The sequence below is a fragment of the Trachinotus anak genome, unplaced genomic scaffold (assembly GCF_046630095.1).
Source record: "Trachinotus anak isolate AG129_WGS33_773 ecotype Australia unplaced genomic scaffold, CSIRO_AGI_Tana_v1 ptg000011l, whole genome shotgun sequence".
Lineage (NCBI taxonomy): Eukaryota > Metazoa > Chordata > Actinopteri > Carangiformes > Carangidae > Trachinotus > Trachinotus anak.
The window spans coordinates 28378195-28488606 of record NW_027273862.1 but is presented as its reverse complement, the minus strand read 5'-3'; the positions used below and the strand labels follow the sequence as shown (position 1 = coordinate 28488606).

The window sequence follows — 110412 nt, the reverse complement described above, 5'->3', positions numbered from 1 at the left end:
GGGAGAGAGGGAGAGAGAGAGAGAGAGAGAGAGAGGGAGAGAGGGAGAGAGAGAGAGAGGGAGAGAGAGAGAGAGGGAGAGGGGGAGAGAGGGAGAGAGAGAGAGAGAGAGAGAGAGAGGGAGAGAGAGAGAGAGAGAGAGAGAGGGAGAGAGGGAGAGAGAGAGAGAGAGAGGGAGAGAGAGGGAGAGAGAGAGAGAGAGGGAGAGAGAGAGAGGGAGAGAGAGAGAGAGAGAGAGAGAGAGAGAGAGAGGAGAGAGAGAGAGAGAGAGAGAGAGAGAGAGAGAGAGAGAGAGAGCGCACTCCCGCACAGCGCTCACACAGCCGCCGGTGACTCCGCCGCTCGCCGGGCTCTTCTGCTGGACCCTGGTGGCACCTCGGACCCGGCCGGACTGAGGAGACCGGGGGGAGGACGCAGGTACCGCAGCGACCCGCTCCCACAGCCCGCAGCACGGAGCCACCTGCCCGGAGGCGACAGTGAGACTCAGACCCTGTTGGTGTGTTTGGAAGAAGTGGGATGTGAAGCGCAGCAGATGGTTCCTGACGTGAAGCAGAGACACAGAAGAAACAACTTCCCTTCATTGACTTTTGCACCTGAATGCGCGTCTTTTTTTTTTTTTTTTACACTTTGCGTGTCCACGGCAGTGATGTGATGTGTTGTGGGAACTGAGTAACGCAGCTGTTTGGATGGAGAAGTTCTGCAGCTGAGAGAGAGACAGAAAAGAGGAAATTACTTTAAAGTGTCCCTAAAAGAGGAAGGAGGAGTGGGCAGACCCCCCAGGAGAGCCGGACATGGACGGCGCTGGCTCTGAGGAGCAGCCTGCAGCGGGGACGCGCTGTGCCTGCGAGCCGCGGCGCTGCACGCCGTGATACGGGAGCGAAGCTGCACCTGTGACACACCTGAACCCAGCCACACGGCTCGACCATGTCGCCACTGACCAGGTAAAGCTTGGGCTTCCTGCAGGAAGGGCTGCATGAGAACTCAATCAGTGGGGTTCGTTAGAAGTTTTCAGCCTTGATGGGAGGTGATAAATTCCAGAGGCAGGCTGAGTTTTTGTTTTTTCTGTTTGTTCTCTGATTGAGTTGCATTTCAGTGGAGAAATATGCGCTGGCTTTAAATATTTACCTTCAGTTATTTTGCTTGCAAGGAGCTGCAAAGCCTTGAAATGTCCTTGCAGTACAGTGAAGGATGGGAGGTGATAAATTCCAGGGACAGTTGAGTTTTTTTTGAAAGCTGTTTGCTCTGTGGCTCACTCCATCACAGGAGCTGCAGGAAGAAGTGCTTCATGTTGTGGCTTCACACACTGTCCCTCAGTTGATCTGGGTTCAGGTTTGCAGTCAGCCTTTGGTCAGAGTATTTATTTGACTTTTCCATCAATGAAACTTGACTTGAAGCAGCTCAGTTAATCCTGTAGTCGCCTGTGGAGCGTGTGCGTTTTCCCTGGGGGCAGAAGTCATATCCAGGCTGCTGTGGGCTACTTCCTGCCAGTGGGTGAGGTAATCCTCCAGCCATATCTGCCATTATTGCAACTCCTGCCTCTACATTCCACCCATCCTTCTACACCACCTTTATCTCTTAAATGTCACCGGCTATAAATACCCTGCTCATATTTGATCTAATCCCATCCCTGCACCAGACAGCACAAACACAGGAGGCTGCAGAGGGTGTGAATCTTTGCAACTGTGCATAAAGTTTCTACATCTAGTTCTTAATATCATAAATTTAAATTTGCCTCTCCCGGTCCTCGTTTCCATGTAGTGACGTTTCCACACTCTGCACTCAAGATGTTCAATTGTGAGTTTCCCTTTTGTGGGCTGCATTTGATTTGATGTTGTCAGGAGAAATGTGTCGGCTGTCTGTCAGCCTGACTGCTCTGCAGGAGGAGAAAGCTTTGGCTCCGGGCTCCTTGTCTGTCCCTCTGATATCTCTTGGGAGGAATGTTTGTTTGGGAAGGAGCCACCAGCCCCATGAACACTTTAATCTACTTACCGCAGAGCACTGAGCGTATAGCTTCAAAACGAGGACTCTAATTTGGTGTTACACGCAGTGATGTCACTTTCTCCTGCGGGGAGGAATTTCAATTGTTTTCCTCCCTGTGGATGTGGACTTTAACACTAGAGAAGGACATCAGTATTTAAAATGACTCTCTGTGAAGAGTCTACCTCTAATAAACAATGAAAGCCAGAAAGTTATCCAAACTTATATTTTCTGCTATTTTCTAATTAGAAAATTGCTTTTATTTTACACAGTCAAAGTTGAGGTAGTACATTTTTGTAGGGAAATGTTCATTTTTTACAGATGTACCATCACAGGCACATACTTTAATAGACCCCAGATGTGCACACAGCCTCTGATCCACTATACAGTAAGAACAGAGTTTTTTAAAGTCCAAATTTGTACCAACTCAGCCTGAACTGAAGCTACAGTCACTGGAGAAATGGTGGACGTAAGGTAAAAATCATTCCAACACTTTCTGTCATTTTGGTTATCACTCTAAATACTGTGATAAGCCTGAGGCGCTGTTGGAGAAGAAGCCAATCACAGGCATGAAACAGCGCTGTGTTAAACTGAATGTGCTTCAGTTGTTTCAGTTGGAGACAAAACGCTGCACCACAGCTGCCAAATTCATCAAGAACTGAATCAGAATCTGAAAGAGAATTGACTTAAGTTGCCGAGTGTTTCACCAGGTTTCTACAAAGTGTAATCTACAGTGGCTGTGGGTGTTAGCGGAACAAGTAACAGAATTTTAAGCTCTGTGATTGGATGTTTCATATGAAAATGCACCTTGGGATTTGTAATTAGGGACCAATCCAGGCTGTCTGGAGATACAGAGTCCTAATCTGATAATAGTGCTCTCTCTTTCTCATATTTACAATCTGCATACCATCATGTTTACGTAGGGAAGAAATGGCCCACTGCATTATTTCATGAGGCTGTGCTGATAACGATCAAGGATCCCAGAGCAGTGCATCCCTGGTCATAGTAACTTCCCTTTATATCCACAGTCTCATTTTCCATCTGAACCTTGAAGCTCCCACAACTTAAGTTGGAGTTGTACAATGTCTAAAGGTACATCTGGACATTTTTGTCACTTGGGGTAAATAATTGTACTTTTATTGGTACAAATGGAGGGTAACTTCCGGTAAAGGGTACAGTTATGCACCAGCTACAAACCTTTGTATTCAAAAGGTGCAGTTCTGCTCTGACCTTGTGGAAAACTTGCAGTCACAGGTTTCTTACCAACATCCCACAATCTTCCTTCATACAAAACCTACACAGGCGCAGAGGTGAAAACTATGGTTGGTGGATTTATTCATTTTGAAGAATGTGAAGGGCTGAGAGTGGTAGTTAACAGCGACAGGGTCTGCAGACACATTGGCATCTCCCAGTTGAGAGGAAATGCAAAAAGCATATTTCCTGGTTGCTATGCAACTGTTTATAGGTACATTTAGCACATTTTGTGACTTTGGTTGCGTCGTCATGTGATTGTTCTTGTCGTGGTACAAATGAAGAGGTAAGAAACAGACCATGTTGCTCTGTTCTGTCCCTGTGGCAGTCTTTTGTAGAGGGATCACATCCACCTTTGTCTAAGTCCTGGAGTGATTCCAGTTAGTAATCCAATCAAAGGTGTATTTACGAACAAAACCCCAACAATACAAAACCAGCAATTCCACAACTTTCAAAGCAACAGACGGCTAACACATGGTGAAAACCACAGTTCTATCTCATTCTGAGGACCTTGTGAGCTCCCAGTACAACACTGAACTCATCCACATACTGTCTCCAGGTTACTTTAAACCAGGCCCTGGTCTTAATTCTCTGGTGCACGCTGACCCCTGTTCTCTGTGAAAGAAAACAGTGAAGTCAGACAGTGATCTCACTGGTGGACATAGTCTAGTTTCAAGGTTCAGTCAGATAAGACTTTACTGCTCGGTGTTTGTGTCTCTCTGCACGAACCCAATGAAAAACTTGCACTTGTGCTGTTTGAAATCTTTAAAACCAAGGAGGATTAGGGTTGTGTTTTTACCCGTTTAGTGTCTTTCTTTGTCTGTCAGGGTTATGTTTTAAAACCCCCTGAAAGAATTTCCATGAAATTTGATGGACACATCGGCTTCGCGCCAAGGAACAATTGATTTGGTTTTGGTGGCGATCCAGATCTGGGATTTCTGCCACTGGGCCATTAGTGTTTTTTACCTGTAATTATGAAACTGATGGAGACTGAAACCTGACTCCCAATCCTGTGGGTACATTTGCAGGTTGAAGAAAATAGTTTCTATTTAGTTTAAGAGTGAGGTGTAATGTGTTTGGGTGTAAATTTAAAGGGTTGGCAGAGAGTCTAATTTTCCAGACACTCATTGTTGAAGCCACGAGAAGAGGTGATTATCCTCACGTGTCTCTGCCTTTTGATGTTAAAAAATGTTTGAGTTCATCATGTTTGTTATTTTTTGTCACTTGCATGAATGTCCTCATGTTTCTCCTGTTGTGAGACCATGACTGTAGATGACCTGAGAGGCTCTGCTTCAGTCAGAGTGGCTGTGAAAAGATAATCTCATAATCCCTGAGGTATGACGGTGTACCAAGTTTGTTCTCCCTGTCGTGGAAGGAGCAAGTGAAGTGAAGCGAAGCGAGGGGAAGGGAAGGGAAGGGAAGGGACCATAGTTGAGCAAGAGGCTGGGTCTAGACTTTATGGCAACAGCAAAACCAACAACACGATACCAACTTTTGTCTTTTGTTTAGTGATTTACCTCAACCGTCTCTGGCTGTTTTGTCCAAACATACAATTGTATTTAATTTCTTTTCCCTAAAATGTTTTACTACATCTTCAAGTGAAGCAGCTGCTGAGGCACAAAGACTTTCCACTTGTGTTCAGAGAGGCTCGTTTTGTTAATGTATGCCCACTGAGGCCACCGTGGGCTCGATTGTTGCTGCCTCATTCATAGTCAATACAGATCCAGGGGTCAGAGCTGACCTCAGAGCCTTCAGACTGAACATCTGTTAAAGGTTGTGTCAATTCATTCAGCAGCGTGCTCCATATAACCATCAGACCCTCCAGCAGGCTCTCCCAAATTCTGGGTGGGTCACAGCTAAATCTCTCGGTGGGTCAAAGGTCAAGACTGGCCCCCGGTTGGAAGACGTATTGCTTTTCCAAACTCTGTGGGTGTGCAGACAATTGTAAAAAGAACGCCTATAGGTCACCATACAGAAACACTTAGACCGAGATCCCACACGAAGAAACTAAAGGAGCAGAGGTCTTCAGTCAGGTGTCTCCGGCGTTGACATGACTCGCACCTTCCCGGAGGTCAGAGGACACATTCTCACCTGCCGTGCACTCCAACCAGCGCCGCATAATAGCTTCAATGTAGCTGCGTGATAACAGCGTGGGGCTGTTGTTTATTTGTGCAGGGTGGGAACATGAGAGCTACCTGTCAGGGTGTGTTTAAGGAAAGGTGTGTGAGTTCAGTCACGTTACAGAGGAATTATAAACGAGGGTGGGGAGAGCGCAGCATGTTTCACCTCTGCTGGTGAAGCGAGGTGGAGGTTATGTCACCTGTCTGACGGTCTGAATGAGGACTGAGTTTCAGTACTGTTTGCTGCTGCCAAAGCTGCCAAGGTGCCCTTAAATCTTCTAATCCTCTAATTATTACATTTATAATATTACATTTACTTAAAAAAATGTTACTGTAATAAAAAGAAAATGTTTAGAAATTCTTAGTCAATATCTGCATCAAATTACACATGAACAGGATAAAAACAGCTGCATTGTTCAAAACCAATGTTAAGGAATAAGAAAAAACTATGTCATCAATTAATCAATTAAACATTTGATCAATAATTTTTTCAATGTTTGCTTGAAAAAATGACACAAAAAATGTCACAATTGTTGTCCATTAATATTCTGTCTATAGAATAATCATTAATGGAATAATCACTGTAGATCAATAGATGGTTAAAGACTTAAAGGGTTAAAGTTTCACAGCGTTTTTACTCAAACCTTTAAACTATTTTATGAGATACACACAGGACTCAAAACACAACCTTAGAGTTGAAAGTCAAACAGGTTGGTGGGAAAAATATGACATACAGGAAACAAATGATTATCTTCATTATCGATTAATCTGCTGATTTTTATTATAAAAAAAAATTTTTAGAGCAAGGTGACATTTTCAGGTTTGTTCATTTTAACTGGTGAAGAGTCCAAAACCCTAAATTCCATTTTTAATAATAAAAATCTGAATCCAACAGAAAATCCTCATGTTTGAAAGAATGACTAAAAATATTACTCAGTGATTAATTGACAAGTTATTTTTAGTGATTGTTAGTGTTATTAGATCGTACGTGTTTAGTGTTATTCTAGTTGAGTTTAGGGCTGAACAATATAAAAAGAAAAATCATTTTGTGATTATTCTGACAAAGATTGCAATGAGTCACGATTATAGTGGGAATGGTCATTTCTGAATTTTATATCACTGAAAAAAAGGCTGAATTAATTTTTGTACAAAATTGCACGTTCCCTTACATCTGATGATGATTTCCATGAATTGTTCAGCCCTATTTGAGTTCAACTCATTTATTTATAACTGTTCTCTGTTAATGTCCAATGTAACTTTTCATCCTACACAATTTATTCACCAACCTGCATCAATAAGATCATTAGAATTTAGATTTAAACGATTCGTTCGCACTAAACTGTTTATTTATGATGCAGCCATATTCAGGTGAAAGCTCATTGAGAAGACTGAGTGGTATTTGTTTAATAATTAGAGTAGTTTAGTGTTGTTAGTGTTGGGTGTGGCTGGTGTTTTTTTTCATAAGAGCGACTAATGTCAGTCAAAATAAACAACTGGTCTCATATTGATTAAAGCCCTTTCCCTCTCCCTGCCCCAGAGCTATTCACTAATGTGCTGCTATAGTCTTAATGAGTGCAGGAGGAGGCGGGCTGACCCCTGCTCACCTCTGTAAGGGCCCCTGTAGTGAGGGGGCCAACCAGTCAGTGCTGCTGTCTTTTCCTGTTCAAAAACTGAAGCCAAACATCCAGTGAAACTGAGAGAAGTGACTCCATGTTTGTGGATGAATTCAGTCCACAGCATTCACATGTAGGACTTTGTTTTTATAGAATCTAAACCCTGCTCTTCACCACTGATGTTGAACACTCACATAAAACAGTCAGCGCTGGTCTCCTGTGAAAACAATTCACCTTTTTGTTTTCATAGAAGTAGTAAAAAAGTAGTTGTCCTGATTTTTCATCAGATCAAATATAACGTCATTGTATGAAGTGAATATTTATTTACATATTTGCATATTCTTATTTATTTACATATCCTGCAGACACAGGAATGTTCATTTGGAGTCCAGTGTCTTTTAGCTCGGTGTTTGGTCTCCACCAGGTCCTGAGGGAAAATAACTGGCTCTTCAGCTGCTGAATGATCCACTATGTTCACCAGCTGCACCAACTTGAAAAAGATACCAGCTGTAAAACCAAAACAATGAGCTGAAAGATGCTAAAATGCACTGTAGAGCTGAGTGGAGCCACAGATTAAACAATAATCTATATTTTATAAAGATATAAACAGTTTTTATTAATCCCAAAACGTATCTTGACAATCTCTTGTCCAATTTTCAAATTTGATACATTTTCTAAAAAATCATGTTAAGAAATATTTGACATCACAGCTGACTTTTTAGTAAAATATCCAGATGTGCTTGAGAAAATTTATAGCATTTTCTTCTGCCTCTCCAGACGACCATTAGTTTTTTTTTATTTATTCCAGTACAATGAGAAAATGAATGAGCAGACTCTTGAAACTTGTTTGAGGTGTATAATCCAACCGTCTTTTAGAAATTACATTTACAGACAACTAAGCTGCAACAGCAAATATATTTTTAGGGAAACATAATTGCGTCTTTGTCTGTTAACGTAATGAGGAAATGTTGTTATTTAATGTATTTGGCAAGTCACAAATACGCATCAGTAAAGTGTTCACAGATGGTTGTGTTTGGACTCTCACAGCATTTCGTTAAGGTCAGGAAAGGTCGGATATTTATACGGAAAACGTTCACAGTGACATGAGAAACGTGTTTATTATCATTTAACCAAAACCAACAATCTGTCCCTAACCTGAACCAAAGCGCTTCATAATGTAGTGATATATAAACATAATTTATAGGAGTGTGTTGGTCCATCGCACTAAACACTGAATCTGGATTTTGTTCTGTCAAAGTTACACTCTCATGATGAGGTGAAGGAGTGCAGACTTTTTAACTCAATCTGGACTTCAGCTGCGTTACCACAGGCTGGAAACATAATGAACGAAGCTCTGTGGATGACAGTTGTGGAGAAAATACATCCAGACACTGTGTTCTGAAGTCTGCGTTTGAAAATGATGAGCAAGAGTGTTAGATTTTGTAAGATGTTAAAGCCAACGCACCAAGGTCACACAAAGCAGAGAGGCTGTTACATCGGTCACGATTATGTGTTCTCTGCTGTTTTTGGTCAGTGTGACCTTCATTGTTTCTCTGATGTGAATTTCCCCATGTAAGGCCAGGATGGGAGCTCGGGTCTCTGAAGGGAAGGGCTGTGCAACCGAGTGTGAGGGAGATGTGTATCGTTTAATTGGACAGGGCAGCTACTGACCTGGGACTGAGCCAAAAGTCAATCCCAAAAGCTTTGGACCAGCTCTGTGTTTATGGCTCAGGGAGAGATAAGAGAGACACAAGAGGCCGAGAAGAGATAGATGTCTGGATGCTGATGGAGGACATGAGAGAGGAGGGCAGGGCGAAGGAAATAGAGACCATTAAGTCAGTGTAGCTTTTCAAATATCTTTTCTTTGAAGTGCGATAGTAAAAATGACACATTGCCATCACAAAACAGAGCTTTAAACGTCAGACACACTGTGACTGTCGGCGAAGCAGTGCCAGGAAACAGTCAAAGAGAGGGGCTTTCCAAGAATCACCGGCACTTCTCAGAAAAAGCACTTGTCCTTTGATGAGTCAGAGGCAGAAACAGACGGAGAATCTGCAGCTCACAGTTGCCTCGTCGTGTTTGCCCAGAGCTAAAGACGGAGATGAGGCAGCGAGTAAAACAAACACAATAGACACTCAACACAAGGCTCAGCGGAGGTCTTATCTGGTAGCAGCTCAGAAGCGGCTCACTGTGTTGATACTAGAGCTTAGAGTTGCTTTTGACACAGTCTGGATGTGCAAAAACATGCTGCTGTTTGGTCTCAAAATAAAGTCAAGTGCAGCAGTAGATCAGAGTCTGCTATCAGAGCTGGGTATGTGTTCCAGGAAGGCTGAAGTGTTCGACTGTCAAACTGATTCTTTGTTTTATTGTTACCTGCACACCTCTGGAAACCATTTCCAGGCACTGTACGAGTGACTGCACCGGTGTCCGTCACTGTGCAGAACTGTGATCAGATCAGTCCTCACCACTGATCCGCTGGTGGCTCAGTCTTTACCAACTCATACTGTGCAGCCAGACATTATTGAAACCCGAGAGTTGTCGAGTTTGCAGGGACGGGGAGTTGGAGGATGTTTTGTCAATGTCTTTGTTTAGTGTCGCGTGTGTTTGTATCTGGAAATAATAAAAACTGTTGTGCACTTAGCATCATTTTATGTAAGGGGTCAACAGTTGGACAGGAGGTGATGGGGGGTGGGGGAGGGTCATGAGGGAGTTAATAAGACACTGTCAGGGTGGGTGGGGGCACTGGGCAGGGGGAATTAATGATACTTGCTGGATGGGGGGGCATTCCTGACCTTGGCTCCTGCCCGCAGGGGTTCGCAGTAGCATGGCAGCTTATTTGTGGATATTATCAATGACCTAAAGACCTCTGCTGTTTGAAGTGTCAGTCGCGTCTTTCTCTCTGTTTCCTCGCTTTTCGTCCCCTTCCGCTTCCCAGACAGCTCTGCAGCTACAGCTTCTACATCTTCAGCTCTGTGTTTGTGTGTTCATGTGTATGTAATGTGAGAAACAACGAGGGTGATGTCACCGTGCGACTGACGGCGGTTGTTTCTCTCCATGTCTCCAGGAAGCTGACTCTGTGCCAGGCCCTGACCTTTGTCCTGCTGCTGCTCGCTCCCGTCTGCCCGTCCTCCCCGCAGAGTGTAAGTCCAACCAGCCCATGTCAACACAAGTCAGTGCACGGCCTCCACACAAATGTCTCCGCTCAAACCTTTTACTATACTGACCCTGGACTGATTCTCAACCACAGCTTCTTTTAAATGACGTAGCCCTCTGCAGTGGGAACTGTTTAATTAGCCAACCACCAGATTGTCTAATATTGCTCAAAGTCATTTTTAAACTGAAACAAACTTTGGCAGCAACTATGGACTATTTTCTTTCTTGATTTACCTGCTGAATTTTTGCTGTATGAAATGTCAAAAAATTGTAAAAATAAATTCCAGTCACAGCTTCACAAAATCTGAGGTGCCATCTTCAAATGTCTTGACCAAAAAGACCAAAACTCAAATGAACATGACAAATCCTAGAACCTGAGAATTGTATTTATTCATTTATTTATTTATTGAAAAATTACTAAAACTAATCAATTAACACAGCGGTTTCCAACCTTTTCCAATTCATGGTCCACTTGAAAATCTCAAAAATGTTGCTGGCCCACATCTGATCCCACAACAATACAGAGGCCAGATAATGTCTCCTCAGAGCACTTTTTATTTTAATGAAAACAACATGAACATTCAGGACGGACCTGAAAGCAGGGAGCTCAGTTTTCCTTTTTGTTTGACAGGGGAGAGATCACTTGTTGATTCACCATCTGTCTCTTGATTCTCTCAAGAGCCTTAAAAGCCTTAAAACGAGGGGGAAAAAAATCAATTAAACGATTTTTAAAAAACATTTTCATAGTTTTTTAGAGATCATTTCATTTAAAAAAAATTAAAAACATTATTTTATTTTTTGCTATTAACATCTTTTTGCCAAACTTGGACTGTTTTGCAAATGATTTGTAAGCCTACTTGTGGCCCATCAGTAGGCCCCGGCCCACAGGTTGGGAAACACTAAATTAATTAATAATTACAATAGCATAACATCCAAAAGAGGCTTAAAAGCTCCATAGAGCTGCAGAATTGGATGTAATTTTTGGTTCATCGCTGAGGACAGTCTTTCATATCTCACACTGTCGTTTAGTTCATTGTTAAAATGAGAATATTTGTTTAATAATATTTAATTAAAGTTTAATGGAGGTTTAACCAATGTGAATTTGAATTGTTATAACAGACCTCTGAGTGTTCAGTTGTACACAGCAGGTCCTTCAGCAATCACAATGTCAACCTTTGTGTTGTGTTGTGCAAATATACAAAGCTAATAGCCGGGTGTCAGTGTTTCCACAAGTGGCACCACGCTACATTTACCCACAGAGCCTTGTAGGCCTCGTCCTAACCTGCTGGGGCCCGGGGCCCTTTCCCACAGCCTCCCCACTCTTTCTGCCTTCACCTCTTCTTCTTCTTATATTTGACAGAGTTAAATGTTGTGATTAAGATAATTTGTGTGGAGAAAATTCTGCTCTCAGGTTCCACAGAGGAAAATCCTGCTCATTTAGATAATAAACCAATTGACCAGCATCAGACGTGAGGGGTCCGCTGATCGCTGAGGTCAGGGAGCGTGCTGATTAGATTGTTTTTGCAGCGGCGGCGTGTTTGTCTTCTGATGGACATGGTGGCGTTCCTGTGAGCCGGCATCCTCTTGGTCCCTCCATGCTCTGATTGCTGCTGCGCTGCATTTTCTCCTCCGACCACAGCCGTCCATCTTTCATCACTGTTTGTCTTGTTGTTAGGCAGACACCCCCCAAACCTTCCCCCAGGCCCGGCTGGAATAACCAGACATAGACAGAGATAGGCTTCACTCCAGCCCGCTCTGTCATAGCAAACACAGGAATGTAGTGGAGGGTCAACACACTCGAGATCCGTTTATCTTTTCCTGTTTTTAGGTAAAACAGTAAGTCAGAAACACACCAGTGTCCTTTGAACGAAACTCTGAAGAAAACAAAATCATGTGATTTTGAGGAGCTGTTTCAGATAAAACAGATTGCTGGAAGATTTTCTGCACTCAGTCATCACTGCAGCTGCACTGGCAGCGATTCTGCTGTCAACGTGTCAGTTAAAGATGAGAACAGGACAAACAGAACAAATGGATCAGGAAATGCAAAACACTGGACTGAGAGGTGGTTGTAACTCTGTCAAACTACGGGTGTATTTCTCCTTGAAGTCAAAGAATTGTGTTTACAATCTACAGTATAGTCATGTTATTGCTCTTATTGTATATAAATGCAACTGTAGTCAAGTCAAATCAGTTAACAGTGTGTAACGTATGACACCCTCCATCCTTAGCCTGTTGGTTTAGATAAGAAAAAACTCCCCAAAAACCTTTTAAACAGAGGAAAATACGGTGGCCCTGAGAGCTCAACACACGGCAGCTTAAAAAAACACACGCAAGTTCAGAAAAGATCTAATTTGACAACATGTGCAGCAAATATTCACAACACAACCAATCCACAATATTCACAAACACACTGCAATGCATGTGTTGTAAATTTGGTGAAGATGTTTTCTGATTGCCTGTGTTTTCTTAAGTTTCAGTGTGTTGAGCTCTCAGGGCCACCATAGAAAAAAGCAACAGCAGTACCAGCACTAGAAATACTACTACTAGTAGTAATAGTTCTACTAGTACTAGTGCTTCTTTAACTCTTTGTTGAACTGATTGATTGTTGAGCTCCTAAAGATTTGGAAGATCTGCAAGAAAATACACAAAGAGGCAGCACCGACCAAAATGTGTCTTGAACACCAAGCACGAAAATTCAGTTAAAAGTTGACATTGAAAGTGTGTTCAGATTTATGGACTTATTTCATTTTTTATTTAATTAGATAATTAATTAATTTTATATAATTTTACACTATATTATATGTGAAAAGTTCCTTTTATTCTCCAAAAAACATATTTATATTCTTCACTATAAATTATGGAAACATTTTTATCATATCAGCAGTGTTATTGAAATATTTAAAACAGTAAAGTCGCCCTCACACAATCATGTGAAACATGTGGCAGATTAGTTAAATTCAAGATGGTTCAGAAGTTTATGAGAAATTTTCAAAAATGTTTGAAAAGTTTCTGTCCAGCTTTTAAAAAATGTTAAGAAATGATTTTTAAAATTAGTGGATCCTCCAGAAAACACTTGTTCTTTGGTCCATATGACTTTTTACAAATTCAACAACAACAACAACACAAAACTAAAAATCATATAAAGGACATATAGCATGAGATAATGAGGTCATTATTGTGATTGCTCATGTAAACGTGGTCTCTGTCTTCACCAGCTGTCAAGTTTTTCCAGCCATGTCTGTCAGCTGCAGACTGTCTGTGCAGACTGGGGGAGCTGGTCTGCTGACAGACAAGAGGCATGATGGGAAACGTAGCGACTCTAGTCTGACTCTTTACCTTCACCTTGAAGTCTCTCTGACTGGATGCACTTTGCTTTTCAAACATGAGGAGATTTTTTTTCCCCCCTTGTTCATGTGAGGGAGGGGGGGTGGGTGTATTGTAAAGGTCAAAGGTCACTTTCATTAATCTAGAATGCCAGCCCACCCCATCTCCAACTGTTATCAACGCTAATTTGACCGGCGCTAACACTAATGAGGGCGACCTCAGGTGACCCTGCCATGGAAAATGATGGAGAGTTGTAACACAGGTTGCTCTCAGCTGTGTGTGTGTGTGTGTGTGTGTGTGTGCGCATGTCTGACCAATTCTATTGAGTCACAAAGTCAGAAAGCCTCAGTCAGTTCCACTTGCTGTAACTACAGAAATACAAGATGAATGTTTGCTTGGTCAGACTGACGTCAAGAGTTAAATCTACAAGAGAACAGCCGACCTGTTGAATCATCTGTTTGTTTCCAGGTGTTGACTGTTGGCCTTGTATCACAGAGATGTATATATGAAGTGTAATGGCTCGCCACATAGTAAAGGTCTGTTGTTTTCATTAGACTCAGTTAATCTTGAGCCCATATTAAAAAAGGATCAGAAGGATGCAGCAGAAGCAGAGATGTCGTCTGTTTTATTCCACATCTTCTTCTTCCTTGATAAAACCTGGTGCCTGCAGACCAGTTCAGTCAGGGACTGAGGTGTGTTATGCTAGCAGTGGCTAATGTAGCCTTGGAGAGACAAGAGAGACCCTGACTCACTTCAGGTCATATATCAGACTTCACACAGCTCCCTCCGGAGACACACAACACTTCAGATGCAGCAGTACTACCCAACAACTACAGACATATATAATAGAATGATGTTAGGTGTAGACACATCAGTAGCCACTTGTTTTATTCATAATTTACCTTTTTTTATAAGGTCTCTTATTATCACTTAACTTCACATGAACCTAAATCAGATCAGTGTTTGCTGTGACCTCCTTTGCCTTTAAACTGGCTCCAGTTCTTCAGGTACTTTGCAGGTTGGTGGTTCCAGCTCCCTGAAGAAACCTGCCACAGCTCTTCTGTGTCAGTGTCTCTGTCTGTTCATGTTGATCCCACACTGACTCCATGATGCTGAGATCAGGCCAGACCACCTGTTTCACGACTCCTTCTTCTTCTTGTCTCAGATGTTTATCCCTATCACACTCAGTCATGGCGGCTGCTGCATCCTTTTCCCATCTCAGCTTCGCCTTATATCCGTGTCATATCTTTGTCAGTCATGGTGACACATGATTTTAGCTTCATCTGTCTGTTCCAGTCCTACAAATGATAGGTGGATTAATTGATTGGTGGCTTGACAGAACATTTTGATGGTTGATCCACTCACCAAGTGCTGCTCATTGTGGGAACTGTTGGGTTCCTCTCTATAACATACTAAGATCTTCACCTCACTCTGTAAAAGGCCTTGAGATAATGTCATGATTTGGTTCTGTACAAATAAAATTGAAATAATTGAAATAAAACTGAATTTAATTTAAATTTAAATCTATCAAGACAAAATGGCAAAATTCTTCAGTTCCAGCTCTTCAAATGAGAAGATTTGCTTTTCTTCTGTTTTGTTTCAACGTTAATTGAATATTTCTGGGCTTTAGACTGTTGCTCTGATTTAAAAAAGTTCTCTGTCACCATCACCTTGGGCTTTGGGAAATTGTAAGACGAATTTATAAATTTTGTCGTCATTTTACAGACTGAACAAATAATCAGTCGATCAGAGAAATAACTGAGCTTATTGTCTAGTCTGTTATTGGCAACACAACATGACAGAAACATCGTACTCGCACCACACTGCTCCTGCTTTACAGTAGATGATCTGGTTAGACAGAGGACAGTCCTGCTGCATAAATCTGCATATTAATGAGGGAGGAGTCTGGAAGGAGGACAAGCTGCATTAAGTTGTGTTTTGTCCATCTTCTTTTGTCCATTACTTCTCCAGATGACTCTGACTTCAGCTCAGCCTGATAGAAAATCAGCTGGACTGTTGAACGTGTGTGTAAAGAGTTAAAAGAGTGTGTGAGGCAGCTCCCGTATGAGAAACCGGTGGGAGCGCTGCCAGTTTCAGTCCTCCTCCAGGGCAGGGACTCTGGAATGTGTTTGAGGAGCGCCATTGAGATTTCTCTAATCACTTTTATTGTTTGGCTCTGATGATCCTGATCCACCAGGCTCACAAGGTTTTTTTTTTTTTTGATACCATGTAGTCTTTGAATAGATTTATCTGCCTGTTGGATTCATGACTATAAATAATGTGGGTTTTGTTCGGCGTCACACACATAACTCCCCCCAACTGACTTCCACAAGTGATATCCCATCATTCTGCCAACACTGTCTCTCTGCTCTCCACACACACACACACACACACACACACACACACACACACACACGGATTGTGAGCTGCTGACAGTTGCCAGTTGCCACCTGACAGCTTTGAAATTGCAGGACGACACTGCAGAGTGATGCTGCAGATTGATAACGGAGGACAGCGGAGCCGTGTTGAGCCTGTAGTCAGTGTTCGCTCTCTCAGCTGACAACGACCTGACTGTGCACATCTCATCCAAGAAAAACAATATAAACAGAAAAAAAAACAGTAGCAGAAGATGAAAAACGGATCAATGTGATGATGGAAACATTTAAAAGGTATTAATAACTGCACAAAAATGTTGAAAGTAACTCTTATGTTGCTTTTGATGCTGCAGCAACAAAGTGCTGACTGTTTTGTTCATCACTGTTATAATGCAACACTGTTTCTCTCTTTAGTTTTAAATAAATCAAGCAGTTCTAGACAGTTTTTTTCTTTGTTTTCTGTAAATATGTGCTACAAGAAATTAATGTTAAGGTGAGGTACCAAAGGAAAGTTGTTTTAATACTCTAAAGGTTTATCTACAAGCTGTCCAACTGCCTTAAAGTGCAATTCCTCTAAGTCTCAGCAGGTAATGCCACTTTTTCTAAACAGTTTTTTCTCTGTCTAGTTGGAAATAAAAATGTTCCATTTAGAAGATACTGTGGTTTAAAGAGAAGTTTGTTTGATGTGTTTGTCTCGGTTTGAAACTCAGCAATACTCATCCTCCCACAACTCCAGTGTGAGTTTTTGCTCTGTTCTTTTTTTCTGTTATGTCGTAACAAAGTTACGAAGTTGTGTTTGTAGTTGATGATGATGATGTTGGTATTAAACCGGTACTCTCTCTCTTTCTCTCTCTCTGCCCGCCTCAGACCTCCTGGGTTTCTGCATGGGGTCCTTCCGGTGAGGCCTTGTCGGAGCGTCCGGTACGAGCCCGTCGGCAGCTGCACTTCAGGAACGAGTGGGCGCTGTGGAGCGGCTGGTCTGTCTGCTCCCGCAGCTGTGGGGGCGGAGCCTCAGTCCGGACACGAACCTGCATCACCAGGTAAATAAACCATGTTGGGCAGGGTAACGCAGCTCAGTAAAGGAAAGTAAAGCAAAGTAAAGGAAAACGATTTGTAAAAGAAAACAATAAGTGACGAACCAACAAAAGAAAAAAATGTTTGGTAAATTCATTTACATTTGTTCCATCATTCATGTTGATGGATTTAATTGCAGTCTCTGTTTTGATGCCATTATTTTGAGTCTCTACAGTGACTCGGTATCGGAAAGTGACGATGTCGATCGGGCCGAGGCTAGCTTGTTAGCATGCTAACTTCAGTAGAAGAAAAGTGGTTTCCACCACTGGAGAAGGCTCTCGGAGAGTCAAGGAATGAAGTCGGATATTAAACTTCCAACATTTCCACTATCTAGGCTGCTAACAGCTGTTAATGCTAACGTTAGCTATGTAGTGTTAGCAAGACTCACAAATAGCTCTTTTTAAAGGTGCTATATGTAAGTTTCTGCTATTGCTAAATAGCCAGTTTTACTTTCACTTACCAGTCTAGTGTCTATCCATCTTTATTCCTTTACTCTCCTAGAGCTGTCTCCAGTGGTGGACAGCAACGCTCTTGTTTTGTTTCCAGAGGAAACCACGTCCTCTGGCAGAGAGAACTCACGTATAGCCCCTTTAAAAGAAAATAGTTGATGGCTTTGAAGCAGTTTTCATCCAGAGTTTATATCTTCACGTATCCAGAAGTTATGTTTCCTGCCACAACAGTGATCCCAACACTTTACAGCAAATCAGACCTTCTTGCAATGTTAAACATTTACATGTATTCATTTTGCAGATACTTTAATCCATAGTAACATGCAAATGAACATCTTCATACAGCTGCAGATGTGTTCACTCTAAACAATACTGACTATACACAATACTAACACTGTTCAAGTCCCATTTTATTGAAAACACCTGAAATAATGAGACTTAAATAAACTTAAATCTGTGCCTGTATTTGCTGTGTTCAACCAGACACTACAGCAACCTGTACAATCACCACATAGTTTCTGTTTGACCCATAAATCTCTTTGTTCTGTGTCCCAGGAACCCAGTGGGTGGACCATGTGCAGGAGAACCCAGACAATACAAGATCTGCAACACCAAGGTCATTTCGGCACAGAGGTTTTCACACTGTAGGAAAAACTGACTTTGAATGCAAACATTTTAGAACAATGGTCTATGTTTGCTCCAGCAGTTGGTCATACAGGTGTGTTCGGCGTGGGTTAAGCACCTGAGGATTTTCAGGGTGTGATCTGGAATTTTACTGACATATTAACCTGAGTTTTGAGCTGCAGGTATCAGACCTGCCGTTGTAACGGAAACGTGCTGAGAGGTCAGCGGCTGTGTGTCACACGCTGCGCTGTGAGTGTGTGTGTGGGTGTGTTTGGACAGCCAGTCACTGTTGCTCATATTGATTAAAGGAAAAACACACAGGTGGGTAGCAGCGTGTTTAAGCATGCTTGAATGAGTGTGCATGTGGCAGTTTGTGCGATGTGTCGACACTTCACTCTTTGAAGCACTTTGTGATACTAACTTGTTTTGTGTTGCAAAAATCTGTTCAAACTGCGACAAACAAAAATTTGATTCCCACCATCAACCATTGTTTTTAGGGTTAAGATTAGAATTATGACTTGGTTAGAGTTTGGGGAAGAGCTGGGGTCAGGTAGGAAGTTGATCTCCAGTGAATTAATACAATGTCCTCACAATTCAATTCTGCGTCCTCACAGTGTGTGTGTGTGTGTCTGTGTCTGTGTCTGCAGGAGTGTCCTCCCGGTTCTGAGGATTTCAGAGAGATGCAGTGCGCTGCCTTCAATGACAGACCGTTAGTGGCTGGAAACTCCTTCAGGTGGACCACCTTTCACGGAGGTCAGTGACAAATCACCTCTTGCTCCTGGAGACTTGTCGCTTAGGATACAAGGTTTTCACAGCAGTGGTAAAAACATGACTTGTCTGTGTTAAATTCTTCTAATCTTACTGATGGTGCATAAAGACAGATGTGAATGCATAAAACCTATTCATAGTACAAAACCATCACAAGTGGAAACAAGCCAGCTTTTCTTATCTGAAGTCATCAAGAGATTACGAAGACTTGAGAGTCAAGTTATAACAGGCCAGAGTCTAGGACCAGTGTAATTCAAATCAACAAGACATCTACACTGTTTTTACCATTTCTAATAAAATAAAACTGTTTTTTTTTTTTTTTTTTTTTGAGTTGTTTTTATTTCCTGGAAACTCAATTGAGAAACAATTCATAAATACAGATGTAAAACATCCAGTTGGAAATGAGAGTGTTTGACTAATCCAGTCAATAGCTACAGTATGCAAAAACTCAATGTACTTGATTACCAATCAACTGAAAATCAAGCACATTGATTGACATTGACATTGAGCACTGCACTTCAATAAATGAGTCCCACTCATTGATTTTTAACATTTCCAACAATGACTTAACACAACCAGATCCACACACTTCCTGAAAACTAAAGCTTTTTCATGACTCCAAAGTTAAAATCAAGTATTAAGTATCTACAACCCAAATTAAGTGTGAGTCAGGTAAATGAAATTGTTTCCTTGTCCCTCTCTGACAAAGAAAAATTGCTTTTTGTTGCTCAGATCTTAAAATGGCAGCTGGGTAGAGTGTTTTCTCCTGCCCCCTCCCCCCTCAGTTACTGTGTTGGTGACAGTCATGTGGTAAATTTCCCATGCTGCCATGACTCCCATGTCTACTACGAGGCCTGCTGGGGGTTTAATCCCACCTGTGTGACACTTGCCAGCTCTCTCCCTGTTCCTCCTGTTCACCTCCTGCCTCTTTCTGTTTGTCAGTCACCTCCTTCCCTGTCCCACTGCCTTTGCCTATTTTCCCATAATAAACTAATGAGCCACTGGCTGAACGTCTTCCCTGCCAGGCTCTAACCCCTGTGAACTCAGCTGCCTGGCCTTGGGTCACAACTTCTACTACAACTTCGGCCGTGTGCTCGATGGCACAGCCTGCGACAAGGAGCCTGGAGCGGTTTGTGTCAACGGACGCTGCCTGGTGAGTGGAAACGATATGTGTGTGTTTTTATCTGCTGCATTCATTCATTAGGTGCTCATTCATTCATTCATTTAGCAGCCTGCCTACAGGGGGCAGAAGAGCTCCACCACACACAGTCCTGACAGATGAGTAATTGAATAATTGGTTGGGTAAACTGGTCGCTTATCTACCTGACAGAGCTGTGTTTTTGTATAATTATTGAACTAAAGTCCATTATTCACTCTCCTTTTTGCTCTTGTTTGGTCTCCACCAACATCTGAGAAAACATCTGGCTGTTCAGCTGCTAATTGTTCAGGTGGTTTCTAACTGTGTCTGTCTGCTGTTTGGTGCTGGGCAGGTAGTGTTGAAAACAATATGCCTGCTGCTGCTGGAGACAGTGCCAACAAAAGTGCTGAAACCAAACCACAGTAAAAATACCCTGAAACAGAAACTATGAGCTAAATTAGGCTAAAACCTTTGCAGAGCTTCAAAATTAATTCTTATATTAATAGAGCTGTAAAAGGCTAACTGAGGTTTATACAATAAACTTTAGCAACCACAACCACATTTGAAGCTCTGTGATTGGATGCTCTGTACCAAATTTGACTTTTGATTTGTGTTTGACTCTTTCTCTAACTTTTCTCATACTTTTGACTGTTTATCCAAGAACCTGTTTCTTGCTCAGTTGTTATTTTCTGGCACTGATTACTTTATCAGAGGAGTTTAATGTCCATGCAAACTGTGGAGGTGCCTCAGCTGTCAGTCAGAACAGGACCTTTACTTCTGGACCCGGATCATAACCTTTGGTCTAATGCAGATTTAAAATGAGGCTGGACTCTGCTGAAGTTATTCTCTCTCTCTCTCTCTCCCTTCTCTTCATTCCCGCTCTGTTGTGGTATAAGCGATGTTGACCACTCTGACTGGAGCTCTCTGGAGAAGTGAACTCCATGCTGCGTGTTAGGGCCAGAGTGCACTCATCAGTGTGGACTGCAGCCTTCGGTTAGCATTACAGCTCCACTCAGTCCACAGTCCACAGTCCCACTCCCACACCCAGCCTGTCCCCTCCTCACCCCTCTCACCCTCTCACAGATGGAAATGAACTTGTGTTCCTCAGGTCCTGCGGCACATGCAGGGTAATGGCGTACATACGTAATACTAAGCAGACACATCTGCTTCATGACAGGTCACTCACAGTCATATTAAGCTATTTTTACACAGCTGACAAAGAATTAATGTGTGTCTGTGTTTACATATGTCTATATATGTGTGTGTGTGTGTGTGTGTGTGTGTGTGTGTGTTGTGCTAACATGTGGCATGTGATGTTAGTGGATTTATGAGCCGTGGACTCGGGCAGGCAAAGGTCAGAGCTGCACAGGGCCTGAAACAGGAAGCAGATGCAGCCTGCAGCTGGTGTGGAAAGCTGCAGGCTGAGATCAGACTGCAGAACACACAGCTGAACACATGTGTGTGTGTGTGAGTGTGATATGTTAGCTAATTTTTCAGTGTTAATGTTTGTTTTTTTTTATTCTAGTTGCCAAAATCTTGAACTGAAAATTTGTTCAGTTGAAGCAGTTGTCTAATTTTCTTCTGACAATCAATGTAATTGTGAGAAAATAGTAAAAAATTGCTCATCACAAGTTGCCAGTGCCCAGGGCACGTCTTCAAATAGTTTGTTTTCTCTGGCAGACAGTCCGGGACCCAGATATGGTTTTGCTTTTTGCTTAGTTACCATGGATATAAAATAGACAGAAGAGGCTGCAGCCGCTCTGTGAGGCTGTACTTTCACAGTAAACAGCTATAATTCACAAACATTAACCTGCTGTTGACACAATTTGGTGGTCAAAGGTCAAAGGTCAAGATCACTGTGACCTCACAATAACTTACAAATTCATACACTAATTACGACATAATTTAACTCAAATGTCTTTGATAAAATGAAGTGATGACATTTTACATCCAGAGGGTCAAAGGTCAACTTCACTGTGACATCATAATGTCACAAAAACACCTCTGGACATTATTCAGCACTATAACTCAGGAAGGGGAGATTGTGACCATATTTCCTGCACCATGGCTGGTTGGTGGAGGCAACAACCACGAGGTGGTGATTCTATTTTTTTCCTGTTATCCCCCCAACAGTTATCAAGATATCTGAGTCGAAACCAACGAGTTCGACCTCATCGTGGCGCTACAGAACAAGTCAAAGGATCACTAAAGTCATTAGGATTCCTCCTCTGGAGCTCATGAATGGAAGTCCAGCTGTTGAGATACTGTGGTTCTGGGTCAAAGTGGTTTCCCGACAAACCAATCATGCATTTTCGCTTGATTGATGACTTTAACTCACGGCTGTCAGTTAATATTTGGCTGACTGATCAGTGAATTGAGGAACTGCTTCAGTCTTAGTCCAATCACCAAAAATGACAGCTGCTCAAAACTAACTGAAACAGATCAATGAACCCTGACTGCAGACTCAAAGACTCAGCAGCATCACATTTATATTTTGCTTGCAGGCTTGTGTGTTTCCAGGTGTTTTGCAGGGTCGTGGTCGCTCCCTCACTGGGGCCCTTGTGCTCTCTGCTGCCTTGTCATGGAGGATTCATTTCCTGTTGTGCACACACAAATGCTTGGAGTGTTTTTGTGTGTTTTTAAGGGGCTTAGGGGGATGATTATAGGTTCTCCGCAGATTGTTGCTCTCTTGCCTGGGAACCTCCCCCTTGATTGGTTTGCTCTGCAGAGCGGGAGATGAAGGAGACAGAAGAAAGCAGCCACTGTAATCTATCCAGCAACAAGACTCTCATCACACCATAAACCACCCAGCTCATCGTCCGTGCTCTTTACTTTGGCATTTAACGTTTACAGAGACAACTCCATGACCTGCCCTCCCTTCTGAGGCCCGAAGCTGCTGTGTTTTCCCAAAGTAAATGGTTGTAAGACAGATATATTGACACAGAGAAGCAAATAAGGAGAAGGATAAGGAGAGAGAGTGGGTTGAGTTGAGTCATGGCAAAAGGTTTAAGGCGACTGTACAGCAAAGACAAAACAGACACAAAGGTTAGAAGTTGCCACGGCTCCCATCAGAAAATGTGTCAACACTCTGTCAGAGACAAGTTTGAGCAGAGACCTTTAACCGGATCAAACTGTTGTTTCCTAAACAGTTGTGTGTTTTTGTGCAGAAGCCGGGATGTGACTCCATCCTGGGTTCAAAGCAGCAGGAGGACGCCTGCATGGTGTGTGGAGGACAAAACACCACCTGCCTGCACCACAAGAGCGTGTACCAGAGCAACGGTCTGGAGACAGGTAGGATACACACACACACACACACACACACACACACAATCATCATATTGTCTCCACAAGGAATCAATTGCAGCAGTTTCAGACCAACACGATCTGGGATAATTCCAGGCGCTGTTTCTGTTTTCCCTCCCAAGTGTTATTAGTCAGTCAGGATTAGTCAAGAGGTCATTGTTCTCTGATAAAGTGAACATTAACCATGGAAACAAGTTTTGCCAAACAAAAGCATTTGGCTGCCGTCCAGGAGGAATTTCAGTTAACGACAGGTTCTCCAAAATTACAGTTCTTAAAGGTTCAGGAAGAACACAGAGTTCCTCAGGCCAAAGTCAATGCTCCAAATTACTCAAAACATTTTCTACTTACACTGGTACCCGCAGCTCGGAGCTTAATCCAGGGTCTGACTGTTCACAGCAAACATCAACATCTGCAGGGTTTTCTTTGGTTTGCCCATGTAGATAAATAATAAAATGGGTAGAAGAAGAAATGTAGATAACCTTTATTAATTGGATACCACATGATGAAACATGGTCCTCTGATCAAGCTGCTTCTGAATTCAGGCAACTTTGATTTTGAAGTTAACATTTCTTAACTTTCGTCTGTAAAGTTTCACATCTTTTTCTCCAAAGAAAATCAACGTCGGGAGGTGGAGGCAAACATTCAGAGAATAAGACTTACAGTACTCTCTCAGGTCAGCATGCAAGAGTCCTGTAAAGTACTGGCTTTGCTGTTTTGAGGCAGATTTGTAAACTTGTCACCAGTGTTGAGACTCTCTGCATGGGGGGGTTGCAGTTTCAGGTAAATGTTAAATCATCTCCCTCCACCTGCTGCATCAGCAAGACATGATTGTGAGCCACTCATGCAAAGAGCCACATCTGCTGATACCCTCTGCCTCGGTTTTCTAAAGAACTGACTGAAGGAAAAGTGACGCATCGGCCACAAAGTTTAGTCCTCACCTACTGTGCATCAAAGTCTGTGGAGGAGGAGATTATTACTGTAGATTGTGAGATTCCTCTTTTTTTGACTCCTAGATTACAGATACAAACAAAAACAAAGTCACAAAACAGTTCTTATTTACACAATGTTTGCTAATGAATAAGCTACTTGCTTAAACACTCACAATAAGTGAGAAACGGCTGATTGAACGGTTTTTATGTAAAGTCTCTCAAATCAGCAGCGTAATGATGTTGATCAGCTCTGTAGAGACTGAAACAGGTGAGGAGAGATCCTACACAGAAACCTCAGCTGTCTGACAGTTAAACAGTGTCTCAGGATGTGATTGGATTGGACTGTAATCAATGGACAGATCAAGACAGGACAAAAAGATTATTTCAATCCTGAATTGTGAAAGTTTCCACATCATGGACACACACACACACACACACACACACACACACACAGAAACAGACAGAAAGTACCCAACACCTCTGGCTTGCGACTTGGCTCAGGACCGGGCTCTGTAACAGTGGCCTCCTCACACAGCTCTGAGCGCGGGCGGAGCAGAGCTGACAGACGGGAGCACCGGCCATAATGGCTCAGATTGAGCACGAAGAAAACAGGCTGATAATGGCTGCTTTGTTTGGGCTCCCCAGCAGCCTTGGGAGGTTTTCCCTCCTCCTGCAGCTGCGTTTCCCCACGGAGGGAAAAGCGATGGAGGCCGGCAGCACAAAATCGCTCCTCACAAGGTCAGGCGCCGATGGCCTCGAGTCTGTGACTCTGACACTTCCGCAGTCACAGTGTTGCGTCTCCACAAAGCCGAAGCCCCGCAGATGAACCCTGTGCATAGTTTCTCTCTGAAACGGGTAAGCAGGAGCGACCAAGGTTACACGGTCTTCAGAGGCTGTGATGGATGGAGTTCATCCTGTAGCTGCTTTTCACTCCAGAGCAGCAGGGGAACCATAGAACAGCAGGGGAACCACAGAGGAACCACAGAGCTGCCCCTCCCTCTTTTTTGTTTAGGCTGAGAAGTGAAATATCACTCTGTAACGAACAGTCGTGAGTTCAGCTCATTCATAAATTGTGCTCGTAAAGCGATGCTGTAAACCATTAATCGTGGTTAATCATTACCCACATCACTGATTCTGATTGTTTTATAATGACAGACAATCATCGACCAAGACATAACCTTCAAATATATGTGATTACTAATCCAGATTCTGTGTGGGTAACTGATTACCTATCAGTTACTGATTGCTGAAAAATGGCAGATGTTGATTTAATGTGCTGCTGGAAGATTAACCCTGAATATAAAGTACACAGAGCAGATGCCTGCAGCTGGAGCCACTGAACTGTGGAAATGATTCAGAAAGATGCAGCGTCGCTCAGTGCAATAACAACGTCAAAGACAAGGGCGTTAAACACAGACAGACACAACAGAGAGCATCCAGAAAACCTCCTGACGTGGACTTTGTCGCTCTGTATACTACTTTTCCCTAGAGCCACTACATGTTGCCTAGCAACAAAACGTAACTGTAGGTGATAATAACCTGCTGCACAAACAACCTATGGGCTCGTTTTTTAAAGGACAGTCTCAGATACGAGTTACTTTGCAGAAAAACCTTTTGCATTCATAAACTTCTGGACCACGTATGTGACTTCTCGTTGTATTTGACCTCTCAGTTTCTGTAGGTCACATCCCAGCAGCCCACTGTAAAGTAAACACTGGCGTACATCCAGTATCTTCACTGCAGACTGAAGGGATCAGTGTGTGACTTAACTTTTAATGTTCCCTTCATTTAGATTCAAATCACTTTCAAAGCTGTAAAATCTGAGGCTTCTCTATTTTTGGCCTCTTTTTATGTTGTTGTTGTTGTAAAGCTGTTCTCAGAGCAGAGCTCGTGTCCCTGATTGTAAATTACAGATTGTTCCTTTTATCATGTGAAGTAATAAAAAAAAAAGGGAGGAAATAAAATTAAAACCAAGCCTCTAACCCAGTGTCTCTGTGGGCCAGGCGGACCCTTTGGATACAACGAGGTAACCATGATACCAGCTGGAGCCACTCACATCCGAGTCACCGATAACAGCAGGAATTATCTAGGTAAGATTCACCCCGCCATCAGTTTCAGCTTCAACTCTCTTCACTTGAAATGAAATCCTAGACTTTGTGCTACTTCCTCTCCCCAGAGACAGGAGGGTCTCAGCAGTCCCATCTGGTCTCTGGACCTGCTATGTGTTTTCCAGGCAACATAATAACCAAGGGCGTCTATTCTCATCCTTGTTTATGAGACCAAAATAATACAGGCGCCAAAATGCCACACTCTGTGGTCATGAACGGGAGCCCGTAAAGGCTTTATCTGAGCACTGGGGCGAGGCAGGTGAAGGTACTTGATTCCCTCTCATGTCATGGAAAATCCTTGTCCCTGTACTGAGGGGAGACAGCTGCCATATATAGCCACCTGGCACATTTCCTCTCCTGAGAGCCTGTCTTTACCTCAACCTGACCCACTGATATGATAAAGAGCTAATTTGACTAATTTATCAACACTTTTCCTTCCTTCCTTCCTCCCATCACCTTCTTCCCTCTCCAGCTCTCCAGAACGGTCGCTCCCAGTTTGTGATCAATGGTAACTGGAAGATCAGCGTTCCAGGCGAGTACAATATAGCCGGGACCAAGCTGCTGTACCGGCGATCGGCAGACACCTGGGAGAGCTTCGAGGTCCCGGGACCCACACAGGAAGACCTCCATCTGATGGTGAGAGGCCCCAGGGGCGCTGGAACGGGACAGTTCGGTCTCCATCTTATCCTGGAAACCAGAGAAATCCTAACAATTAACAGCTTCGCTCTTGTAAAGTTTTGATTGTTTTATTTTACATTAAAACCAGACTGACTTTACTGACGGGCGTACTGGTGAGTCTGCTTTATCACAGTGAACCAGTACAACAGCACAGACCCAGGCAGACATTCTGCTTTCCACATTGTGCAATATGCTGTTAAATTAAAGTTATTCAGCTCATTTCACCAGGTTTGAATAAGTAATTGATTGTTTCCATTCAGGCCTCGTGCAGGTATTTTGCAAACAGACCAAGCAGCTGCGAACTATTTTCTCCCTCTGAGATACTGTAAGAACACGAGTCTGTTGTTATTAAAGTCAATGAAACAGTGATGTCGGCTGGAAGCAGCCTGTGAACACTGTACTGTGTGTTTCATTAGAATGAGTGAGTATGAATACAACAGCAAAAATATAGAAAAGTAAATAAGTAGAAGTAAATTCAGTAAATATAATTAGGGCTGTCAATCAATAAAAAAAATGAACTAATCACGATTAATCACAATTAAAAGTTTATTTTTCCTCTAAAAACTAAAGCTTCTTCTAGGGCATATTTAAATGTAAAATAAATCACCAAATTAATCAGTAATCACAGAGGGTGTATATTTCAAACACGACTGTTTATGAGCCTGAGTTTTCTCTTTGAAGTGTAGTTTTGTGTTAAGATGCTATTAAAGTGCAACTTGATTTCAAAATCAAGGCTCAACTTAGATAAGCACCATCTTGTTTGCGCTGAGATAAATTATGTTGTGCCTGAGAAAGTGTCCATAGAAACACAAAATAACCAGGTTTCCATCGGATGTTTTGCATTGAGATGATACTGTAATGACGTATTGATCCTGTGAAAACTAAATTCAGCTTTGAAAATGGTGCAAATTGCTTTTCAAAATAATTCCGTCGAGCAGCTTTTTAAATTGAAATTTTCCACCCCACCGCTCGTCTCCGTCTCCAGCCACCTCGTCTCTGGCTGCAGGGATGAGCATTCATTTATTTTAAGGCATTATATAATGAATATATTCTGTATGTGAAATGTTGATGCAGACACTGTTTACTGCACTTTAAGGATGATTTCCAGGCCTCTCTAGATGTTTCCGTGCCGTCCTTGTGTGCAGGTGCTGGCGACCGACAGTGACTCTGGCATCGAGTACGAGTACTGGCTGCCACCTGACCAGTACGCCCTCCACCACGGGAGGAGGAGCCCGCTGCGCCAGGCTCACCACACTGCCAGCTACCTGCCCTGGGAGCAGCCCACCACCACAACTACCACCACCACCACCACCACCACCACCCGGCCTCCTCCAGTCACCACCCGACCCCACTGGTGTAAGACCCCTGAATCTAAGCTGATAATATCATCAGTAGTCTGAGATCAGGCCGAGACAGAGACGATCAGTTGCTGTGTGTGTGTGTAGAGTTTCTGCTGATATGGTTTAGCTAGATATTGACTGAACTTTAACTTCCTGGAGAATTAAAGAAACATTAGCCAAGTAGAGTCGGTTTTATTGCCTGTAGATAAGTAGACTTTAACCCCAAGTCTGCAGCAGCAGCAGCAGCAGCAACAGCAGCTTTGTGATATTTTACATTAATAAGAAGAAATATGAGAACTCGTCAGGATTTTTCCTTCACCGTTGTGTTTCAGATACACTGATCCGTGCACACCCTCACATGTGTTTCCAGTCATATTAGTGAGAAAGATGAAGGTGTAACAAAGCAAACAGGTGAAACACTGACAGGAGAACGAGGTCCATCAGTCACAGCTTGTACATGCCCACGCCGTCCTGAGTAGAGGTCCGGTCGGGCACGATGAGTGAAAACACCTGTGTGGTGGATGATGCTTTAAAACGATCCGTCTTCAGGTCACATTTGATTTAAAAGAGTTTATCTGCACATTGACCTGCTCACGGCTGCTGCTGCTGCTGCTGAGGAATGCAGCTGGTTTATCTCCCATGATAAGCCTGCAGTACATGTGTGCTGAATCTCTCCCTGCCGCCCTGAATACCCACATTCACATGGAAATCTGCACACAGCCCGAGGACTTGTGCCTTCTATCAGAATCCATCCACTACTGTAATAAATCTAAGCAGCCTCTCTGGAAACATTTTCCAGCTGATGGATTTGAGCCAAACAGACTCTTATTGTTGCCAGAAATGGTGTGGTGATTGTTTGTGGTGACAGGTCAGTTTTCTCATCCCTGAGTTTGGTTTTAATTTTTTTTGTTTGTTTTGTTTTTTTCTGTGTGTGTGTTGAGCAGGACGAGGTCAGAAACTGTAAAAGACTAGGAAGTGTAAAAGGAATCCTTGGTTTTGTATTTAATTTGTTTGTGATGCAGAACATTTGTTTCTTGATGCAATTTTCACATGAAATTGGACTGTTTACACGCCACAGGCATTCTGCAAGAGGTCTCATGTTTCATTACTATCAGACCAACATTTGCACACAAAGAATTTGCTGTTCTCTCTGATCTGTTGTGCCACACACTAAGCTGCATCGTGCCAAAACAAAATGAGCTGCAGCAAACAGGGTCCAACTAACTGGTGCATTTTAAGCCAGAACATGACATGAAATACGTGTTTACATTCACCGCAGGTTGGTGGTGATCATTTCGTTTCTCAGCTCATCAGCTCATAATAATTACATAATTAGATAATTAAAGACCATCAGTATTGCTGTTAACCGAAGTGTCTGTTTGATTCGACCTTTTTCTTAATTTTAAAAATAATTTCATTAAAATGAAACAGATTAATTTCATGCCAGTTTGTTTTGAGAAACTGAACCATTGTTGACAGTGAGTGTGTGATTCTGTGTCTGACCAGTTTTAAGGCCTGTGAAGCCACCACGCCAGTCAGGGCACCACAACCGCCACCAGCGCCCTCACCAGCCCATCCTGCCCCGCCTGGAGCGGGAGGAGAACCACAGAAACCTCCTGCCTCAGTCCCGGCCTGGACGTACGTTCACCACCTTATTATTTTATTCACATGTTGTATGTTGTGTAGGTTTTTTAGACTTTGGAGAGTGATCGAAACTTGATCTGTTTTTAGATAATGCAGCTGCTGAAGGTCAGTAGCTCTGCAGGCTAATCAGGATACAACACTTCATTTTCTACTTTCAGAGGTGAATATGTTGAATAGAGACATAGAGAGTGTAAATAACACACCTCTGGAGATGTGCAAAGCTGAGTGTAATGGTGCCATCATCATCAGAGATGTGGGCAGTTGTTCAGGTTCTTTTAAACTTGCTCACTGATATCAACCTTCTCACTTCACTCAAAAGGCAATCGAGCAAGTTTCCTGACATGTCGACGTGTTCCTATAAGGTCTGCTCTGTTTATTCTTCAGGATATTGTGAGAAATGTCAGCGTGTTAAAGGTCGAGGGGAACGCCAGAGACAGTATTGTCAGAAGGACTTTGGTGAGTCTGAATCTTGTAGTTTTGCTGTTTTTAAATAGCTCGTGACAGATGTTTGACATTCATGTTGAAACATGTGTGTCAGTGTTCCGGGGCAGAGTCCTTGGGAAGCTGTACAGAGGCGAGGAGACGCGTTACGATGTCCAGATCATCCACACCTACCGGAACCGCTTCCGTCTGGAGCACCGGGAGTTCCTGTGGGTCCCTAATGTGTGTGACTGCCCTCACCTGGAGGAGGGGAAACAGTATATACTGATGGTGCGTCGCCACATTAACTATGAGCACACGCTGAACCGCATCCTGCTGGAGGAGGACAGCTACGTGGTGCCGTACAGACCCAGAGAGGACGAGCTGCTGCGGCCGCTCGAGAGTCTCTGCAGCAACAGAGGACCCAAACGGCCGGCAGAGCTGAGGGGATGAGTGTGGAGACAAACTCTGTGTGTGTGTGTGTGTGTGTGTGTGTGTGTGTGTGTGTGAACGTCAGAGAATAAAGCTCATACTGAAGCTTTATTCACTTCCAATGTTTCAGTTCTGGACCTTCAAAACATCGTCAGACTCTAAAGCGACGGCCTGATGACTTCCAGAGTGGTGTCACTGGAGAGAGATGACCTCACCTGAAACTCGCCACGTTAAGAAACCAAAAAGACTCCATGTTTATTTAAAAGCCTGACCAGCTTACTGTACCGTATAGAGCACTTTAGGTGGACGACTGCGTCCACCTTTAAACACATACCAAAGAGAAGAACATTGACTGAAATGGCCTTTTTGTTATTGCTGATTTTCCACAGCTGTCATTTAATTTTTACTTATTATTGTAATTTTGTGTGTGTGTAAACTTAAAAGAAAAATTCACCTCAAAACACTCAAACAGTTAAATACCATCAAACACCATGCTTTTTTTCTTTCTGGGGATGAATCATTTGTTTGGACTCATCCAGATGTTTCCAGCAGCTCAGAACAGTTCATGTAACAGCAAATGTTAATAATAATATGAGCGAGGTTTTTTTTTTTAGAGTTGCCATAACACAAATGATGGTCGTTACATAAACCTTAGGTATCATTAAATTATGAATGAAATTCCAGTGTTTGTGTTGAGGATTATTGAGGATATAATTTAATAAGAAAACTTTGAATGGGGAATTTTCAACAGGAAAAATACAGAATCCAGAACCAGCTTCTCCACCACAGAAAACCAAGATGCAACGCAGATACAACCTTTAACAATTTTAACTCTACTAACTCTACTACCAGTTATCATCTTTGTTTCAAACAGTACATGTAACTGCAGCTAAATGCAGCAAATTCAGGTACATGTTGTGTACTGGGGGTTTTTGAAAAGCATCTTAAAAACAGAATTAAATTATTGTTAAAAAAAAAAAAGACAAATATTTAGATTTGCCCAAAACAAAATGTGCAATCACAAAACACTGAACATTACAGACTGACATTCGGCTGCGCGACAGGTTCTGAAGGTGGATTTTTCTTTTAGCTTTCACTCCAGATATCTAACAACATATCGCTTCACAGTGTATTTATGTATGAAAATAAGCTTAAATCATAACACTTTACTTTTGTGTCACTTGTTTTATGTCTTTCACGGTGTCTGTGTTGCTCCTTTGTGGTATTCTTTTTTTTATAGTGTGTTAAATCAGGTCTGCTTTGTGATACTTTACATGAAAGATAATATGAAATATACAGTATTTTATTGCTTGGCACTGATTAGCTGAAAATATACTAAAGCATAATTGTTTTTGAGAAAAATGATCTCATCAATGGCCTTTTATGCATTTAAAACCTTGTCTACATGTGCCAAGAGTGTCTTTGTACATCTGTCCATGTAGTGTGTGGATGATCATGACCCACTTCTCTTGATATAAAATCATTATAGAGGTTCACAAAAAAAAAGAAAAACAACCATTACAAAGTCATTTGGAAGTAATGTGGTGATTTTTGTTCTTGAATGTGCAGCACACAGTTGAACAAACCAAACCTGAGACCAGCAGCATTTGTAAGAAAACAATGTATTTACAAAAAAAAGCTGTACATCTACAACAAAGGAAACACTGCTCTAAACTACAGATAATGTCAATGTATGTATAAATATTTTTTTCTTTTTTTTTGACTGAGCCAGCTGCTCATTAACTGTAGAGAAGTCATCACAGACACTCAGCTCAGTTTCCCTTGAAGATGTAGAAACTGTTCCCAACAGTTTCCAACATCCACATGAACCTTTTCAGGATCGGGGGGGGGGGTTAGATTCACAACACAGTTCACCTCAGCGTCTTGCAGACACAACTACTTCATCTGAAGGCATGAGACAGAAAGCTTCTATCCCCTCTGAAATTCAGATTTTTTTTTCTTATTTTTTTGAGCACTCCTGGTTTCAAATTAGTATCAAATGCAAAAAATGTAAACAATCACTCAATCCTCAATTTAGAAGTGAATGATGTACTATAAAGCAACATACTTGTTCCTCGCTGTAAGTCAAATGCAAACTAATTTTTGCCCCAATGAAACAAACAATTAAACAAATCTCTTACGTTGAACTCTGAAGAACACACATACATTTCAGTGTAGCTGCCTCTCAGTCGCTCCTCTGTCACTGAGCTTTTAAGAACCAATCAGAGAGTCTGTTCGTCCTGAGATCTTTGGACACTTCAGGTTTTATTTTAGCACATGAACAAATTCCTCTTTAGCTGTAATCTGGAGCCATGGAGCTGCCTCACTGACAGGTTGACAACGTTCATAATTTTATGAAAGGATGCAATTAAATTGGTTCTGTCTGAACTACTTCTGGTTTGTAACTGTTAGCACTAAGTGAAATAAAGTTCATGCAGTTAATCTCTGTAATTCCACTGTGACTTTTCCATTCACTGTCATGACAGCAGCTGATTTTAGCTTCAGGTTTTGTACTAATTTGCAGCAGTGATACTGAAGTTCATTATTACACGGGATTGAAAAGTCCTGACTGATGTTCAATCAATAGTTTGATATTTTGGGATATACACTTATTTGCTTTTTGATAATCGTGAAACTAACACCAATCTGATGTCTGTGCATTAAAGGGGCTTGATGTACGTTTTCTCTGGCACCGAGCTTGGTTTCTTTCCGAGAGCTTCAGGCATCATTGCATTTCCAAGACAAGAGGTTGTAAAACATCCTCTGGGCAGCTATTTCTTCAGGGCAGCCTGGACACCACAGTGAGTTGGTATCGGCTGTTTTCCACCACTGGAGACAGCTGTTGGTAAGTAAAGGGATGACGTTTCTTCTAGACTGATAAGTAAACGTAACGTTGGCTGTGTAGCAATAGCAAAAACTTATAGCACCTTTAACTATGGAGCTGATTAGCTTTAACTTAGCATAAAGACTGAAAAACTGGGGTGGAGTTCGCCGAAGCTCAAAACTACACCAAGCGGCATCTGAAGCTTCCTCATTAACATGTTTTATCTCCTTTGTTACAGAGATGTAAAGTCAACACGTTCCAGTTTAACAGTGAGACGTGTACTGAAATCATTCCTCTCCAGGTGCAGTGTATTTCCCAAAATGTTATGTTTTTTTAAGACTTGCACTTTAACGTCTTGGTAACTGAATTTTAGAGCAAGATGGTTCACCAATTATATTTTACAATTATGATATAATTGTGCGTGTGTTTGTCATGTGAATCTGTGGGTAACATGAAGGAAACTGAAATTTTAGATGGGGATTTAAAATTAACATGAGAGTTTTAAGTTAAAAAAAAAAAAAAGAAAATTATGACGTAGGTATAAAAATAACTTTAAATAGAGAGAAGCTTAAAGTTCTGAGTCCAACCAAACGCTGCACACACACTGACTTCACAGATGACACCACACAAACATCTGTTGTAGTTTTTGGTCGAAATGATCTACCTAAATATTTAGTTTGTTTTTTGATTATTGACATATCAACTAGAACCAGCTCTGGTATTTGTTTGATTCTGCACTTGGTTTTCTGTTCCAGGTTTGAGAAGATTTGTTCATGATCACAACCATCGACTGTCAAAGATCAGAGGACTTTGTTTTTCAGGGCAAAATAAAAAAAAACATAATTGGGACTTTGTGCCTCTGTAGCAATATTACAGCAAATATCTACAATACCTCTCTGTTATAATATTAAAAGTCTAAATACAGCCAAAAATTGAAAATAATACTATAATAAAACAGTAAAAATTCATAAATGTATCCATCTTTACACCGACTTACTGTAATTCCCACATTAAAGAGAGTGAGAGTTCACTCCTTCTAATCCCTTTGGCAATTCATACTGTAAGTGTGTTTTCAAACCACAGTCAAGTCCTCGTTAGTGGTTTAATTTCATGTTGTCGAGCCTGTGACATCAGGGCTTCACCCAGTTTTTCACGTATCAGCAGGGCACTGAGCCCTCTGATTGGTCCTTCTCACAGGACTGTGAGTCTTTCACCCCTGACCCCTGTGACCTCCATTCCTGAAAATCCCCTCCTGCGGGGCACCACGAGGAGGCTCGGAGTCATCTGACCTCTCGCCCGCATCTCGCCATGCCCACCTCCCTCCTGCCCGGCCCCTCACAGAGGTTGTCAGACGCTGACAGTGACAAGGCGGGAGGACGCAGAGCGGCGTTTGATGCGTGAGCGGCGAGGCCTGGATTCAGACTGACAGCTGCACAGAGGGCCCAGCAGCAGCCAGAGGTAGAGGATGACACAGGCCCAGCAGGATGACATCTTCACCCAGAAGGTAGACCAGCTGCCGTGGGTGAACGTGGTCTCCAGCACTGCCGACTCATAGCTGGAGGAGGAGAACACGGTTTAACTCAACGCTACTTCAGGCAATAAAAAATCAAAGTGCTTAGGTTGAAAATTATTAGGATGAGTCCAGTTCTTTAATTAAAGTGCACTAAATGGCAGTGGAGTTAATTCCCAAAATTAGGACAAACAAAATAAAATGAGGCATCCTGGAGCTGTGACTGTCACTTTACATGGTACATATACATTTTTTATTTCATGTAGTCTTGATTTCTGTTAAACTGCAGAATAAAGAGAAGCTGGCAGCTGCTATTGGATGGTGACAAAGCACGTGCTCAGTCAGGACCCTCCCCCACTCTCCCAAAAAGTTGTGATTACCTGCCTTTCATCTAAAACAAAGAAAATACACAACTTTTTTTCTCTGTCGTCCCTCCTCCTAATAATTTTCACACAATCTCTTAAAAATCACAAAAATATGAGTCTGAGTTTAGGTGAAATCATTAAAAGTGTTGTTAACTGACCTGAACCAGTTAGTGAGGGTCATCATCACGTACAGCGACGCCAGGAAGAAGACAAAGTGGAAGAAGAAGTAGCTGTAAGCCACTCTCTGGGTCTCGTTGTGAATGACCTTCTGACAGCCTTTGTTCTCGTCGTCAATCACAAACTCCTCTTCGACTGAAACAGACACAGCTCGTAGTGAGAGCAGTGAACTCCACAGTGAAGACGGTCAAACCATTTCACCAGCAGACTATTACTGAACTGGAGGAACATGAAGCTACAGACTCATTACAGTGGACACGGTTACATTTGGTTAAATTAAAAGTGGTGAAGTTTAGCTAAATAAAAATTATAAAAACGACCATGACAGTTTTCACAATTTTATCAGTGAGTACACACAAAATTTGATTTTGTTTGTTCACTTTCAGACTAAAAACACAATATTTATATTGTTTTATATTCTGGGTGGTTAGTTTGTTAGTTTTTAAATATACAGGACACACTTGAGGCTGCTCCGTAAGTTAAGTTTATTTAATGGCCTCTAGGTGATTCCTCAAAAAATCTCTTTGATCAAAAGTCATTTTTTTGGAGCAACTAATTTTAATTTTAGACATTTGTCTTAAAAAAATATATCAATAAAGGTTCACTGAGGTGTTTTCTTGTTAACAAACATTCAGTATTTCTTACCAAAATAAGAGTCTGTGACCTTGGCCTAACAAATGTGTTGAATGCATTTCCTCCTTCATAAAACACATGCAAAGCTGACTTTATTGTAATTAAAAATTGTGCCTTGTTTATATGCATCTTTACTATTAATACTTCTACTCCACCCACCAGCGGCCAACTCTACACAGAGTTTATATAAGTTTACATTAAAGGCTTAAAGAGAGTTTTATTTTGCAGGATGTTTGCTTTACAGTCTCAGCTGACACAGTCAAGATGGCCACTTCTTGTCCAACATTTGCTCAAATTTTGCCCCAAATTATAATTTTCTGGGTCTTATTACTGGACGAAGTGATCTGGTAAAGGTGAAACTTGTAGGTGACAATAACAGAAATAAAAGCAGATGTAAAAACGCAGCACAAAGTTGGTAAATTGATGAAATGTAAACTGTACAAACCTTCCTCTTCCTCGGGGCAGCAGAAGCAGCAGGTTGCTTTCTGAAACTCATAGCGGTAAACTTTGATCATCCAAAACGGACCAAACACCTCTGCCAGGTAGGAAGCTTCATTACTGCAGGGAAATTAGATTTAAACACATTGGTCCTTGTCAGAGACACATCAGTCTTCAGGGAAACATGAATGATCTCTCATCCCTCTTTACGTCAAAGAAACAATCAAAGTTTGTTGTGGTTCTTGCATAATTCATCATGTATTACTCTTATATAGCATTTTTTAAAAACTTTTCTATACACAGCTCATGTTTTACAGGGTATTTGTTTACATGCCACTCACCATGCGAAGAGGACGCAGCAGTACATGATGGCAGCTCCGATGATGGCGACAGCATTACCTTCATTCTGGATGCCATCTTGTCCCACGTTGGGGTAACAGACGGTCATGTTCATGCCCTGGTACACCACTGACACAGAGAGGAACACAGCACAACAGCTTCCGTTACTCAAGGAAACCGTTTCCTCTGGTTTCTATCAGTTTGTCGCTGGTTTGTGTCAAATCTCTTTTTCTTCAGAGCATTATTAGTGGCAGTTTTTAATCAGCAGTGAGACCAGAGGATACAATACAAGTAGATAGGAACAGGAGAAATTATAATACATAATATATTTTACTCTGGAAAAGCTGCAAAAACAGATACTATGACACAAAATGTGTCAAACTGCATCAATTTACTCTAAATTTCTGTGCAAAACCACAAAAAAGAGAACAGGTTTGCCAGTGGTTTGCTGTAAATATTCAAACAACTCAACGAGCAAATGCTTTAAAATATTTGCATTTATGGGCAGAAAATAATCTCAGGTTCATGATACAATGTGGCCACAAATTCTGTAAATGTATGAGGAAAAAATCCTTTAAATCTGCCTTAGATCAGATGAAATTAGTTCACTTTGGATTTAAATTAATTGAAAATGTTCATATTTTTACTGAAGAAAATCGGTGGATGAATTTGTGAGGCACAATTTAAAGTTAAAGACAGGATCGTGTTGTTTAATTAAAAAGTCAGACATGATTTGACGTCTCTTATAACATTAATCTTCTTGAAATATTTGTTTTGTGAATGTATCTTGTTCTTTCTGTGCCAGCACCACAGAGAAAAGATGCCACATACAGTTTAAGTTGCTGTGTCACTGTCTTCATTTGTTTTTTTTTTTCTCCTTTGTTTCAGTTCATAGGAAAATTCCTCTCCGTCGTGTAAAAGGGGCCTCGGCTGCACTTTCCCTCACTCTTACAGACTCACCCTCTGGACACTCTGGGGCAAAAACAGAAAACTCACAAATATGTACTGTATGCTCACACATGCACATGCATGTGCACAAGCTCGAACTTCCAAAGACACACACAAACACACACAAACACACACACAGAAATCCAGCCCAACCTCCAGAGGGTTGCTTCGGCTGGCTGTGGATTCCTGAGAGGAGTTTTTGTGTTTGTGTGTTGTGAGGGAAAGAAGAACCTGACCTCAGTGAAAACAATGGCTAATTACAGGACTCAGACTGTAGCACACACACACACACACACACACACACACACACACACACACACACACACACACACATGGGTCAAGAGTCATCAAGGGGGTTGCACTCCAGACTAATTCTTCCTCTTAGGAAAATTAGGTGTGTGTGTGTGTGTGTGTGTGTGTGTGTGTGTGTGTGTGTCACAGTGAGGTCATAGAACAGACTAAGCCTTCCGGGGACAGACTAGACAAACAGACCTAAGAAGACAGTAACGAGGATGGATCTCTTTGTTTAATGCGCACACACACAGACACACAAAGACAGACACCTTTACACACTCATCTGCTCTGTAATACCTCATTTCCACCAACTCGTGCCTATTTTTGCGTGTGTGTGTTCGTGTGTGTTTCACAGTGTGCGTTGAAAAGCTGTTTTAATAGCAGACTCACACTGCATATTTTCTCAACAAGTTGCTACAATGTCCTGCACTGCCCCAGGACACGCACATACACCTACTGTATACACTCATACTGTACACACACACACACACACACACACACACACACACACACACACACACACCTATGGTACACCTCGGTGAATAACAGCATGTTGACTACAAAGGAAATCAGAAGAAGAAGCTGAGTTAAACCCCTTTAAATTATGGTCATTTCATGAACCCACCTCACCTTCATTAACAAAATCTGTGTTCGGACCATGAGTTACTCAGCTCCCCACAACCTCTGTGTTAAAACAGGAGCCTGCATTGGTGGAGGTGTGTTGTTTAAGGTACTTTTTTTATTTTATCTTTCCCCATGGTGAAGATAAACATTTGAAAAATTGACAAAAGTGTGCGTTTACATGCATGTGTTGTGTGACTTGGGTTTAACGTTTTGTCGGAGCCGTCTGCATCGCTGGCGAATGAACGAGAGCACTGTGATTCATCCTGCACGGCTGAAGTCAGCTTAGATTCACATTTATTACAGATTCTACAGCTGCAGTTTCATGGCAAAAAAAAAGGATCAAAACGTCCACAGAAACTTTTCGAACCACTCCTGCAGCATGTTCTACATCTTCTGTTCCTCCAACTGCTTCAGTTTGTTGTTAGCTGTTAAAATCTGTCAAACTCTAGTCACAAATACGACAAATGGAAACTACAGATAGAGCCGTAAGCTTAGAGCCTCTGGAAGGTACCACGTTTGATCCCCCACAGTGTTTCAAAGCGTCTGCAGTGTTTGATCAAGTATTCATGGCATTGTTGGTATTCTGTGTCTGAAATTTGAGCACACAGCTTTTCATATCTTTCCTACTTGTTCTGAACATCAATATAAGCAAAGATCAGGAAAACTGAAGGTTGAACCTTGACAGTGATGCAGAGAAGTTTTATCTGAGTTCATTTAAAATCTGACTCCCGTAGGAGCAAATCTCCTCTGCAGTCTTGGGGCTTAGGAACAGCCTCTAAACCCTGTTTGTTCCAAACAACTGTTTTCCAATATACAGACAAACACATTACTTCAGTGGAGCATTAAAGTGCAGCTATATGTTGGTGAAGATATGAGTTGTTGGGACATACTGACAGTGGAGAGGGAAACAGCAGCAGGGCTGATTGTTTTGTGACTGCCTACATTTCCCAGATTGCATTTTAACAACCAGCAGGAAGGAGGCTTTTTAGGTTGATATTGGCCACACAAGCAGATTCCAACCTGTGCTGTGGCTGCATTATATTCGAGTGTATCCTGAACAGGTCTCTGTTTAGTCTGTGCCTCTTCTCTGCTGGATCTCTCCCTGCACGACTGTTGAATATCCGTGTTAAATGACGGCCATCGAGAGTAGCCCACCCTCGAGCAGAGACACCTGATGAGTCAGCTACTGTTCAAGTTCTGGCATCGTTGCAGCTGGAAATGTCTGTTCATCTGCACTATGTTTGAGCAGGAATGGAAATACAGACCAAAAACGAAGAAATGAAGGGCATCTTGACCAGTTACACTTAATTAATGTGTTTTCCTTTATCTTAGTTTTTAATCCAACCGTCCCTCAGTTATATAATGAGACACATGGATGGATCACTCCTTCCTGGAAGATCTGAACAATACGTCGCACTTCATCTATTCGCAGGACGAGCTCTGTGAGAGCATTTGTAGTGACGCTGCCAGGCTGTATTCCTCTGTTATTATGTTGTCAATGGATCCATGAGGAATGTGAAACAAATATCCTTCAGTCTGCCCTCACCACAGGCCACCAGCCCAGCAGGCAGCATGTCAGAGCACATCTCATCCCAGATTATCTGTGTGTGTGTGTGTGTGTGTGTGTGTGTGTGTGTGTGTGTGTGTGTGTGTATACATCTATATTTGTGTGTGTTCCATTTAGATGTAAACCCCGGATAAGACGTGGGCCCCTGACAAGCTGCTGCACTAATGTCTCAGTCATGTGGAGGCTCTTTGTCTTACCTGGAGCCAACAGGTGAGTCACTATGAGAAGAGTAAAGGCAAATTATGGAGGATTTTACTGTAAGAGTGCGTGTGTGTGGGGGGTCTTCAGTATTAAGTCTGTGTGGTACAGGATGATGAGGTTCAATCAATCAAATTTCACAATAAGAGGATTTCATCCGGTGATGAAAATAAATAATAATAATAGGATAGGATTTTTTTCAAGTCTAATATAGTATCATCATGTGTATGTGCACAAACTGAAATTCATTTGTAATGATTCCTCCAGTTCACACTGTCCATGAAGACTAATATTAAGTGATAGAGAACAAAATACACAAAATCCATTTTCGTTTTTGTGTACTTAAGAATGCAAAAGTTCAGATTTGAGGTTTTTAGGCATTTTTTGTTGTAAATTATAGTATTAAATTTGTTTTTTGTATATATCTTTCTATATATATCTCAGCTGCAGCTCAGCAGGGAAACAAAGTCTGAGGAAATATGAAAAAAATTTTCTCCTTCAATTTTTGCTGTTGCAGCAACAAAATTTGCTGTTTCAAAACTGAAATACACACATCTATGAGCATGTCAACTAAGCTTTTCCCTACATCACAATAACTGCATAAAATTTTCACTTTAAGACAGGTGTAAAGAAAATCTGCATTAAACGTTTGGGGTTTTTTGGCCACATGGGGGCAGCACAACAAGCTGGTGGACATGTTAGCTCCCTTTAGCTCTGTTGTTGTCTCCTGCAACTCCTGAGAAAAATATCTGTCCCTTCAGCAGCAAAAGGTTCCAGTATGCTCACCAGGTAGTCGCTAGTTTGGTGCTGAGCAGGCAGAGTGTAGCGTGTTTATAAGAGCTGCTGAAAACAACTGTGTGATGAGTCTGGACACGACGCTGCAAAGAGCAGTTACAGCGAACCAGAACATTAAAGTTGTGGGTTGTAAACCAAAACAACTTGGCTGAAAGATGCTAAAATGGTCTGTAGGGCTGAGGGGACGTGCAGAGTTGGGTGATAATTCTCTGTGGGTTCGTCATTATGAGCGACTCTGTGTTCATTTAAGTACATTAATTACTGCAGCTTGTGTCTATTTCCTGTATAATCAAAAAAAGACATTATTGACAACATTTCGGCACAAAGAGGATTGCAAGTGTGGTCAGCTGCAGATATGGGAGCTTTGCTGCACCTTTTTAACTGAAATACAGGGTTAAATCTTGAATAAATCCTCAAAGGTGTTTGTATTGATGTTGAAGGTGTTAACACAGTGTTCAGAGTCTCTGTGGAGCCTCTGCTCTGTGTCTGGTTAGTGAGCGTACCTTTCTCTGGCGGGCGGCTGGACAGAGCAGAGAACGTGAGGTACATGACGTAACAGCTGATGATGGAGGCCTGAAGGAGCCCCGACCGAGGCTGCTCTGCAGAGAGAGTCAGGGTCAGGGTTGTTAAAAAACACACACACATGAACACACTTTTCAAGCAGGCGGTGGGAGAATACATTCGAATACCTTATTTAGTCAAAAACGTAAATACTCTACATCACGATGATTCATCTAAGTAAAGGTAAACAAGTATTAGTCATAAACTGCACTCAAAAAGTACTGAATTGACAAAGAAAAAGAGTTCCTTTCAGAGCATTAACTTATTCTTATTTATGTGTTATTCGGAGAGTCCCTCCATTTGGTTTGAACCTTTTCAAAAGAAAATTCAGGACCTTATCAGGATACATTTTGTTGTTTTGTCAGTCTGACCTGATCAGCACACTTTAAAGAACCTGTTGTAAATGGTTAAAAAAAAGTATGAACAACAAACTTTAATGAACTGGCAATGAAACCCCTCAAATTGAGAGAAATTCTTCACCTTCCCAGGGAGAAACCTGATGAATAGTTTTGAGTGTTTTCATGTATTGGAACTGATTGAAGCTGCTCTACATTGGATCATAGTGTCTTGTTCATATTTATAAAAGAAATCTGTTGATGAAGATGAAGTGAAATGATTGGTTTCCAAGGACAAGAACGAACTCTGGAATCTTTACGAGACAACAGCAATGCACAGTTTACGAATGCAAAATGTTTATCTGCTAAGTAACTAATCTGAGACTGTCCTGTAAAAAACGAGCCCATAGGTCGTCTGTCAGCAGGTTATTATGACCCACAGTTACCTGTTGTTGCTAGGCGACATCTAGTGTTCGTAGTAATTATGACAGGAGCAAACGGAAAATTGTGGTGAAGTTGAACATGTTTCTATTATCCACGTTATTATTGTAACCATGGCAACAAAGATCATCTAATTTTGAAGAAGTACTTGCAGTATTTTAACCAAAATCACCATCTTTTCCAAACAACTAGTTTTTGCGCCTAAACCTAACCGAGCCATGACGGTCATTACAGTAACCATGGCGACGGGGGGTAGATGTTGCTCTCGGTACAGTCCGTGTATTCATTACTGTAACCAAGACAACCAAGGTCCGGTACGCCTGTCGCCATGGCGGCACTGTTTCAGGAGGCGTTGCTACGGGTCGGTCAGAGGGTCAAAGAAATGACCTTTGTTGTGACTTCTCTTCTGCAAACATCTGTATGTCTCAATCATAAAACCCAGACGTGTGCAGACGGAGCCGGCCCAGACTCAACCTCTGGTCTCCATCTGCTCACATCTAATTGTTATTATCTGCATAATACTGAAGTAAAACTGAAGGCCAAATGTTCCAGTTCAAAATAAGTTGTTTGACCTTTTTTTTTTCATATGCAGCAATGCAAACATCCCCCGGTTTCAACAGGGGGGTGTTTGCATTGCTGTTACTTTAGAGACGTGTGTGCGTGTTTTCAGCAACTCACTCTGCTTCACGCACGGAGTGACGGCGATGAAGGACATGAGGCCGCAGAGCCCCAGGTTGACCCACAGCAGGGCCTTGTTGAAGTGGCAGGCGATGGGGTGTGTGTAGTACTTGTACATGAAGGTGAAGGCCATGGTGGCGATGGTGTAGAAGAAGAGGGTGGCGCACATCACTGCCAGGTACCAGCGCTTGTTTTCCGCCGCTCCGGTCAACCTGAGAGCACAGAGAGAGGGTTTCAGCTTCTTATGCTTCCTGCAGGTAAATCTCCTGCATGTGTCAGAGAAACACACCTGAAGTGTCACTGCTGTCTGACCTGCCTGAAGACTAAAACACAGTTTACCATAAATCTGGGCCACAAGTCAGTGGATTTATTTATGATGTAAATCCAGCATTTATTTAAAGGATTTCTCTGCATTTAGTGAATTTCTTGTTTTCTCATGAATTCCTGAGTTTACTTGACTGAAATTTGATTTTATATCGCTTTGTGCATTTTGATAGAGATCTGATCTTAGATGAGGTACATAGATTTTTCATCATTTAAACCTGCAATTACTGGTTTTTATTTATTTATTTTTTTTTTTGTGAAGGACGTGGAAACAATCTGTGGACGGATGATTGGCCTGTGGTAAATCTGTAAGGAAACAATTACACATCCAGCTCAGGAGCAACGTTATCATTCATTTGAAGTCATGTTTGTGTCCACCTGATGAATCTAAGTCTCTTTTAGCTCTGTGTTTGGTCTCCACCGGCTCCTGAGAGAAACATCTGGCTCTTTAGCTGCTAAATGCTCCACTATGTTCACCAGCTGCTCTCTGACTGTCGGCTCCATATTGAGAATTCAAATCAACCCAATGACATCTTAAAGCTCCTACATGGAGAATTGTGATTATCTGTGAGCATCTTTCAAGTTATTCTGTTGGCATTTTGGTTTGTGTAAAAATAAGAAAACTTAGAGAAAAGTTCAGCCCTTTCACGTCCTGGGTTTTGTCTTTTGTGGTGAAAAGTGAGAAAACTCAGGCAGACTTTAATTTTAAAACAGTTCAAAATTAAAAAAAACTAAGAAAAGTTTCTCAAAGCTTACGCACCAGATTTCAGATGCTTTTGTAAAAATAAGAGTAGACAATAGTGTGGGTGATATAGAAGCTAACTTTTGTTTTTAGTGGCTTATTCTTCTAACCTGCAAACCCAGGAGGGAGAGACCATCAGGTTCTGGAGGCAGGTGAATGAAAACCTCAGACCACCGTGAAGCGAATAAGAGGATTTCTAGCTCTGTGCGTTTGCCTTGGAAAAGCTCCTGAGTGAATAAATCCTCTTAGTTGTTGTAGCTACAACTCTGCCATGTCACAGCGGAGTTCAGAGGTGGCTGAGGGACAGTGATGGCACAACAGCAACAGCTGGACACAGTAAATAACATCTGGGACAAACCGGCTGCCAGAGGACGAGTCTGGCTGAACGAATGAGGACGTGACAGAGACGAATAAAACAAGCTGGCAAACACAAAAAAGACACACTGAAGTAAACGAAGCGACGAGTGAGCAGGTAAAACAGATAAAGAAACAAGCAGAGCAGAGCAGCGGCTGAGGAACCCAAGCAATTAGTCGATTCATTGATTTATGGATTGACAGGAAACTGATCAGCAGCTGTTTTCATCAAAGAATCGTTTCTCACTTTTTGAGCAAAAAAAATAAAAAATTAGACACTCTGTCTGTCTCTCTCTCTCTGCCTGTCTGCCTGCCTGCCTGTCTCTCTCTCTCTCTCTCTGCCCGTCTGTCTCTCTCTCTCTCTCCGTCTGTCTGCCCGCCTGCCTGTCTCTCTCTCTCTCTCTGTGCCTGTCTGTCTCTCTCTCTCTCTCTGTGCCTGTCTCTCTCTCTCTCTCTCTCTGCCTGTCTCTCTCTTTCTCTGCCTGTCTGTCTCTCTCTCTCTCTCTCTCTCTCTCTGTCCCTCTGTCTGTCTGTGGCCAGATGTTGGTGCAGTCAGTCTGTGATTTACACAGCTGTACTACAGAAGGTGAATCTATCATCACCAGTGTAGAACAGAGACTCTTCTCCAGATGTGAACCAGGCTGCATCTGTATGTATGAATCTTTGAGGGACATTAAATAACACATTACTGTCCTGAGAGAACCACGTATCTACAAACCATCCTGTTTCACTTTTTCAGGCTGAAATCCAGTGATTTTATGTTTTTATTCATTGATTTGAATGATTTTTTGTAATTTTTTTGCCTTTGAGATGAAAATTGGTGGTGTGTATGTGTTGGGTCATCAAACTCAGAGAAAACTCAAATGTAATACAGGTCTTATAACTATAAACTATAAAATAAAAATACACAAACATGCAGGTAAAAAAAAAAACTATCAAATTTTTCTCTGCAAATTTGCACATTAACAAAGTGTATATTGCAGTCATATGTATGATATAATATTTTATTCATGACGCTCTCACTCACCAGTTCTTGTTCCAGGTGTGTGCAAAAGCTGTGATGAGGATGAGTTGGATGAGGATGAAGGCAAATCCTCCCATAACACCAACATAGTGCCAAGCTGGGAGAAGAAAAGGAGAGAGAGGAGCCATCAATCAGCCGACAATTGACTTCAGGGAAGTGAGACAGAAAAATGAAACTGTAAATCATAAATCAGCTTTGATATCAGGAATGTATCAACATCAGATTTATTGTTGCCAAACAAAGTGAAATCAAGCTTCAGAGATTTATGGTCCAATAATTCACAGCAGAGTCGACATGATGGGTGTTTTCAGGAGCAGGTCTCTGCTGCCCTCTGGCAGGATCACACAGCGGTGCACCAGCACCATCACCGTCAGAGCTTTACTCTCAGTAAGGTTTTATTTTCAGGCGATAGGAAACAGTCTCTCACCATGCAGGAAGGACTCTGTTGGGATGAAGAAGGCAGCGGTGCACATCCCGAGCAGGGTGATGAACTTTAGGAACCAGAAGCTGCAGAACAGCACATGAAAGGACAAAACAGAGGAACAGACACCTGTTAGTTTCAAAGTTTAAACATTAAAACTTAAAATAAAAAGAAATTTAAAAAATTCAAGACATTGAGTCAAGGTTTATCTGCTGTTGTCCTCTCTGTTTTTGTGATTTCTATTAATTGAAAAATGATGTCATTGTATTTTCTTTCATCAACTATTATTATTATTATTATTATATAAATTACTATATATTATTGTCATTTCAAGAATACACATGGTTGCTTTGGACATTATTTATCCAGGCGATAACATATTAACAGTGTCTGTCATGCGTTTAATCAACTCTGTAAACTCTGGTCTATAATATGAATTATTAATCTCAGGTTTTCACATTTTCTAGTTTGAGTAATTGAGTTTGTTTTAATGCAGAGTGATAAACTGGGAATGGGAATGATATTCTCTTCAGCCCAAACACAAATGATTTTACTATCAAAGGATCATACAAGTGATTTTATATGTTTTAGTCAATTTGCTACAATTAACATATATTCTACAACATAAAACAGTGAAAACCCACATTGTGCTGTTTGATAAGTTTGAATGCATCTTTCCACTGGTTTCTGTTCTTTTTTTAAATGATAAGAAAATCTAAACTTGTTCACTGTGATGGATCGCACAACTCCAGCAGGTCTAAACTGGAGTGATGAGATAAACACATCCAAAATCTCATCATAATTAGGAATGGTTGAGAAAAATGCAGAGTGAAAAGGTAAAAGAGTAAAGTAAATAAGCAACATTATTATATTTCCCAGGAGTCAGCGGTGAGGTTCACCTGTGGGTCAGTTGAAGTGCTGTGTGTTGTCAGTGTTTTGTGTTCATGTTCATGTTATATATATATTTCTTTTTAGAATAACACACAGTTGTTGTTCTAGGTTTGTGTCCCAGGTCAGAGGACATTTTCCCATTAGCTAGTGAGTGAGTTACAGTAAATGACTCATACACACAAACGTATCCTTTGTGTTGCACTAAGTGATGCGTTATCCTCACTCAATAAGCAGTGACCTCTTCTATTTATGGTTGAATGAATCTACTGTTGTTATTATTGCTTTGACACCTCATCTGTTGCTACAGGCAACAAGTCGGTTAAATACATTTTTACCTAGAATGGATTTGTGAGAAATTCTGCAAACGTTTTGATGTATAGTATAAAAAAGTTTTTGTTGAAAGGCCAAATGTTTTAGTTGGAGGGCCAGACTTGGCCCACGAGCCAGTATTTTCCCACCACTGGTCTGTCTGGTTTAAAATCATCTTTTTTTGGTTTGACTTTGAGTGTTGCAACAAATTGTAACTTATTTTTGACACCATCAGGCGGGTGGTGCTGCACAGCTGCGACCCAGACTCTGCTGGAACCACGTCATGTTTCTGTCTGGTTTTTGTGAGGTTTTAGATACATAGAGAGGTAAAAGGTGTAGCAGGCTGAGGGTCTGTGTAATAGTTATTTTTATTTTACTGAACTTTACGTTTACTCCGTCCTCTCGTCTTCTGAGTGGCTTTGAAATTAAAGAATTGTTGCACATGACGACTGCTCTGATGTAAAAGCAAATTTTGTCTCAGCCTCCCTCCGGACAGAATCCACGCCACTCTGTCTGGCCTTTAATGACATCCAGGACTTCAGCAGGGCACAGGGTCACTCCCTGACCCCCCCAGCAGACCACTGAAAGCTGTAACCTTTGCCAAAGACCCTGCAACCTTTCACCGTGGCACCAATTAGACTTATAGATTTATACCAGAGAAGAGCAGCAATCCAGTCTGTCAAATCCTAATCCGAGCGACGTCACCGCTCTAATCGAGCGCTGCTGTGGAAAGTGTGACAACAAAGAGCTTTAAATAGAGCAGCAGGCCAGGTCAGGTGAGCAGGGGACCACTTTCTCCTTTCACACTGTTGGGAAGTATCCAGATGTGATCAGGTCCAGTCTAAATATTCTCATTCAGGGAAATGATATAAAAGTCTTTGTAACTTAATTGTAAATTCAGAGAAATTTTGTAGATTTCTTTTCTCCTTTCCAAGCTTCTCTCAGGATTTTCTAGGGCAGGAAGATTGAGAGAATATGCACGAGGATTTTGTGATTAATTTTTTGTGGTAAATTTAGGAATTTTAGGTTTATATTCTCTTATTTCACATTGCCTGTCTGCAAGCAGCATTAAAAAAAGTAATAAATTTGGCCATAAAACTGGTGGAAAGTTGATAATAATTTTATGATGTCAGGTTTTAATTTATGTCATTTAAACTAAACAGTTCATGTTCATGTTTTATCTGAAGGTCAAACACAGATGAGATAAACCAGTATTAATTGTTTTGTATCATCCAGATCAATAATTAATTTAGTGATGTGATTAAAAAACTTGGTCACAGTGCCTGGTTTCGGGTTGAGGAGGAGAACTCTGCGTCACTGACCCGTTGTGTATGAGCGCCCTGAAGTCCTGACTGGACTTCACGTCGATGAGGAAGATCGCCATCATCAGGTAGAAACAGGAAGTACCAAAGCAGACCCTGTAGACCGCTGAGTAGCCCACCAGCATCTCACAGTGGCCTCCGCCATGCGCCTGGTCACACACCATGTTGAAGAAAGGCACCTGAAACACACACACACACACACACACACACACACACACACACACACACACACACACACACACACACACACACAAGTACAGTTCATCTTTTGTGTTAGGGTGAAGATTTGGTGAAGATTTCAGAAGATGCCAAACATTATAAACCACAGTTCACCAAACCAGAATTTAAAGGAGAAGGAAATGTCCTGTTGTTTTTCTTTTACTACAGAATTAAGTGGTTAAGTGATTTTTTTTTTTAATTTAAGTCAAAAAGCAAAGAGTTTGTTTTAGGAGGCACCAGTGGGCACCATCCCTCCTGTTCATACTGGCAATTAAAACATCTGCTCCCAACACACCCCCAGATTCAGATTCTGGTTTAACACAAGATCAAAATTGTACAACAACACAATTGTGTACAAACATAACAAAATGACGTCTCCCGACAGGACTGAAGTAAAACAGACGTCTGCTTTACACGTAACTTTAGGCTGATTTGACTTAAGTAACAAAATGAATTTAAACACAGATGCAGTGAAGACGCTGGGTCCTCACTGTGAGTGAGAATAAAACAGTTGATCTGAACTTAATATGAGTGTCTGAAGTCTTATATTAGATTAAAGCACATTGTGAAACATTTCCAGATTATAAAGTAAAGTCACACATTTATTTGGCTGTTAACAGCAGCACTGGACTTAAGTCCAAGTCTGAGGTATTTCCACTTTACTTGATTATTTCCATTTCAGTAGCTTTGGTAACAAGATTCAGATGTACATTAAAAACACATAATAATCTTACAGAATAACTGTGTACAAACTAGTTAAAACTAGGTTCAACTTGATCAGCTACCACAGTAAAATACACGTAAATATGAACAATCCAATTATTTACTTTTTAATTTACAGTATGTTGGGCGTCAAATATCTTATTCTGCTTTTATTTTATTTTATTTTATTTATTTTTGCCATCTGACTTAAATGAAATGAATTTTCTCTGTTAACTATTTAATGCGTTTCAGGTGTTTGTCGTCCTCCACCTTTGATTGGCTGTTGACCTGCAGCCAATCACAAAGCCTCTCAGGGTATAAAGGTCTGCAGAGCTGAACTCTGAGGTCACATCAACATTTTCAGGGTCACTACACAGCTCTGTTCTGCTGCCAGTTGTGTAGCAGGAGGTTATTGGTTATATCTCAGCTGATTTCTTCGTAGTAAATGTTTTGTTGTGTGATCCTCAGGGTCTGGGTCCCTTTTTATTGTTTTCTTTCCAATTTTTTTTCCAGTGAATTTTACGTCAGGCCTTTAGTCACAGCTGCTCGTGCAAAACAAATAAAGTAAATGTTCCTTGGAGAGTAAGATCCAGCACTCACATTTTCCCTGACGAGCTCAGAGACGGTTCGGGACAGCATGAGGCAGGAGACGGCACAGCTCATGATGTGGAAGAGGGTGTACATGACCCGCGTGCTGGTGGAGGATTTGACCGGAGGACAAAAGGCACAGCAGAGCGAGCAGGGAGCCGGCCCACAGCAGCAGCATATCTGAGGAGGAGAGGACGGAGGCGGCTCAGCATCCAAACAACAAGAGCAAACACAAAAACACACTCGAAACACAAGAGTTGAGGTCTGGGTTTTCACTGTTGGATGTTCTGCCTTTAAATGTGATCCACACTCTGCTGACATGACATATAAACACTGTAATACTGTACATCCCACAAGCAAACAGCAGAAAAATCAACATCTTTGTTTTATTTGCAAATGCATCACATTAAAAAAAAAAAAAGTAGCATGCATGTTGCAAAAAGTGAAAAAAACTGAAGGAAAACAAAGGAAAAATGAATGATGATTGTAAGATGTTACCTCCACATCTGGACACACATGAAAATCCTCCAGCTGTCAGTCAATACCAAAGGATAGCAGATGTTTTATTTCATCCTTTTTCTTCCTTTTCTCTCTTCCAGAAATAAAATGACCAGTTACTCAGTTACTGGAAACTGCAGTTGTTCTTGGATTTTGAACTGAGCTGTATCCACAGTATTTTATTAAAAAGTAATAGTTCATAGAAACCTACTGAAGGATTACAGAGAAATCATGTTTGTGTAAGTATTTCTGCTTTTTTCTTTGTGTAACAATCTGTTACTCAAAAACAAACAATCTGAGACCAGTGACCTGCACTGGACCTGAAGAGACTAAATCATGTTTGAGTTTGCAGACTGGACTCTCCATCACGACACAGGAACCCTGCATGTGTCAGGTCTTTTGGGAGTCACAGTATCAGCTCGCCTGCACTGACGCTGACAGAGGGTTTGGCAGTGCAGTGTGGTTGTGGCAGATTAAGTCCAGCAGCATCTGGCTGGTTCTGATTCTGACAAATCGGGGGCTGTGGACGACTGGATGTGAGCCCATCATCGCTGATCCTGAACTAAATCTAAGGAGGCAAAACCTGCGTGCACATCTGTCTGATGCTTCGGCGAACTCAGCAGATTACAGTCTGGAGGTCTGTCTGCGTTTTCAGGGTCACAACACGATGTGTGGTGCAGGAAAAGTGGTTTCAGCTGTGTGGCAGTGGTGGTTTCTCTGTGAAAATGCTCAGTGAGCTTCCCAGAATTAGTCTCATACAATAAAATGCAAAGCAAGAATCACTCTTGGACAATCGCATGTACTACACTGTACGGATGCAGGGGATCCAGATATATTTTTACTCATCACGTGCAGATCATAATCTGTTGGATAATGCAGAGAAGCTTATCCAACATCTTCTCATTGAAGGGAAGACTGAATAAAAATAGAGCTTTAATCATGTACAGTAGCTCAAAAATGATTTGATCGTGTAACAGATGAACCATGATTAAAGGGACAGAGTGTCCTGTTTTTTTTATCTTATTTTTTTATCTTGTCTCCACCTGTGGAAAATATCTGTCAAGGGTCAAACATTATCAATCAGAAATATTTAACTATACTGCTGCATTGCATCAGGCCTTTCAGCTTCTCATCAGAAATGAAGTGAAACTTGCTGTAGATTCACTCTGCACAGATGAAACCCTGTGACCTCTCCTCTGCCCACGGCCGGATTAACCTCCTCCAGGCTCCTGGTGCACAAATCTGCTGTTGGGCCCCTATCGATCCCTGATTAAATGGCAGGTTCATTATTTCCTCAGGAACTCAGAGACCAACAACTCTACTGCTGAAATGATTAGATGATTAATTGATTTGTTGAAAATTATTTTGCAACAATTTGGATAATTGATGAACATTTTTTATATTGTTTTACATTTTCCTTTTTTTGACTTGTACAGAGTTGTATTATTTATTGTCTGCACTCTAACTGTGTTGTTTGTCTTAACCAAGAGCAGCAGATTTATTTTAAGGTTGCTGTTCGGCACAGAGGCCACTGCCGCTCTCACTCACCATGGAGGACTTAAAAAATATTGTATAATTAGTATATTTCCTGCCTAAAACAAATGACTTATTATGCATACTTTCAATTAAAACCCTGAAAATGCCTGAATCTCCCATTTATAAACTTTCTGTTTGTTAAATAAAATTTAGCAGATTCAACAAACCGGTTTCTGTGCTGAATCTTGATGCTGTTGTGCTTCAGAAATCAAAGGGAAAATGCACAACCTTCTCTGCGCCAGCTCCCAGACAGCCATGTGTTTATGATCGTCACTCTGGCCTAGTTTAATGTTTATCATACAGGACCACAGTGGGTTATACATCATATCCAGGTCAAACAGCAGTGTGCTAGGCCTGATGTGAAGGATTAATCAATGAGCGGCTCATCCTTCAGTTTCAGCTCCTAGTGATTCTGATACAGTCCGGATTCAAGCATTGTGCAGGAAGCCTCCAGTGTTTCCCATCAACCCAGAGCAGGACGGCGTCGCCTGGTTTGTTTGGAGACGATTATGAGACCTCCTGCATCGTTCCAGGTATCCAGGGAGCTAATCTGAGAGATAATCCGATATGATTCACATTCCTAATGCACCAGTGTCCAAATATACCTGTCATCACACACAGCAGCCACTTTTCATGAAATGTATCATGTTATTGATTTCAAGAGTAAGTAAACTGATTTGGGTTCAAACATGAGTTCGAGTGTCAGCATTAAAACAGACTGAAGGGACATTATTTATTTTTTTAATAATGTAACCTCTGTTCTAACTTTATAATATGAACTTTTCTCTTTACGCTTCTTTTAGTCACTTTTACTACCTGTTGGGGCATTTACACAAGACGTGTAGAAGATAATTATTTTGTGTTCATGCTTTCACTTTACTTTATTTGCATGACTTCAATACTGATTATTAACGCTACTTTTTTCTCTTTTTTATTGATATCTTTCTATTTACTCCCACTACTTTAATTTGGTTTCAAGTGACATTTTTCGATCCTTGGTTGTATCAAACCAATTCCATATCGATATTGCAGCTCGATACCCGGCCCTACTGACATATCTAACTTTTGCAGATCAGTGGCCACTGTGGTCACAAGTGGTAAACCACAAGAAAATGGCAGATTGAATTTGCCTTCATTTCCCACAGTTCTCTTGACTCAGCTGCTTTAAAGACAACTGAGAGGAGCGCGACCAGAAGTCACCTGGTGAGGTGAGACCAGGTGACATATTCTGTATTTATTTGTTTTACTTTTGTGACAATACCACTGACATGTTTTATGACAGTCTGACCCCTGGTAACAAGAGTCGACATGAAAAGTTTGACCAGATGACGGCACTAGATTAAAGTTCAGAGGATTACCAAAGTTCTTTCAGTTCATCCTGAGGGGAACATGAACGTCTGAACTAAATACCATCGAAACTCACCTCACCAGAGTCAGTAGGATTCATCCTCTGGGGAACATGAATGTACTAAGTTTCATATATACATCCAGTTATGCATCCTGTCCAATAATTTTTGAGATGTTTCAATCTGGACCAAAGTAGTGGAGACTTTTTCTCAGAGTCTTGCATCTGACTCCAGGTATCCACATAGACAATGATATGATGCAAGTTTGATTTTCAGGTCAGGATGTAAGCAAACTAAATGAAGTAGATCAAGTTAAAGTCTGTCAGAAAAAGGGTCTCAATAGGCTCAAGGGTGTGTGAAGTAGTGTCTAAGAGCTTAATGATCTTTTGGAGATCTCTGTCTCTCTTTCTAGTAGAGACAGAAGGAATCAGCTGAACAACTGGTGTTTGGTAACTCGCTCCACTACTCAGGGAGCACATGGGAGAAAAGTCGGGATTGAGATTTCCCGCTTTGCAACAATGATAGGACAGAAGTAAAGTAATCAATTCATTTAATCAGTTCTCAATCATCACACTTTGATCTAGTTAGATCATGAACTAAAGTAACTCTGACTGGACTAACAGCTCCCTGATCAACAGCTGTAAATAACCGTCAGTGACAAATCTACGTTTCTGAGTCACTTTGCTTTGCAACAAGAACCTGGATGTTGATTTTCTTTTTGTTCAGAGCTGAAAGCATCACAGATTCTGACATTAGGTTTTCTGCTTTGCAGCTTTGGGACATTTACTTGTTGCGCTGCCCTCGTCTCACCTGAAGACAGCATCTTTCAACCTGACGGTACAATACGATTCAGAAGAGGAACATCACAAACTAAAGCCTCCTGATTTAACACCACTCTGACACAGCTTCAACAAAGAAAGTGAATATTATACATCTGTGAATTCCTGCTGTTTTAACCCAAGCTGTCAAACCTTCAGCTGAAATGAAAACTGGTACTTAAACTACTTGAGTACCTTCATTTTATTCTACTTTATACTATTTTATTTTGCAGATTCCGATTTAATAAAATGTATGATAAGTTTATAAAATATGGTGCATCACTATGACATGTCGATAACAGTCCAATAATAAAATATGCAGGCAGCATTCTGCATGAGAAGTACTTTAACCTTTGATACTTAGGGTAAATTTTTCTGATAATACTTCTGTTCACTATTCTGAAAGCAGCATGTACTTTTACTTTTACAGTGTAGTATTGTTACTATTACTTAAATAAGAACCCTGTGTACTTCTGCAGCTGCAGTCACTGCCTCCTGTGCTGCTGCTCATCAGCTCTCACCTGATAGGCCACCATGTTGAGGAAGTAGTTGTAGATGCCGCTGCGGTTCATCCCCTGAGTGGCTGACATCGTGCCTCTAAACTGCTTTTCCTCGGCCACCACGACTCTACATTTGGCCATGAACTTCCAGCACAAACAGGTTTTCTCTCAGATGACCTGCAAAGATGGCATCCTCACATCCTCACAGAGGCGAGAACACGACATCTAACAGGCCTGTTAGGAGATGGAAATAAAAAGTAAACCCACAGCGCTCAATCCAGCAGGTTGTCCCTACTCTCTCCTTATGCTGGATTAGCAGTAAATCTAGTCCAGCTGGGCTCCCTGCAGCCGAGAGCCTCAGCATGAGCGCCACTTCAGATTCTCCCAGTCCAGCCTCGCAGGGGAATAAGTTGTTTTTTTGCCCATATCCTTCCTGTGTGCTTTGGCTCTGCGGCTGTGTTGGGTGCTGCCAGAAAAGAGGGAGAGGTGGTGGAGAATGCCCGGTGCCCTCCCCCCATCCTCCCCCCGTCCTACCCGGTCAGATTAGGCAGACAGGGGAGGAGGGGGAGAGGAGGAGGAGGAGGAGGAGGAGGAGGAGGAGGTCGACAGGGACCATGTGTCAGTTCCATCTGTCCTTCCTTTCCCTTCCCTTCCCCCCCAGCGCTGCACAAACCCCACAGTACAATGGGATACTGGTGTTTAATCCAGACTTAGAAAATTAAATAATTACCCCCATGTGATTTCTAGATGCTGATGTCTGACTCCTCACAGCCTCCAGCTGCAACTATTAACCCCCCAGACCTCATCCGAGTGTGTGTCTGTGTGTTCACCCACAGAAAGAGGCCACGTCCATAATCCTAACAAGTTATCATGACTGCATTACGACCCAGAAACACTGAACGGGGACGGACTGAGCGCAGGGCTGTCTGTGATGGAATCAACAAAGGCAGGGAGCATTAGTCGATGTGCTCTCAGCTTAGTAACAAACAGATGAAGGGCGGAAAGTTACAGTTCATATTTTAACCTTCAGGTCATTTTCACTTGAAATTCATCATATTTATACACAATCTTCCACAAATCTGGTCTTTGGGAAATGTTAAAACCTTAGTATGGAAATAAATGCAACTAAATTTCTAGCTATTTAACAACATGATTTAACGTTGACAAAGTTTCCTGCTGCTCTAAGATGTTTCCACCTTCAGTTTTTATCTAAAGATAAATTAACAAATCAGTAAAGTGGTTTGTTAAAGTGGTTTGTCAAAGGAACAAGCTCAGATATCAGATAAATTCTTTTTCATTTTTTAGGCTTTTAAGGTTGAATCATTTTACAAAACAACAATGAAGCTCCAGGTTAATTGTTGAGATTAATTTTCAGGATTCCTCAGTTTTTTAATTTTATGATAATCATTGCTTTGCAGTTACTGTCAGCTCCATCCAAACTCACAGCGATGACAGCACACTCAAAGCAGAGGTGGACAGATGTTCTGTGACATCTGTCTGTGAAAACACTGACTCACTTCCTAACGCTGCTCAGAATCGATGTGTAAAAAATAGCTGGAAGACTCTGATCTGTCAGTGACAGACAGCAGAAATATTCAGGTTGTGTTCAGTGTTGCACAGCAGCAGTGAAACGAAAGTGAGTGTGTGTGTGTGTGAGCTGTTAAAAAGCGCTGAGTGCACGAGGAGAGAGTCAGATTAGATTTAGGTTAGTGTGCAGGGCGGAGCGCCGGGATAATCCTGTCGTTGTTTAGCCCCCCCCTCTCAGTCAGGATGACCTTCACCCGCCCAGTCGGGACGATAGCAGCTGCAGCCTGTTGCAGTCTCTGAGTGGCTGAGACAGGCTGCACTGAGCCAGAGGCCGTCTGAGCAAACAGCTGTTTGTCACTGTGCTGCATCTCACCTGGTAACACACATCCTGCACACAAGTTCAATAAGTTCTGTTTCCAGCAGAGTCAGTGATAAAGGACCAGTCTCAGTCTGACCTGTAGCTGATTCACAACAGTCCACCAGTAAACAAGGTACGTCCTCACTGATGACACAAAACACCATAAACTACAAACATGTAAATCTACCGTAAACTTTAAATGTCAGAAAGCTGCTCAAACCATCGTAACAGAAATCCATGCTCTAAAAACTGTCAGTATGTGTGTTGAAGTTCTTTAAATTTGGCTGAGCTAATAGTGTCCTGGAGCAGTTTTCACAAAAATAAGAAAACTACATTACCCATAAGTCTCTGGGCTTACAGAATCTGTTGATGAGGGATAAACTGACTAAGAGACAAAGTATGTTTTGTTGTTATGACGCAAATTATGATACAATGCAATTTTACTTATATTATTGAAATCAATGCATTATTCAAGTTGTGAGGAATTACATATTGTAGAAAAGGCTACTAAAGGAATCTGGCATATTGTTCATGGCATTAATGTGTTCCTCACTTTAATGTTGCAGCTGGTAAAGATGGAGCTAATTTTAACTTCTTTATATGATGCATGGTAACTTAGTCTATATCAATACATCATAATTTTTGTTGATTGGTTTTGCGTTTATACTGTGAATCAGCAAAATAACTAGTAACTAAAGCAAGTAAAATGTAGAACATTCCTCTGTAGTGGAGCAGAAGTTTAAATTAACATAAAATATAAATACTCAAGTAAAGTACAAGTCAAAATTTTACTTAAACTCAGTACTTGAGTAAATGTATTTAGGCTGATGTTATTAGCATTATTTAAGTTAACATGTCTGTTAAGATGTAACTAAAGATGGACAGTATATGGTTTCTGTAAGTATATAGATTAAACTATCAACAGGTATTCAGGAGAGGGAGCCTCGGTGGAGCGCTTCACGTCACATTATCTGCTGTCACGTTTGTCTGCAGCATAACTGCTTCAGTAGAATGACTTGATTTTTTTTAACTGGACCTCTTTACATGCATGATGGAAAAAAGCAGCCAGTGCCAAAATCTTGTCCTGTAATTCTTCAGAGGAGCCACAGTCTACACAGATTCACTTTCCAGGAAGTGAGTAACAAACAAGAGGTTGAATAAGAGGTTAGCTTGGGTCAGACACAGCTAAGAGGCTTGGACTTACAAGCCCAGTGAATGAGGACTCTTTCAAAACCTGCGAGCAAATCAGCAGTTGTAGGATTATTAGTCTGAAGTCTGGGAAAACAAGGTCCCACATTTACACAGGAGAAGAGTCTGTAGTGAGGATCGAAACAGACGTGACCTAATAAACTTCTGCTCCTATACAGGAAGAACTAAGTTTCAAAAGTAAAGCCAGGTTGAAGCATCAAACATTTTCATCATGAGCCATCGTCACCCCTAACATAAGATTATTATCGCAGCGTGACTCAAAGGATCGATACGTCAGTGAGTCCAACACTTCGGTCCAATCTGAAATGTCTCTACTACTGTACAATGGATGACCATGAAGTTCAGTGCAGACGTTCATGGTCCCGGGAGGATGCGTCTCAGTGACTTTGGCGGCTTTGTCATGAATCAAACGTCATCATTTTCTCCAATACTTTCACTGGTTTATGACCAAATACAAGAGGTGGAATTTAACTACATTTGCTAAGAAATATTTGGGAGTATTTCTACTTCATGCTGATGTTTACTTCTACTCTACATTTCAGGGGGTGACATTGAATTTTAAACTCACCTACATTTGTCTGACAGCTGATTACTTTTCAGATGAAGATGTTACATATAAATCACAGGATATAATCATCATCATATAAATGACATGATTGATGATGATCACTTGAATTTAAACTTTTAAATTTGGTCATTCATTTATTTGTATTATTTTTTCACTCCACTTCTAACAAAATGTGTTATCTTATCTATTCTGTTTGTTTTATTTTTACTTATTTTGTTTACGGCTGCTCATTGTTCCCTTATATTGACCCATGTATGTTGATCTGTTATTTCATACACACACATATATAACTAATATGCATATCAGTTTCATTTAGTATTAGCATTTAGCATTAGTATTTTGCACTTTTTATATATATATATCTATAGCATATTCATAATGTATGTTAGAATTACTCAGTTGTTAATGATGTAATGTCATATGACAAGAGTAAAGAGTTTTAAAAACGTATATTCTTAAACTGAAATACAGAAGTCAGGAACAAAAACGTCCCCACGAGCTCAAAATCAATCACTGTTTCACATAATAACTTTAATCTAACTGTGGATTATTCCCTCCAACATCAGTGGGTGTAAACCAGCACTAAGTCCCTGTGATCAACACGTGTTGCTCTGAGCGGTCCAGGCTGCCGTGGCCCGGCATTCCTGGGGGCCCCTTTCACTCTTAGATAATTGCTGCTGCCTTGTGGGAGAGGAGGAAGTGCCAAAGAGAACAAACAAAAGCAAATTAGCGGATGCAAATCTCCGCTTGAGCGAAAGTGCTCAATCTATGGTTTCAATAGGCTTGCGCAATAACAGTTGGCTGAAATCCAGGCCTTGTTTACAAAAAAGGACACGAAAAATGATCCATTCATTAATCATCAAGGACTCATTTTGAGCAAAACTCTGGGGGTAACAGTATTTAACCAACATTGTTCTTCACCTGTTTTCAATGTATGTAAATAAAAAAGTTGGGAATTTTAGATGAGTCATATAAAGTTGCAAGCAATAAGATTTCTCCTTCCCATAGAAACACAATGTACCCATTCATACGGAGCTGTGGCACAACTGGGTGCACAACCTCCTCACATAGTTCTCATAGTAGAAGAGATTATTAATAGAGTCCAGGAAGATTTCACCTGCACCACATTCTTAAATTGACAGATGGCTGAAAACTTGGCTGAAGTTTGGTGGAACATGGAAAGAGGCTCATTTTTTATTGATCTGACATCAAACCTGATGTTTAACATTTTGGTTACAATTTTTTTTTTGTATCTATTGGCTGGTTATTGTCTGATTTTACACTACATGGCCAAAAGTATGTGGACACCACTGTCTACATACTGTATTTTGTGTACTTTTTCATGCTTTGGGTTTGAGACATGATTATTCCATTTATGGGAACTCTTGATGCTACGAAATACAATTATCTTAAAACAGTTGTTCCAAAACGTTAACTTAAAATGAACCAATGAGCATTGTGACCCCTCATCACAGGTTTTGGTCCCCCAGTGTGTCCATGAGTTGAGAACTATTCAACCCAAAGAGTGTTTTTTCTTTCTTGGATTTGTGTTAATTGAAGAGGCCTGGAGAGTGAAAAGTATCCAGTATTTTACAATGAAAGGTCACAACTTAAAGAAAAGGGGTGATTGTGGCTCAGGAGATAGAGCGGGTCATCCACTAATCAGTGGTTCAATCCCTGGCTCCTCCAGTCTGTGTGTCTATGTGTCATTCAGAAAGATACTGAACTCCAAATTGCCCCTGACAGCTGTTCCATCAGTGTAAGGGTGTGATGAATGTATGTGTGTGTGAATGTATTACTGTGGCATGTATTGTGAAGCACTTTGAGTGGTCTCTAAGACTAGAAAAGAGCTATATGAGTGAATTCCATTAACCATTTACAGTTGTAATCCTCAACGTCAAAGCTGCAGCTCATCGAGAAAACAGCAACCAGCCAGAGTCCTTACATGGACACACAAACACCAACATAAAAACCAGCACAAACATGAGCTAACTCTGAATTTTCACTGGTTCTTATAAAGCTCGTAATAGCTTGCCTCCCCAGTATATCACTGACCTGTTCCATAGAGACCTGGTAGTTGTCTTTTAACTGTACCCAGACTGAGATCCAGGTCCTCAGCAGAAGCTTTTAGTTACTTTGACCTTGTTCTCTGGAACAAACTGACATGAAATCAGACGCTACTGTTTCCACATTTAAAAGAAAACTTAAAACCTGTTTGTATTCTCAGGCCTATAACTAGACAGTGTGTGCAGCTGGACAACTATCTTACTGTCAGTTGTAATTTTATGCGTGTGTGTGCTGATTCATTGTAACTCTAGTGTTACCTTATCTACACTTGTATGCTAATGTTACCTTGAACTAACACACAGATAAACCTGACTTGACATTTTTGTGACATTACCATTGTGTATTTATCATCATCACCTTGTACCTTCATCAGAAAACAACTGTCGCTTCCTGCAGGATCTCACCTGAGGCCGAAGCCAGTGTCCTGACATCACGTCCCTGAGGCCTGAGGCGATGAGAGCTCCACACAGTCAGACAACCATCAGTCATAGAGCAGGATGAAGGGGTTGGTGTGACGACAGCCATGTCCCTCCGGCCTCACCCCCATTCCTCCGGCCACTCACGACCACGCACATCTCCTTAAGGACAACACCACCGACACCTGAGAGATCTGAAGTGGTCTTCAGTCTGATCAGGGCTGACGGCACGGGCAGGTTTCTCTTTCCTTTAATCTGATTATAGTAGGTGGATTGAAAAAGCTCAAGCACACGAAAGGGTTGGAAAAATCTGGAGATAGAGGAAATCTGTTACAGTGGTTGAAGGGCTACTTGCATTAAACCTCTTATAACAGACAGGAATAGAACGAGGAGGAACACAGAGTGATTTAGTAATCCGTACAGTTAAAAGTCCAAATAATCCAGGTCTTATCTTTTTGTTTTCTAAGCTTCTCTCAGTCAATAACAAAATGGTAGATAAATCATTTAATCATACATATTAATACATTGTCTTAAACCTGCTGAGTAATACTTGATCTATTTGGATTAAGGCGCTGAGTCATTCCCTCAACTGACAATAAATGAACAAAATGCTCAGTGTATAGACCTGAAATAATGTTCAGTTTGTGGTTTGATTTGATTCTAATTTGCAAAGATTTGCACCCTCATCTCCAGGAAATACCTCATGCCCCACTGTCTGTGTTGGATTTTAAAGTATTAGCTGGATTTGCTCTGAAAGGTGTTATGTAAGTCTGAAGATACAGTAAAGAAAAATATGGAGAGAAACGTGACAATGACTCCTGACTGGGAAAATGAACCTTCCTGTGTCTGTTTTTAAAGTTGTCCAAGATACACAAGGCTGGATTGAGCAAAGCAGTCACTGCCCCAGAGCCAGTGTCAGTGTCAATTGGTTTCTGATAATTTTGTTATTTGCTAGTTTGTCAGGGATTTTGCATTATTGCCTTGTGTTGTGACCCTGTCTTGTAGAGGAAACATGTGTCAACACATTTATTCTGTCATTTCATATCGTGGTCAAGTAGTGCAGATTGTAAATAAAGTTATATATAATCAAATTACCACAAACTGAATGACACACAGAACACCTGGAGTTTTCAGCTCTATTTTATTGAATTAATGAGATTATTATTTCTATTCTATCTGAGAAGTTTTCTGGAAAAAAAAAAAATCTCAAGTGAATAACTGTCAGTGGAACAAATAAAGTTGCATAAAATGGAAACAAACAAAGTTAATACCTCAAAAATTATACTTAAGCTCTGTAGCTGAGTAAATATAATAAGTGCTATTCCATCACAGACAGAATCATATTTCATTGTGATATAAATATCCATAAATATATATCTTTAATTACGGGTATGGTAATTTCTTTACCTTCACATCCGGTACTACCCCGTTTTCCGTCCGACACTTGGAGGAACCGTCCTCTTTGTTCCGGCCTCACTGGAGTCAACATGGCGGCAGAGGGAGACGTCGATTTGGACCTGGAAGCCGAGGAAAACTGCACCGGGAAACCGGCGGAAAAGCCTCGGAAACATGACAGCGGAGCCGCGGACCTGGAGAGAGTCACGGACTACGCGGAGGAGAAGGAAATCTCCAGCTCCGACCTGGAAACGGTGAGAGCTGCGGGCTAACGTTAGCCCGGAAACATGCGGCCGCCGCTGCCTTCACTGTCCGCACATCATCCCTGACACCGGCCCATGTCCAGAGAGACGTTCAGCTGTACCTGCGTTGTCTTATTTATACACTTCTCTTACTTTTATTTATCAGTTAGCGTTTGTTTGGTTGTTGTGTGGTGAACGATTAGCTCACAGGCTGAAAAACTAGCTAAACTTAGCTTTAACTGTATTAATACAAAATATTTCAGTACAGATCGACAGGGACAATATTATGTACAAATAATCCTATTACTAATACACGTAAACACTTTAAACAACAGTAAACAGCATGAAATAAATATAAAAACAGTATTACAGTTAAACTGTATGGTGTAGGCAACAACAGAAAGTAATCAGGGCTGTTTTCCAATGAATTATATTTAAGTTGTTCTGAGTAATATTACTGAATATCAAGTTGTATAGGTATATTTTTAATGTTTATATATCAACAAACACAATAAATTCCTCATCATCAGAATATCACAAGCACACACTTGAACATATGTCAACCAGACAAATAAGATAAGAAGAAAAACATTAACTGATAATGATAAATGATAAACTGCTTCATTGGCAGATGAAGGCTTTTAGATAAATTTACCTGCACTGCAGATCTTGAAAAGTCTTTAAAAACCATTGATTTCAGTTTTGTTGAAAAAATGCCATCACAGCTTAAAACTCAAAAATCCCATTGACAAAGATAATTTGTAAATGCAACTGGGAGTTAAATTAGTTAAAAACATTTTTTTAATGGGGTGATATTAGTAAAACAGGGTGTTGTGTTGTTTCAAACCTCTGACTTGTGTAAAATTCACATTTGAACCTGAAAATAGTTGTTTAATTTTTAATTGGTTTATCCATTCATCCATACTATGCTGCCTACACAGGTACAGGTTGCATTGAATTATTAATTTCTTATACTTAAAGCAATTGTTATTTACATTTGGGAAGTACTAACACATATGTGATGAATGGCAATTAATTCATGCACTTAGTGAATAATTATTATAAGTATTAAAATGTCTTCATAACAGTGTTTCTTCTTTCAGGCTATGTCAGTGATCGGAGACAGAAGGTCACGAGAACAGAAAGCCAAACAGGAAAGGTAAGATCAGTGTTGACCCTCTCACAGCGTGGCAGCTTCAGCTCCTCATTTCTTCCTCTGGGTAATTCATCAGTACTGTAGTTACTCACAGCTACCACACGTAGCAAACCCACAGGAGGTGACTATGAGAAGGAAAATAACATCTGAGGGATTTTCTGTAGATTTTCAATCTCACATCATCTCGATGTTCAGTCTGAACCTTTAAACTAAATCTCTGTCGTCTTGTTTTTGGTGCTTTCAGAGAAAAGGAGTTGGCCAAAGTCACCATCAAGAAGGAGGACGTAGAACTAATAGTAAGTTTTTCACTCAGTCATCTGGGATGTTTTTGTATATTCAGGTGATGATACAGCCACTACATGGTCAGAAGTATATGGACACCACATTAAACCCATGAGCATTAATCTGCTATTACAACAGCAGTTGCTCTTCTAGGAAGGTGTTTCATAACATTTTATAATCTGACTGCAGGGATCAGCAGGTTTTCAAAGGTTCCTCAAAAAAAGGGCCTCAGAAGACTGAATTAAATTTTTTCATCTGTCCTGCTGCAGAAAGTCACATGAGTTATGTTTTTTTGTATGTGGTTTTTGGCTGTTGGCAGATGCACCAAACCTATAAACTTATAGAGTGATTGTGACAGTGAACTGTGCTGCAGGAGGCTGGTCAGCCCTCAGACCAGCAGCAAACACTCACTACTGCTGCCATAGTGGTGAGAAAACTCAGCAGCTCAGATGATTAGATTAGGTAAAGATTTTAGCATGAATTTGCGTGAACTTGAAAAGAATCATTTTAATTGGTTAATCAATTTCTGTGCCTTATCCCTCTATATCACTAACTTTATTAATTACTTATTTATTAGGTCCTGCTAAACCATATAGTCCCTACTGGTTTGCCATCATACTTTAAACAAGTTCTTCCGCAACAAACTGGAATAATAATTTCTTTATGGAGATTTTTCTGAGTAAAATATGATTGTCTGCAGCATTAAGATTTCCCTACACTCTTAACACGAAGGACATGAATAACAGCCCATACTGGGGTGTCAGGTATGTCCATATACTTTCGGCCACATACGGTATCATGATACACATCAAAACTTAAATGTGAGGGTTGCTTTGAATACAGCTACACATCCCACTTGGGATCAGATGCCATCATGTGCAAGAATATTAATTTTTAACAATTTAAACTGATGCACCTTTAGAGCTGCAGTGATTAATTGATCAACAGAAAAATAATCATAATGGTTTAAGTTGTTTTTTTAAACAAAGACACTCCCCTTTTCCAGCTGCTTTGTGAGAATTTACTGGTAGTTTTAGAACAGTAAATGTATTATCTTTGGATTGGGAATCTGATGGAATCATCCTGGGAAACTGGCATTGTTCACTCTCTTTGTATTTTACACAAACTACTTGTTAGTTGCGGGTCTGTCCATTTTTATAATCACTTTGTGTCAGTGTTCAGGCTGTAATTTGTCACGTTGTGTTGATGTTGCTGTGCAGATGTCTGAGATGGAGATCTCCAGGGCTGTGGCGGAGCGAAGTCTGAGGGAACACATGGGGAACGTGGTGGAGGCTCTGGTGGCTCTCACCAACTGAACTAACTGCATTTACACAATGGACTGCTTCACTTTTTTTTTTTTTTTTTTGAAACCAAGGCTCATCAAGTCAGTGAGGCTGAACTGATCTCAGTGGTTAAACTGTTGCGGTGTAATCTTTACAGAAATCCTTTTTTTTTAAAAATAAAAGTTGACGTTTGGCCTGCCTCTTCTTCACCTGTGTTTTAATTGTTGCATTATTGTTTGAATCTGTGGAAATGTTTTAAAAATGAGGAAAATACAGATTTTATTTGCAAACAAATCAAATGACACCTGTACTTTCACATAAATGGAGGAAAAACAGGAAATCAGCACAACAATCTTCATATTAAATGTTATTATAAGCTGATATTTACAAAATGACTTTGCTTTAAAACTGAAGGAGGTATCAGTGTGACGTGGTTTGTTGACCATGGATAGAAATCTTTAGGATTTAGATTTTTCCTGCCTATCGCCTCAATTTAAGCTCTTTTCACAAACTGAAAACCAGCTGCGTCTTAAGTAGAGTTTGAAGAGCTAACATGGAATTAAGTTTTTTTTAAATGTTGGTGCACCTTCCTGGTAGATGCACAGTTCAGAGTGGTGGAATCAGTCTATTTGCTGCTTTCCTTCCATAACAAAGTCAAGGGAAGAGAATCAGCATCCTTGAACTGAGCAGGATGCAGCTCGGTCTCTGAACAGTCTCTAAAGCTGCAGTGTGGACACGATGAAGTACAATCCACATCTTAGGTCTTCCTCTTCTTCACCGTGGGCCGGTCGAACACGTCTCTCACGCCTGCCGCCTTCTGCTTGAAGAACTTGCTGTTCTGAGCGCTCTCCTGGGCCCAGGCCGAGTCGAACGACGTGGTGTCCTGGTCCACCAGGTGGGTGTACTTGGTGCGTCCCGACCGACCAAAGTTTTTGACCTCAAGGGGTGAAAACAAACCGCAAACAGGTCAAATCCAGAGAAGTGAACAACTTAATTCAAGGGTTTATGTCCCCTGAAGAACGTTAAAAGGGAAAGTGCCAGAAAGTTTTGGTACAAGTTTAAGAAAAAACTTAAAACTTTTAAGCCTAAAATGAGTCTCATGTTGTACTGTTTGAACTCATTTATATTCTAGGGAGGATTCAAGAGTGTCCAGAGACACCACATGCATCAGAATGAATTAGTAGAAAAAGTGCATCTATAAAAAAAATCCTGACTTCTTGAAATATTTACACAGTATTAAATATTACACACTATAATTCTAAGAAAACACTGAAGGAAGCAGATACAATATGTCTGTTACATGTATGAGTGTGAAAAAAAATGTTCTGAATTTAAACAAGCGTAAGGGCAAATATAAGAGGCTAACAAGGCACGTTGAGTTACATAGGAATAACATTTTACAAGGCAAGTAGTAACCAGATCCATCCACCTCACCGATCTCTCAGTGCACTGTAATGTAAAAGCAGCTCACCTGCATGACTTTGGGTAAGATGGTTTTGTTGAAGTGATCCTCCAGAGTAGGTGCACTGAAATCTCTCTTGTACACGTCCTCCTCCTCATTCTGGAACAGAACCCACAAGTTAATATCAGTCACAGAAAACTGTTGAACAGACCAGTATATGAGGTCAGCAGCTGTCACTGCTCCCTGGTGGACAAACTATGCAATGTTTCTAAATTTCAAACTGACCAACATAAACTGACATGGAAACATCTGTCATAAACTACAGACTGCATCAGTCTGCCTCTAATGTTTAGCCATTACCAAAACCAGCTGAAGGTAGAACTGCTCTGACTGTGTGGCTGTTAAGTTATGTAGATACATCTTCAGAAGCTTATTTTAACCAGGAAAACATCACACTGATTAAAAATATCTTGTACAGGTGTGTCCTGACCAAGAGAGACATGGATGCATAGACATAGAAGTTACATGTACAGGACACTGGGATCAACAATACAAATAAGATCAGAACCACAACTGCAAAGCGAAAAATACCAATCAATGCACAACGCTACGAAAATGTCAGACGTTTACAGTCCAGACATCAGAAAAACCGTCCTACACTTGTCTCTGACGGCTCCTGGGGTAACTATAACTTGGATGTCACTAAGACATGCTCACCAGGTAATGAGCTTCATGTCAGTTTCTGTAATAAATAACTTTTAGGATCATATTTTGATGGCGGCGAGTTCATAACATTCCAATCAGAAATCATCACAAAAAAAGACAAATATTTGCTGGTTCTAACTTCTCAAATTGATGATGTAAATAATTGTTAGTTGTAGCCCATCAATACGAATTCACTGACACTGAACATTTAGGTGGCGAGATCCTCTGAATACTGCCCCGTCATTTTTGCAGCATAGCTAAGGCAGATGATGTCAGACCTAACTGCAGCCTTGGTAAGACTCCACCTCTGCAGTGACTCACCATGAAGAAGGCTCCTCTGTGGTAGTACTTCTGCAGGAACTTGTATTTGCCCTTGCTGGCTTTGTTGGTGATGAGTTTGTTGCTGTTGCGAAGCTCAGCCCTGCGCTCCTCCTCTGTCAAGTTGTGGAATCTATCGATTTCAGCCTTCTCCTTCTCCATGCTGAGGACAAACAACCCTCATTATCATCGTCAGCAACAACTACAGCACTGTGCTAACTGAAAAGTGCTCAATTAGTCCATTTCATTTCATTACAAAGTCATTTTAATGAGTCAGATTAGTGTTTACTCACACTTCTCGGGCCTCTCTGTCTCTCTTGATGCGTTTCAGCTCTCTCACTTTCCAGGCTTCGTATTCTTCCTCCTCGTTCTCTCCATCCGTGTCCAGGGCGTCAAGAGCAGCCAGCGTGCGTCGGTTCTCCTCAAACTCCTTCTTAGCCTCCTCCTCCACAATCTTGAGGGTGTAGCGCCGTCGCTCCTCCGCCTGCTTCTTGGCCTCGACCTCCAGCTCTCTTTGCTTCTGCTCCTCTGCTTCGCGCTCTGCCACTGTGACTCTGTCCTTTCTGTGGTGCAAACAGATGTTGATAAAGAAAGTTGCCGAAACATTGACGGGTTAAAGTGTTTCTGTTTGGTTGTCTCGGTTCATACTTGCGAATGAAGACAGGTTTGAGTCGCGGCTCTGCTTCATCCTCGCTGTCTGTGTATTCCTCATATTCAGACTCAGACTCTGACTCCTCCCCCGACTTCCCCTCCTCCTCCAACTCCATGACCTCCATCTCCTCATTCTTTCGCTCAGTAGCTCGCTGCCGCATCATTGCTCGTCTCCTCTCAATTTCCTGCACACAATGACAAACTCCACCTTAAATACTTGACTCAATATAATTAACCAAGTTTTTTTTTTTTTTAACTTAGTTTAACAGATAAAATTAAACAGCTCAGATAGCAACCTCATCATCCACTTCTTCCTCTTCCTCCTCTTCCTCCTCACTGCTCTCCTCACGCTCTGGGTGCCACGTGCCTTCATCAGAGTCCTCGCTGCTCTCGGCAACAACTTCAGGCTCCGCGATCTGTCTGTGTCTTGCGAGCCTGAGCACAAAGAAACAAAGGGGTCGAATTAGCATTTCAGCAGCAACATTTATTGATCATTTCAGTCAATTCAAACCAAATCTGAAGAGCGGCGTGATACCTCTCCTCCACGTCCTCAGAGACCCGGTTGAGTAAACGTTTGAGACGTGGGTCAGAGATGTCCTCTTCCTCCAGCTCCACTTCTGGCTCCATTTCTTTTCCCTTCTTCACAAACTGGAAGTCCTCCTCTTCCTCATCTGATGACTCCATTGGAGCATAGTCAGGACGTTTACCTGACACATACCTCTTCACCTTCACCTTCTCCATGGACAGCTCACCTGGGATATGAAGAGACATTCAATATGAGTCTTTTTTGAAGCTGATACAAAAATCTGATGGAGCTGAAACAATTAGTTATCGAATCAACCATTAAAAAAATAATCTGCAACAATATTGATATCAATTAATCATTTATCAAGCAGAAATACCCAAAAAATGCTGGTTCCAGTCTCTCAGTTATAAGGATTTGCTGCATTTCTGTGTTTTACATCACTCTACTTTCTCTCAATGAAAGTAACAGCCCTCACAATATTTTTCTTTCAGATATCTAGTGATATTCTGATATTGCTGAGAGTACAAACTTGTTCAAATCCAGGAGTCACACATATTTAAATTTAAAGTAAATCAATTGGAGTTACATTTCCCAAAAAGCATTACATATTTCATGCTTTTCAGGTTGCTGACACACTATCTTGATATGTTACATCTTAACATCATTACTGAACAATAAATGACCAGAAAAAAGATAACACAAATGCACTGTCAGGTAATAAATATGACTGGAACTTGTATCTTTTGGTTGGTTAGTTTGTTGATAGTGTGTCAGGGAGGAGTTGATTCAACTGGTCACTTTTGAGGCCATAGCTTGAGCTGCTGCAAAGGATCCTATCAGATTACTTGGAAGACTGACTCCTCAATCTACACTACATGGTCAAAAGTATGTGGACACCAAATCACCATTGCAACATTAGCATGCTATTGCAACCTGCAGGATTATGTGGCTCATCGAGTAAACATTCACCTTTTTAATAAATGTAAAATGCCAAAAATTGGTAAGTGATTAATGTAAGGTGTTTGGAGTGTTGATCTGATATCTGAAGGTGTCTCCTTAGGATCTTTAAAACTTTGATTGGCATTTTTGCCATTTCCTTACATTTTAGAAACCAATCGATTCATCTATTAATCCAGAGAATCCAGATTATTATTGTTTGTTGCACTCCTATAGGATTTTTTATTATGGTATGATGAAGTAATAACTAAACTCACTTCATACAAGCTGTTGGTGTTATTTGTCTTTGCGAGGTTACACTACGCTACCTGGTGGAACTACAAAATGATAGGTTAAAAATATGTGAACCAACCACTATTTAAATAATCGTTTGTTGGTTTCATCAATTCTTCAATTAAAAATGGCGAATAATCTCGTTTCAGTTTAGTGAAAACAATGTTAGCTGCAGCCCGGCTAGCTGATAAGTTAGCACGCCGCTAGCCGCCTGCTAACCGCTGCGTCTCACCTTTCTCATTCCGGACCGGCACGGCTCCGGCCGTGGACTGGATCGGCGGCAGCTTCATGTTGAGGGCTTCGCGACTAGACATGACTGCCCGGTCGACGGTACCAGGTGGATAAAAACAAAAATGAGTAGTTTCCTCGGACAAATAAGCTCGTCGTCGCTTCAACGAGACGGAAGTTTAACAAACCGTGTGGACGGACAGGAAGTGGATTTGTTCCGACCACATACACAATCTATGGTTCCGCACACGCTGAACTTCACACAAAATCATATGTAACCCAGTTTTTATGGTTTTTACAAGTCACAGTTAAGTTAAAGCGATAAAAATCGATAAGTCTGCATTTGTATAGGACCGCAAGTAATTATTGTTTTATTATGGATGAATCTGCTGATTATTTTCTCGATCAATCAATTGTTTGGTTTGTAAATAATCAGAGAAGAGTAAGAAATACCGCCAGAATTACCCACGGCCCAAAGCGAAATATTCTCAATATTTTTGTCGTTCAAACCTCAATATTATTATTATTATTTTCCAAACATCATCATCATCGTCGAAAAACATGAAATGTTTGGCAATTTTGCAAGAAAAATTACATTAACAATCATCAAAATAATTTTCAATTAAATTTCTATCAACTGATTTATAGATTAATCTACTAATCAGCTGTACTTCACATGTAAGCAGTCAGATAAATATAATGAAGTTAAAAAGTACATTTCCCTCTCAGTTGTTATGGAAGAGGTGTGAAGTGGAATGAAAAAATACAAAGTACAAGTACCTCAAATGAGTACTTAAGTGCAGTAATTGACTAAATGTACTTAGTTATGTTCCACCACTGAGAGTCAGTACTTATTCATTCACTCTGCTTTAAAGGATCATCTACCTCATTCTGGGCCTGAATTTGAACTGTTAAGAGTAATTAAACTTATTATATGATTTTTCTGAGGTACCTCGTCTCAGTTTTATTTCAATTTCAGCCAATTTGCTTTTATTTCATCTTTATTTATATATTTACACATAAAATATTAAATCAATATATTAGATTGTTCCAGTGTTGGTAATTCTCAAAAATGTAAGATTTCACAAAAATAAAATATAGTTTTAAAAATAATTATATACAGGATGTTCAAGAAGCCACTTGATAAATGTGTCTTATTGCTCAAAGTCAGACAAGAACTTCTTTACTCTTGAGTTTGTACTTTGAAAACTTCTGTAGTGTCATTCTTTCAAGTTTGATAAATACAGGCCTTGATCTTCTGTCCAAAAAATAACAGACACATTTCTTGGCATTAAAATAGATGTACCAATACAATGTTTTCTCTTTTTTTCTTCCACAATGTCTGTGTGTAGGTTATTGGCAGAAAACTCAGCAGGATTATTTCCTTTAGCTGATAACAATTAATTTTTATGCAGAATAAAATAACTGATGACCTCAGATGACCCATACAACCAAAATATGAAAAAATGAAAGGCCACACAACTTTATATGAAATCTCTCTTTTTTTTTTTAACAAATGAAAACATGATATATTTGTAATTTAAATAGTCTGTTCTGCACTGTGTTGTGGTGATGTTGTCAGAGCTGGGCTCCTCTCTGTCTGAACAGCTCCTCCAGCTTCTCCTCCAGAACTGAGTTGGTTCCTTTCAGTCCTTTCACCACCTCACTGGCCCACACAAAATACTCCTGGACCCGCTCAGCTGTCCAGCCTGCCAAATACACACACGCACACACAACACTGTGAAATACTGATACTTGCAAAAACCACCATCAGTGAGTTACAGAATAAGAGCAGTAAGAGTGGCAGAGAGGTGCTGACCGACAGGTGTGCAGCGGTTCAGGTCCCTCAGGTTGTACAGTTTATCAGCCAGTTTGACCAGTTTGGCCTGATGGCTGCAGTGAGCTGCGTGTTCCACCTGCAGACGCTTCCTCTCCTGTTTGGGCAGACTTTTGTCATCCGTCACCTCCTGAACGATACGAGCCACGGTCGGTCCAAACTTTGCTTCCAGCTCTGCAGGAGTGGTGTCTGTGTCCTCCACTGTGTCATGGAGCAGAGCAGCCTGCAGGGAGGGACAGCACACACAAACACAACGCACAGGCTCAGTAACACAAGAAATACCGTACTCCACAATGTGACTGGACAGGAACTTACTGATAACAACATACTTGTAAAACTTCAATGTCGGTGATGCCTCCTTCGTGGCTGAGGATCCTTGCTACTCCTTTAAAACACACACACAAACACACATCATTAATACAACTAGGAAAGTCTGAGTCATATTATACTCAGATATACTAAACTCAGATGTCTATTAACTACAATTCAAATAGCTATTAAAGGGTTGACGATAAAATACTCATTTTATTCAATAGTAAAGAAGAGTACCGGTACTTTTTTTTTTTTTTAAACAGTTCCAAATGCTGAGGAACCCTGAACTGTATTATACGAGGAAATGTTTCTTAAAAAATATTGAAGATATTAAATTTAATATTTTTTAAAAAGAATATTTTTAACCCATACTTTATTATAATTTGTTAAAGCAGCCAGTCTTATGTTAGGTTCTATGTTTTTTCCACTTCAACTTCCTATTAACAAATATGCCCAAAAAGTGAATGAAACATGGCAGATTTCTGTTCCATTGACATTTTAGTGCCCTGCAAACATAATAAAATTTTACTTTAACTTTCAGAATGTTAGCAAGCATCTTGTAACTCTCACAATGAAGTCATTGGTACTTCTTATGAACATATGGAAGTTTTTGAGATTTAAAAGAAAAAAATCATTATCATCATCAATCATCAGTTATAATCAACAACAAAATGGGGAAAAAAGATTTTTCAAATCAATAAATAATAAATAATTCTAAATACCCTCTTTTATTTGAGGATTTATGGTTGCATTTGAAATTCTATGCACTGCTATTGCCTGACTGGTAATGCATTTTCCCAGTTTTTCCCATTTTTATATATATATAAATAAAAAAAATTCATATATCTACTAATGGTGATTTTTAAAACATAAACAACAATCTTGATACAGATCCCTTTGTCTGAGCATTGTTGCTGACAATGTGCATCCCTTTATGGCCACAGTTCACCATCTTCTAATGGGTACTTACTGCAGGATAAAGCAACATTTTACAAAGCAACAGTCATCTCAAACTGGTTTCCTGAACATGACAGTGAACTTCAGTGGAACATCTCTGAGATGTGGTAGAACAAGGGATTGGCAGTATGAATGTGCAGCTGACAAAACTGCAGAAATGATTAGATGCATCATGTCAACATGAAGCAGAATCTCAGAAAAAGGCCAGATAAATTTATGGGTCTAGCTCCAATGATTATTATTCGATTAATTTAAAATCCAACATGCGTTTTTGTCGAGTGTCATACAGACAGACAGATTTACGAGCAGCACCTGAAGGCATCACGCTAAAGTAAATAGACTCCTAAAACCCCTGAAGCAAATTTCCTGGCTGTTTAAAATCGTAAAACAGATTTAGTTTTTGTAAAGTTTTGTAAAGGGAACTGGCTCCGTACTCCTACGTACCGACGGGGTGATTAATGTACGGAGTTCCGTCTGCGTCTTTTCGTCGCTGGTTACGATGTTTTTCTGCCGCAAAATTCACAGTTTCTATCAACAAAACCGCGTCTGAATTCATGGTGGAAAAGTGCATGAATTGACAGGAGAAAAAAAACCATAAAAACACAGCGTCAGGTGTTCCGCTCCCCGACGACGAGCCAGCGAAAGTACAGCAGTGGGTTTGTTGTAGTGTCCGGAGGAAACAGCTGGCGTTGGGGATCAGTTCCGCTTACTCTACTACGGAAGCAGGTAGATGCTAATATTCAGCTAAACGCCTTTGATGATGTTTTGTCAGATATTCGCTGCGTATTCCCCGTCATTTATTGTCTGTTTTTGTGAAACTATTTTCAAATCAGTGTCAGAACTTTGACACCAATCTTTGGACATCCGTGTGTTTTTAGCCTCCAAGCTAACCGAGCTAGCAGGTCAACTCCAGCACAGATTTTTATCCTCTGTGTGTTTCTGTTGGTTGTAGCTTCTCTGTCGTGACCTTTTCTGTTTCTGAAGTAGGAACCTTATGTTTATTGCACTTGCGCAGTGGATGAGTGACCGTTGTCCTGTCGCTATTGTGGCCCAGCATGGCTCACAGTGCCCGGAGAGACTCCCCGGGGCTCCCTGACTTCTCCCTGCTGAAGAGACTGGCCCGAGATCAGCTCATCTACCTGCTGGAACAGGTGAGAACAGGTCGCAGTAATGTGTCCGCTTAATGTGGCTCAAATGGCTGCCACACCTGGCTGCTACTGTAGGCACACCAACATTAGCATGACTGCCATTTCTTATAGGACACAGGCTACACAATGACAGTGACCAAAACAGAAACAGAAGGGGAGTCTTTACTCTGAGTTACACTGCAGGGATTATGAAGATGCTGTTGCAAAGCAGATGTTGCACTTGCGACCACACCCACCTGTCAGAAGTGAAACAACATTTTAAGTATAAATCAGGTGATATTGTGCAGTTTGGGGCAGCAACTAACCCATTTTCATGATCAATATTATTTTCAACATTGTCATTGTCAGCAAGACCCAAAACTAATGATGAACTGATCATGAATACTCACTAAAACACTAAATGTGGAATGGTGGCCAAAATAGTGCCCAACAAATTCACCATTTACTCCCGTTTGAGTAACATTTGCTAAAGAATAACAATGTCCAGCTGTTTCAGAAAATTGATTGGCTTTTTATAAGATGGAAGTTTTGAAGATGGACATTTTGAAAAGATTTGAGTTTTCAGGAGAAACCAATGGACTCCGGGACGTAAACAGTGAGGGGAAGTCTGAAAGCTGTACAGGACAGACTCAGACATAGTAGGTTTTAGTTTTAAGTTGTAGTCATTTGTGGGATAAAAACAGTGTTAGAAGTATTGAAGGATTTCTGCAGATGTATTTTAGTGAAAACACCTCTTTTTCATATGTGTTGATTAAACTTGGAGATAACTGTTTATTCTCTGCGGCGTTGCTTTTGACAGACAGAGAATCCTGTAGATTGTCCTAGATTTTGTCTTCACTCCACCATCTTCTTCTCTTTGTCACACAGCTGCCAGGGAAGAAGGACCTCTTCATTGAGGCGGACTTGATGAGTCCGCTGGATCGTATCGCTAATGTGTCAACACTAAAGGTGAACACCAGCTGATGCTCCTCTGAGTTTTGATCTTGAGAAAACCTGCAGCTCCAGTGGCTTCTTCAAACATTTTGTCTCTTGTTTTTTTGCAGCAACATGAAGTCGACAAACTCTACAAAGTGGAATACAAACCTGTTATCAGCACCTCAGATCAGTGAGCCACGCACCACTCTCTTACTTCCAACAATTTAAACACACGGACACACACGATGTGACTACCTGACAATGTGGCATCACTCTCTTACAGGCTCTGTTTTCTGATCCGGCCGAGAATACAAACTGTGAAGTGGATCTGTGGTGAGTAGAGTTGGATGTTGAACTTTTTTAGTCTCAACTGAAATGTGAAGCATTGTGAGTGTTGGGACTGTCAGGCACAGAAAGTTGACATTGTATACGTTATAAGATACATAATCTAATTGACTTATTCTTTGATCCGACATTTTATGATGTAAATCAAAAGTTGAATTTGTATTTGTAAAAAAAAGTGTGTTTATATTTCTCAAATTAAGGTATTAGAAAAGGGTTTTTGTAGCAAAACAGGATATCTGCAGGTCTTGGCTGGAAAATCTCCACTTTCACTGTCAATAGTTCCAGACCTCTGATGTTATGTAAAATTTGAATGTTGACCTTAAATAAATATGATATTTTAAAATAGTTAATCTTTCTGTCCATTCATCCACAATTTTTAATGATTAATTAATGATATACAGCTGGGCCGGGCTGACAAAAATGTGATCCCTATTGATTTTCATTGATATCGTTCATACTCTGAAATGTATGACAGTGAAATCTATTCAATTTAATTCTGTGTGGTAAGAAAAAGGTCTTGAAAAAGTCTTAAAAACTCCGTGATCCCTGCAGAAACCCTTCAAAATTCAGGTATCCTATCACTGTCCCATGATTCCCAGCCTGACGTTCAGTATATTTAGTGACATTCCTTGAACATGAGTCTCAACAGTGAATCTACTAAATAATTTCAGGTGGATTTCACACTTTATTCCTTCTTGTTCCAGATGTGGCCAATGCAGACAAAGCAGCTGGAAAATTTAGAAGATACAAGATAATCTTCACCCCTCAGAAGGTACCTCCCACTCTGTAGTTGTGTTCACGTGCTGCTGTGATTTGTTTTGGATTGAGTGTGTGATATTTACGTGCTGACCCTCCTGAGTCATTCAGTTCTACGCGTGTGAGGCGGTGCTGGAGGAGCAGGGGCTCTTTGGTGGTGAGCGTCCTTCCTTCTTCACTTTTTGTTTCAGCAGCCATGATCAGCGGAAATGAAAAGTTGTGTCAAATTTGTTTGTGCCTCCCCACAGATGTGACCACTGATGAATGGGCTTTCTACCTTCTTCCACTTGACGATGACATCATCAGTCTGGAGTTGCCAGAATTCTTTCGAGACAACTTCCTGGTAAAGACAAAAATGAAATAGAGCTGAAATGATTAGTCATTGAGAGATAATTTAGAGAATTGATGTATCGGCTATTTTTTCAGTACTAATTGCAATTTGAACCACTGTATAAGTGAGTAAAATTTAACTGTAGCACTCCAGCACCTGCATAGATGCATCAGCATGTATTTCATTAAGATTAATAGCTTATAATTATTTTTACTTGCAAAAACGACTGTATAGTTTTTATCATTTTAACCAGACATTTCAAGCTCCTTCCAAAACAATCCACAACAGGCCAAATAATGTATAAGTTAAACTATTGTTTAGCTTCCTTCTAAAATTATATTCCTCATAACTGAAGTTGGCAGCTCAAAGGACATGCTGGTCTTGCAGTGTTATTAATGTGTAATTAATGACCGTTTCAAATACTTCGATAAGATAAGATAAGATAAGAAGCCTTTATTAGTCCCACAGTGGGGAAATTCACAGTGGAGAGAAAAGAAAGCTGCAAGAAAACTGCAATAACAGATATTTAAGACAGATAAATAATAAGAATACAACAATATACAAATTATATATAGTGTACAAAATTACATATTTACAAGAATAAAATAAATGATTCTACCTCATTATACTGGAACTGTTTATTTCTGTATTTATAGCTTGTAGACAGTCATTTATCAGATTTTGCACATATGACCTGTATTTTCACAGGCAGGGGACCAGCGCTGGGTGAGGACAGCTGGTAGCGCTCTGCACCTCCTTCACTCTGTTTACGGCCCGTTCTCAAAGATCTACGGGATTGGACGATGTGCAAAGGTGCAGAAAGAGCAGAGACCAAAGGCTGTCGCGTGAAGTCATTGAAGAAAATGTTTCTGCTGCTGTTTCTTCTGAGATGTGCGTGATGAGGGATTGAACCGTCGTTAGTTCTGTCTTCATGTCTCCTTCCAGATGGTGTACAAGTCGTTGAGGGAGCAGGTAGAAGAGGGAGATACAAAAGCTCGTCAGGCAGAAATAGGAAACGTTTTCCTCATTGACAGAGGTGAGAGGCCATGTATCCTTTCATCAGGGGATGAAATGCTGCATTTTGCTTTCTTTCCCTAACGCTGTCTTTGTCCTCTGCAGATGTGGACTTTGTCACTCCTCTGTGCTCACAAGTTGTCTATGAAGGACTCGTGGATGATATATTTAGAATCAAATGTGGTGAGTATTGAAGAAACATGTGGAGAGTTACCTGTGTTCAGGGGGAAAGTCTGCATCTGTTCATTGAGACTCAGCCCAAACTGAAGCACCTGAAGACGATCACTTCCTGTTCAGCAGGATAAACAGCCTGTCTGAGGAGCCAGTGCACGTCTTCAGAGGTGCTGACTGGACGGTCAGATTGCCCCAGAAACGTCGCGTGTGGGGGGTCTGCCATCATTTCTGTAACATTTCTATTCTGAAAATCGGACATTCACACCCACTTCACTCAGTGATTGGTCAGCTCTCTGAGGAGACGTGGCGTGTGAACACCTCTCTGAACATGTTCATTGATAAATCAGTGGCTGAGACGTTCAGGAATCAAGCTGCACACAGACAGTTAGAAACCTGGATGCTGCTACGATCATGTGTACAGAGAGATGAAGGATCAGGTTTTATATATTCCAAGTAAGAAAACCAGGATACTAATGTGCATCTAAACTCAGTGTCACAGCGGCTCACACTGTGTTATTTCCCTGTAGAATTAAGCCTTCCAGTTGTGTCATGACAGTCTGGCTGCAGATGTTTTTTTTTTTTTGTTTTTTTTTTTTATCTTCTTGTGTCGTCTCATCTCCTCTTTTGTTCTGCAGGATGTGTGGAGTTTGGCCCTGATGTCACCTCCTCTGACAAAAGTTTGAAGGTGATGCTGAACTCTCAGGATAAGGTAAGGCTGACGCTGGAGCTGCAGATCTTTTTCCATCATGATTAAAATTAAATGTCCCTCTGAACTCCTGTGTCGCAGGTCTTCAACGAAATCAGAAACGAGCATTTCTCCAACGTCTTCGGCTTTCTCAGTCAGAAAGCCAGGAACCTCCAGACTGCATATGATGTGAGGAAATGTTTCTTACCCTCATCAGTCTTTGTAACTAAGGCGACTCAAGTCACTGACACTTGTTCTTTTTGATCTTCCTTCTTTAACTGTACAGAAGCGTCGGGGGATGGACATAAAGCAGATGAAGACGTTCGTGTCGGAGGAGCTAAAAGGGTTAAAACAGGAGCATCGACTGCTCAGCATGCGTGAGTGTTTCAGCAGTTTACTGTGTCTCAGGTTATTATTTCAAGTAATATGAGCAAAGCTGAAGAGCATTTTCTCTTTCAGACATCGGTGCTAGTGAATCAATAATGAAGAAGAAAACAAAGCAGGATTTCCAGGAGCTGTTGAAGACAGAACACTGTAAGTTCACTCAGTTCGTGACATTCATTCATTGTTACATGTTTTTCTTGGTGATTAATGCCACTTCAGCTTTACAAGACAAACATTTTTGTTTATGTTCTCATTAACACAGAGCTTAATTTCTTGTTTTCTTGTTTCCAGCTTTACTTGAAGGATTTGAAATCCGTGAATGCATCTCGTTCATAGAGGAGCACATCAACAGACAGGTGCTTTTGCTTTAACACTGATATAGGAACATGTTAAATAATAAGAATAATAATGATAATAATATAATATATACACTGGAAACTTATTTATTTCTTTTTTCATTTTTTTCAGGTCTCCATGATAGAGAGTCTGAGGCTGCTTTGTCTTCTGTCTATCACAGAAAACGGTGAATTGTGTTTATATGACTCCAAAGACAGAATCAAATTATTCTCATGTTGTATTAACACGTGTGTCGTGTGTGTGGTGGTGTTTTCTCTCAGGACTCCTGCCAAAAGATTTCAGGTCGTTGAAGGCACAGTATCTACAGGTGAGCCTTAACATGAGTCTGAGTAACTGAAGCTTTTCGAAAATGTACAAATGACCCAGTCCAGCTTAAAAAAAAAAAACGTAAAAAGCATCGTCTTAAATTTGTCTCCGTGGAATATTAAAATTATGACACATTACAAAACTGTGTTTTAAGAAATCACCCACCTTTCCTGTTGAATATTTCCTAACTTGTTATTTCTTATGTGGTATTTTTTTTACTCTAGGTGTTTTTTAATTTTATTTTGTAACATATGCTGCTTTGTGTTTGTATGTGGTCATACGAAAGCTGGGATGAAGAGAGCCATCTGTGATTTGTGTGATGAAAACATTCACCACTTTCATTTTTCGAGCACCTGGTGAATAAAATCTTTTACACAGATGTTGACTGATAAGCAGCCATCTTTACACTTATATATGCCTTGTGAATGAGAAAACAGGAATGACTGTGTTATTCTCTGATTCAGGTAAAACAGGTCTCAGATTCACACCTGTAGCATATGAAACAGTTAATTCTGGAAAAAATAAATATGAAATGAGTGCTGTTATTTTTTAGCTTATTTATGCAAACTATTTCCTTCTTTTGTGTGTGTTTGTGTGTGTGTAAATACAGAAAAGTAATGTAAGTACTCACTAGAACATGAAAAGTGAATCAACCTGCAGTTGAAAATAATCCCCAGTAAATGTGTTACTTCCACCTGTTTCTGTAACGTCTGCTAAAAACTACAATACCCAGCTGTTTCAGGAAATGAGAGACCTGTTACACCTCTTGTGTAACATTTTCTCTGCTTGACTCTCATCAGAGCTATGGGGTGGACCACCTGCTCACATTTGCCAACCTGAGGCAGTTGGGGCTGCTGGTGGAGCAGCAGCCGGGGGAAACACTGACGGTCATGGAGAGCAAAGTGGGCAAACTGGTCAACGACAAAACTGCAGGTGAAACAGTGAAACACAGGCCTTCTGATATGAGTCGCCTCTGTATGTCTCCATCTACAGGATGTGGCTTAACTGTCCTGAACTTCATCACTATCACTTTTTTAATTCTTCTTCTTCCAGGAAAGCTGACTGACGCCTTCTCCTCTCTGGCAAAAAAGAGCAATTTCAGAGCCTTGAGCAGGAAGCTCAACCTGGTAAATTATCATCAACTTCACTATTTCCCTCCAAAAGACCAATGGCATTGTGCCTTTAACACACTGAAATACTTTGTGTGCAGGTGCCAAAGTCAGATGAAGAATATGACCTGCGTGTCCCTCAAGACATGGCGTACATCTTCAGCGGTGCCTACATCCCTTTAAGCTGCAAACTCATTGAGCAGGTGAGTAAATCAGCAGGATCCATTTATTCCACATGATCTGCCTGTTTTGTTTTGTTTTCCACCATCAGTGCCACGATGGAACCTTTTCTCATGTTATTCTTGGCGTGTGTTGTGTAGGTACTGGAGCGAGATGGATGGGCGGGGCTTGAAGAAGTCACCAGGCTGCTGAATGGCCAAGAATTTACTTTTACAGGTGAGGTCATAAGAAGATGTTATGAATGAGTGTTTACATGTGCTTAGGTAACTGGATCGCTGTCGGCTTTCTGCAGCAAACTGATTTCTGAGACGCTATGTAAACTCAGCTTTTGTAACTGGGGCAGGGGATTAGAGAGACCTGACTTCCACTGCTAGATTCCCCTTGGAGGAAGATGGTTTCTTGGCCGTGTACATGTGGAAACAGGTTTCTAACTGGTCCTTTTTTGTACAAATGACATGACATAGACTTCACTGCTGTGGCAGGTTGTAATGACAGATGATTATACCAGTGATTCATCCTCATATTCACGATACGTTAATTTAAAGTCTGGGTCTGAAAGTATGAAATTCTAAAACTAACCTGATTTCTTGTGCGTGTAAACCTACTGACCATTGTATGTGTTTTGAGTTCATGAGTGATGGAGGTTTTCTCTGTGTCTCATCAGGCAGCAACGGAGCTGATTTAAAAGCAAAGAATGACGCTCAGCGCATCGTCCTGGTCATGTTCCTCGGAGGCTGCACCTTCTCTGAGATTTCAGCCCTTCGTTTCCTCGGGAGAGAGAGAGGTAAACACGGCCTGAGCGTCGATGTGGACTTTTTTATGTTACAGTTAATACTTTCTCCTCTCTCTTTAGTTTCCCCTCTGCTGTCCTGACTTTTGAACAGAGAAGCTTCATTGTTCTCTGAACTGGTCCTGATTATTTATTAACTTACAAAATTTCAACTGAATTTTCTTCCGGAAAGTTTCACACCTTTATTATTGCTGTTTTTATGATACAAAAATATTAAACTTGATTACATTCAGCAGATGTGTTGAGAAGAATAGCCTGCATTAATGCAAACTATAACTCTGATATGCTGGTTGATAAATTTCTGTTTTGCACATTCAGCTGAGCCTCTTCATTAATTGTTAATTGTGTAACAAATGAACACTGTCTCTATTTTCAGTATAATTAGTACCAAGTTACATTGTTCTTTCCATGAAACTATTTGAAAATTATTAAGGTTTTTTGTGTGTGTTCATCTTTATTAAGCAATAAAAAAAATACACAAAATATAAAAGCAAGCTTGAGAACAAGAAAGGGAACAATAACTGAGTAAAAATAGCCAGACAAAAGTGAATAGGAATATTAAGAGCAAGTAAATATTTTAAATATAAATGTGCAATAGACGATTAAAATGAAAGCTATTTTAACATAAATCCTCCTGTTGATATTTGATATGAATTTGAGACATTTTGATGATGTTACTCTCTTCTTCTTTCAGGTTATAAATTCATTGTGGTAACGACTGCGATTACAAACAGTTCAAGACTCATTGAGGCTTTGCTTGATAACCATGTATGAGGCCTGTCGGCACAGCATGAAGGACAGAAACCTGACACATTCCTGCAGGCCCTTGTCATGCATTCCCTCCAGCACTGGCAGCACAGACGGAAAATGATCAGTTGTGATTGTTTCTGTCGTGTAAAGATGTATAAAGTGAATAAATGTTTTTAAACATGTTTTCAAGCTTCTTCTTCACATATATATTTTTTATTCTATTGCAAAATGCAGAATAGTCATTACACTGTCATTACATTAGTAATCAGGGAAACGATATTAACATAAATCCTGACACAACAGTTATAGACCAGAACAACAAACAACAAATAAAAACAATAAGTAATAAAAATAACTAAAGAAGTAAAGAAAAGGGAGCAAAGGTCAGGTGTGATTTAAAGCAGCCACAATGTTTTTAGTCTATAATTTAATAAAAAGTCAAAATCCCATGTTCAGATTAATATGTCATGCATTTTATAGCTTTCCTGTTATCTGTGTTTTTAACAGAGGTGAATACCTGTGTCAATACCTGTTAGACACGTCTCCAAAGTGGCTTTTCTGAACATCTCAAGGTTCAAGGTCCTTTATTTGCCACTTGCAGAGGTTCAGAGTGAAACATGCAGTGAAATGAAAGGGAAGCTCGCCTACTGTGTGAGAGTCAGATAGACGATCACTTAAATAAAACTAAAACTAAATAACAAAAACTACAACTATATAAAAACCAAAACTGTATGTATACATACAAATCTATATATGAATCTATACATTCACTCTTCTCTTGGATGGATGTATTATAAGACCTATCAGGTCTTATAATACATCCATGAGACACAGACTCAGACTGTCTTAGGGCCGAGTACCTGGAGATGACGTCATCGCGTCGTGGTGTTTCCGTCCGTTTCCGCCGTGTCTGAGGTTTGCGGTCTAAAATTAACCAGTTCCACCATGAAACGGGTGTGTTTGTTTTTAAATCATGAGCTGTTCTGCGGTGGGCGGCTCCACCTCATGATGAGCTGCAGTGAGGCTCCCCGCCCCGCCGGCCGGTGCTAGTTTAACGTGTTGCGCGCTCCCGCGGAAGGAGCCAATCAGAGAGCAGAGTGCGCGTATTTTGAAAAGTGGACAAACTGCCGAGCAGAGCAAGCGACGCTGCGCAGCCCGGCGCGTCTGTCTGACAGGTCCTGCTTGTTTTCATCTGTTAAGCTGATAAAGCAACGCGATCTGGAATTTAACGATGAGAAAGAGGTAAGGTCGAAACTCTTCTTCGCGATAGAGTCAGAATTTGTAAAATGACGTTTTATGATAGAAGCAAAACGAGGTGGCGGTTAGCTAAACTAACGCTAACGTCGGTTAGCTCGGTCGGAGGAGTGAACTCTGTTTGACGTGTTTGGTTATTGATGCCATCGAAACGATGTATTGATGAATGAAGTGACCACCTGTCGCCGGCTGTGTGTCCCTGCAGCGAGGTGCTTGCAGCAGAGGCTGTGTCGTGCCTGAATAAAGCGCTTTGCCATCTGAAGGACATTTGGGAGGAGATCGGTATCCCCGAGGACCAGAGACTACAGAGAACTAATGTCGTGAAGAACCACATTAAGGTGAGACATCGGTTATGGACAACATCGTGTCTTTAAACTTGTAATACCTGTGATGACTGTAAACCTGCTGCTGTTTCAGTTCACGGTGCTGAAGTTGGTTTCGGCAGTTAAGGGGAAAATTAAGGGAAACTTAAATGACATTAGAGGTTCTCGCTTTTATTCACTCGCTGTTGTGAGGGAGTGTCAGACGTCCTAGATAAAGCCCTTAGCCTGTTTTACACACAGTTCCAGATCTGTGAAACGTCTGTTAAACCTGGATATAATTAACAAGTAGACTCAAGTAGAAACACAAACATTCACTGAACGGATTTCACAGCTTTTTTCTCATCCAGACCACATCTAGATAAAGAACCACAAGATATATCTGTCAAATCTGCATTAGATGACAGGGAGAGAGAGTAACTATTTTTTTAAAACTCAGTTCCAGATTTGTGAAAGCTTTTATTCCATTTTCGAAAATAAAAGCACACAACTAAGTCAATTAAACAGTTTTTGTCCCCTATCCAGACAATATAAACCCAGGTTTAGTTTAAAAACCAGTATAACTAGACTTGTTGAATCTGAATCATATTAACCCAGAAAAGCAAAAGGCAGTTTAAAACTAATTTTTGCAATTCTTGAATTCACAAAAAACAGTGTATTCATTACTTTTTTCCCATCCAGGAAACATCACACTGGGTCTATTAAAAGAACACTATACCTACGCGTATCAAATGTGACTAGATTGACAAGGAGAATTTAAATAATGTTTAAAACACCCTTTCAAATTGGTGAAATCTGTGAGTTGAGAGCTATGATGTTTGTCAATCTGTGTGAGATTGCCACTTGGCCTAAAACAGGTTTTCATGGGGGTTTAAATTTAACAGAAAGTTAGGTATGTGAATGACTGAGTGAAGGGTGTGTGTGTTGTTGGAGGGCGGGGGGGGGGGGGGGGGGTGGGGGGGGGGGGTGGGGTGCTAATATGAGAACACAACAATCATTATGTGTGAAACTAGGCCACTGGAAAGTATTCAAAGCCCGAATGCCATGAATGTGCTACGAGACGTCGGGCAGTATTACTGTGTAATATGGTTGAAACTAAATATTTGTTTGGATTGCAAAGAAATGGAAATATCTGTAACCATACTGGATGCTGATTTGTTTTACTGTATTTGACCACCAGAGCTTACTAGATATGATGATCAAAGAGGAGGAGTCTCTGAGGAAGAGGCTCATAAGCAGCATTCAGACATGCAGGACAGAGATGGAGAAACTCTGCCTGGAACTTCAGCTATCTGTGTTTGAGGTAACAGCGTTTTCAGTGTTAAAATAATTGTGTATTGAGTAACAATCTGTGAACTACAGCTCTACAGACTTTAATGATAGCTTGAGAAACATCTTCTAAAATGAATTTGCTGTTTTCTGTGTATATTCAGGAAGAGGAAGGTATTAGCATGCTCCAGCAAGAGAAGAACATCCGCACACAGATGGAGGCTCTGGAAAAGGAGAAGACTCGGCGGATGCAACAGCTGAAGGCTCTGCTGGAGCAGGACCAGGACCTGTGCGACATCCTGTGCTCCATGCCGTATGGCATCACACCAGACTCCGTGCCTTCACTGGAGCAACTGGAGAACTTCAGCCAGCACATCACCAACCAGAACGCAGAGAAGGTGGGAGTTTTCTTTCTTACGTCCACATGTCCACTGTTGTGACTGCAGGAACAGAGAAGCTGTTTCTGTGTTAGACTGTAGGTGGTGGTCGCAAATGGGCACAAAATGTGTGTTTGTGCAACACGGTAAGGGTCTGTCTTTTATTATCTAATTTGACAGTCAGCCATAAAAAAATAAATCTACAGTAAAAATAACCTACAGCTGTTATCCCAACACTAGTGTCACCCCTGAAACTAAAGCCTTGCATACTGTACACTTTGCATTTTTACTGGTGGGACTTTTCAGTGTAACATATTATCAATTTGCTTGCATTTTGCTAATGGCTAATCTTACGCTATTTACCACAAATCAATTCTTCATCGCTCTTAAAGAGCAGTTGCCAGTGGTGCAACTTCCTGTGTAGGCTGCTGTTTAAGTTTATTAAGAAGTTGTGTGGTATCTGATCAATGCATAAACTTGCGTACTTGCCGGTGCCTTATACTTGATTTTAGGCAGTATCAGGGGGTTTTATGATACTAGTATCAGTATCAGAATAACTCTAGTTTCTGTCTCATATGTTTGCAGTAAAAGTCCATCAAGCTTGTTTGTAATTATTGTTGTTGTTTAGAGGTTCTGCATCAAATGTGGCTTTTATTGTGGAATATATTGCAGTAAAATAATTAATAAATGCATTTTCCAAAAAGCCCAGATATAAAATATTTTTGCTGATATATCTTATCAGTGGTTGGGCACAAGGTAACAACACAGAAACTTTAGTGATAAACACACAAACACAGTCTGATCTGCCTTTGACCAGAGGGTGTGCTGCTTTCGTGCTTTCAGGCAAAACGACATGCTGAGTTCATGGACCTCAAAAAGCAGATCATCCTGCACATGGGGGAGCTGGACCACATCCCTGAGACCAGTTTTGAGAAGGATGTTGTCTGTGAGGATGAGGACTCCTTTTGTCTTTCCAGAGACAATATTACAGCTCTCAAACTGCTCGTGTGTCAGGTGAGATTGTTTTTATGACATATTAGGCTATTAGAGTATCTGCAGATCTTAAAATCTTAAGAAGTGCAGATGTAAGTTTCCTCTAAAAAGATGTTAGATATTCTTTCTAGCCTGTTGTTGGTTGTAAGATTATTTATGAAATGTTTTGTGTGTGATTTTACCAAAAATCGGCAGAAAAGTCCTCAAGTATTATTGTTCCTCCTGACCTCCTCTTGACCTTATGTAAAATATGTGGATATGTTATTTTGTGAAATGGTTAATCCATTCAGCCATCAATTTTCTGCTACTTATCCAGGTCATGATAACAGATATATTATTAGGAATCATTAGTAAATAATTCTGGCCCTCATCATCCCTACTAGTTTTCAGTGATCTCTTTCATACTTTGGCTGGTATAACTGTGAAACAAGCATTAAATTTAGTTCTGTGTGGTATTAAAAATGTCTTAAATTAAATTTGGTGAATCCTGCAGGAGCCTTGATGACATTTAGTGAAACTTTAAGTCCTTTAAGGATAAAGGAAGATACTTTCTGTGGGTCCCACAGATGATGTTTGGACCTTTTTAAAGCTGACTGGCTGAATATGGGAACCCTGATATTTTTATATATCCAGTCAAATGTGAATCATAAGCAATCCAGATCTGTAACCAGCTCTGTTTGGTTAATAATTCAAACCCAATGGACAGAGTCACTCTCCAAGCTGCTGAGTTGCTAACTTATGCCACTTTCTGCCACATTGATCCTGCAGCTGGAGGAACGCAAGGCAGAGAACGAGGCGATGTGTGAGGCTCACAGAGAGAAGATCCAGCAGCTGTGGGACCGACTGCAGGTTCCCCAGGAGGAGAGAGAGGTCTTCAACGAACACATGGTCGCATCCAAGAAGAGGAACCTGGAAGCGGTGAGAAGACTGGGACTTTACACTTTTAGCGTACTGATAGCCGTGGCTGTCAGTACTGTGGCTGCTGTTTTCCTGTTCACTTTACACTTTAATTTTCACATTTTTTTTTTTTTTTTCAGTTAAAAGCAGAAGTTCAGCGTCTGGAGGAGCTCAAACTGCTAAACATCCGCAACGTCACAGATGCCATCCGCTCCGAGATCGCTGTATATTGGGAAAAGTGCTTCCTCAGCACTGACCAGCGACAGGCTTTTGCACCATATTTTAGCGGTGGGTTCACTTGTTTTAGTTGCTTTAAACTGAATCACACTGAAGTTTGTACAAGTGATGACACTTCAGCTGTAATTGACTATTTTAGAGGATTTTACCGAAGAGCTGTTGAGCCTGCACGATGCTGAGATCCAGCGCTTGAAGCAGCATTATGAGCATCACAAAGAGCTTTTTGAAGGAGTTCAACGATGGGAAGAGAGCTGGAGACTCTTTCAAGAGCTGGAGGTGAGTCCACTAGAACACATTCTTTTTGCAAATTGCGAAATTTGCAAATGGAATAAATTAGAAAAGGTTTTTTGTCATCAGTAATATCTTTTAAGTTCTTTCTCACATGCATATGTGAATGAACTTAACAAACAGTCTATGGTTCCACAGTGACTGACTCATCTTTCTCGTTCTCAGAAAAAAGCCACAGATCCGGCAAGGTTCACAAACAGAGGAGGGAATCTTCTCAAAGAGGAGAAACAGAGGTCTGAGCTGCATAAAAGCCTGCCCAAGGTAAGACAGGAGGGCCACCTATTATTTTCTAAACTGATGATAACCTAGTATTTGACAACATAAAACATGTTGCATAATGTTTTTTTTTTTTTTTTTTTGTTTTTTTTTGTTTTGTTTTGTTTTGTTTTCTAGCTTGAAAAGAAATTAAAAGCCCAGATTGATGCGTGGGAAAATGAACAGGGTCGGGAGTTCCTAGTGAACGGGCAGAAGTTTCTGGAGTATGTGGAGGAGCAGTGGGAGCTGCACCGAATAGAGAAAGAAAAGGAGAAACTGGAAAGGGTAAACAGGTTGCCTTGTCGTATTAAAGGCTTAGCCTGTATGTTTGCTGAGAAACGTGCTGACACCTCTGTTTACTGACTCTAAACAGCATCTGAAGAAGAGCAAACAGACTGAGGAGGATATGCTGTATGGAACAGCTGTACGAACCCCGACCAAGCGCAGGTTCCTGGGCTCTACAACGCCAAATAAAACACGAAAGATGGTAAAGTCGCTTTGTGCCTTACTTTTCTAGTTGTAGGTTTGTGGGGTTGGTCTAGTTATCTGTGCCTGTCAGCACTGACCCGCTGCCTCTGTCTCTCATCAGTGTAACGCCACTTCCAGCATTTCTAGTGGCACCTCTAACAGCACCATGCGCTCCGTCTATGGTGGAACTGTCTGTCGCTCACCTGTGCCCCGCCCACCTCTCTCAGCAAACAAGGTTGGTTTCATTTAAAGATAAAAGACATACAAGTTATTCACACATCAAATATAAAGAAAAAAGTAACAGGAGGTCACATTTTGACGAGCTAAATCTTTGTGAATCGAAGGGGGTGTATTAAGTCAGATGGACAATGACATAACTCATAACATCCGCTTTTTCTGCTCCATGGTAAAATATGACCAATTTGCACAGGGGTGGGGGGATTGTTTCTTCCTTCCCACATTAATTTATTAATTTAACACAAAAAATTGATTGTATTGTGTCGTTGAAGATGATGCTTGACCTGTCTCTCCCACTGTGCGTCCTCCAGGGTTCAGGAGCACGGACGCCAGGAGGCAGTAAGCCCCCCCACCCAAGACAACAGGGCTGCGACAAGGAGAACAAGGCCCATTTGAAGGGGACCCCTCTGAGTGGTGCGTTGCTGACCCCCGCTAGTCCGCATCGTAACTTCAGCATAGCCTCTGTTGCCAGCACATATTCAGAGTTTGTGGTAATTTACACTTTTGTCTCTAATTTATTTGCTCTGCATCTTTTTTTCCCCTGATTTCTGTGCCATGTAGTGTATTAAAGACCTTTCTGATAATGTATAAATGCTAATGATGTAAATTTATATTTTAGAGGGACTTGGTCAACACTGAATCTGTTCAGTCAAGGTGTGTTTGGAATTCTAAAACCTTGTGTGATGCTGACTAATCTCCTTTACTTTAACTGCATGTCTCTAATCAAAGGGGAGATTGCCCTTCATCAGCAATTTAACATGATGTTTTGGCTTGAATAGGCACAGTTACCTAAGGACCACTGACACTTCCGCCCCCCCTCACAGCTTTGACAGACTCTGGCTTTACTGTTGCTCCACCTTGCTCAGTGTCTCCACCAGATGTGTTTGAACAGGTTTTTAATTTGTCCATCTCGAGTTTGCTTCAGTGTGTTGACTGTGATACCAAAAGATCAGAGTCTCCCTCCTTCACCAAGACAGTGCAAGACAGTGATGCAGAGCCATATTCTTTTGAACCCATAGCCAGGGTTGAGATGGGATAGTAATTCAGGTCTGGAATCTAACAGCAGCACAGGCAAATCTCCATACAATTGCACCAGACTGTGTATATTCTCATTGTTTTGTTGAGGGAATTCCATAATTAAGGCTACAGGAATAAATGTTCATATCTATAAGTTAGAGGGTTTGTTCTACACTTAGCATTTCCTGCATTTTGTTGTTCATTTTGTCTCTAGACAATGGAATTACTGGATTTTCTCAGTGTAAGTTTTTTTAAGTTACTACTTAACATTTACACTTGTCTCTGAATTAGTTCGTTGTGCAGTGTACGCTTCTCTATCCTGTGGACAGTTGAGCAGATAGAGGAAAGCAGTTTGTCATGATTTAACAAAGTGATACATCAGTAGCAGGTGTAATGTTTTGGTGTCAGTCTCTCAAAGTCAGATATTGTAGGAGAGAGAGACCAGTGTCGACACTCGCAGTAGACAGAAAGATGGGTTCAGAGACTGTTGGTACAATTGCTCCTCAGCAATAATCACAGTTGTTTTTGTGGTTTGTAAAATAGCATACTGGTAAATGTAGGAATCACTGAGTAAAAGTAGTCAGTGTAGGTTCAGGAGAAAATTGCTCCACTGCAACTGAATAATGAGACACTGAATATCAAGATAGCCTGATGCTAATAACCTGGTGATACTTGATGGTGTTTAAAGAAAAGGTGAACAGTCTGATGAGTCTGAGTTTCAAATCTAATTAGTCTGTTAGTTTGTGTGATCACTAATTCAAACTAACAGTCATCACAGTCTGTTAATTTATCATGATTAGAAAAAGAGCTTATTTGTTGATGGCAGGTTTGTGCCTAAGTGTTGTCTCTTCATTGTGTTGTTGCGTTTTGTGCAAGGAATCACCCTTAACAGCTGCTCTTGTGTTTCCACAGCGAGACTTGTCCCAGGCCTCTAACGCCAAGGTCCAGCACGACGTCTTGAACTCTACCACCACCAACCTTTGACCCCTCCGCTCTGATGACTGCATCAGCTAAAGTATCATAATCCTTCCAATGATGTTCTGATGTCCTACATGATGGATCACTCCCCGTCACGGCTATCTGCTTTTATAAGTAAATGAAGGTAATAATATATTAAGTTTTAAGTCAGTGATAAGCAAGGGGCAAAGAATCTATTGTCATTCACTGAATCTTTGCCTGGACTGTCACTGTCTGTAAGAAGAAAAAAAAATGTTTGTATCAAAAGTTAAACTAACACTACTTTGGCTCTCTGATTTTGCCAGTTACTGAGATGTAATAAAAGTTGTCTGCATCTTGTACTGCATATTTTTTTAAAATATGAAAAAAAAAAAAACAAAGAAAGTTATGCAATCTGGAGTTAAAGGCCAAATGTATTATGAATACTTTGCACTTTGTTTTTTATAAAATATATTGCAGCGCATGGTGTAATTTTACACACACTCACACTGTTCGCTCCAAATCTGTTTTTATACATGTATGTATTTGTGTATATATTTCAGTATCTTCTGTTCTCTTCTCTCTACTGTTTGACAGAAATGTTAGCTGTTTAAACAGACTGTTAAGCTTGCTGAAATATGTCATATATTATTGCCATATATCAGTTTAAATATAGTAAAATCACATGGATTCAGTACACTATCATGGCTGATTTTTAATATATTTTTGTCAAAATATATTAAAGGCATTTTCTCTTTCTCATAGACTGACAGTGTTTTCTAGACTGACAGAGGAAAAAAAAATTCAATTTTCCCTTTTCAAATCTTCTCTCGTGGTAACAATGTGATTTTACCACAGTGCAACCTTACGATTTTAATGTCTCTTTGAAACTGAACTCCAGCTTGTTCAGTTTGACCAGTTCTGCCTCATCCAAACATCACGTGTTTGAAATTTGTCAGGTGTGAATGAATCTGATTCATCTGTTGACACAACAGTTGCGCCAGGTTTCACAGTCGAAGATGTGACTTTCTGGTGATGTTTTTAAGACAAAAGGTAAATTTTAGCTTTTTAAAAAAAAGTTATATGAAAAAAAGATCACAAACAATATTTTGTATTAGGGTTGTAAAGTATGTTCGGCTCAGCCATAGACGAGAGAAAAATATAGTCAATAAAATGAGAGCTAGAGCATGGATTACAACTTCTCTTCAGTGGATCAATGTCTGTGACCTTGGTGCCGTGGTGGAAGCTCAGCAGCTGATCAGCTTTGTATTCAAAGTAAAGCGGAGCAGTTAATTTCTCAAGCCGGATCAAATCAGTGAGGTGGTTCAGTGTAATGTTTGAAACTATGGGGGTCAACATGTTAATTGCATCTGAAAAGCTGACACTATACTGGAACAGCTGACTGCAGACTAAGTCGTCATGGAGGATACAACAATTACACCATGACACCAAGTGTAACGAGTCCTATATTCAGGTAGACTGTTAGCATAGCCAGCTTCCTTAATGTAATCAGTGTTGAGTACACCCTGATTGGCAGTACCTGATGTCATCTGACTTTGACTTGATATAATCACCAGACCTCTGGATGTTTTCACTGTCTTATAAATGACTCCACCAGGCCAGCATGTGTTAGCCTTCATTCCAACATGTCCAGACTGTTGTTTGGACAGATGCACATTTATTGTCCTTCAGACTGAGCTTCAGCTCGTTCAATTTGAAATAAAATAATGGATACAACATTAAAGTGCCATGTCTCAACTTTAATTTCAGTAGATTTACCTCCTTATTGAAAGAACTGGGTATGAGATATAGCCCTTCTAACACAGTGCACTGCACATCAAGTTGAGAATACTCGGACACGTTTCCTTGTCAGTGGTGAAGAAAAGACTTCATGACCACAACCTCAGAAGGTTCATCACTAGATGCAAACCCCTGATAAACCTCAAAAACAGAAAGACCATGATGCATTTGACAAAGACAGAAAAAGAAACTGTTTAGTTCTGGAACAAAGTTCTGATGAAAAATTCATTCTAAATAATGGATACTACATATAATATAAATACATATTAGACATTTATTTTATCTCAACCTACAAAGGTTAACATACCTACATTGGTACCACCTGTACTATACCATAATACATTATCAGTAGCATAATATTATGGTACCCACCATAATAATACATGGAACCTGCTGAAACACTGTGGTAACTACTGTGGTACTCCATAAAGTACTGTGGTTGATACCATAGTACTACCTACCTACAATTGTCATGTCTGAGGTACTGTGGTAATACTATGGTATACTATGATATCTATAGTAAACCATAGTACTATGATAAATGTCTTTAGGTGTGTATTTTGACTTTCTTTCACTAGTGTCTCAAAAAAATAAAAACTAGTAATGGGGTCTTTTCTTCACATTTCAAAATAAACAACAGCTTCACCTTTTTTACGCTCTCAACAACAAATTCCCGTGAAAACTATTGCAAGGCATGTTAAAGATGTAAGGGGTGCTAAAGTAGAGGGTAAAAGTAAATTTGTGACATATTTTGAGCATTAACAATCCGAGATAAAGTGGGAACTTGGTTCCCGAGTGTGTCCCTGAGTCTCAGTTTGTTGATGACGTTGAGGTCACGGAATTTATTCTGAAGGAGTCGCGCCGGAAGTCGTGTTCTCAGCGGAGCAGACCACCGGAGGAGGAACCAAAAAACATCCATGAAGGAACGCGTGTCAACCGGCTGACAGGTCAAACCCCTCAGCCTGCGGGCCACGGAAGCGACACACAACATCTGAGCGCAGTCGTGATGAAAAGCGGAGTTTTTACATAGTTTTTGTCACCGATAGCTCAGCCATGTCCGGAGCGTTAGCAAGGCTGCTCTTCTACCCGACGTTAGCCTACAATGTTGTCATGGAGAAGGTGTCGTCGAGGCGGTGGTTCGACCGGGTGGATGAGACGGTGGTGCTCGGAGCCCTGCCGTTTAGATCCATGACCAAACAGGTCAGACTGCCGCACACCAGCCCCTCCATCTGCCTGTCTTTTTAACACCTTACAGCCGGTTGGACGAAGCGTTGGGCCTGTTTCTTTAGTAGCGATGAGCTGCGGGGGCCGATCTACCGTTTTACGACACTGAAGTCAGTTTCTGACTCGGCTGTTAAAGGAAAAGTTAAGGGAAACCTAAAGGCCAGCTCTAACTGAGCGACTCTTGCTTGTTGTTTGGATCATTTATTGCTGTGAAACGGTTCAAACATCGAATTTATTTGTCAAAACTTTATTTTATTTCATGAAACAATTACGCTTGTCAGATTTGACAAGTATAAATGTGGGTTTTTTTCTGGTTTGTTATTGTGTCCATGGTAAAGGAACCATCTTTTTTTTTTTTTTTTTTTTTTTGCATTCATAAATGAAATGAAGGGCTCCCAAATCTGAAAGTGTTTAACAGTGTCAACAACAATGCTTTAAATTTGATGTTTGAACTGTTTCACAACAATAAGTGGATTAAAATTGGGTCTAGTTTCCCTTAAGTTTTCCCTTCACTGCTAAATTGGGATCTTTTTTTTTTTTAAATTATCAATTAATCTGATTATCAAAATAGTTACCAATTCATTTTCTGTTGATTGACTAATCGATTAATCGACTAATTGTTGCAGCTAGTATAAGTACATAAGTATGAGCATCAAAATAAACTTTAAGTACCAAAACTAAAGGTTCTCAATATTATACCAATTTCAGTTGTAAATGATTTTATTCTATTAGAATTATAAACATGAATGTGTTCATCAATTTAATGTTGCAGCTGGTAAAGGTGGAGCTAAATGCGAGGTACCTTAAGGATTTCCCCTTAGTTAAAAGTTAGGAATTAGAATAAATAAGAAATAATATTGATACTGAATAAAAATTATGACATATCAATATGATACTTAATTTCTGGTTTATAAAAAATGATTCTGATTCTGATAAATTGAGTTGCTCATTGCATATTATAAAAGTCTTACAAGTGTAAATGTTGCAAATCCTGAATATATCAGTGTTTTCATTTTAAAAATTTGCATAGAGTATTTAAAAATATACAGTTAGAAAATGTATCTACTGTGTTGCAGACAGTTCATATTCAGCTGGTAACAGTATGACTGTCTCTGTCCGATCTTGTGTCACAGCTGGTAGAAACAGAAAATGTTCGAGGGGTCATCACCATGAATGAGAAGTATGAGACTAAATATTTCTGCAATTCAGCCGAGGTAAGTTCACTTCGCTCATCTTCTCACGCGTAAGTTGAAGTTTCAGGCAAACTTCCTGTGTGCAAACAGAAACTACTTCTTATACAAAAAGTTCAATTATTGTGATTGATTGACTATTGTAACTGACTTTCTTTTGTGATACTCCACAAGGGTTAGTTTTTCATTTCTGTCTTGTGTTCATGTCATATGATGTAGATTAGCAGATGTTGAAAAACAGTCAACAGTTCCAGTTCATTAGATTTGACGATTTGCTGCTTTATCTGTGTCATATGACAGTAAATGGAATGTCTTTGGTTTTTGGACCCTTGGTTTTAAGAGCCAAATGTCATCTCAGTGTAGTTTTACATCTCCTCTCTCAGGCTTCTCTCTGGAGCTCTAGTAAAAGGTTGGTGACTGTATTCTGAGGGATAAATGCTCAGAGAAACCAAATCCTGCAAGGTTGGATGGTGGGTCCAGGTGGGCGGGGCTTGGGGCGTGGCTGAGAGCGGTGACTGCTTTGTTGTGACATCACAAAGTTCCAGAAGTCCTGACGGCTGGTTTTAAGGCTCAGTTTCTGAATACAGGCTGTGTGCATTTCTCTGTGGACTGAGGCTTTGATACTTTCACAGTATTAATATAGAACCTAGAGCTGCTTTATAATCACAAACACATGGACATCTACCTTTAGACTATATGGCACCTTTAACACTTACCAAGATGTTGGGGTAGCCACTGACAACAGTTAATCTTATTGTGGGGTATGAACACGAGTTATGAACCCATGGTGAACACAATTCTCCTCAAAGTGCTGCTGAGATCTGGAAACAACAGGCTGATTTCTACCAGTGTCAAAAGGACGGAGTGGGTCAATCCTTTACATATTCCATGTTTGATAGTGGAATTTTGTTTTGGGCCTGTGTCTTACCTGTACTTATATAGATGGCACTTGACAGTGTGAAGATGTAGGCTTTCTTACATGGCAGCAGGGGGTCTAGCAGATATGCAAAAAGATACTGATTTACAGTTGTCAGGAGTTACTATGTATGGTATGGTATATTGTTAGAAGACTGTTACAACCTATATAAGATCTGTGTTCAAGAGTTGCTCTTTGTCAATATCTCCTGAATGCATGTTTGCTGATTATTGACCCGTTGATCATCGATAATAAAATGTTCAACTGAGCTTCGACCTTCCAGTATCTACTATATTATACCAGAGCTGTCAAAGTCTCCAGCCTCCAATAAGTTCTTCTCATCTCCTCAAGAAATCCTCCTTACAATGTTAAATGACTGTTTGATATGTTGGATCCTTGGTGCAGGAGTGGCGGGCTGCAGGGGTGGAGCAGCTGAGGCTGAGCACAGTTGACCTCACCGGCGTGCCCAGCCTGGAGAACCTGCACCGAGGCGTGGAGTTCGCCCTGCAGCACCGAGAGCAGGGAACCAGCGTGTACATCCACTGCAAGGCCGGACGTTCTCGCAGCGCCACACTGGCTGCTGCTTACCTCATCCGGGTCAGTACATAATTGTGGCAGTGTTTGTACTATCATTTCATCCTCTGCTCTTTACATCAGTTTTAGGTAGATGTTTCACACGTAAACATTTAACAGAAAAGAGAAGCAACTGTACTTAAAGCACAGTAACACTGGACGACTAACTTCTTCCATGAGGGGATTCAGTCACACCAGGCTGTGCTGTGAATGACTGTGAGCAGTCGAGCTGTGCTGGCAGTGTTAGTGTTTTCCAACAGGACCGCACAGCATGGTAGTGTAGTTTACCTCGATGATATTTTGGAGGTGTGTGAGTCACAAAGCACAGTAACAGACTGTCGCCTGCAGCACTTTTCAGCTAACTATGACTGTTTCTGTTTGTGCTACTCCTCCCTGCAATATTTAAAACTAAACCACAGACAAAACAGTGCAGCATATGTCCATATATGGTTGATGAGACCGTTTTTTTTTTTTTGTTTTTTTTTAAGAATAGCACTGCTAATGTTCTGCAAACATGGTGATAAACACATTTCATTAGCAATAACATTGAAATTCAAGTTGAAATTCAGCAGTTGAACCTCAGTCATGCTTTCCTGATTGTACATCGAGTCAGTGAGTAGTAGGTAGTAGTGGGTACTTTGATTTTGACATTGTGCTATTACTGCTGACAGTTACACTGCTGGACTCCAGAGGAGGCCTGTCAGAAGCTGGCGTCTGTTCGACCCCATGTCCTGGTGCGTGCTGCTCAGGTGGAGATGCTAAGGAAATACCACCAGCAGGTGTGTGGACAGTCCAGCTGAGAGCGCACGGTGAGGACATGTCGGACTTCATCATGTTCCCAGCGGTGGAAAGACTCAGAGCCTTGTTTCAAGCCACAAAGACATGAAACGTACCTGTGGTTGTACCAACCAATCCTCCACATCATAAAGTACACCACTGAAGAGTGAATGCCAAACAAAACATATCCCCATCCACATTTTTTAAAAATAAATTTCAAGTCTTTTATTGGCAGATTTCAGATTTTAGTGGTCAATTCATGACAACAGAAAAGCAGCACTATCATAGATTATTTTTGTAACCCTCATTTCATAATACCTATGACTTCAAAATGTCAGCATGGAACAGTGACTAAAGCCATCTTCTACAAATCCCTGACTCTCTGGTTTTAGTACCTGGAGCTAAATCATAAATTCTGTTTCTAAAATATGTAAAACTCTGACTCGTGTTAAAAGAGATGGAAACAATTGGAAACTTTTTTAAATACCTGATGTCCTTTGTTGTGATTTTCCCCTACACTTCATCATGTTTCAGCCAAAAATTCATTCAAATTCAATAAGAAAAACAACGTTGCAATGTGTTTTGCATCTGGCTTTCATATTAAAAACACTCAATTAAATTGTTGTATGCTTGTTACATTTGGACTGCAGTGGCACAACAAGACAAGGACGTTCAACAATAGTGGTTACTGAGTATGCTGGATTTTTTTAAATTTTAGTTTATCATATTTTCCTCTGATGCCTCATTACTTAAAAAGTGACATTAAAGTGACATTTGTGAGATGAAAACAGTCTAATGGTGTTTATTCTCCTTTATTTTCAGTATGTCGTTATAACTGGCAAATACATGTGTATATGTGTGCATGAAAGCTGTTCTGGTAATGTGAAGAAGGTGAACCAGACCACAGAGGGAACTAAGAGCATCTACTCAGGAACTGTGCTTAAGTGAAGTACCTGACAATTATTGTTGGGTACATCCAGTATATTCAAGGAAACTTAATACTGTTTGTCCAGATTTTATATGGGAATGTTGCACTTATCTACTCTACAATAATTATCTGATGTCAACCTGGAGTATACTTTTTCACTAAAAGGTCTTGTGCTGTTAATACTTAGAATATTGCATTTTACTGCTAATAATTATTAACTTTTACTCAAGGGTTCTCTGATTGAAGTATCTATTTGTAATGTAATATATCCCCAGTGTAGTACTTCCACTTTTACTAATACCACTTTTACAAAGTAATATGAAACCAATCTCAGCAGTTGTCCTGGACTGTTGTGCAGCTGTATAGAAAATGTTGGATTACCAACTGGGTGGAGTGGGGAAACTGCCCAGGGGTCCCAAAAGCTTCAGATTAACTACATCTATATGTCTGTATAATGTGATTTGTCAAAAAAAAGTGTAGAATTTCTTCACCATAGCAGAACAGTATCTTCCTCCATCCTCTGTGTTGTGGCCCCAGTCTTACAGAGGGAATCTGTCAAAGTGTAATTTTAACCCTGTGATGCCTGACCCCAGAAATAATGGGCAGAGAATTCTGATTTCTTGAATCTGGACCTCTATTTGGCCCTTTAACAAAATTTGAAAAAAAAAAAAAAAATTACAAAAAATTATTTGCATATAGGTTTTTCCAAATTTTATACACGATTTTACTACATACTAAAATGCAAACAATTATGCAATTACAACTTGCTTCAACAGATTAAGTGTTCATGTTAGAATATTACTAAAAATTTCAAAGAAAATGTCTCTGGAAAATCGTAAAAATCGCAATTGTCTTGACCTTGATCCAGTGAGCTGGGAACTATCTGAAGGTGGACAACCTGGATTGTCCCATGTGCTGTGTTTGAGTTGTTGTAGTGATAAAGGATCCACCAGGGGTTGAAGACAAGTGTCAGATTGGATACAGGAGGGTTTGAGTGAAGTTTTTACCATGAGGTGATGCAGTAGGTCTCAGAAATACTTGTATTAAATTTGATGCATTTGGTTAAATGCAGGGGTTAATGGGGGTTAATGCCTTTGATTTTTAATCTATTTTGAGTTCATTTGTTGTAAACTCGTGTTTTACAGAAGGTAAGGCCAGTAAGAAAAGCATGAAAAGACGAGTAAATGTTACTTTGCACCGCTGTCCGGAGTCTGTTCCCTTCCACAGCTGCAGTCACAGTCCTCCGGGCCGCCGGGGGCAGCGGTCCTCCGGGCCGCCGGGGGGCAGCGGTCCTCCGGGCCGCCGGGGGGCAGCGGTCCTCCGGGCCGCCGGGGGGCAGCGGTCCGCCGGCAGCCGCTCCTTCGTCCGGAGACAAGCGTCCACAGTTAGCAAACATGGCGGCGTCGTTGATGCGGGTTGTCCGCGGAGGTCTTGGAAGGAGTTTTAACAGTAAGTCGACCAGAAAGTTATTAATGTTTCTACAGACCGTTCGCTGTAGTTTTAGGTCGAGTCCGTTTTCACGCCACCGGAAACGACGCTGCGTCATTTTCAACCGTGAAATGTCTCCGGTTTGACCTTCGAGCTAGCGGTAGCTAATGCTAGCGTTAGCCTGCAGCGGGCTGAGCTGAGCTGCAGCGGGCTGAGCTGAGCTGCAGCGGGCTGAGCTGAGCTGCAGCGGGCTGAGCTGAGCTGCAGCGGGCTGAGCTGAGCTGCAGCGGGCTGAGCTGAGCTGCAGCGGGCTGAGCTGAGCTGCAGCGGGCTGAGCTGAGCTGCAGCGGGCTGAGCTGAGCTGCAGCGGGCTGAGCTGAGCTGCAGCGGGCTGAGCTGAGCTGCAGCGGGCTGAGCTGAGCTGCAGCGGGCTGAGCTGAGCTGCAGCGGGCTGGACGGTGGATCCTGTTTTTGTGACACATGGGTTCATCTAGTCAGCAGAGACACATGCAGACGTCTTCTTGTTGGATTCTGAAAGAGCCTGTTGGTTTATTAATTTAGTTTCCTTTCCTCGTTTTGCAAAACTACATCACAACTGTAACGCTGGTACATAATCAGGAGGTAGCTTTGCACAATTAAGGTGCAAATTCAATTAATTTCAAGTCAGGTGCAAAATGAGTTGGTATGGTTTAGTGTATTTGCCAAAATAACCAGTATCCAGAACCAGTTAAAGCTATGAAACACAGCATGAATGAGAAAAGCAGACAGAAGCACATACAGCTGAAAGTCAGCACTAACCCTCCACTGTCGTTATATATATATATATATATATATATATATATATATAGAGCCAGAACAACAGCAAATATGTAAAACTTTACTTTAAGTATTTAAGGTTATAGAAATCGGGGCAACTTAATTTACTCCAGCTGGAATCAGGAAATGTTTGACCTTTTTTCTCATTAGTTTTGCTCAAAAAATGACAAATAATTAATTGATTATGAGAATAGTTTGATTAAATTATCAACCAAGCGATTAATTGTTGTCATACAAGTGCAGACATAAATGTGATGCATAAAGCAACAGCGATATGTGGAAACGGGTGTATACAGAACTTTAAAGATAGAATAAGGAGCAAAATCACATAAACACTGTGAGGCTTTTTTTGTGAGGAAACCTAAGTCAGAGCATTGAAAGACTTATGAAGAACTGCAGATGCCATGTTCTAATTCTTCTCAGAAGTCAAATAAAGCAGAATTTAGATATTATTTGTTCCTGGAAATACGTAAGCTCTACAAGTCCATAAGTTTTATAGATTTAGGTTTTTAAGCAATTTAACAGAAATAAGTATGGAGTCTGGTTGAGCTAAGAAATTAATTTTGCTCTTCCTTCAATAGTCTTTATTGTGTAGAAATAATTTTGGTGTTAGAACAAAGATAGACAAATAAGTAAAGACTAAGATCACCCCACAATTTCAAGGCTTTCTCACTGGTAAACAACAGGTGAGAACAGAAGTTCAAAGTTGGTTTACTTTGTTTTGATGGAAATAGCAGGATGTGTGAGGTAGAAGCCAACCCTTCTCCCAGCAAATGTTCATAATGCAAAACCTCCAAAGTAATTCACATTTAGTTCTAACTTTGTTCTTTCCTGCACAGGTCAAATGGATATGTTTGATATTAAATTTTTCATTTGTGAATTCAATGCCATTCAGTATCAGCGAGCCTTTGCTTTTCATTCTTGGCTTGTTGCTTTCATTACTCCAGTTCGTCTGCAGATCAGTAGATTCATTTCTCAGTGGAGTGTTTTATATTTATTGTTTTGACTCCCTCCTCCTTTTCTCTCAGTTGCGCGGAGTTCGTGTCTCCTCCAGCAGCAGACCAGACTGCAGAGCTCCACTACTGAGACCAGCCGTGAGTACACAGTGACCGATGCTGCAGGAGGCTCCTAATATAGGATGGTTGTTTATGAACAGTCAGACAGTTTGGCTGGACCACTAATCTCTTTCTTAACTCATTAGCTCTGGTTTGCGGCTCTCATTTATTATCAGCAAGCTGGACTACCAGCAGGTATATGTTGTATGTTTAGAAATGGTCTTGTTAACTTTGAAATTTGAATCTTATATCTTGTTTTTATGGAGAATATTTAACATCTGTCCAGTGACTACAGTTGAAAAACAGCCTCCTTGCTAACACCACAGTTTTTCAGGGAGAAAAATTCATCACAATCTCTGAAAAACCCAGAAGACTGTTTAACAAAACTTAAAGCTGCTTTGAACATAAGTCCAACTTTATTTTGTATAAAATGAGCCAAAAGTAAATACGTTTTATTACTAGATATATTTCTTTATCAGAATCAGAATCAGAATCAGAATCAGTTTTATTGCCAAGTATGCTTTCACATACAAGGAATTTTTTCTGGTGATTGGTGCAATTGATCAGCAACAGTGGGGCTCTCTAGCCTTGTTGATGAGGCTAATAGCAGATGGGAAGAAGCTATTTTTGTGGCGAGAGGTTTTGGTCCTGAAGGACCGCAGCCTCCTGCCAGAGGGGAGTGACTCAAAGAGTTTGTGTCCAGGGTGGGAGGAGTCAGCTACAATCTTCCCTGCACGCCTCAGAGTCCTTGAGGCGTACAGGTCCTGGAGGGACGGAAGATTGCAGCCAATCACCTTCTCAGCAGAGTGGATGATACGCTGCAGTCTGTTATTGTCCCTCTCCGTGGCAGCAGCGTACCAGATGGTGATGGAGGAGGTGAGGATGGACTCAATGATGGAGGTGTAGAAGTTCACCATCATAGTCCTTGGCAGGTTGAACTTCTTCAATTGCCTCAGGAAATACATCCTCTGCTGAGCTTTTTTGATGAGGGAGCTGATGTTTAGCTCCCATTTGAGATCCTGTGTGATGGTGGTTCCCAAGAAGCGAAAATGCTCCACGGTAGCCACGGGGGAGTCACACAGGGAGATGGGGGTGGGTGGGGCTGGGCTCTTCCTGAAGTCCACTATCATTTCCACTGTCTTCAGAGCGTTTAGCTCTAGGTTGTTCTGCCTGCACCAGGTCACCAGACGCTCAGTCTCCCACCTGTACGCAGACTCATCGCCATCAGAGATGAGTCCAATGAGAGTGGTGTCGTCTGCAAACTTCAGGAGCTTGACAGACTGATGGCTGGAGGTGCAGGTGTTGGTGTACAGGGAGAAGAGCAGAGGAGAAAGAACGCAGCCTTGCGGGGATCCAGTGCTGATGGTCTGGGAGTCAGACACGTGCTTTCCTAGCTTCACGTGCTGCCTCCTGTCAGACAGGAAGTCGGTGATCCACCTGCAGGTGGAGTCAGGCACGCTCAGCTGGGAGAGCTTGTCCTGCAGCAGAGCCGGGATGATGGTGTTGAAGGCAGAGCTAAAGTCCACAAACAGGATCCTGGCATAGGTCCCTGAGGAGTCCAGGTGCTGGAGGATGAAGTGGAGAGCCATGTTGACGGCGTCGTCTACAGACCTGTTGGCTCTGTAGGCGAACTGCAGGGGGTCCAGGAGTGGGTCAGTGATGGATTTGAGATGGGACAGGACAAGACGCTCAAATGATTTCATGACCACAGAGGTCAGGGCAATGGGTCTATAGTCATTTAGTCCTGTGGGCCTTGGTTTTTTGGGGACAGGGATGATGGTGGAGGATTTGAAGCAGGCTGGCACGTGGCAGATCTCCAGTGAGGTGTTGAAGATGTCCGTGAACACTGGAGACAGCTGATCAGCACAGTGCTTCAGGGATGATGGAGAGACAGAGTCAGGACCGGCTGCTTTGCGGGGGTTCTGCTTCTTAAAAAGCCTGTTGACATCTCTCTCCAGGATAGAGAGAGACGTTCCTTTGGTAGGGGAGGAGGAGGGTTCTGATGTGGCTCTGATGTGGAGGTTAGTGTCAGGCTTGTCCCACTGTCTTTCAAAGCGGCAGTAGAACTCATTCAGATCGTTGGCCAGACGGAAGTCATTAATGGAGTGGGGGGGTTTAGGTTTGTAGTTAGTGATCTGTCTGAGCCCTTTCCAGACAGAAGCAGAGTCATTGGCTGAGAACTGGAGCTGAAGTTTCTCAGAGTACAGTCGTTTAGCTTCTCTCACCGCTTTGCTAAACCTGTACTTGGACTCTTTAAACCTGTCCCTGTCCCCACTCCTGAAAGCTTCCTCCTTTTGCCTCCTGAGCTGACTGAGCTTAGCTGTGAACCAGGGTTTGTCATTGTTATAACTCACCCTGGTGCGTGATGGGATACAGCAGTCCTCACAGAAGCTGATGTATGACGTCACAGCCTCTGTGAACTCATCCAGACTGTTGGAAGCAGTCCTGAACACCTCCCAGTCAGTGCAGTCCAAACATGCCCGCAGATCCTCTATGGCTTCACTGCTCCACTGCTTCGATGTCCTCGCAACAGGTTTACACAGTTTTAGTTTCTGCCTGTATGTGGGAATCAGGTGGACCATGACATGGTCAGAGTGGCCCAGTGCAGCCCGGGGGACGGCGTGATAAGCACCACTGATTGTGGTGTAACAGTGGTCCAGAGTGTTCCCCTCTCTGGTCGGGCAATTAACAAACTGTCTGTATTTGGGCAGTTCATGACTGAGGTTCCCTTTGTTAAAGTCACCAAGGACAATAACTACGGAGTCCGGGTTGGTCTGCTCCACACACAGTATCTGGTCGGCGAGCGCCCGCTGTGCCTCCTGCACGTTGGCCTGTGGTGGGATGTAAACACCGACCAGGATGATTGAGGTGAACTCACGGGGGGAGTAGAAGGGCCTGCAGTTTATGATGAAAGTCTCCAGGTCAGGAGAACAGTGCTGCAGGATCACTGTCACGTCTTTGCACCAGCCACTGTTTGCATAAAAGCAGATTCCTCCACCTTTGGTTTTGCCGGACAGCTCTGTGTCGCGATCCGCTCTGAAGAGCTGGAAGCCGGCCAGCTCCAGCGCAGAGTTCGGAATCGATCCACACAGCCACGTCTCCGTGAAGCACAGGACGGCAGATGAGGAAAAGTCTCTGTTCTTCTGCACCACTAGCTGAAGTTCATCCAGTTTGTTGGGCAGTGAACGCACGTTGGAGAGAAAGATACCTGGGAGAGGTGTGCGGAGTGCGCGCCGGCGGAGACGCGCAAGCGCACCGGCACGTTTTCCTCTCCTCCGGCGTTTCACTGCGAGAGCAACGGTCAGTGCACCTCTGACCAAAATGTCCAATAATCCCACAGATGAGTCGAGAAAAGTAGGAAAAAAATCCACTGGAGTTGTTTCTCTGATATTAATGAGCTCTTCTCTGGTGAAAGAGCTCCGGAAACCAAAGCAGAAAACTGGATTTATAAAGAAAATAAGGCAAAAAAATGCGCACCAAAACACCGAGGCAGCCATCCGCGGCGCCATGGCAACAGAAAATAAAATAAAATTTATATTAATGTTACTGTTTTTCCCAAGATTGTATTTGATGCACTCCATGTGTCGTTTCCCGCTACTATTTTTATTTAAATTAGGATGTTGAGTTGCAATTTTGGAAGCAGATTAAAACTATTTGTTTTATTTGATCAATGTACAGACTGTTTTTTATCCTGATGGTTAGAGTCTTTGGTGATTCTGGAAATACACTCAAAGCTAAGGATTTATCTTTCATGATAACAGAAGCTTAAACGTTGTGATTCAAATGTTAAAATTCATGACAGGCACAATATGGATCAGATGATTGATCTGCTTGATTTTTCATGCAGTTGTACCCAGCCCACATAACATATTCACTTGAATGTCACACAAACTAAGCACAGTAAATTATGCCAAAGTGTAACCCCTTTTCCAATATTAGTACAAAAAATGACATGGAGAGCAATCGCTGCATTTTTCAGTCATGATAAACACGTTGTTTTCTGTCCTTTATGCAGCCACCGTCAGGCCCAAAGATGCCGTCACTCACAACCAGCTGGCAGCGTTTGGGGAGTATGTGGCTGAGATGATGCCCAAGTATATCCAGCAGGTCCAGGTCAGTTTATATTCCCATAAGAGTATCAGAGTCCTGAAAAGGTTCTCCTCTATTGCCTTCAGATTTCATAAACATGCAGATGCCTTCAAAGTGTGTGTGTGTGTGTGTGTGTGTGTGTGTGTGTGTGTGTGTGTGTGTGTGTGTGTGTGTGTGTGTGTGTGTGTGTGTGTGTGTGTGTGTGTGTGTGTGTGTAGGTGACCTGTTATAATGAGCTGGAGGTGATGATCCATCCTGATGGAGTGATCCCGGTGCTGACCTTCCTGAGGGACCACACCAACGCCCAGTACAGGAACATGATTGACCTGACTGCTGTTGACATCCCAACACGCCAGAACCGCTTTGAGGTAGGTGTCTCCTGATGCAAAGTTATTTCCACTGTGAAACTCCTCACAGTGACTGTCACTCACTCAGTGTGAAAGGAGAAATCGTCTCCCCACATTCATTTCAGTTATAATGAATGGCCAACCTTATTTAATAATGATGATAATAATAATAATAATGACACAGCTGTCTGGAGTTGCATCAGACAGTTACAGTTAATTCATCCCTACATTGTTGCACCTACAACAGCACAACATAAAAGTGTTATTTGTCTTTAATCACAACACTCACAGTTAGTGGTGGAAGAAAATCTCAGACCCTTTACTTAAGTACAGGTAACAGAACCACAGTGTAGGAATACTCAAGTAAAAGTCCTGCACTCAAAATGTTACTGATGTAAAAGTACAGAAGTATTATCGGTAAAGTGTTCTTTAAGTAACATATGTAAAAGTACTTATTGTGCAGAATGACTTATACATATAGAATAGTACATATTATATAAATTACATATAATTATTGATGCATTAATGTCTTGATCACTTTAATGTTGCAGCTCATAAAGATGGAGCTAAACTACTCTATGTACTGATGGGTAACTTAATCTATATAATACATAATAATGAGCAGCTGTAACTGTCAGACAAATGTAATGGAGTAGAAAGTACAATGTTTCTCTCTGAAATGTAGGGGAGTGGAATTATGAAGTAATTTAAAATGGAAATATTCAAGTAATGTACAAGTAGTTTATAATTGTTTTTGTACAGTAATTGAGTAAATATACTTTGATACTTCCCAGCCCTGCTCACATTCTCCTCTAAAACTAAATGTCTCATGGTTAGAATTGAAGTATTTGTGGTAATCTAAGGTGCACACCATGTGAATGGGTTTTCTGAATGTTTTTGTAATGATGTGTGTGCTGATTTACAGATTGTCTACAATCTGCTGTCGCTCCGCTACAACTCCCGTATCCGTGTCAAGACGTACACAGATGAATTAACACCAGTGGACTCTGCGGTCCCCGTCCACATGGCCGCCAACTGGTACGAGAGGGAGGTGAGTCACAGCCTGCGCGCCAAATCTGAGGATTCATTCATTCAAGTGTCTATTTAACACACTCAAAGTGCCTTTCAAACGAGAGGCATCCAACAGACATAATGACAACACATAAAATACAAAATTAGATTGACGCAAAACCAAAATAATGCAAAGTGCTATGGCTGCTCCAGTACTGTCAGCACCTGTGTCTGGCTGAGAGCGCTGTCAGCAGCCCAACAGGAGACACTCTGCAGGAGGGCAGGATCTCATACCTGAACTTACAAACAACTGTATGAACTAGTTTTTCCAACACATTCAAATGATTGAATATGTCTAATCTTTGAGATAGTAAAAAGCATGATTGCACAAGCTGCTTAATGTATATTGAAAAAATAGACCAGTCAAAAGTTACACCTACATTTTTACTGTGTGGTTTGATATTAGTAGTCAGACCTGGGGTTTGACGCATTCAGTTTTAAAACATTCAACATCTCCTCTGCATTCAGACGGTCATTTAGGTTGGTTAAAGAGATCCTCACGTTTCACAGACATGTAGTGCTGAGTGTCATCTACATAAAAATGATAAGATCTGTCATTAACACTCAGACTGAGACTGACCAGACTAAGAACAAAAGTGTGTGTGTATGTGTTTATACAGATATGGGACATGTTTGGTGTGTTCTTTGCCAACCACCCAGACCTGAGGCGTATTCTGACAGACTACGGCTTCGAGGGTCACCCCTTCAGAAAGGACTTCCCTCTGTCGGGTTATGTTGAGGTGAGTCCTGCCAGGAACACATCTCCTGAGTATGCCGATCGGCTTGATTTGGCTTCATCCATGTGTGGCTCATATGTTTTCTCCAATAGATAAATGTAGTAGTACTGGCAGGATGTCAGTGAGACAGACAGAATGGAAGCTGTGCCCAGAAGCTTTAGATCTCCAACTCTGCTGGATCCTGTGATTTTTTGTTATTTTAGTATTTAGTTTTTGAGCTCATTATAATTAATCCAGGCTCCCCACATGCTTTGAAAATCCTTGAAAGTTTGGGCAGTGAAAAAATAACTCCAACACTCCACAGTCTGATTAAAAGAGATCTGTTTTAAAATTCATCATTTGATCAGGACGTCTTGAGAAGAAAAGCCTCTCATGCAGTCTTGTTTTTATATTTTCCGCAAAGAACTGACAGTTGATAGTCTGTCAAATTTATCAACCCTAACCAACCAACACTGAAATTACTTCAAATTAAATGCAACTTGTTTCCGTCTGCAGGTGCGTTATGATGATGAGGTGAAGCGCGTGGTGGCCGAACCCGTCGAGCTGTCGCAGGAGTTCAGGAAGTTTGACCTGAACACACCCTGGGAGGTGTTCCCCGCCTACCGACAGCCCAAAGAGGCCGCACCCGAACTGGAGGCTGGTGACAAGGCCCCCGAGAAGAAGTGATGTCCGTCTGTTTAGTCTACACACATACACACCATCGTCATCATGTTCTGTCTGTCTGTGTCATTCTGGGACTCAAGCCCCCTGAACAAACCCACCTGAAATATTTATGTAAATAAAAATACTATTAAAACAATCTGAAGATGTTTTTTGTGGAGCTGTTTTTACTTGTGAGAGGTATATAAACAGTTATGTAAATGAGATTTTAAACAATAATAGCAGCAAACAGCTATCTTCTATGTAAAGATATAGTGGAGTAATGATGTCCTGAGCAGAGAAGAAGTCACACTCCCTCTGTGTATGTTATAATCTGACCTAATCTGTTCTTTGTTTTGGTATCCGGTCAGAACTCCGTGCATGCCACTGCATGCGAGTCCCCCTTTAGCTGTTGCTCCTCTCCACCTTCATACAGACACAGGCACCGCCCACAGGTGAGATGTCACAGTGCAGGACACAGCTTTCAGGTGGAGGTGGCCTTCTGTCCGTGATGTAAGAAGCAGAAAGAACTGTATGTCATAAACTTGATAATAATATTAGGGAAATATCGCATACACAAAGCTAGATTTACTCACTCTAAGCCCTGCTTTGTGGCTTTCCAAAGGGAAACGGAACAATACATGCAAAGTATCTGTGACTCAGATAACAAGAAAGCTGTAAAGACATAATTTTTGCTCTTTATTCTCTGTATTCATTTATTAGCCAACCCCCCTGGCTGTTGTTCAAATGTTTGTTTGAAGATACATTAATAATATCTGCCTTTGTATTGAATATTTTCTGTCAATAAAGTTTTATTGTGAGAAAAAAAAAAAAAAGTGGAGGTGGCCTTCCACAGTTTCCTCTACTGAAGAAACCAGGACTTAGTTAAAGGAAAGGCCACAGACAGAGAAAGATGTACAGGCAGGCGGACAGGCCATGAGGGCTACCGGCTGGAGTTTTTACCGGCTCCATCAGTGTCATCCCTTCTAGCTGCTGTGGAGCATATCACAATGAGGGCTAATGGTTGTGGCTGGGTTTCTGTGTTGACTTTTGTGTACATGGTGACTTTATTTAGTTGTGCTTCTGAATAACTGACTGAGAAAGTGAAGGGAGGGGATGTTGGCGGTCTAATGCGACATCTAGTGGCAGAGACGATCACTTACGGAACCTGTAAGCACGATTTGAATACATTACATTGTCAAAAGTATGTGGACACGTGAATATTCCACATAAATTGGGTTGTTGGACATAAAAAAAATCCACAACCACAGGTATTCATTTGCTGTGCTTCCACTCTTCTGGTTTCAATCTGTCCATCAGT

At 41.1% G+C, this 110412-nt stretch overlaps 9 protein-coding genes across 18 annotated transcripts; 6 read left to right on the top strand and 3 right to left on the bottom strand.

The window, feature by feature from the left end:
• Window positions 1-260: 260 nt before the first annotated feature.
• adamtsl5 (ADAMTS like 5) lies at window positions 261-31706 on the top strand. Its single transcript, XM_071489590.1, has 13 exons — window positions 261-940; window positions 10025-10100; window positions 16680-16852; window positions 17891-17951; window positions 18607-18712; window positions 19753-19880; window positions 23033-23156; window positions 26101-26187; window positions 26678-26841; window positions 28029-28239; window positions 29730-29861; window positions 30252-30323; window positions 30406-31706. Exons 1-13 carry the CDS (start codon window positions 924-926, stop codon window positions 30738-30740), a joined length of 1686 nt encoding a protein of 561 aa, XP_071345691.1. The 5' UTR covers window positions 261-923; the 3' UTR covers window positions 30741-31706.
• Window positions 31707-32321: 615 nt separating this feature from the next.
• Window positions 32322-62545, bottom strand: serinc4 (serine incorporator 4). Of its 2 annotated transcripts, XM_071489592.1 has the most exons (12): window positions 61174-62545; window positions 55062-55274; window positions 50355-50522; window positions 48834-49012; window positions 46318-46397; window positions 45894-45987; window positions 43447-43658; window positions 41935-42030; window positions 37008-37134; window positions 36674-36786; window positions 35577-35730; window positions 32322-35098 (listed from the first exon to the last, which is right to left on the bottom strand). In XM_071489592.1, the coding sequence occupies exons 2-12, from the start codon at window positions 55179-55181 to the stop codon at window positions 34891-34893; spliced, it is 1551 nt and encodes a 516-aa protein (XP_071345693.1). In that variant the 5' UTR covers window positions 55182-55274; window positions 61174-62545; the 3' UTR covers window positions 32322-34890. The 2 variants fall into 2 exon arrangements, with proteins under 2 accessions (XP_071345693.1, XP_071345692.1); XM_071489591.1 differs by lacking the exons at window positions 55062-55274; window positions 61174-62545 and having other exon boundaries at window positions 50355-51606.
• Window positions 62546-62635: 90 nt separating this feature from the next.
• hypk (huntingtin interacting protein K) lies at window positions 62636-65741 on the top strand. Its single transcript, XM_071489596.1, has 4 exons — window positions 62636-62834; window positions 63926-63981; window positions 64223-64274; window positions 65481-65741. Exons 1-4 carry the CDS (start codon window positions 62673-62675, stop codon window positions 65574-65576), a joined length of 366 nt encoding a protein of 121 aa, XP_071345697.1. The 5' UTR covers window positions 62636-62672; the 3' UTR covers window positions 65577-65741.
• Window positions 65742-65796: 55 nt separating this feature from the next.
• Window positions 65797-70808, bottom strand: mfap1 (microfibril associated protein 1). The gene is made up of 8 exons (XM_071489593.1): window positions 70608-70808; window positions 69155-69371; window positions 68916-69054; window positions 68617-68804; window positions 68262-68531; window positions 67972-68131; window positions 67015-67104; window positions 65797-66480 (listed from the first exon to the last, which is right to left on the bottom strand). Exons 1-8 carry the CDS (start codon window positions 70687-70689, stop codon window positions 66301-66303), a joined length of 1326 nt encoding a protein of 441 aa, XP_071345694.1. The 5' UTR covers window positions 70690-70808; the 3' UTR covers window positions 65797-66300.
• An 893-nt stretch (window positions 70809-71701) lies between these two features.
• Window positions 71702-74287, bottom strand: hddc3 (HD domain containing 3). The gene is made up of 4 exons (XM_071489595.1): window positions 74154-74287; window positions 72770-72825; window positions 72423-72663; window positions 71702-72312 (listed from the first exon to the last, which is right to left on the bottom strand). The coding sequence occupies exons 1-4, from the start codon at window positions 74278-74280 to the stop codon at window positions 72182-72184; spliced, it is 555 nt and encodes a 184-aa protein (XP_071345696.1). The 5' UTR covers window positions 74281-74287; the 3' UTR covers window positions 71702-72181.
• A 17-nt stretch (window positions 74288-74304) lies between these two features.
• vps33b (VPS33B late endosome and lysosome associated) lies at window positions 74305-83135 on the top strand. 6 transcript variants are annotated; one of them, XM_071489583.1, is made up of 24 exons: window positions 74305-74435; window positions 74725-74860; window positions 75725-75805; window positions 75901-75962; window positions 76056-76105; window positions 76822-76889; window positions 76985-77030; window positions 77122-77216; window positions 77913-78017; window positions 78150-78240; window positions 78324-78401; window positions 79028-79101; window positions 79180-79266; window positions 79364-79454; window positions 79537-79611; window positions 79753-79817; window positions 79930-79984; window positions 80079-80125; window positions 80925-81057; window positions 81178-81251; window positions 81335-81436; window positions 81554-81629; window positions 82078-82197; window positions 82898-83135. In XM_071489583.1, exons 2-24 carry the CDS (start codon window positions 74765-74767, stop codon window positions 82975-82977), a joined length of 1851 nt encoding a protein of 616 aa, XP_071345684.1. In that variant the 5' UTR covers window positions 74305-74435; window positions 74725-74764; the 3' UTR covers window positions 82978-83135. The 6 variants fall into 6 exon arrangements, with proteins under 6 accessions (XP_071345684.1, XP_071345689.1, XP_071345687.1 ...); XM_071489588.1 differs by having other exon boundaries at window positions 74375-74435; window positions 74764-74860; XM_071489586.1 differs by having other exon boundaries at window positions 74421-74435; window positions 74694-74860.
• A 920-nt stretch (window positions 83136-84055) lies between these two features.
• On the top strand, window positions 84056-92265 carry prc1b (protein regulator of cytokinesis 1b). 4 transcript variants are annotated; one of them, XM_071489575.1, is made up of 15 exons: window positions 84056-84195; window positions 84413-84545; window positions 85708-85830; window positions 85961-86194; window positions 87017-87187; window positions 87935-88084; window positions 88204-88351; window positions 88440-88576; window positions 88754-88849; window positions 88982-89128; window positions 89217-89330; window positions 89433-89546; window positions 89860-90039; window positions 90168-90202; window positions 91478-92265. In XM_071489575.1, exons 1-15 carry the CDS (start codon window positions 84185-84187, stop codon window positions 91524-91526), a joined length of 1842 nt encoding a protein of 613 aa, XP_071345676.1. In that variant the 5' UTR covers window positions 84056-84184; the 3' UTR covers window positions 91527-92265. The 4 variants fall into 4 exon arrangements, with proteins under 4 accessions (XP_071345676.1, XP_071345679.1, XP_071345677.1 ...); XM_071489578.1 differs by having other exon boundaries at window positions 89860-89962; window positions 91478-91608; XM_071489576.1 differs by lacking the exon at window positions 90168-90202.
• Window positions 92266-94187: 1922 nt separating this feature from the next.
• ptpmt1 (protein tyrosine phosphatase mitochondrial 1) lies at window positions 94188-98771 on the top strand. The gene is made up of 4 exons (XM_071489581.1): window positions 94188-94501; window positions 95659-95739; window positions 97037-97228; window positions 97876-98771. The coding sequence occupies exons 1-4, from the start codon at window positions 94355-94357 to the stop codon at window positions 98002-98004; spliced, it is 549 nt and encodes a 182-aa protein (XP_071345682.1). The 5' UTR covers window positions 94188-94354; the 3' UTR covers window positions 98005-98771.
• A 1449-nt stretch (window positions 98772-100220) lies between these two features.
• On the top strand, window positions 100221-109251 carry ndufs3 (NADH:ubiquinone oxidoreductase core subunit S3). The gene is made up of 7 exons (XM_071489579.1): window positions 100221-100358; window positions 102182-102247; window positions 106224-106321; window positions 106516-106665; window positions 107570-107695; window positions 108336-108455; window positions 108948-109251. The coding sequence occupies exons 1-7, from the start codon at window positions 100304-100306 to the stop codon at window positions 109116-109118; spliced, it is 786 nt and encodes a 261-aa protein (XP_071345680.1). The 5' UTR covers window positions 100221-100303; the 3' UTR covers window positions 109119-109251.
• Window positions 109252-110412: the final 1161 nt, after the last annotated feature.

Excerpts from the sequence above, each read along its gene's own strand:
- adamtsl5 (XM_071489590.1), top strand. Across the intron at positions 23,157-26,100 it reads GAGCAACGGTCTGGAGACAG|GCGGACCCTTTGGATACAAC; the intron begins GTAGGATACACA and ends TCTGTGGGCCAG. Across the intron at positions 28,240-29,729 it reads CACCACCCGACCCCACTGGT|TTTTAAGGCCTGTGAAGCCA; the intron begins GTAAGACCCCTG and ends GTGTCTGACCAG.
- serinc4 (XM_071489591.1), bottom strand. The coding sequence starts at position 50,663 with ATGTCAGCAGAGTGTGGATCACATTTAAAGGCAGAACATCCAACAGTG. Across the intron at positions 43,659-45,893 it reads CACACCTGGAACAAGAACTG|GTTGACCGGAGCGGCGGAAA; the intron begins GTGAGTGAGAGC and ends CTGTGCTCTCAG. Across the intron at positions 35,099-35,576 it reads ACCCTCACTAACTGGTTCAG|CTATGAGTCGGCAGTGCTGG; the intron begins GTCAGTTAACAA and ends CTCCTCCTCCAG.
- hypk (XM_071489596.1), top strand. The coding sequence starts at position 62,673 with ATGGCGGCAGAGGGAGACGTCGATTTGGACCTGGAAGCCGAGGAAAAC. Across the intron at positions 62,835-63,925 it reads CCAGCTCCGACCTGGAAACG|GCTATGTCAGTGATCGGAGA; the intron begins GTGAGAGCTGCG and ends TTCTTCTTTCAG. Across the intron at positions 63,982-64,222 it reads CAGAAAGCCAAACAGGAAAG|AGAAAAGGAGTTGGCCAAAG; the intron begins GTAAGATCAGTG and ends TGGTGCTTTCAG.
- mfap1 (XM_071489593.1), bottom strand. The coding sequence starts at position 70,689 with ATGTCTAGTCGCGAAGCCCTCAACATGAAGCTGCCGCCGATCCAGTCC. Across the intron at positions 69,372-70,607 it reads GCCGGTCCGGAATGAGAAAG|GTGAGCTGTCCATGGAGAAG; the intron begins GTGAGACGCAGC and ends TTCATATCCCAG. Across the intron at positions 69,055-69,154 it reads TCTGAGGACGTGGAGGAGAG|GCTCGCAAGACACAGACAGA; the intron begins GTATCACGCCGC and ends CTTTGTGCTCAG.
- hddc3 (XM_071489595.1), bottom strand. The coding sequence starts at position 74,280 with ATGCACTTTTCCACCATGAATTCAGACGCGGTTTTGTTGATAGAAACT. Across the intron at positions 72,664-72,769 it reads CCGACATTGAAGTTTTACAA|GCTGCTCTGCTCCATGACAC; the intron begins GTATGTTGTTAT and ends CCCTCCCTGCAG. Across the intron at positions 72,313-72,422 it reads GAACCGCTGCACACCTGTCG|GCTGGACAGCTGAGCGGGTC; the intron begins GTCAGCACCTCT and ends TGTATTTGGCAG.
- vps33b (XM_071489583.1), top strand. The coding sequence starts at position 74,765 with ATGGCTCACAGTGCCCGGAGAGACTCCCCGGGGCTCCCTGACTTCTCC. Across the intron at positions 79,267-79,363 it reads ACCTCCAGACTGCATATGAT|AAGCGTCGGGGGATGGACAT; the intron begins GTGAGGAAATGT and ends TTAACTGTACAG. Across the intron at positions 79,612-79,752 it reads GCTGTTGAAGACAGAACACT|CTTTACTTGAAGGATTTGAA; the intron begins GTAAGTTCACTC and ends TCTTGTTTCCAG.
- prc1b (XM_071489575.1), top strand. Across the intron at positions 88,577-88,753 it reads GACTCTTTCAAGAGCTGGAG|AAAAAAGCCACAGATCCGGC; the intron begins GTGAGTCCACTA and ends TCTCGTTCTCAG. Across the intron at positions 89,129-89,216 it reads AAAAGGAGAAACTGGAAAGG|CATCTGAAGAAGAGCAAACA; the intron begins GTAAACAGGTTG and ends GACTCTAAACAG.
- ptpmt1 (XM_071489581.1), top strand. The coding sequence starts at position 94,355 with ATGTCCGGAGCGTTAGCAAGGCTGCTCTTCTACCCGACGTTAGCCTAC. Across the intron at positions 94,502-95,658 it reads TTAGATCCATGACCAAACAG|CTGGTAGAAACAGAAAATGT; the intron begins GTCAGACTGCCG and ends CTTGTGTCACAG. Across the intron at positions 97,229-97,875 it reads CTGCTGCTTACCTCATCCGG|TTACACTGCTGGACTCCAGA; the intron begins GTCAGTACATAA and ends TACTGCTGACAG.
- ndufs3 (XM_071489579.1), top strand. The coding sequence starts at position 100,304 with ATGGCGGCGTCGTTGATGCGGGTTGTCCGCGGAGGTCTTGGAAGGAGT. Across the intron at positions 106,666-107,569 it reads CACGCCAGAACCGCTTTGAG|ATTGTCTACAATCTGCTGTC; the intron begins GTAGGTGTCTCC and ends GCTGATTTACAG. Across the intron at positions 108,456-108,947 it reads CTCTGTCGGGTTATGTTGAG|GTGCGTTATGATGATGAGGT; the intron begins GTGAGTCCTGCC and ends TTCCGTCTGCAG.